General features: G+C 36.1%; 2 protein-coding genes across 11 annotated transcripts; one reads left to right on the plus strand and one right to left on the minus strand.

Moving 5' to 3' along the window:
• Window positions 1-4993: 4993 nt before the first annotated feature.
• On the plus strand, window positions 4994-50702 carry LOC122045528. 2 transcript variants are annotated; one of them, XM_042605780.1, is made up of 13 exons: window positions 4994-5340; window positions 18819-18954; window positions 19896-20026; window positions 20349-20550; window positions 30969-31207; window positions 31297-31408; window positions 32026-32170; window positions 32281-32423; window positions 47050-47219; window positions 48134-48436; window positions 48525-48580; window positions 48744-48955; window positions 49143-50702. In XM_042605780.1, exons 1-13 carry the CDS (start codon window positions 5128-5130, stop codon window positions 50327-50329), a joined length of 3249 nt encoding a protein of 1082 aa, XP_042461714.1. In that variant the 5' UTR covers window positions 4994-5127; the 3' UTR covers window positions 50330-50702. The 2 variants fall into 2 exon arrangements, with proteins under 2 accessions (XP_042461714.1, XP_042461715.1); XM_042605781.1 differs by lacking the exons at window positions 4994-5340; window positions 18819-18954 and having other exon boundaries at window positions 19900-20026; window positions 20357-20550.
• Window positions 50703-50956: 254 nt separating this feature from the next.
• On the minus strand, window positions 50957-81587 carry LOC122045530 (DNA topoisomerase 2-binding protein 1-like). 9 transcript variants are annotated; one of them, XM_042605789.1, is made up of 19 exons: window positions 81313-81409; window positions 81189-81231; window positions 80241-80386; window positions 76251-76372; window positions 62000-62107; window positions 57911-58055; window positions 57559-57650; window positions 57245-57338; window positions 56694-57138; window positions 56435-56577; window positions 55950-56275; window positions 55495-55659; window positions 53515-53805; window positions 53248-53428; window positions 52988-53178; window positions 52869-52913; window positions 52713-52798; window positions 51550-51637; window positions 50957-51480 (listed from the first exon to the last, which is right to left on the minus strand). In XM_042605789.1, the coding sequence occupies exons 3-19, from the start codon at window positions 80308-80310 to the stop codon at window positions 51379-51381; spliced, it is 2694 nt and encodes an 897-aa protein (XP_042461723.1). In that variant the 5' UTR covers window positions 80311-80386; window positions 81189-81231; window positions 81313-81409; the 3' UTR covers window positions 50957-51378. The 9 variants fall into 9 exon arrangements, 7 of the variants coding, with proteins under 7 accessions (XP_042461723.1, XP_042461720.1, XP_042461718.1 ...); XM_042605786.1 differs by lacking the exon at window positions 80241-80386 and having other exon boundaries at window positions 52988-53200; window positions 53294-53428; window positions 81313-81587; XM_042605784.1 differs by lacking the exon at window positions 80241-80386 and having other exon boundaries at window positions 52988-53163; window positions 81313-81587.
• Between the last annotated feature and the right edge of the window lie 62592 nt (window positions 81588-144179).

Consider the following 144179-nt stretch of genomic DNA (forward strand, 5'->3'; position numbering starts at 1 on the left):
TAACAAAGTGTTTTTCAAATCTAAAAATTTAGCTAAGTTTTTAAGGAAAAAACTTTTTTTCCTTCAAAACCTTTAAGTATACTTTCAAAGATACTAAATCTTTAAAAAGATATCCTTCAAAAGTTAAGTTCTTCTTCAAGACTTTTACAAAAAAACTAAGTACTTTTAAAACATAGTCTGTTTAAAATTATTTTTAACTCTCCCTTGTCAAAAGTTTTTTAAAAGTAAAATTCTACTATCTCAAAAATAGAGTTTGTTTCAAAGTGTTTAAAAAACTAAAATATTTTATTTTAAAATAAGTATTTTTTTTATTTTTTCTCCCTAATTTATTTTTGATATATGTCAAAGGGGGAGAGAATATTCAAAAGTTAAGGGAGAGAGAAAGATAAGGAATTAAGGGGGAGCTAACAAGTTAATTCTTTTCTTTAAATGAATGAATCTCTTAACTTTTGCTATATGGTACACTTTTGTTATATGTTGCTATATGTTTTATTTAACTTTTAAATCAAGTTATCATAATCAAAAAGAGGGAGATTGTTAGTATAGAGAGCACCAAACGATCGAACCTAAATTTTGATAATGACAAAGGGTTCAAAAGTTAAGATGTCTTGTTATCTAACAAGTGTGACTGAGCTTGCAGGAAAGTCCTAAATATTCTTAGGCAAAAGTCCTAGTAGATTCTAGGAAGGTGGAAAACCCTAGGGGGAGGTAACCCTAAGTCCTAGGGAGAGGTAACCCTAGGTTATGAAAAGTCCTAGTCGTGATTAGACAACTAAGTCCTAGTCCGGGGGATTGGACGAAGTCTTAGCGGATAGAGGACGTTGGGCGAAATCCTAGTGTCGAGGACACTATGTGAAAATTCTGGGAGTCGCAGACACTAGGTGGAAGACTGGACGAATCAGGGATCGGGCATTCATCATGAAGTCTTGACGTCTCAGACACTGGGCAAAAGTCTAAATGGTCTAGAGGACTGGTCTGGCTAAAGGTAAACTCTCCTGAGAGGAGCAGGTGAAGACGTGTTCCCCGTTGAGGGAACAGTAAGTGTCGGTTCGACCTAGGATTTCTAGGAAATCCAAAAGTTAGAACCAGACAGTTTGGAGGTTGTCAAATATTTCATTAATCATATTTTATTGTGCTAACTTTATTTTGTAGGGTATATTTTATATTTAGACTAATATGCCTTGCAAGAAGTGGAAAGCACAAAAGAGTCTTGAATGAACAGTATTAGAAGGCGCCTTCCATGTGACTGAAGGCGCCTCCAATGAATAATGTTCAAGATGCCTTCCATGTGATTGAAGGTTCCTTCGAAGGGATAAACTTCGCAGAAAGCATAAGTTATCATCTCCGATGCTAAGGGTATAAGTGTCCCAACTAGAGGCGCGTTCAAGGGAGTTGAAGGTGCCTTCGACGGCCTATAAAAGGTTAGTTCAAGTAAAGGGCTAGACACAACTTGAATTCACAACTACTCTCTTACGTGCTTCTTCGAAGACAATATGACGAATCTGTAATGATACGCCAACAACCAGAAGCTTGTAATTTCAACACCGTCATTGTCGGTATATTGTAATTAAATTACTGCACTTGTAATTTTGCTACTTGTAAAGATTTTCTAAAGTTATAGTGATTGTCCAACAAAAATGATCAACGATCATGGACATTGGAGTAGGAGTCGCCATAGACTCTGAACTAAGTAAAACTTGGTCTTGTTAGCGTTGTTTCTCTTTTCTTTCTTTCTACTGTGTTATTCTTTGTTTTCCGAAATGTATGAAAAAGTCACGAGCGCTATTCATCCCCCCTCTAGCACATCTCAATCCTACAGAATGTGCATAGTGAGTTCGTCCATAATTAGTGTAAAAAAAAGAGACTTAGAGCTAATTTTTGATGTAACCTTATCTTTATTGAAAATATTTCAGTTACTCTGCCTGAAGTCTTTACTCTGATTGTTATATCCTTGTGCATATCCTTAATTAGTTCAATAAAAAAGGTTGTAGACATATGCCAAAAAAGAGAAATGATCAAGTTAGAAATGAAAAATCAAGGATTGAAGACTTAGAGAATAAAAATTAAGTTTTGAGGTTAAGACTTAATTAATTAGAGAAGACCCTAAGAAAAATGATAAATGAGGTTAGTGAGTTAAAGCAACAAAACCTAGATTAGGAAATCATAAAAAATCTAAGGACGATAAAGGTTTGGTCAAGTCTAAGGATAAGGAGAGTGTGTCATCATATTATAGAATTTCATATAACTTTGGAACTAATCTTAGATCTAAAAGTGAAGTCAAAGTTACAATAGAGGTTATTCCTAGTGTTGACCTTAATGAAATTAGCATGACTAAGGTGTTGGTGCAATCAACGTTCATGGTTTTGATGTTTGATAATATGTCTAAGTTTGATCAAAGTTAACCAAGGGTTGATCCAAGTAGGCCAAGATTGACCAGATGCTTGAAAGTAAGTTGGTAAAAGTCCAAGTAGATAAAGAGTGACTTGATCCTTGGAAGTTGAGTAGAAATTTTGACAGGTTAAGGGTGACCTAATCAAGCGAGATATTCTAGCAGGTCATAGATGACCTAGGCAAGGGAAAAGTCCAAGCAAATCAAGGTTATTAGATGATTGATAAAGGGAAAAAATCATAGGTAGTGAGAAGTCTTAGAGAAGTGAACTTAAGTAAAAGGGAAGTCTTAGAGGAGTGAATTCAAAGAAAATGAGAAAGTCCAGTAAGTTAGGTAGACCATATATTAGACATAACATATTTTGTATATTATTTGTGGACTAATCTTGTATTACATGAAACTAGAGTTGACAACATGGACTTAGAGGATCCAAGTAATCGAAAGTGGTTCGGTTGACCCAAAGTTAGGGCCAACAAAAGTGTTAGGTCAGCCTAAAGATCTGGGTGGCCGAAAGTGGTTCGGGCAACCCAAAGACGATTTAGGTGACCAAAAGTTGCCAAGTCAGCAAGATATGAGATTCATGAGGATCCAACCGACAGATGAGTTAATAAGAGTCCAAACACCTGAAAGTTTTCTAAGCGACTAAATAGGTGTCACGTCAACAATTGACAAAATATACTCACGTTTTGTAGTCTCAATGTTCATACTTCTTGTGCAATCTAGAAGGATCCAGGGCAAGTGTTGCATTTTTTTATTTTTCAAATTTGGAGGTTTTTCTGACCATTAGCATTTTTGCTAAAAGTGTTTGGCACACAAAGGACTCTAAATGTAAAAAAAAAAATAGACTTATGAGAGTAGTAGTGTAGTGATGCAAATTTGCCACAAATCAAGACCTTTAGGATTGTCAAACATATTTCAAAGGTTTGATGGTCCTAAATAGCTTTAAATCTAAAGAAAAAAATATGGATAAATCTAGAGAATCTATAGAAGTACAACTATCTTAATTTGGCATGCATTTATAGCCTTTAAGGATATCGAGCACTTATGTTTGGGAATCCAGATATTCATCTCTTTAAAAGGATTAATCCTAGAGGTGACCGACTCAACCCCATAGAAATTTTTCATCAGTTACCAAGATAAATTGGAAAGCACTCGTAGAGACTCATTCAAGAAGCCAATTTTCTTAGGTTTATTGTCCCACTAAAGGGAAATTCCTGAAGTGTGACGCAGTTGAGATTCGAAGCTTAGATGTCGAGTTAACTGGGCCTAACCGCAACACTATAGCCTCAGTGGCGGATATCAATGACACAAGGTATCCAACTTACATAGACTAATCATGGGGGTGAATGACCCCCCCCCCCTATGGAAGTTTCCTACCAACTATCAGGGTAAATTAGAAAGTGCTCACAGCGGGCAACATATTAGCTCAACGTTCTTAAGTCAACCGCTAATTAAGATAAATTTATTCATTATTAGTTAAAGCTGATACTCAACCCATAAATGTCTGGGAAACAAAAAAGACACTCTATTGCTACATCATTGCCTCAGGGGCGAATATCAAGCAACAACAACAACAACAAACCTTATCTCACTAGGTGAGGTTGACTATATGGGCTTTGTCGCTATACCACCATGAGCACTTCTCAATTTACCCTGCTGGTTAATGAAAAATTTTTGTGGGCCAAATAAATCATCTCATGATTAATTGGCATAAATTAAATACTGATACCAACTATAATAATAATAATAAAATAAATGGAATAAATTCAAGATGTTCCAAGGAATAGAGTATTTTTGGATATGTATTTTCATTTTTCAACTGGTATTTTTTAGACTATTAAAAAACTTTACCAGGTGTTTTTTGGGATTAAAAAAAATCCCTATGGGCTTCCAGACATATAAAAAAAAATGTGAAACCAAACTCTTCTAATAAAATTGCTATGGAATATTCAACTAAAAAAACAGTTGTGGCATTCACCATATGCATACTTATCATCCTACTATTCAATTAGAATTTGGATTCTTTAATAATTAATTTTGATAAGTCTAAAATTAAATTACATTAATATTCTAAGAATCTGAAACCTTTAATAATTAATTTTGGCGAAGCTTCAAATTAAATTATGTTAATATTTTTTTTCACGTGTATTTTTTTTAAAATTTATTAGTAAATTTCCTTGGTTATTTTTTATATAAAATATATATATTTTTTAATCTATATTTTAAGATTGACAACACCACGAAGAAAGAAATTTTTATAAATATTTTGGGCTAGCAACGTTAGATTTTAGCTTTCGTTATAATTTTTTTAGCTTTCGTTATAATTTTATGTGAGGATGACTTTCCTTATAATAGCTTGCTATTGAATTTTCAGTGTGTGCATGCGATGACTGTCTCAGTAAAGAATGGATATGGAGCTGGAGTTGAAACCTCTTATTTTTGTTCTTCGAATTGATATAGTTGATCTATTAAAACAATTTCGATCAGACTAATTATATTTTTATTTAAATTTTAAACAAATGGCTTCCTTGGGTTGATGATATAGTAAAGCCTGTCCATATATTTTTTTTGCAGGGAGAAAAATAAAATTTATCCAGTAGGAGTAGGACTGATCAGTCTGTGGCCTATCCTGTCCCGTCCTTCACCACGTTCAAGGAAGCTCCAACCCACTCTAATCTCTATACTCGCACGCACATTGCCAGCTTACACTGCAGGCCCCAAATATATTTACCGCCGGAATGGAAAGGCCACTGTGGCTCCTCCTTCTCGCCTCCTCTGTCGTCGTCGCTGTTATGTCTCAAGAGACCCATGCAGATGGCCGCTCTGATGCTTCGGTGGAGTTCTTGAAGACCCCGCCGCCATTCTCGGCGTCGAGCTCGGCCACGTTTCAGTTTGAGGTGACCAACGGCAGAAATGGCAGCTCATGCCGCAGCTGCAGTATCACCTGCAAGGTCTGTGGGTTCAATCCTTTCTTCTTCTTCTCTTCTCAAAACTTCACGCAAGATTGAGTGCGCATTTTATGGAACTTCCAGTCTTTATTTCTTCATTCTTTCTGTTTTTTTGAGCGAAATAGGCATCAAATCAAGTGCTTGCTGAACTGCAATTGGAAATGGAAGAAGTCAGGCAAATAGTAGAGTGCACGGCTGTTTTGTGGATTTTGGAAACTGAAGAAACTCAAAATCTCTATTATCAAACATGAAAGCAAAGTTAAACGGGCCAACTCATAAAGGACAGCCCAACCCAAATAATTCAAATATTTGATTATTGTCATGCAATAGGAAAGAGAGACATGAGATGACCATTCAATCATAAGTAAATATAACCCTAGTTGACGCAGTTGGTACCTACATGGATGTTTGTTCTATTAGGTCTTAGAGTCAATTCCCAATGGGTACAAAATGTTTCGTTAGGTATCTGGCCTCTCCCTGCAAAGGGTCGCTATGGTAGGGAAAATATCTCTCATGATTAATCTGCCTATATTTTGCCGTGAGGACGGCGATACTGGACCGTTGGGGTAAGCGATATCACCCTTTGCTCCAATCATAAGCAAAATATATCACAATTGTTGTAGGATAATTATGGATTGTAAACAATGATTCCTTTTCATTTTGTCAATGGCATCACACCATCGAGATCATCAAAAAGGATTACTAATTCAACTGTAAAGATCTTTAAATGAGTATGTTTTCATTTAATAATTACATAAAAATGCGTATTAATTTTTCGTCATTGGTATCATAACACCGTTAGTTGATATTCTAATCAGATGTCGATGTGTGTTAAGGTTATTTTTTTTTTATTTCATGATTCAAAGTAGATTTTAAATGGTAAATCTATAAGTCTTTCATTTAATATTGTTTTTTAACAAAGCATGATTATGTATATGTTTTAGAAGCATGTTTAGAATCCATCGGCGTCATGATTTTGAACATGATGAGATATATAGTTTTCTTTGAGAAAGTTGATTTTTTTATATATATATTTAATAGTAATAAAAGAAATTTGTTCTAACCTCACATGATTAAATCACTTATGAAATATGAATCCCAACATATGTTATTTAAATTTTGTTTTAATTTATGATTAGAACAATATGATTTCAATACCGCATATGATTGGAATAATATGGTTTTGATATTTTTTAAATATAAAATATATTAATTAAAATAAAAAATAAAAGAAAAAATGTGGGACCATGGTGCCTTGTAACCTTGCGGAGATCACCGCCACTCGCAGCAGTCCGCGGTGTTAGTGCCAAGTGGCAGGTGAACAACAAATTCCACCCGTTTTGCTTGGTACATTACAAAATTTTAAACCATGTATTATGTAAAGGCCCAAAAAATATTAGTGGAATTTAAAAAGAAAAAGAAAAAAAGGGGATGGTAGTCATTTAAATAAGGTATATGGATCATTTTTTTAAAAACAAATAATGTATAGCATATTTGGATATCATTTTTTTGTTCATGGCTATAAGAGATCCAAATAAATAATTCTAAGTGTTTTATCGCCAAAAAGAACAAAAATATCATAAAGTTTTTTTCTTGCTACTTGGATGGAAATTTACAAATTTGTTTTTTGAATTTATGTTCATTGAGTTAATTAAAAATTGAACATAATTGAATTTAATGATTAAAAAAAATCATCTTGAATATTAAATATGCTGGCTTTGTGTTTAATATAATATTTGCCCTCATTATTTAGACATAGCGAGGATTGGATTAGATACATTTTAGCATCCTCTAAGGAGGAACTAGAGAGAGAAAAACTCTAGAACTTTTGGCAAAGTTGTGTATCATTAAGCATTATAAAATGGATGATATGCACTCCATGCCACAACATCTTAGAATTCGAGAAAATAAATGTTTGGAGCTTTTATACATGGATCTTCGTCTTGATTATAATAAAGAAATTCAACTACTAAGAGATTCTCTACTGGGAGATGGAAGAGCATAGTCGATGAAATACTTAGCCAAGAGGGATCAATATTTCTAAGTGAATTGAGGTCGCCATTGATTAAAAGATGGAGGAGAGATATTGAACTTGAGATGAAGAGATCAAGGATAAACTTGAGATGAAGAGATCAAGGATAAATTCTAGTCTTCGTCTCTCAAAGTCCACTCCATTAGATAGGCTTTTGGAAGAAATGATCAAAATGATATCCCGCATGTGTATGAATAAGGAAATAGATTTTCTTTAAGAAGATAAATTGTTATATACATATGTTTTATTACGATGATATTTGTGAACATATTATGTGACATGTAATTTTATTTGTGTTATTTAATATACATGGTTGAATTAAAGCATGCATTATGAACTTTTAATGTTGGAGTTATTTTTTTTTATAATTGTATAGTATGCTAAATTAAATGGGAGTTTTAGGTTGGAAGAATTTAAGTAGTTCTCGTCTAAAATTAATTGATGTTTTGTTGATTTGAAATTAAATTTATAATAATGCAACATTAGAATTATAGATGATGATGATTGGGAACAAAGTGAACTTTCAAATCTATACCTTATATTGAATTATCATAGATGTTATTTTTAAGTACAAAATAAATTTGTACATTTAATGGCATTAATATGTGTAATCTACTCTTAAATATACATATTATAGCATCCAAATAACTTATTATTGACCATAACCAAGGTGTCAAACTGAATGGTGATAACTATGATACTTGGCGCTATAAGATTTGGTATGTTCTAGATGGGCAAAATGCCTTATAGGGTATCAAACAAATCATTCAAGATCTTGGTGTGGGTAAGACAACTCAATAGAGGAAAGATCAAGATACTTACTAGGTATGGAAAAAGAAAGATTCCACTACTCATGTTATTTCGGTTAGTTTTGTGATTGGTCCTCATTCATGAGTGTCACCATCCTACTGCTATGACATTTGGGTGTACTTGAGGGAGAAATATAGAGGTACTACCCGCACTCATCTGAGACAATTAACTATCAAGTTTGAAACTTATAAGAAAGAAGTTGATCACAACATCAAACAACATTTGAGAACTATGTCAAATATGATTTGTGAATTGAAGTTAGCTAGTCGTATTCTCTTTAATAAACAACAAGTTTAAGCTTTGATTTGATCTCTTTGTGACAAGTAGGAGCATTTGAAAGTCAATCTAGCTCACAATGATAATATTAAAACTTTCTCTGATGTTTCTCGCAATGTTGAACTTAAGGATGAGCAACATGGTGTTGCTAGGTCAATAACAAGTACTTTTGTAGCTGAATCTAATTCCCAAAAAGTTTTGGACCTTAAAGACAATAAGAACCAGAAGAAAAATAAGAAAGGACGAATATTGGAGAAGGCTCCAAGAAGAACAACTTTACTCCCAACCTTAAGAATAAGCATAAAAGGTTTGGAAAGAAGAAAGATAAGAGCAAAATAAAGTGCTGCAATTGTCAAGCATTTGGTCATTTCGCTCGTGAATGCTCTGAACCTAAAAGGTAGCACATAATAACACTTTTGTGAGAACTATATATGTCTTTAGCACCAGGGACAGATCTAGGAATTAGTATTTGGGTGGGCTTGAACTTAATGTAATAAATTATATATTGTTATAAAAATATTATATATATATATATATATATATGTATATAATAAAAAATAATTACATTGTAATGTTCAATAAAAAGATGAAAGGAAAAGAGAATGAAAGTTTTACCCTCTTTTCCGACAATCTTGATTAGCTTCGACGATAAAAAACAAGAGTTGCTCTTTGAAGAGGAAGGAAGACTAGGGTTGTTCGTTGGTTGGTCGAAAAACAACAAAAGGAAGAGAAGAGGGAGGATTCTGTTCTTGAGAAGAGGAAGAAGAAATGAGAGATGTTGGAGAAGGAGAAGAAAAACAACTAAGCTATGGTTGGAAAGAAAAAAACAAGGAGAAGGAAGGAGAAGATCAGCTGCTGCGCATGAGGTGGTGGAAACAAGGCTGCATATGTGGAAGAGAATTAAAAAAAAAGAAAGGAGAATATAAGGCGGTGTTTGGTTTCTATTTTCATATTTTGAAAAACGTGCATTTTTCCTTTTCTTAGAAAATGACTTTGTGGCATTCTCTATATTCCCATAGAATGATATCTCCTTTTCTAGAAAACAAATGTAGAAATTGCCAACCAAACAATGTTTTTTTATTTTCTCAAAAAATGAAAATAGAAAATTTACAAACCAAACACTGCCTAAGTTTCTCAAAAATTCCCCAATTCTTTTTTAATTGATTGAACCAGTTTAATCCAATTAAATTTGGTTCGGTCATAACTTGCCAAATCAAATCCAAATCTGATTTTATTCAACTCCAATCTGATTTTAAATCTTGGGCTGGGCTATAGCATTCACCTATTTCTTTTTAGGGAGAATGATATCCACCTATTTCCTTTTAGGGAGATGTATTAACTACAACCTATATCCTGAATAGGGTGCCTTCAAAATGTGTTCCTTCCACACCATATGAACTTTGGACCGGACCTAAGTAACCTTAGACATTGAGGCTTAACTGCTTATATTTGTGATTTTACCAATATGAAGAGTTTGTTCCTTGAGAAAAAAAGTATATTTTTATTAAGTACTCCAAGCAGCCTAAGAGTTATGTGTTTATAGGTGAATGAGATGAGGGAAGCATTACTGAGATTGAATTACAAAATGCAAAATTGATGAGAATAATTTTCCTAAAAGAGGTGAAATAAAGGGAAGGTAACCTTTATTGTAGTTATCTAATGCAAATAATGGTTGTGTGAATCATCAAAAACTCAAGAGGATGAGTTATTGCTTTGATCCTTGATGTGGCGAAAATCTGCCGCCTCACTGGACATCGTTGATGAAGCTTCCCCTCATGATATGGATGGACCTACATGGATCAACACATGTTAAAGGGTGCTAGAGAGATCCAGTAAAGCTCTTTTGATGCTCAAGTCAATCTTTCATAATGGAGCTTAAGATATAAAATGGATCAAAAAGTGAGAGAGTTGGAGAAAAGAGGATCCTCTTTTGGTGGATATACCCGATGCTTAGATATGTATATGTAGGTAGGTGGGAGACCATATCCAAGTAAGGGTGGTGATGATAGTAGGTGGGAGGGATATATACTTGCAATGGGCCATGCTAAGGACGACTTAGGGGACCATATTCAAGTACGACTTAGGATGACATGGGGACCATATCAACTATAGCTAGGAATGACTTAGCTCGGGTGACTCGGCTGCTTGGATTGGCTTGGCTTGATGACTCGGCTAATAGTGACTCGGCCACGTGGTGACTCGGCCTATAATGACTCATCCTAGTTACTCGACAATAGTGACTCGGCTTAGTGACTCAGCCAATAGTGACTTGTCCAAATACTAACTCAGCTTGATGATTGCTTGACCAATAGTGACATGTCCTAGTTGCTCAGCCAAGTGGTGACTCGGCCTACGGTGACTCAACTCTGACTTAGCTCCGATTCAGCTTGAAATGGTTCAGGAGGTTGACTTTTAGGTTTGAAATATAGGTGCTTGCGTGGAGAGGGCATGTAGGTTCGATATGCTAAGCTAGACGGGATCACTATCTCGGGATATCAATCCCATTGGGAGCAATTCTGATCATATTGATTTATCTAAACTCCAACTTTGAAAGAGTAATAAGAAAAATATGCCCAAAATGTGATTATGAGATTAAAAGATATGCTTTTATCATATCTCCGATTGATGAAGAAGATCCTAAAAACATAGTTGAGCCTCTATCTTGTTCTTCAAGGGACAAGTGGATGAAAGCAATGGAAGAAGAGATGGAGCTGATGAAATTAAACCAAGTTCGGGAACTAGTTCAACTTTCATATGGGTGTAAAGCTATTGACAACAAATGAGTTCTCAAAATTATGCAAAAGATTGATGGAACAATAGAGTTATAAGGCTCAGCTAGTGGCTAAAGGTTATACTCAACAAAAGGGTATTGATTATAAAGAAACCTTTACTTCTATTCATTTATTAACTCTAGTTGCTGATTTAAATTGGAATTATATCAAATGAATGTTAAGATTGCTTTTCTCAATAGAGAACTTGAAGAAGAAATCTATATGGAATAGCCAGCACATTTTGTTGTTAAAGGTTAAAAAAATAAAGTTTGCAAATTGAATGGATCAATTTATGTTCTTAAGCAGTCTTCTAGACAATCAATATTTGTGATTTCATAAAGTGATAATCTCATATGACTTCATCATGATAGATGAAGGACATATGTGTTTATGTGAGAATATCCAATAAAAAGTTTGTAAGTCTATCTCTTTATGTTGATGACATATTGTTAGTCGGAAATGACAAGGAATATATACAACCATTACGAAGTAGTGGTTGTCCTCTAATTTTGAAATAAAGGACATGAGTGAGGCAAATTACATTCTGCATGTTAGAATTAATAGAGATTGTTCTACGTGATCGTTGGCATTGTTTCAAAAATCATATATTAAAAATGTTTAAAGTAATTTAGAATGTTAAATTACAAACCCATTGATACTCATGTGACTAAAGGTAAAAATTTAAGTCGTGAAATGTGCCCAAAAACTTCTAAAGAAATACAAGAGGTGTATAAAGTATCATATTCTAGTGTTGTTGGGAGTTTGATGTATGCAATGATGTGTACTCATCTTGATATTTGTTATTTTGTGGGGCATCAATCTAATCAGGAAAGAAGATATTGGAGTGTAGTTTAAAAAGGCATGGTAAATTATTTCCTTTTTTATCAAGGAAAAAATTTAATATTAAAAAGATAGATAGATGTTGACTGGGGTGGTGATTTAGAGGAGTGTAAATTCAACTTTGACTATGCTTTTTTGTTAAATAGTGGTTGCATCTTTAAGAGAAGCAAGAAACAAACTTGTGTATCACTATCTACAATGGAAGCAGAATTTGTGATATGTTCTTTTGCAGTGCAAGTAGGTGTTTGGTTGAAAAAATTCTTATGTCATTTGGGTGTAGTAAGTAGTCTAGTGGGAGCTATAATAATTTATTGTGATAAACAATTAGCAATTACTTACACTAAGGACCCCAAATACTATGAAAAAACCAACATATTGATACGAAGTACAACTTTATCAGAGATATTATTGAAAAGGAGGTCATTTTGAATACATGCCTACGTACTTGATGGTGGATGATCATTTTACTAAGCAAATACCTAGTGGCATCTTTCTAGATCATGCTAGATCACTTGGATTGCGTAGAATATGATTGTGTTCATGAGTATTTAAGATATCGTGCTCGTTATTGTAATGATATTTGACTTGCATTTTATATGTATACATTTAGTTTATGATGTATATTTGTGAATTAAAAGTATGTCATTGGCCCTCTCACATGAGGAATCGCCCCTAGTGATGTGGATGCTGAGATGAGATATTATTGACTTTGTTGTGAACAAATTCATACATATGTTGCCTTGGTAAAAATTGTTGAAATGAAATTTCTTCATGAAATATTTATTTGTTAATCAAAATGGATTTTTTTTCACAATTCATTAAATTTGTCTAATAGGTAGATTCGAGTTTTCTTGAAATTGATATTATTAGAGGACAAAACTCAAGTTTAAGTGTTGAAACACAGTAAGATCTGTATGAGTAACACGTGTTTCATACCATGCGTGTTGAAATAATTGTTTGAATAATGAGTAGTTGAGTCTCAACTCATTGTGTTAGATGCACTAGTTTATATAACTTCATTTTATACTCTTAAGACTTTTAGTTGCTTCTTTAACTTTGTTTTAGTATTGCTACTTTAGCATGCTACCAATAGCTATGGATGATTCGGTAATGCGGTACATGTCTAGGAAAGCAACCAAAATAAAAATTCTAGTGGGACAGGAAGATTTATTTTAACACATTTTGTATTTACAAGCCAGCTACTTTATGTTTAACTTAGTTGTTAGAACATAATTGTGAATACAAAAATATATACTAGTTTGAAATCAAGTAAACTATTTTAATTTTAGGAGAAGAGATAAGTTGATTGATGCTATCAAATAAATCTAGGGTATTGAAAGTTGATCGTCCTTATACATATTTTGAATTGAGTTGTATATTCTTAACTGATGTATGACTCTCAGCTCTTATTTAATATGCTCGTTGGTCGCTCGATCCATTGATTGTATGAAATTGGTGGCATATAGTTATGATTATAATAGACAAGGGTCTAGTCTTCATGTGCGGGTAGGAGATGAAAGCAAAATCAAGCAGGTCGCCTATGAGGGTTGGCCCAACCCAAATAATTCAAATATTTGATTTGAATTATTGGAGGGATCAATTTTTCTCTACCATTTATATCTCCCATAACTTCCACAAGAAAGAAATATATAGAATCATTATTGTAATGCAAGAGGAAGGAGAGAAATGAGATCACCATTTAATCATAAGCAAAGTATATCACAATTATTAGAGCATTTTGGATTGTGAAAAATAATTCCTTTCCATTTTGTGATTGGTGTCGGACCATCGAGATTGTCAAAAAAGTTAGTAATTTATCTAAGATCCTTAAATGAAATATGGTTTCATTTAATAATTACATGAAAAATGATGAGTACAAGTTTTCTGTTAAAACATATCATATCATAAGATTGCAAAATTGTTAGAAATTAAGATGCATAGATTTTTAGAAGGTGGAAGAATACTTGAGAAGATGGGTGGATGGATGGATGAATAGGGAATGTGTCGTTTAATTTATCCTTCTATATGTTTACTTGGGAAATGATGAATGGATCTGACCATTCATTCACCTTCCATTCACTTATTTACTTAGAAGGATGAATATCTCTAATAATAAACATAAAGATAGGAAGCTCCTTCTCTTCATCCTTTTAAACTCTCCTATCCTCTGTTCTATCCACCAATCCTAAATTGCAAGAAATAACATTAAAAAAATAAAGTATGGCAAATGTAAGAAAAAAATGATAGGTAGGCATCAAAGTAAGAGGCAAAATAAAAAACTTGGTCAAGTTAATTAAGAATGATCCGTCACCATCTAATTCCAACTCCTAATCAATCACTTGTTTGCGTTGTTGTTGTGTGTTATGGCCTAGTTGAATTGTCACTTAAGGTACTCCACTTGGTCATAGTATGATAATAGAAAACCAAGTCAAGCCAACACACACTTGCTAAATAAGCATGAAATTTTTTCTAACAAACAATATATATATTCATCTTTTTTCTATAAAAGATACAATATAATTATACAATAAAAAAATAAAAGGGTACAATAAAATCAAATAAATGAGGATCATCGAGCAACACTATATCCCAGTCGAAACCCGAATTATAAAATAACCTTTTTTTTTTATAAGTAAAAGTTATATATCATGTATCAAAATGTACAAAATGAGGCTTTAAGGGTTACTCGTCTGATGAATGAAGTATCAAATCTAAGTAGACACATAAAGACATGTATACATGAAGTTTACACTCTTGTATATCATCTCAACATCTACCTATCTCTCACCAAAAAAACTACAGTTACTTGCTCTCCGTACATAGTGTATCACTGATGACAAGGCCAAGTGATGGACCTTTGTCAACGTCCTGCTCCCATGATAATGCTAGCCAAAAACTCTAAGTGTTTGGCGATATGAAGACATCTTCGTGCGCATATAGAGCCAACCTCGAATCCCCTTCCATAGCTCTACAATAGGAGGGTACTAGAAGAATAGATGCTCCTATGTCTCACATAATGAATTGGGACTCAACTACTCATTATCCAAATAGTCACTTCAGTAGACGTAGTATGAAAGACGTAGCATGCTACAATATGTTTCTTCCTACTTAGAACTGTATATCTTTAAGAAAAAAAATTCACATCGAGTGTGTCACAACAATTTATTCTTCAATAATATCAAATTTAAGAAAACTCTAATGTCAATATTAGACAAGTTTAATGGATTGTGGGAAAATCTATTTCGAATACAAAAATAAATATTTCATGAAGTGATCTCTTCTCAAAAGTTCATTACCAAGGTAACATATGTATGAATTTGTTCACAACAAAGTCAATACTATCTTATCTTTGCATGATACACAACATTAGAGGTGATTGCTTGTGTGAGAAAGCCAATCTCAATTTTTCAACATACTTTTAATTTATAGATAATATATCATAAACTAAATGTGTATATATAAAATTTATAATCAAATTTCATTACAATGAAGGACACAATATCTTAAATACTCGTGCATTCAATTACAATCACATTCTACGCAATCCAAGTGATCTATAAAGATGCTTCGTAAAAGGATCATACACCATCAAATGCATGGGCATGTAATAATATCTCTGATGAAGTTGTACTTTGTATCAATATGTTTGGTTCCTTAATGGTTTAGGATTGTTTAATGTAACCAATTGCTGATTGATTATCATAATAAATTATTATAGTTCCCACTGGAATATTTACTGCACCCAAATGACATAAGAATCCTTTTAACCAAACACCTCCATGCACCGCAGAAGCACATGCCATAAATTCTACTTCCATTGTGGAACATTATGGATAGTGATACATAAATATGTTTCTTTCTTCTTTAAGAGATGCAACCACTATTTAGTAAGAAAGTATAGCTAGAGGTGGATTTATGTTCATCTAAAGTACCACCCAGACAAAACCTTTTAGGCATCTAAGAATCCTTTTAACTGCACTCCAATGTCTTCCTCAATTAGATCAATACCTATTGATTGGACCCACAACATAATAAATATTGGGAGACAAGTTAGTACACAACATTGCATACGTCAAACTCCCAACAACAAAAGAATATGACACTTCATATATCTCTCGTATTTCTTCAGAATTGTTTGGGCACATTTCACACTTAAATTTTCGCCTTTGGTCATAGGAGTATTAATGAGTTTGCAATTTGACATTCAAAATTGCTCTAAATTTTTTTAATATATAATTCTTGAGATAGTGCAAGTAATATCTTAGAATGATCATTATAAATTTAACACACCGAATATAATTTGCTTCATCCATGTCCTTCATTTCAAACCACTTCTCATTGGTTTGTATATACTCCTTGACATTTCAACTTACAATATGTCATTGACATCGACATAAAGAGATAGAATTACAAACTTTTTATTGGATTCTTTTACATAGACACAATGGTTTTCATCTATTATAAAGTCATATGAGAATATTGTCTAGAAAACTGCTTAAGATCATATATCGATCTATTCAATTTGCAAACTTTAATTTTATTTTCTTGACCTTTAACAACAAAACTTACTGGTTGTACCTTATAAATTTCTTCTTCAAGTTCTCTATTCAGAAAAGTAGTCTTAACATCCATTTGATATAATTATAAATCCAAATTAGCTACTAGAGCCGATAATAAATAAATAGAAGTAAATCTCACCAATGTTTGAAGTGTCGAGTCGTGTCCCCCGAAACTGTCAAAATTTACCGTTCCGGTGTAGAAGCGAAACAGGCACCGCACACGAATAAATTTCGCATGCGTTATTTGTCGATCGTCGGACGCCTCTGTGCGATGCTTCCGGCGTTGGCGGAAGCGTCTTGAGATGCTTCTGCCGGCGCTAGAAGCGTTTTGAGACGCTTCCGCCGGCGCTAGAAGCTTCCCACGATGCTTCCAGCGCTGAGATGCTTCCGCCGCTAGCGGAAGAGTCACGCGACCTCTCTGCCGCCGGCGAAAGCGTCGCGCCACCTCTCCGCCACTGATGGAAGCGTTGCGTGACCTCTCAGCCATTGGCAGAAGCGTCGTGCAACCTCTCGACCACCGGCAGAAGCGTCGTACGACGCCTCCACTTGCGCCGGAAGCGTCGTGCGATGCTTCTGGCGACTAGCGCGCGCCTCGCGCCCGTCGCGATGATGATGCACTATTACAGAAAAAAGGGCAGTCCGATGCATGAAGCTCCCGCCATGCAAGTCCTGGGGAAGGATTGTACGCAGTCTTACTCTGCTTTTTTGCAAGAGGCTGTTTCCAGGATTCAAACCCTTGACCTTTTGATCACATGGCAACAACTTTACCGTTGCGCCCAGCTCCCCTTCATGCACTATTACAGAAAAAGAAAAATAAAAAATTTAATTAATTTAAACAATTCCTAACTCCCAACTAAGGTGTGATATTTTGAATATGCTTTCATAAGCCCTAATTAAATTATCCTTATAAAATATATAAAAAATGTATTTAAAATTAAAAAATTATTGATTGATATTATAAATTTTTAGAAAAAATATTGATTGATATTATAATTTTTTTTACTATTTTAAATTTTATTTAAAAATTCTATTTTTTTAAAAAATATAAAAAAATAAAAAATTCTAAATTTTTTTAAAAAATCATATTTATATTCTGATAATTTTTTATTATTATTTTATATTTTTTTACTATTTAATTGATATTTTGATATTTTCACTATTTTAAATATATATTATTTAAACTGATTGTTAATTAAATAAATAAACAATTAATTTATATAATTATAACATATCAATTTTAATTTGAGTTATTAATAATATGTAAAGAAAAGTATATTTAATTATTTTTTTAACCATATTCAGTTGTTCAAATAATTTATATAAAATCAATATACAATTTATTTATAAATTATACACAATAAACATATTTATGTACCAATTACTATATATAAATAAAAAAAATATTGAAACCGTATCAGCACGGTACGATACGATACCAAAACCGTATCGTTCCAGTCTAGGACCGAAATCTCGGCACGGGTCGATATTTTAAAGCATGAATCTCACTACTAGTGAAAAGGTTTCTTTATAATCAATACCCACTTGTTGAATAGAACCTTTTGCCACTAGTCGAATCTTATACCTCTCTATTGTTCCATCAACTCTGGCTTAATTTTGAGAACCCATTGTTCCCAATAGCTTTACGCTCTTATAAAAGTTGAACTAGTTCCTGGACTAGGTTTGATTCCATCAGCTTCATATGAGAGCATAATGAATTCCTTGTGTTAATTGAATGTTGGAGAAACATAAGAGTGTGTCAAATGCTAATTCGTTTTATTTGTAAATTTGCGCTTACTTGTCTCTTATGTTTAGGCAAGTGGAAGAAGATGACTCATAAATTGAAACATGTATATAAGTGTGCATTAAATGCTTGTTTTCTTCAGCAAATTTGCTTGTTCCATTTATGTTTTTCTGTGATTTATTTTTGAAACTCAAGAATAATCTTACATTCTTACTAGATGTAATAAATGATCATATAGCATGCTGGGACTCAGTGTGATGTTTTCAAGATCATAATGAGATCTTTTTTCAACATAATTCGGCCATTTTGTCACTGCTTTCATTAATACATGACCTTCTTCCAATTAGAAATATGAACTTGTTTCAAGAATCACTCCATTATGAAAACTATCATAAATTTATTTATTTGAACAATTTGCTCAGGTGCCTAATAACTGTTTGCACATCATGCAGTTAGATAACTACAGTTACTCTGCTTGTGAATCAAAAGACATTACATACTCAGGCCTGCTTGATGGCAATCATATTTTTGAGGTCTGCATCAATGGTTCCCGAAGAGTTCGATGTGCTAGCTATAACTGGACTGTTGGTTAAGAAACTATCCTCACTTTTGTTAATTCTCTTTGATTATCTAGTTGACATGAATTTTCCATCTTTCTTCTATGATTGATTATCTTCTTGTGCACTAGAATTAATTTTATGAAGTTAAACTTTAATTGTCATAGGAATTAAGCGTATGACTAGATTTGATGGATTTGAATATTAGTTGGATCTGCAAATGGTGAAAGGCATTATCATATGTAAATGGTGTGGATCCTTAAGTCAGCATTGCTGAAGATCTCCAAAGCTAATTCAGGATTTAAACTTGTTCCACATGCTTATCAAACCCAGCCTGGTATTTATTGAAGTCATAAGTCTAGGGAGGCCACATGGTTGTGTTGCTGATCATGGGGATGATGTGTTCATTGGTTTTCGCAACATTAAAAATGAAAACCATTATGCTTATCTGACCAACCTATCATATGCCTAGTGGTCTATGATAATAACATGCAAGAGACTTGTTTACCTCCGCATAGGGGTATGGAAAAAGAGTGTTGTTTAATTATTTTTTGTTTTCATTATTTTCACTGAATTCTTATTCCCCTTTTCACCATAGTTGTAAGTCATGTATACCAGAATCAACATTATAAATCTGGTCTCATGCATTACAAGATCTTTTTTTTTTCTATTTCACTAATTAGCCTTCTTCCATCACAAGCAGAATAACAGAAACTTTCTGCTTTCCATTTAGCTTTATTGTTTAATTAGTATTTAATTTAAAGAAATTTCACTTCAAAACATCCACATGCCTAATTGTGTTGGTTTTAACTTCTATATCTTTCGGAGGTACCACTTTGCATACTTGATAATCATAAACATTTGAAATAGATATTGAAAAACATGTTTTCATTTGTTCATTTTTGGTCTAAAATTTACCTTGTCAAATAAATGAAAATAAGGATTCTGACCATTTCCCTTCTCCTACTGCAGATACAATTGCTCCTACTGCATATATATCCTCTGATTCTTTCACAAACTCTTTGAATGTATGGGTCAATATTTCTTTCAGTGAACCATGCATCAATGGAGGTGAATTTAGGTGCTCCCCTAGTCATTGCAACGTATGTAAGCAGAAAACTTGATATTTGTAATTAAGCCCATCTATTGCTTTCTGATTCCCTGAATGGTAAATTTTGTTTATTTCATGATTGAGAATCTAGTATTTCTCTACTCTATCATTTTGTTCTTGTGTACACTTATCATTGTTTTCTAGCCTTACATTTACCTTATTTTTATTCATTGTCTGAGTTGCCCATTTGAAATTTAACTTAGTTACCATAGAGTAATGCAATGTGAGATATTATCTGTTTACCTCCTTGTCCTTGCTTTCAATAATTCCTTCTTCATTAAATGACAATCATTTAATGTTTGTTCCTTATCTAGCTTCTCAGTTATGGAGCTGGTCGCATTGTGCCATCTACTCTGAAGGTTCTTCTTCCTAATCGAGAATTTTCCATTATGGTGGATATATCGGCTGAGGTTCAGTTTGGTCGATTGTTACTAGTAATGGATAAGGGCTTCTGCAAGGACGATGCAGGGAACATATTTAAACGAACATCAAACTCAAGTTTTATAGTGCATTTTGGTATGATTTCTTTGTCTAATTGCTTTTATCTTATTGTGGCTTCTTATTTAGCTGGTTTCTTTATCTAATTTATTTATCTTTTGGGGGTTCACTCTAGATAAATAAACGATACTTCCAAGTTCTGCCAAAGAACTATTCCACTTCAGATGCATGTGGAAAATGGTTGAAAATAATTTCTTTAGATCATATGTGTTTGAAATTAGTTGAGACTTTTTCAACTTGCTAATTATTAGCAGTTTAATGCAACAATTTGGATATAACATTGAATCTTATTATAATATCTTAAAGGTGGTAAAATTACAAATGTTTTTCAATTTCCACAAGGTTTCTTCATTTTAATGGATTACAGAATTTTAAGATGAATCCACCCAAGCTTTCGTTTTAGCAAACATGAAAATAAATTGAGACTTTAGATTTAGGTATGAAGAGGAGTGAAAAGTAAAAAGCTATATAGGTTTGGGAGTCATTTTCCTAAGTGATTAGGAGTAAAAGGACAAGACCAAGTTATTCTACGTAAAAAGGTTTTGTATTCTTGTACTTTGTTGTTGTGCTTTGCAGTTTATAGTCGAAAATAACTTCTAGAGTACATACCTCGTAGGATCTATCTATGCAGCTAGGGGGTGAATAGCCCATTCGTCTTTTCATTTTCTTGTCATTGTGCTTGTCTACAATCATTAGTACACAACGGTGGTTCGAAACTAAACACAAAGTACAACAACAAAATACAAGCACACAACCTTTTTATGTGGTTCGAAATCCCATTTTCCTACTTCACAACCTAAGTCGATGGGTCAACCCCGATAACGCTGCTACTTTTCCCCTTATCAGACACCTTCTCTAGGTGGAGAAACCTCTTGCAATGTCATGTCTTTACAGCAAATACACATACACAAAAAATACAAGCAATAATAATGAGAGTACAATAAGTAGAAATTACAAAATGAAGAATATGGTTGCTTGATCGTTGTTGATTTCCTTTGGGATGCTCTCTGGAGGGCTTGAAATATAGCAACACTCGCCTAAGAACCACCTTGAACAAATCTCTAAAAGTTTTGCATGAAACCTCCTTTATAGAGTTTCTATTCATGACCTAGATCTGTTGATCAATCAACTATTTTCTATACTCCAATTGATTGCTAGCTCATTAATCAACTAATAATCCCCTTCCAGTCAAGTGCTCCTTTCTAGATGCTAAGAATTCGACCATTGTCCAAGTTCTATTTGAATTCTGTTCTTCTCAATAGCTCTTTGATTTAGCATCAGTCAACTATGCCAGTCGACATTCAAAGTCAATTGTAAAACTTTTTGTTCGACTTCATTTTGACTTGAGTCGACTGCCCTAGTCGACTACTAATGAATTAGTCGATTGCAAAAACATTTAGTTGTTTTTAATTGATTTTTCAACTTGTGCTAAGAACATTGTTCATCGAGACGATTGTTTGCTATCATCCAATCGACTGATGGTGCTAGCCGATTATTTGTTGTCAAGTCAATTGATACTATCCCACAATTGAATTTGTGCCGAAAACACTACTCGCAACCATTCCAACGGACTGCCCCAATTGACTAATGTTGTTCACATGATTGATACTCTAATTTCAACCAAATGTCTCTCAAACTTCCTCCTATGCCTAGTACAGGTCTACCTAGACTTATAAGGACTTTATCCATGCCTACTATCAAGTTAACCTTAACCTACTAGGATTATACTTGCTTAGAAACTCCTTGTCTTTAGGACTTCACTCATTGTCCAGTATTCAACCATCATCAGCTCACCAAGACTTCCTTTACCCAGCCTCATCTCACCCTTAACCTGTCAAGACTTCCACGGCCTAGAATCTACTCTCCTAGAACTTCTAACCTTGCCTAGTATCTTGTCATCCTTAACATGCCAATATTTTATCTCTTGTCAATCATCTAGAGTCCTCCATGACCTACTTTGTCTTCCGTCACTATCAAGTATCTAGACACCCTTGACCCACTTGGACTTTGCATCTACTATTGACATGTAGTCCTCCATGACCTATAAGAATTTCCCATCACATGCCTAACATTTAGTGCTCCACGATCTGGACTTTCACTCACGTGTATAATATCCGATCACCCTTAACCTGTTTGGATTTGCATCGTATACTTAACATCTAATCTTCCACGACCTATTAGGACTTCCATTGCCGACACCGATTGGCCTTCAACTAGCAAATGTCAGCCAACTATGATCCACATGGACTTTTCCATTATTAAGTATCTTGTCAAGCTTGACGTACTGGACATCTCACTTAACCATCAAATACATTGATTGAATATCAAAATATAATCTAAAACTGGTCAACCTTGATCATTGGTCAATTGCACTAATAACATCTAACTTCCTTAACATATAAAAAGTGCCCACCAAGGAGACCCACTAATGCATTTTTGGAAAGTCGTTCAGTGCATTTTGGAGTATATCTTTGTTTGTCGTTGTTGAGTATATCTTTGTTTGTCATTGTTTGTCCAATGCTTATTAGCCCGTTAACTAACACCTTGTAGAGAAAATGCATTTGAGGCACCTTTTCTTCATCCTACATTTTGAAGGTGCTTACTTGTGTTCATAGAGGATCTCATTTTGTGAGCTTGGCTTCGAAGGTCCATTCATGTAAATGTATCAATTTCTCTTATAATTCTTTTGTGCTTATGTAACTTCCAACTTTGTTAATTTCTTATGCAGGGAGAGCATTCAATGGCCTTCCCATTTGTTATGCCATCTTCATCTCGCTAATCTTTGTCCATTGTATTTTATTGGTGGCATCACCATTTGAATGCTTGAGAGAATCAAAACCATATTCAATAGCAAGAGATATATCAAAATTAGTTTTAAGTTAAATCTATATTATTCTTTTCTATATGTTGATCCCCTCAAACTTTAGTGGTGTGAAAAGTCCTCCAATCATTTTACTCTGTCAACAATTAGTCCTTCAAGAGAAACCTTACTCTAATAGCAAGTGTTAGGATCATCGTGAAATCAATGGTCTCTAGCTATAAGAAGAGTGAATTGTTTGAAACCTGCATATACAAAACTTTTACTCTCTTGCACACAGGTAAGGCCAAAAACATTTGTTAGTGCATGAGGTGCTTGTGTGTGGATTTGGTCATGTTCTATTTCATAATGGAAGCAACAAGAATACTAATAATATATTTTAATTGATTTGTGATCCTATTGCACGACCTACCAAGGAACTCCTAGACGAGTGTAAGTGCTATAAGTTAGTAACATATTGTTCTATGTTTCACAACAATTTCTATAAACTTACTCTACCTCATTCTCTTTACTCCATTTTGGTATTTAGGGTCCTAGTTAAGTCTATTTCAAATTTAGTTTAAATGATTTGTTACTTTCATTGACAACTACTCAAGAATAATTGACTTCAATTTTTCTTAATGAAAGATCATTTTATAGTCTCCTCTATTTGTTTTTCTTTCTTTGCTGAGGTGAATCCAATTTGGTTCATCTATTAAGGTGTAAAGGAGTGACAATGTAGGAAATCTTTCTCTCACTCTTTTGAATCCTATGTCTCTAGCTAGTTACCAACCATATTATTATAGCTGTTGGGTTGTGATTGCATGTACATATTATTTATATAGTTTCCGTTTAGATTTTGGAATGATGTTCTTATTACATGATATCTTACCAATCATATGTCTTCATCTATTCAGTATGGTCAGATGCATTTACTATAATGTTTCCAAGTGATCTATTTGTTGTCTTTAATTTGAGTGCACTTTTTTTTATCCATCTCTTATATCTTAATAGAGATAAATTGTCACCTAAAGTAGTTAAGTGTGGCTTCTTTTGCTACTCTCTTTTTTTGGATAAGTAAAATTTTATATATAGCACTGACAAAGCGTACAATAAGTGGACTTTACTAGCGGCTCATGATTGGCAAAGTATCATAGTACACTCCGAAGGATTGGAATACATGAATTTGCACACTTCTAAAAATCTTCTCACAGTCTAACCGCACCTCATCAAAGAAATTTCTATTTCTTGCTCTCCACACATAGTGGACCAAAGAGGACATGGCAAGATGTCGAGCCTTTGTCAACATTCGACTCCCACAATAGTATCTCCTGAAGACTCTCAATGTTCTTCGGTAGGTAGACATCTCATGCTGCATGTGTAGCCAATCTCGGATCCACTTCCATAACTCCATAATAGCAAGGCACCCGAAGAATAGGTACTCTTGCGACTCCAATATCTATCTACAAAATGTACAACTATCGATCCTCCATGTAATCTTGTCTGTCTCATGTGGGAAGACATCTCTTTGCCAACATCTAGAGTGTGACTACATGACTCGTCTATAAGTAGGTCTTCCACATTGTTCGGGTCCATGTCTTCTTAGAATTAGGATGTCTAAAGAAGTTATATGCCTGAGTCACCTTGCCATCTTGAGTAAACCACTTTGCTAGTCTTTGTCCAACAGGCTCTGGAAGCCGACAACAAATAATAGAAGATTTTGTATCTACAATAAGGCTTGACCAGAAGGGAATCTGAATGGGCTGCCTCCCATGTCCATATATTTGCACGCCTTAGGTAAGTGTGATGCACCCACTTTATCTAGAGCACATCCTCCTTAGCTTGTATTCACGAACGTACTTTTGCCAAAAGGGCTAACTTCCAAGCTCGTAAATCATGAAATCCCAAGCCACTTTCCTCTTTGGGTTTGCATATCTCTGCCCATGACACTGGTGGGTACTTCGATGTCCACATGAATGATCTATAGATGCTCTAAATATGATCATTGATGCCCAGTGATAGTGGTAGTATAGATAGCCAGAAGAACTCCACTCCATAGGACGGTGCCTTGCTTGCATAGGATAGCGTCTTCTTCGGCCAAGCATTTATTCATCGAACTAAAGAATCAAGTTGTGGGTTGTAATCTGAAATCCGAAGATGCTCTACAACTAGTAGAATCCTAAGATATCTGAAGGGCATAGTGCCTTCTTGAAAGCCTGTGATGGAAAGCAATCGCTTGCAAGTCGTGTCATCAACTTCTGCTAGGTAAATACATGACTTCAGTCTATTAACCTGAAGCTGTCTCTCCAAACTCTTGTAAGCAAGTAGTCAATGCAGTAACTAAAGCTTCATCACCTCTGATGAATAGAAGTAGATTATCCACATACGTTTGAGATGAGCACACTGGTGGAAACAGAAGCCCAATCCTACAGTGCGCTATTGTATCTACCTCCTAAAAATCTCTATACCAATGCCAAATAAATATGGTGCCAATGGATCACCCTGTCTCAAGCCTCTAGCTCCTCTAAAGAGTCTAAAAGATCCTCCGATAATGGCCACTAAAAATGAGGTGGTAGTCACACACTCTATAATTCATGCAATAAACTGTTCCGAGTAGTTCAACCCAATAAGTGCCTCATACAAGAAATCCCAATGTACCGAGTCGAAAGCCTTTTGAAGATCAAACTTCATAATGCTCCTGGGTGAGATGTGTGTCCTATTGTATTTTCGGAAAAGCTCCTGGCAGGTGGATATTATTTGTGATGAGGCGACCCTTTACAAATGTTGCATGTGACTGTTGTAAGATATGATCCAATGTGACTGACAATTGCTCGAGACAAGAGATATCAAAGTGTGATACCATCTTCGGAGCAATTTACCACCACTAAAAAATTTGTAGTAAAATCTCTTCCAATCGTGTCCCAAGCTTCTTTGAAACCATCTGAACTAGGTGCTCGATGATCCCTTATATCAAGCAATGCCACCTTGATCTCATCTAATGTAGGGAGGTAGGCAAGCTAATCATGCTGGTTGATATGGGTTATGACTGATGGACCCAGAAGGTGATGTGGCGATCAAAGTCAAGATGACGTGGCAGTCCTACTTCGAAAGGAGTAATATCCCCTTGTTTGGCCTGCATCAGTTCCCCAGTGTTTAAAATCCTTGGGTTAACCAGACCATATTTTAATCTGGCTAGGGGAAGATGGTCAGTCGTTAAGCCGAGCGAACCAAGGAGTATAAAGTCTCAAGGGCGGCCAGAATGACTGACTTATTCTACAACACATCAATCATAAATAACAGTGTGTATGTGTATTCGTTCGATCTTAAAATCAGGGGAGCATGTATGCTCTAATCGTACAAATATTCGGCCAGGTTAAAGGCCCTTAGCCTCATTAATTCTCATATGTGTGATCGGTCGGATAAAGCCCAGCCGGGATAAAGGCGCTTAGCCTCATCAGTTCCCATATGTATAACCGGTCGGATAAAGTCCGACCGAGATAAAGGCGCTCAGCCTTATCAGCTCCCATATGTGTAACCGGCCAGATAAAGCCTGGTCGGGATAAAGACGCTCAGCCTCATCAGTTCCCATATGTGTAACCGGTCGGATAAAGCCTAGCCGGGATAAAGGCACTCAGCCTCATCAATCCCCATATGTGTAACCGGCCGGATAAAGGCCGACCGAGATAAAGGCGCTCAGCCTCATCAGTTTCCACATATGTAATAGGCCGGATAAAGCCCGGGCGGGTTAAAGGCACTCAGCCTCATTAATTCCCATATATGTGATCGACTGTTCGAGTTTAAGGCCCTCAGCTTCATAAAACTTTCCAGATACGCCCAACCAAAGTGCACATGCGGCCGTTCAAGCAAAGGATTGATCGGGCATACGACACTTATCAAAGGGATTTCTCGAGATTCCGATGCACTCTACCATTCTCTAGCAAGTATATTAATGTTGCACAGGATGTAATTGAGCAGCTTAATCTAACATAGGGCAAAGGAATATACAGAATGCAACTAAATGGTTTAATAAAAGAGGTCAACTTAAGGACCGGACGAAATATATTCAATGTAGATTACATTAGCCAAATAAAGAGGCCGGCTTAAGGACCGACCGAGATATACTCAACAAACAAGTAGTAGACAATATTTTAACAGCATGTAAGGGTTGTCGGGGAATATTCCTTGGGTACTTCTTGCAGAGGTTAGTTATGACGGAATACTCCTTCGACAATTTCATCAAGGGTCTAAGCCATAAACGACAAAAGAGGTACATCTGTGGATAGAAAAAAGAGTCCTCGGACTATTATTGCATATCATCCAGATTATACTTTTTCCATCACTTAACAAACTCCGACGCACAATGTCACCTCATTATCACGGAGGTTGTGAGAGGTGGTATATAAAAGAGGACCATCTCCGTTGGTAAGGTACCCATCATCTGCATCTAAAACCTATGCTCGCGCGTATCCACTACTGTTCTTCATTTCACTCGCTGGAGATTGTACTGACTTGAGCATCAGAGGACCTTGCTTGGGATTTCTTCCTTGGTCTTTGGTCACTAACTTTTTGTTAGATCGTTTGAGTGTATGTAGAATCCAAAGGAAATTACCTTCTCGGAGGAGGTCTTTTCTTCATCAACAATCAAGTCATCGTCACTAGCGCGTCATCTCCTCATCTCTCAGACAGGATTACTGGGCAATCCTGATGTCTGGCCTAAACTGCAAACAAGAGTGGGAGAAAGTTGACCAGTCCACTAATGTGCCGAGCTGTCTTCGAAAATGAGTCGTGAATGCCTATACCTCAAAAGATTATGTAAAACTGCCATCATTCTTCTCCACGACTGTGATTTCATTACGCCTATTATTCCTCTTTATAAGTGCATGAAAATAGGAGGTATTGCGGTTCACCTGCTTGAAATATCCCAGCTTGGCACGTTGCATGTAGAAACTATGTTTTGCAACATTTAGGCGGTTTCTGATTGTTGCACCTCCTTGTAATTGTCTGGCATGGTTCCCTGGGTTAGTCCAGCATCTTGTACCACTTCCAAACACTGACAAGCAGTAGTCGCTCTCCCTAAATATGTTAGAAGAGGTACCATTAAAATAAATATAGTTTTATATTTATAGAAAAGGTTCTTTTAAAATTAGTTAAATGTGACATCATTAAAGAATTAAAATAAATATTCTATTATTTTATATAGTTTTATATTGTACAAATGAGACACGTTAAGAATGACGTGACTCGAATTCCCATCCCTAAGTGGAGCTATGCTATTTATATTTCTCTCTAGGATCTTGAAGTGTTTTCTTTTTTCCTGACTTAATTTCATCCTTTCGTTATCCTCGTATTGATTTGTTGTCACGCCTCACACGAGTTCGGCCTACCATGAAGTTAGTTTCGCTCACCACGCATGAACTGCAAAAAATGTTAGAGCAAAAATATATAAATATTAACCAAACTAACTAAATGCATGCCTCTTTAAAAATACTTCTACATCTCAGCAATATCCAAAAGATCAAAAATTCCAGAACGTGAGCAAGAAAACGCAATGTGAATATAAAAAGGAAGTGCATGATGTCAAATGAATATCTTATAACAGTCCAAAGAGTAAATAGTCAAGGTTATAATTTTCTGCACTTAACATCATTAATCTCTTGTCAGAAATTTCTCTTATATGATTTCATCATTTCTCATACTTCCTTCGCTTACGAGTATTCTTAATTTAATTTATCAATGAATCCACATATGACAGACTACCCACAATCTATCTAGTAAAAGATGCATTGTATATAGGGATGAGCATACCACAATTCATGCAACACGAAGTGCATCATTAGCATATATAAATATATAAAGTGAACAATTCGCAATCCACTTATGTGAAATATATCATATAAATATATATAGGATAAACAATCTGCAATCCACCCAAAGGTACACCTAACAAAAGAAAAGTAACAAAAGAAAAGTGTGAACGACCCTCAATCCACCCAATGAGAAAAATCATCTCATATAAAATGGTCAATGCCTACACACATGTGAAAAGACCTAAGGACCCTTTTAAAGTGTGGAGCCAATGCTCTACAATATAAGTAATTTATTTTAGTGTAATAAGTCTCACAACTCCTTTAGAGTACATAGTTGAAATTTTATAATGTTGTTGTTACATTTTTTATCTCTTTAATTTAACATCCATAATAACGCAACCCATTTCAGAGCGCTAAGCCGAAGCTCTACCATATAACCATTGCATTTATTATCCCATTGATTCAGTTTAAAAAATTATGCAACTCTTTCAGAGAGGAGAACTGAAGCTCTATAGTATAATTTATATATTATTTTATTAGTTAACATAATTAATTATGGAATTTACTTTGTCATGTTTCTCAAAATAGATCTACTTTCATAAATTAAATCATACACAAAGCAAATGCAACGCAATAAGCAAGAAAACAACTCAGATCATATTTGCTCACCGTAGGGAATTCTACTCTCCTTCTATTGGATTTAATTATCAAATAGGTGGTTGTACAACTTATTGCAGTGATCAAGCATCATCAATCATGGGTTCAGTGTTATGTTCACTGTCCTTGCAACCTAGTATGGAAGTGCATATGTTAGTTGTCCTATGAAAAGCCTGGGCAACATAGTTTAATTTTTAGTTTCTTCCAACATGACTTTGACTTTCCACCACACTATCTCTTTAAAGCTCAAAACCATTGAAGATAATCCAAATTCTAGCATTTATAAAGGCTAAGCTAGGAGCATAAAGCTTAATCTAACCTTCGAGTGAGAGATTTTGAATAGGAAATCAAGGAGGCAAGGGAAGTTAAATAGGAGCCGAGGAGCAACGACATGGCATGAGCAATAACATAGTGGTGAGGAGTCCTCAATTAAGCTGTCTCGCTCAAAACTCGGATACAAGTCAGTGTGAGGCGGCAGCAATGACATCACTAATGGTGGTGATAGCATGGGTAGTGGAGAAGTGTCGTGACACTGTAGTGTCAGGAGAAGGCAACGACGATGTTGTGAGGCAGCGACAGTGTAGCGAGGCCATGGCCGTGTGAGGCGGCGACATTGGCATGGGTGGAGAAGAATTTAGGGTTGGGGTGAGAAGATGACATGCATGGGAGAAAGAAAATAAGGTTTGAGGTATATAAGTTGCACTTTTGCAACAATGTCCAAACATGATCCTTGGAATTTTCTATAATATAATATTTGTTGTTTGGTATGAAGTTGAAGGGATCACTGCTTGGGTTCTCCAGATTTGCAAATCTTTAAAGATCAGAGGTTTAGATGGATCATTGTTTGTGTTTTACATGTATGCGAGTAGTATATTTTTCATTTCATTATTATCATGTCTAGTTTATGTTCCACCTAAGAATTTCTCTAGTTTATGTAACAAGTAGGATACAAATAATATCTATTGTCTAGTTTGAGTGGCAATATTAGAAGTTTTAGTATTAATAGAGTTATTGGTATAATGGGTCCAATCCACATTAATATTTTAGGTTGAGGGTTGTACCATTAGCCCTGTATATACCTCATGGTTATTTCACAAAGCAATACAATATTCGTTTCTTCAAATTCTTTGGTACATGTTTTTTCACTTTTTGATCATGTCATTTGCAACTATCAGATAGAAGAAGCGTCTCCATGAACATAACAAGTCACCTCCCATTGAAGTTCCTTCAGCTTCATGGTCAGAATAGAATAGCAGAAGCAACTAATAGTGTTACGGATTTGAGGATTTATTTGACATTCTCAGTGCCAGTTGTTAACTCATCTGAAGAAATTCTTAGTCTTCTTCATGCAAGCAATGGTTTACTTGTTCCTACAAACAAGAGAAACCTCAACAATCGCCGTTTTGGCTACCAAGTAAATTGCTGTGAATATTTTCCTTTTCTTTTAGTATGTTGCAGATGAACATTTTCCAAAATAATGCCTTTGACTATTTATTTGCTTAGGTACGTAATATTTCAACTACAACTGTTGTTACAGTAAGTTGTGACGCTGTACATATAATTAGCAGACAAGGGACTCCAATTTCTCCAACTTACCCATTCACATTCCTTTTTGGTAATTCTACTCTCACATGGATATTAAATCGTGATCCATAATTTTAAGATATTAATCTGTCATGACGTTTTGGGTTGAATGGATACTATTTTGACAAGTTATAGAAAATGAAGCATATATGTCTACTGAGTAATAATCTAGGAATCAATCTCAAATAGCTGGGACCGATGGCATATGTTTATTGTTCTTGCTTTTCTTGCTGTAAACTTATAATCAGAATTAAATACAGGAAGAAAAATGAAGCGAGGATGAATTGTTGTCTATCATCAATAATATTTTTTCCATTTGTGTATTCAAATTGTGAAAGCCAGGCTACTGACTGAAACTTTTACCAGATGACAAAAACTAAAAGAGAAAATCCCTTGTATAGATTCCAATATTAGAATGGTTTAGGTATTCAAGCTTGGTCAAGTTCCTGTACCCAATTTTGGGATAATGTATAACATAGGTTGTCTTTATCACAATGGATGTCTTGGTGTAGCTCTACAATTTTAGTAACTTGAGGTCATTGTGTAATTTTCGTGGATGAGATTGAGACCTAGAAATATAAACTTAATTATGATTTACTAGAGTTTGATTTTGCAAAGATCCTTAAATTTGTACTTTGTCACTGATAGATAATCAAAGACCTTCAGTAAGGTTGAGTACAAATTCTAGCACGAGGACTAGACATCACAAAATACTGGTGCTGATAGAGTTTCTGAAGCCTGTTTTCAATTTCAGCGCTTCAGCAATTGTTATTTCGGGAGGATATATTCTGAGGTATGTTTTTCAATGTACAAGAATTCCTGTACTCGCTGACCCAACCTGTTTCTCTAATTCAAAAGTTTAGTATGCCTGACGAATGGAGTCCTGTTTTGCTTTGTGATTAGGTTTCAAGAAATGGAGAGGAGCACATATCTGACTGAAATACAAACCAATGATAGTACCATTACTGTGGAAATTCCTGAAAATAAGACAACGGACATTGCTGGAAACAGGAACCTTGCATCAAACCTTCTACAAGTGAAGCATTGTAAGTCTTATTTTCTCATTCTTACACAGCTTTCCTCTCCAACGCTATAACAATTTATATTCAATGATTTGATGATCTGCTGCATTGACTTCAATAGATTGATGGTATATGAAACTAAATAAGCACCAAGATCTATGTTATAGAAGGCAAATTTCCCAAATCCCTCTGCTATTTTTCAGAGATGCCCAAAGAGCGTTGTTAATTTTCAAAATGTACAAAGCACGTTGCTTCCCCACATGAAGTGGCAAAAATTTCCCTCACCAAATCAATAACTCTAAAATATTTTAGTATTCCCAAATTGCACTCTGACTTTTTGAATTCATAAAAGACTCTTTCTCTCATCTGTTCCTTTTTTTATTTTTCAAAAACACATAGTTTTACAATATTAATTTATTTTCTTAATTTTTTCTAGAGCTAGTATTTTTACAGCAACTAAACCTTATCCCACTAGGTGGGGTCGGCTATATCTAATGGGGTCGGTTATATGGATCCTTTTACGCCATTGGACTCTATCCCCTACTATATCATCATTTATATTTAAATACATTTTATCTTATTTTATTATTTCTAATCAAGTCTTTTTTAGTCTTTCTCTACTACGCATTGTCATAGTTTTATATCACCTAATTAGAACATTCATTGGTCGTCTAGGTACATATCCGTACCATCTTAAACTTGTCTCCCGGAGTTTTCTCTCAATAGATGCAACCTTGACTCTCTCTAGTATTTTTATTTCTTATCCTGTCCGTCCTTGTAGGTTCACACATCCACTTTAACATCTTCATCTCTACAACTCTCATTTTCTTCTCATGTACTCGAGTCGAATATTTAGCTCCATATAACATAGCAGGTCTAACCACCGTTTTGTAATACTTTCCTTTAAGTCTTAGAGGTACTTTATGAACTCAAAGAACCCTTAATACTCTCTCCTTCATCTCAACCATTCTGTTTGTATTCTATATAAGACATTTCTCTTAATCTCTCCATCCTTTTACAAAAATGATCCTAAATACTTAAAATTCTCAATTAACAACTTGTCATCTCTTATCTTAATAATTATTTCATTACATCTAATATTATTAAACTAAATTCTATATATTCTTTCTTTACTCTACTATGCCTAAAACCATTCACTTTTAGCATTTCTCACAAAGATTCGAGTTTAGCATTTACTCCTTCATGTGCCTCATCTACCAAAATAATATCATTTATAAACAACATGCATTACGGTACCATATCTTAGATGTAGGGACTTACTGCTATCTATTTTTTGGGTTAGGTCAAAGTGGTATATCATGTATCCAAAATGTACAAAAGTGAGGTTTTAGAGTCTATTCATAATAGTCAGATTTGAATAGATACCTAAAGACCTGTATACATATATCTGCACGCTCCTGAATATCCTCTCTACATCTAACTAACCCTCACTAAAAAAACTGCGATTTTGGGTCCTCTACACATAATGTATTAGCAATGACAAAGCTAAATGACGAGCCTTTGTTACCATTTTGCTCCCGCTGTAGTGTTGTCCAAAGACACAAATCATCCTCTGATAGGCAGACCTCTTTGGACGCATATAAAGTCAACCTCGAATCCTCCGCCATAGATCCGTAATAGGAGGGCACTGGAAGAACAAATGCTATTGTGTCATCGATACCTATCTGCAAAAAGTGTATTGCCAATCCTCCTCATATTCCTACCAGTCTATAGTGTCATGCTCCGCGACCAGCGACAGACATCGGCATTGCTTTCAAACGAAAAAATCGAAAACAACCAACCTCGATAGTACAGTAATTGCAAAACAAATCAATCTTTTCATTCCAAAATAAACTGTAAACTATTCATACTATTCGACCTAATTAAATTGCATCCACTTAAATTTAAAAATCCCCTATTACAGCAGAATTCTAGTCTTCCCGTCAGAAATTGGAGCGGATTCACTATCCCCAGAACTCGACTTGCTCCTTATCCTCGATTTCATTCTCAGTTCCAATTTCGTCTCTAACTGAAATGAGTTATAAGGGGTAAATGACTTGGAGTCACCAGTAAGCGGGTGATAAAATACAAATACAGGAGTTCTTAAGAAGCAGTAGTTTTTCAGTAGTAAAAAGAAATAAAAGTTAACTCAAAATGAAAATATACATAGGTACTATATTAAATCATGTTCCTCATGGCTTAAGATGATATCAACCCTCTAGAGTTATCCCTCATAGAGGAGAGGTTGGAAATCAAAAGTAGTTCAGAAATAAGAAGTGTTCAGAATACGTATCCCTACCATTTATTTCATAATTAATTCAGTGCCCCAAAATACAGTAATCATAGTAACCAGTAATCTCTAGTAATTAGTAATAACAGTAGTGTAAAAATAATTTTCATAAAATGAAACTATCACTTTCAGAACTCATAATTTACGTAATAAGCTCACTTACTAAAATCCTTGGAAGTTGATATGACGATGGGAAAGGTGGGATTCTTGAAGTATATTCTCCTTCCTTGCCAAAACGATTCTGTCGTGGATATGTCTTCTCTTCTGATCAAGCTTTCCGTAATTTTGCCATGGTTATTTATAGGAGTAAAGTTTTGATCTCCACCAACCCCACTACTCCACTAACCCCACTATCTCCACTAACACCCTTATCCCCACTAACACTATGATCTCCACTATCCCACTATCTCCACTATCCTATTCAAATCGTGGTCTTTACATTCCTCCCTCATGAAAAGTTTCATCCTCGAAACTTGAGTCACCATAGACCTCGAAATGACAAGGGCAGTGTATACGCATTTCCTCTTCTCGTTCCCAAGTAGCCTCCCTGTTGGTATGGTTGGACCACTAGACTTTAACATACGAAATAATCCTTCGTCTCAACACTTGGTCCTTTGAATGACGATTCAAATCGGGACCTCTTTATACTTCAAGTTTTCCCTTAAGTTCCCTTGAGTTACCAATGGTTCTGCCCTCAAGATATGACCCGAGTCCGCCGTATATCTTCTCAATTGAGAGGCATGGAAGACATTGTGGATCCTCAATAAAACCGGAGGTAAGGCTAGTTTATATGCCATAGTGTCGACCCTTCCTAAGAGTTCAAATGGTCCTATATATCTAGGACTTAGCTTTTCAGATTTATCAAATCTCGCCACACCTTTCATCGGTGAAACCTTTATATATTTTCTCACTAATATCGAATTCTATGGACCTTCGTTTTGTATCATCTCAACTTTTCTAATGGTCTTGGGCCATCTTTTGTCGCTCTAGAATAATTGCCACTTTGCCCATGGTGGATTAGATAAGCTCGGGCCCAGTAAGGGTCTTCTCTCCTACTTTATCCTAGTATAAGGGCGATCGACATTTTCGTCCATACAATACCTCATACGGGGCCATCCCGAAATTGCTATGGTAGCCATTATTATAAGTAAACTCGATCAAAGGAAGATGATCAGCCCAATTTGAACTAAAGTCTAGCACGCATGCTTGTAGGATATCTTCGAGCGTTTGGATGGTTCTTTTTGTTTGCCAGTTCGTTTGTGGATGGTAAGTCGTGCTAAGAGTAACTTGGAGCCCATTGCCTATTGAAAACTTTTCCAAGATCTAGACACGAATCTTGGATCTCAGTCGGACAAGATACTCACTGGCACTCCATGCAGTCACACTATGTGATCTCGGCAACCCTACCACAAAGTCAATGAAAATATGTTCCCATTTCCATTATGGAATTTCTAATGTTGTAAGAGTCCTCCATGTCGCTGGTGTTCAGCCTTCACATGTTGACACACCAAACACCTAGCTACGAAGTCTGCTACGTCTCGCTTCATTCCACTCCACCAGAAGTTTTTCTTCAAGTCTATACATTTTTGTACTTCCGGAGTGAATTGAGAATTTGGATTTCTGTGCCTTGGACAGTACTTCCTTTCAGAGATTGTCAACATTGGCATACATAGTCGTTCCCTCATCCAAAGTATGCCCTTACCATTTACTTGAAATTCTAGCTTGAGCTTTGAGTTTTATCAAATTAGAGTTGTGGTCTGGCTATGCATGGTTTAAGTGTCCGTGATAGTTTTGATATGATCAACCGAGTTAAGTTAGGTTATGTTTGTGTTTGATCCTTATGTCAAAGTGTGTAGGAATCTATATTGGGTTCCAAAATTCTTTCTAGATTAAATTACCAATTTTTATTGTTAGGGTAGAAATTGTTTTGACTTAGAAAAATATTTGTTTTATCTTCTATTTGAATTTTTTGTTCAAAATTTCTAGACTAATAGCACAGTTGTGTTTCTGCTGAGGGAAATTTTTTCCAAATTTTCTAATAAATAATAAAATTTCTATGAATTATTTTTTGAAAAGATGATTTTTAATAATAAAAATTCAAGAAAATAGAAATTTAGAAACTTTAATTTTTTTTGCCATTAAACAATGTGTCTTAAATGTCCAAGAAAATTAGCAAAATTTTTAAAGTTGAAAAAATATTTTTAAAAATTTATTTTCGAAAATTAGGTTGCTCTTTTGTTAGATTAAATAATATTTTTTCTGTAGAAATTTTTCTACTGATCTAGCTTATTCTATTTATTCTATTTAAGTTCGACAAAAATTTTCAAAATCGAGAAGTAATTTTTAAATTATTTTTTATAAAAAAAGAAGATTAATTAATAAAAATAGAATATTTTTTAAAATTATTTTAAAAAAATATTAGCCTACTAGTAATTCTTGTTTTGTACCAAAAAAAAAAAAACTTTTCAAAATTTTTCTAACTACTTATTTAATTTTTTCCTATTTTTTATGTGGTCAAAGGGGGAGAAATAGGTATAAGTAGGGATGTAAACGAGCCGAACCGAGCCGAACAGTATCAGGCTCGAGCTCGGCTCGTTTAAGTTATATTCGGGCTCGAGCTCGAATCGAGCTTTTATCACAAGGCTCGAGCTCGGCTCGTTTTAGAATTATCAGGCTCGCGAACAGTTCGAGCTCGGCTCGTTATTAGCTCGATTATCAAAGTTAACGAGCCTAACTCGTTAAGCGAGCTCGGACTCGTTTTCGGGCTCGTTTAGAGCTCGTTTTTTGGCTCATTTTAAGGCTCGTTTTAGAGCTCGTTTTTTTGGCTCGTTTTAGAGCTCGTTTTTTTTGGCTCGTTTAAGGCTCGTTTTAAGGCTCGATTTAAGGCTCGTTTTTTTTGGCTCGCGAGCCTATAAACGAACATGTTCGCGAGCTCATGAGCCGAATATCCTTAAGCTCGAGCTCGGCTCGATAAAACTGTCGAGCTCGAAATCGAGCTCGAGCTCGGCTCGATAAGATAAACGAACGAACTCGAACGAGCTTTTTATCGAATCGAGCTCCGAATAGCTCGCGAACCGTTTGGTTCATTTACATCCCTAGGTATAAGTTAAGGGGAAGGTGGGATAATTGAAAATTTTATTCCTATACTTATTTGCAAATAATTAGTATCATTGCAATTTTCATTCACTTATTATATTACATTTTGTTTTGATCCTAACTTTAACACGGGTTGATGCACATCAAAAAGGGAGAGATTGTAAGTACCCATGGCAGTTTTGATGTGGTTAACCGAGTTAAGTTAGGTCATGTTTGTATTTGATCCTTGTGTCTAAGTATGCAGGAGCTTAGGAACACAAGAAGTTGAGCGTAAGACACAACTAACAAGAAGGATAATACAGGAAGGGAGTCGATGGGCTCTGTGTATTTGAGGGATGAGGTGCTGCGGAAGAGTATATCAGTGGACAAGAAGGACGTGCGCGACGTTCAAGGGACAAGAAGCCGGGAGGAAGTTTGCTCGTTGGGTTCGGGTGAGCTTAACTCCGGTTAACCGGAGCATCACCTACTTGAACAAAATTAGCTTAGAGGCTAATCTACTTCATGGAAGGCGCCTCCAATCGCTTGGAAGGCGCCTCACATGAACAATGTGAAGACGCCTTCAATATCCGTTAGCCGAAGATAAAGTTTTATCTTTGGCGGATAACACTTAATCTATTGAAGGCGCCTTGACCTACTTGAAGGTGCCTTGGACATACTTGAAGGCGCCTTCGAGTCACGGATAGGTTTTTCCAGGAGCTATAAAAAAACCCATAGAGTTAGGAAATTAACAACAACTTAACTACAACTTCTGTAATCACTTTCTAGTCTTTTTCTAAGATGTCAACGTCTGTAAGAGGCTACTTCGCCTTCGACAAAGGAGATTTTTAGTGGAGTTTATTCAACGCCTTGGATTAACAACCACCTACATTGTAACTAAGTAAATCTAGCCTTCGTACTATTCTCTTAGAAGTTGTTAATTTTATGCATTCTTATTTTGTTCAATTAATTATGCATAACTAATCAAATCCAAAGATCGCGAAAAGGCTTCTTTAATTTTTGTAGGCAATTCATCCTCCTCTTACCGGCCACACTGGGACCAACATATGGTTCAACCGACACTGAGGCAAGAATCATCTTTCCCCAATTTTTTTAGCGCAAAGTGTCTGTCACTTTGTTAGCTTTTCCTGAATGGTAACTAATAGTGAGATCGTAATCTTGAGAAGCTCAATCCATCTCTATCTCATGTTTAATTCTTTTTGAGTAAATAAGTATTTGAGGCTCTATCTCCTATAAAGATCTCATATTTGACCCCATATAAGTAGTGTATCTAAATTTTTAAAGCGAAGATTATTATTGTCAGCTCGAGGTCGTGCGTAGGGTAATTTTTCTCATATGGTTTTAATTGTCTTGATGCATATGCAATCACTTTACCATCTTGCATAAGCATGCACCCCAAGCCTCCTTTCGAAGCATCACTATAGATGGTAAAACCTTTGCCTTCAGTGGATAAAACCAATATTAGTGTTAATGTCAGTTTCTTTTTTAAGATCTCAAAGCTCCTCTTGTATTTCTCATTCCAATTGAACTTGAAATTTTTCTATGTGAGTTTAGTCAAAGGTATGGCTATTGAGGAAAATCTTTCGACAAATTTCTTATAGTAGCTAGCTAATTCTAAGAAGCTTTGAACCTCGATAACAATTGTCGGTCGTGGCCATTTTAGTATCACCTCCGCCTTCTTTGGGTCCACTGATGCTCCCTCCGTCGATATGATATGACCCAGGAAAATTACACTCTTTAGCCAAAATTCACATTTCTTGAACTTGGCTTATAATTGTTTCTCACGAAGAGTTTCGAGTGTAAGCCAGAGGTGTTCTATGTGGTCTTCTTCACTTGATGAGTAGACGATGATATCGTCGATGAATACTACCACAAACTTATCCAGGAATGGTTTGAATTTGCGATTCATAAGGTCCATGAATGCTACGGGAGCGTTTGTTAATTCGAATGGCATAACCATGAATACGTAATGCCCATATCTAGTTCGGAAGACAGTTTTCGGAATATCCTCTCCATTGATTTTTAATTGATGGTATCCCGACTTAAGTCGAGCTTTGAATACACCTTAGCTCCATTGAGTTGGTTTTATAGGTCATCAATTCTTAGTAGAGGGTATTTGTTCTTAATTGTGAGCTTATTTAATTCCCTGTAATTGATGCACAATCTCATGTTGTCGTCCTTTTTCTTTACGAGTAACACTAGTGCTCCCCGTGGTGATGTGCTTGGCCATATTTGCTTCTTATCCAATAGATCTTGGAGTTGTTCCCTGAGTTCCATTGGAGCCATTCAGTATGAAGCCTTTGAAATTGGCATGGCGTTCGACATTAAATTGACCTCAAATTTGATATCTCGATCAGATGATGACCCTGGTAGTTCATCCAAAGAAAACATCTGGGAATTCTCTTACTATCAGTATATCTTCTACTCTTTACTCAGAGTCTTCCTTGACCTCACTTATCATTGCAAGGTGTACTTCTTTCCCACATTTCATGGCTTTCCAAGTTTAGGTGGCGGATAAGAGAAATTTCCGCTCCTTAGCTTTACTATGGAAAATAATCTCCTCTTAATCTGGAGTTTGTAGTTGAACGGTCTTCGCATGGTAGTCCACCAATGCATGGTTTTTTGTTAGTCAATCCATCCCAAAAATCACACCGAATTCTACCATGTTGAGTTGGATCAGATCAGCACTAAACCCTTGATTTGTTATTTGGGCACTACAATTCCTACATAGAGTGTGTGTTTCTAAGGTCTTATTCGCTAGTGTTGCTACCTTATAAGATTCTTCTAGGTTTTCTGGTTTAGCCCCTACTTTCTTCGCAAATCTCTTAGAGATAAATGAGTGCTTGGAACCGTAAATTGTTGATTAGAATGGTACCTAACATGACATCATTAGCTGCATTTGCTTATTCCTGGGTGATGGCATATACCCAGGCATTTGTGGCTACCTTGTTATCTCCTTGAGCCCTTGCACCTATACCATTATTTCGACCTCCACCTTTTCGCTCCAGATAAGGACATTGAGCGATACGATGTCCCACTTGTCCATCGGAAGCACATTCCTGCCTTCTTGCAACACTCCCCAGAATGTGCAACTCCGCAAGTGGAGCATGTCTCGGCCTTATGGTTGGTTGGAGAAGGTGCAAGTCTTCTAGGTTAGGGATTTGATAGATTTTGCCTTTTGAACATTTGTCCATTGCTGAAGGAGTCTTGACTTGTGTGGGGTCTTTTCAATCTGTTCTCCTCTTCTCGCTGTTTGATATCGGTCTTGGTTCGAATTGCCGCCCCATTAACTCTTCAAAATCCCTTGGTTCGAAGACTGCAAGAGCCCATTGAATTCTACCATTCAAACCATTCTTGAAACGATAGAGTTTTAACGTCTCATCTGCCATAATCGCTGGAGAATAGGTTCCTAGTGCATGGAACTTGGACAAATACTCCACTACTGACATATCTTAAATTCAGTCAACTTCTGAAGTCATGTGGCAGTTGGAAAATATTGCCACAAAACGGCTTCTCAAAACCTTTGCCATGTGATTGGCCCCTTTTTAGACATGGAAGGTGCAACACTCTCCCACCACTTTGCAGCTTTGTCTACTAGGAATGGGGTTACAACCTCCAGTTTAACTTCTTGGGGAACTTCTAGCAATAAGAGATGATTCTCTATCTCCTTCAACCAGTTTTGCCCAACCTCCAGGTCCGAGTTCCCATCAAAGCTTGGAACTCTTGCCCTCCGAAGGGACTCATAACGGTATTTAGTCTCATTGGGCTTAGGGGCTGGTGGTGGTGGTTGATTAGTAGTTGGGTTTATCAATCCTTGAAGTATGGTCGCCACTATTGTTGTTATAGCCACTAGGTCTTCGCGACTTAGGCCTTGTGCTCTTAGTGGTGGCTGTTCACTACCACCTGCTTTATTGTCACTTTCCCTTGGGTAAGCGTAGCGTGGGTTACAATTAGCTCGTGGTGCCATTTCCTACAAGATTATAATATCCTAAGAATAGTTGTGGGGATGCGCAATGTAATACTCGGGAAGAGTAGATTTAAAAAAATATTTTTTTTAGTAAGGATAAAATAGAACAAATAGAATAAACAACTAACTAAATAACTAAAAGATAAAAAAAATAAATAAATAAAAACAGAATCTGAAGCACTTTATTCTAATTCTCCAATGCCTATTGCTTAGTCGATTATCTCTCCATCTCCCAAGTCCTCTTTTTTCACAGGGTTCTCTTCTTCTTCCATAGGGTCCTCTTTATCATTATTACCTTCTCCTTGTTGTTACTTAATAACTTCAATTAAGGTCTTGTTTTGATCGTACAGGGCTTCAATAGTGCCTTGAAGTTCTAACACTTCACCATTTGATTGTAGTAATTATCGTACTCCTGCTAGATATGATCCATCTGTTGCTGCATGTTTTTTTTTCTCTAATAGCGAACTTTTGAGAGTCGTAAGTCCTCCAATTATTTCTTAGGTCTCTCGCAAGTTCTCTAGTGCATCTTTGAGTTGTTTCTCTGCGGCACGGTGATAGAAGACAAATCGTGTTACCTCAACTCGGAGGTGGTCTCTTAATGCCAGATTACTGCTTTCTCCCGTCGTTCATATGCTAAGGCACTTTTCAATCCCTCAACCTCTCTCTAAATGCCTAGTCGAATTAGCTACATTTGTCATTGTCTTACCCCCAAAACATCCAAGGTAATGTCTCCATCTAGATTGGTCAATGGTTCGAATTAATGAATCGTATGCATCTATATATAAACTTGAAATTTTATTAAGAATTTTCATAACGCCAACCTACTCATAGGTAATGGTAACTTTATCAGAAAATTCATAAAGTCACGTGCAATTAGGATACATTGATAACTTTTTATAAAATTAACATAAAAATAGGATAAATTGCTAATGTTTGGAAATTTATATATATATATAAATAACTGAATAAATAAAAGAAACATTCAAAGTTGTCAAACCGTTATAGAAAAAGTTAACTTATTAATTATCATTTAAAATAATCAAAATAATGAATGAGATAATAATAATTAATTCCCTGTTAATTGTCATTTAACAAGGTCTATCAAACAAATCAACGCGAGATAGTTATTAGGAAAATTACCACGACTGATTAGTACATAATGTGATTCCTAATTTATCAAGGAATTACAATCACCACTCCATTCCAACTTCGACATTCAAAGCTGGCTGTTGGTTCAATAATTATTATATAACTTGGCTCTAATACCACTAAAATGTCATGTTTCAAACGAAAAATTCGAAAACAACCAGCTTCGGTAGTACAGTAATTACAAAACAAACCAGTCTTTTCATTCCAAAATAAATTGTAAACTATTTATACTATTCGAACTAATTAAATTACATCCACTTAAATTTCAAAATCCTCTATTGCAGCGGAATTCTAGTCTTCCCGTAAGAAATTGAAGCAAATTCACCATCCCTAGAACTCTACTTCCTCCCTATCCTTGATTTCATTCTCAGTCCAATTTCGTCTCTAATTGAAATGAGTTGTAAGGGGTGAGTGACTTGGAGTCACCCTGTAAGCGGGGGATAAAATACAAATACAACAGTTCTTGAGATGCAGTAGCTTTTCAATAGTAAAAAAAATAACAGTTAACTCAAAACGGAAATATACATAGGTATTGAAATTAAATCATATTTCTCATGGCTTGAGCTAATATCAGCCCTCTAGAGTTATCCCTCCTAGAGGAGAGGTCAGAAATCGAAAGTAGTTCAGAAATAAGAAGTGTTCAGAATATGTATCCCAACCATTTAGTTCATAATTAATTCAGTGCTCTAAAATATAGTAATGACAGTAATTAGTAATCTCTAGTAATTGGTAATAATAGTAGTGTAACAAAATAATTTTCATAAAATGAAGCTATCACTTTAAGAACTCATAATTTGTGTAATAAGCCCACTTATCGAAATCCTTAGAAGTTGATATGGCGGTTGAAAGATGAGATTCTTTAAGTACACTTCTCCTTCCTTGCCAAAATGATTCTATCAAGGATATATCTTCTCTTCCGATCAAGTTTTTCCGTAACTTTCCCATGGTTATTTATAGGAGTGAAGTTTTGATCTCCACCAACCCCACTATCTCCACTAACACCCTTATCTCTACTAACACCATGATCTCCACTATCCTATTCAAATCGTGGTCTTTACATCTAGTGGGGAGCCTCCGTTGTCCTGGCATCTAGAAAGTGACTACATGACTCGATTGAACGTAAGACTACTATACTGTCCAGACCCATGACACCCTAGGACTAGGATGTCTAAAGAAATCAGAAGCCCGGGCGACTCTATTGTCCTGTGCAAACCACTCTACTAGTCTCTGTCTAGTAGTCTCAGGTGACCCAGCAGCCTTAAGAATGAGATCCTGTATGTCTAGTAAACACTTGATCAGCCGTGAATCTGAATGAGCTACTTGCTAGGTCCACAAATCAATGTGACTCAAGTAGTTATGATCCTTGATGTAACCCTATCTTTATGGAAAATACTTTGGTTAATCCACCTGAATTCACTCTTGTCATTACATCCTCATACATATCCTTAATTAGTTCAATATATACTATACTAGCCCCTCTCTTTTCTAGAATCCTCTACATAATTTCTCTTATGACTCTATCATAAGTTTTTTCTAGGTTGACAAATACCATAATTTGTGAGAGCAAAATCTACATTGAAAATTATTTTTAACCTAAACTGAGTTATTTTGGTCCACTAAGCACTAACTATATGTTAAGTGTTTAACAAGTTATGTGCATTGGAAAATGTCAACTAAGAGGATTCATTGACTCTATAAATTCAAGAAAGACATAGATAGAGCGAGATTACATGTTTGAGAATTGTAGGTCCACCCATGGTAAAAATATCATGCTGTGTCGGTTGGCATCGACATAATTTTCCATTATATTCACTTACCTGCATATCTTAATGACATTGCGGCGGTAGTCGTTGCCTCGCGGCATCCTCCACAAAGTCGCTAAGGAAGCCGCGACCTCATGACGTTGTGGAGGACGTCACAAGGTCGCAACTTCCTCCATATTTTTTATTTATTTATTTTCATTTCTATTTTTTATGTTTAAGACATTTAATTCAAATTTTTTTCTCTCTCTTAATTTTTTTACTCCTTAATTTGTTAATTCTTTTTCCTCCTTTATTATTAATTTTTTCCCTTCTTCAATGGCCCACGAGGATAAACAGAGAAGAAAAAAAATCTCTTTACCTCTTTAACATGGTTAATTTTCAACTCCTTCATCCATCCACAAGATATATAAAAATTTCTCTTAAAAGATAGTTATTTTTTTCCCCTCCATCTATCCATGAGGCAAATTGAGAAAAATAAACCTAGAGAACATATTGTTAAAATAAATAAATTAATATAATATAATATAATTTCTAACATTATAAAATATACCACTATGAATTAAATTATTGTATATATAAATTTGATTAAATTTTAAACTAGTGAAAATAAATCCATTAAATCTAGTTTAAACCTATTTGATCTTGCCATGTCTACTTGATGAACTTCATCTAATCTTAAGTTGACTTTTACTTAATAAGCATCAAACATTTCACGAGATAATATAAAACTTGAATTCAACATTTAAAATTCAAATATAATTCAATAATAACCCTCTATAACAATCAAATCCAATTAACCACCCAGCCTTAAGAGCCACGCTTTCATTTGGTCAAAGTTTTATCTAATGGAGAATTTATCTTTTTTCTTTTGTTCTGTTTTATTGATTTATATGTGTTGTGAAAGACATCAAAGCTTGTAAATAAATGAAAGCTCGTCGAAATAGTGATACAGTTTGATATGCAAGTAGACCAATTAGCGCAGTGTCGACTAGTGATACACTGACTTGGAGCTTTTCTTGGTCGATTTCTCATCCAATTTAATGCCAACTATATAATCCCCAGGCAAAGGGGACCCTTTTCAATTTCAGCTATGCACCACCTAGGACACTTTTTAGAATATTGTACTCCACGTTCAAAACACCACAGCATGTTTACATGAATGCATTTTTTTAATTCAATATATTAATTTGGTTTTAGTATTTTCTAGTGTAAAATTGCATGCATGTATGTGGCATATGGCATGTGGCATGTGGCATGTGGCATGTGAAAGAACGCAAAGTCATAGCATACGCAACTTTTTTAGAGTGTTAGTATTTTGTAGATTGTATATGATAGCACGATATTGATATCTTCATGTAATTATTTTTTCCTTAATTATGTTTTTTCTCAAACTTCAGTCATGACGAATTACCTCGTCATGGCCGGTCCCAAGCCCAGAGAAAGGAGGAGGATTACGTTAGGTTGCCAGTCAGTGTTAAAATATGACAAATGTCCAATGAATGGATCCATAACAATCAAATATTAATAAAAAATATTTTTTTAATTAATATATTTATATTTAAAAAAGTACCAAAACTTATCGACACGATATGATACTGAAATCATATCATTCCGGATGCAATAAGTCTTGGGCGTGGTTTGGGAATTTTGAAAACACTTTGTTGGTTTGATGAGGGGCGTTTTGGGCACTTCATGTGGATAAGTAGTCTTCTTTTGACATTTTTAATGTTAACAACACTCTTTGGGTATTTCCATAAAGTAGTGTGGTTCAGAAAGTTTGCCTTAATTGAAAAGTTAGCTGGTGCCGCAGACATGGAAATAGGCCCTAGAACTTGGAAAAGGAAAACAATACTAATTAATGACTTGTATGAGTGATGATGAGGATCAAAATGAATGCAGTGTGTGCTACTTTTAAGTTCTTTAAGTAATTGGTAAAAGGTTTGATATTTTATGATAGTGATGCCATAAACTTTTCTAGGTACCTGTTGTCCGTATCTAGATTCAATATTGAGTAGTCTGGTTTGATATTCTTTAATATTTTGGGGATCCTAAAATTAATTTATCTTCAAAGATTACTAAGAAATTTACCATCCAATGATCACCTAGTAACATATTTTAGAATATTTACCATCTTCTTGGACTTGTATATTTCTGGGTATGTGAGCTTGAGTGATTGAGCATTCAATTCTAATCATCTTTAATAGGTATTCTCTGAAATATTTTACAATTTGGGACTCTGATTCTGCACTGGTTTGAATTTATTTTCAACCTGGTCTATTTAAGTCTGGAATACTATCAATTGAGCAGTTAATAAATTATTTTACTTTGTTAATTTTCCTTTTATTTTGAAGAGAGACTCAATTAAAATCTTCTCTTTAATTGTGACAGATACCACACCAGCAATATCATCATGGATTTCTAGAGTTTCTACTGTTGCATTTGCAATGGCATCAGTGGTTGCAGCGCTTCTTAGTGTTTCAACCACAAGCCTTCTTACTTCTGGAGCAATTTCTAGACCTAAATCATCTCTTGTTTCTGAACCAACAAGGAATCTTTTGGTATAGTACAGTAGCTATGAGAATCAAGAATCTAACATTTTATTTAAGTTGCACAGTTTCTTTTGGTTTCATATCAATTTACATTGAAGCATTGGTTAGAAAATCATACCTAATATTTCTCGCGAGCCTCATTTGGAGTCTTTATGTTTTTTAAAATCATTCTAGAGGTTTCTCAATCTCAAGTGGAGTATTCAATTGGTTTTAAGTTGAAAAGAGGTCAATTTTGAGTTGAAAATATCAATGACCTTTTTTTATCAAAAATTCTGATGATACTTTTCGACTCAAAAATACCGTAACATTCCACCTGAGATTCTCAAGAAATTTTGGGTATAATTTTCTGTCCAAACTGACATGATATGGATAGTTGATCCATCTCAATTAAGAAAACTTCAGGTATAGCCTGTCTCTCATGAATGAACTGGTATAAATTTTTTCACCAAAATTAGCAAGTTTGGTCCATCAAAATAATTGGATTAGAGGAGGTCACAGACATTTTAAGTATATGGAGAGAAGGGGCAACATTTGTGCATTTTAAAAGTAGAGGGCAGGGAGTTGGATACCCAAAAATAGGATGCACCCTCTAGAAAATCTGCTAGTTTCATAAAACAGGGCAGTCCGGTGCACGAAACTCCTGCCATGCAGGGTCCCGGGGAATGATCCATTGTACGCAGTCTTACCCTGCTTTTTGCAAGAGGTTGTTTACAGAAAATCTGCTAGTTTCATCTCTGACTAAAATATATTGTTCCAGTAAATCTCTTAAGAATGCCGACTTGTACCTTTCCATTATGAAAAAATATGAACGATCAAATCCAATATGGTGTTTGCAATCATGTAGTTCTCTTTTATTTCTATTATCAAACTCACTTTATCATGAGGGAAAATTTCCAATAGTCTGTCTTACATTTTGTTCGCAGAGATTTGTATGTCACATCCAGGTCTTTGCGCTCTCCCGGTGGTTGTTAACTACCATTCCCATCGAGTACTATGAATTCTCGAGGAGCATAGCTTGGAGTATTCCGTACATCAATCTTCCTTGGGAAAGTGTCTCCACTCCACTTGCTGAATATTCGTCTGATAGATTTGGACGATATTCTGAAGCATGGGGCAGTGCCAAATTAAACTTTGAGCCCCCAACGCCGCCAAACCAAATCATGGAAATGGACCCTTCTTTTAATGGGAAGCCACTTACACCTGAAGACTACATGTCATTTCTTGAGGTCAGAATTATCTTTTCAGAATCGCTTCAAGTGTTTTACGAGCTCCTGTTTAATAATCTAAAACAGTTTTCAAAATGCATACTTGCAGAATCAAAACATGAGAGCTGGAGCTGAATTCATTAATGTTCCTCAAACTTCATATAGGTAGGTCAAAACTCAGGAAAGGCAAATTGCATGTTTATCCTTATTCCTGCTTAAATCAAGACACTGAAAAATATCTTAAAATTGCTTCACTTGTATACTTCTCTTGAATGTTGAGCACCAAATTTTAGCTTAATGAGACATCAAGCTATTCTTGCTGCAACAGATGGACATATTTTGGTCGAAACATTTTCTGGCTGGCTGTCTTTAGTGGTGGATTGATCTTGCTCCATATGGCAATTCTTTGCTTTCTGAAATGGAAGAAGAATCTGGAAAATCAAAAGGAGTTTGGAGCCCTTGTGTTCCCAAGGCTTGAAATATTCTTGATAATGCTTGCATTGCCATGTATTAGTCAGGCGTCTGTTGTGATAATTAAAGGTAATTGTTCATTAGTTTTATTGGCTTTAATTCTTCTAGCAAACTTTCCCATTAGTTTTATTGTGTTTCCAGTTAAAATATAATCTTTCAACAGCTAACATTTTCTTCCAAAAGTCAAGATCTTTCTGTTTCTGTCAATGGAATCACTTGTTAGTTCTAATTGGCTTTCTTCTCTTATGGACGCAAGGGAAAACAACTGCCGGTGTAATAATTGGAATTTTGCTTCTCAGTATCTCCACATGTTTTCTTATATCCTTGCTACTGTTACTCTCGATTGGCATCACCATGGGCAAGCTTCTACAGTACAAGGAAGTGCACAAGGAAGGGCAGAAGTTCCATTGGTACCACGAGCTCATCCGCATAACTCTCGGCCCTGGAAAAAGAGGCCAATGGACATGGAAAGATCAAGCTAACTCGCTAAATCTAATAAAACTAGGACCATTATTTGAGGACCTTCGAGGGCCACCAAAGTACATGCTCACACAAATTTCCGGTGGTGGGAATCAAGGAAAGCAGGATGACCGTATAATTGCTTCTGACGATGAGAATGAAGATGCAGAAGCCCCAATTATCCAGAAGCTATTTGGCATCCTAAGAATCTACTATACGCTTCTTGAATCGGTTAAACGCATTTCTCTTGGAATTCTGGCCGGAGCTCACTCAGCAAGCAGCCCTTCGAGAGTTCCTATTCTGATTGTTTTGTCCATCACGTCATTTCAACTCTTTTTCATGGTCTTGAAAAAGCCCTTCATCAAAAAGAAACTGCAACTTGTGGAGATCATTTCAGTAGCTAGTGAGGTGGGTTTGTTTGGGGCTTTTCTCGCTCTCCTCGAGAAGGATTTCTCTGATGCTGACGAGGGAGTGGGGATCTTTATGCTGGCAATGTTTGTCATCATGTTCACTGCACAATTGGTCAATGAGTTGTATGCCTTGTATCGACAAGTCATTCGACTGAGCCCGGCTAGGGACTCGTTCTCTTCAGGTTTGAAGAGTGTATTTGGAGGTCTGTTACTGATTGTACTGCCAACGTGCCTATCGACAAAAATTACTGAGCAGTTGTCATCCAGAAACAGAGAGAATGGAATTACCTTACATCCTCCTCCGAGTGAAGTTCAAAGAACGTCAGGTACAAGTGAACTATCATGGTTGCGACAACTCAGAGCATTCGCTAAGGGCAGCTTCAGCAGAGAAGACAGAGGGGGAGCGCCGAGTGACCCTTCAACCAGTGCACCCCGCAGGAGTAGCTTTTGGACTGGTAAGAGAAGCAGGAGCTCATCTGTAACGTCATCATCTGACAACAAGGAGAAAGGGGACTCCAAGTCGAAGTCCAGAGGACTGTATAAGGATTTGGAGAAGATTTTCTCTTCAAACTGATTAGAATCATTCAGTATGAACATTCATATTAAGATGAGGTGCGAAAGTTCATTTTGAGCTCTGCAGTGGAAGAAGACTTTTTTGGATTAATGGAATTTAAAATCCTAAACATAATCACAGGTGGCCGTAGGAAGGAACGAACATATATGTAGACCAAATACAATGTTTGAGCAAGTTTAATTTATCGATGGTGATTCCTAGATTGTAGTTGTGCTTCAGCTTTTCACTGTCAGTATGTTTGATGTACAGGATGACATGTGATGACTTGATGAGGAGAGCTGAGGGGGACTTAATCTTGCATCTGCTATCAATTTCTAATGCTGTTACATTCTCAACTTTAAATCAAGGCAAATAATTGGTATTTGTTGAAACATGAATGATGAATGAGTTCCACTGCTCGACGCAAGAACGTTTGTTATTGGCACAAGATGCTGTCAAAGGGCATTCATGAGGGTAGTAATTTGTTGTTATTCATGTCAAACAAAGTGTCATTTAGGTCAACATAATAAATAAAATAAAATATCATAAACTAATCTCTGTTTTAAAACATAATTTTATAGCAATTAAGACTAAGATCATCAACGATCAAAAACCAAGATGAATCACTATGCCAACATTAATCGGTCATCTCGACATAATTTAATCCAATCCAGCTCCAATAACCGATCAAATGTGCTTTGCTTTTAGGTCTGCAGGACTCCAAGAAATGAAAAGAAGTGGTCTACAATCTCAATTGTCTAGTCCAACCAATGAAATCCTAACAGAATCAAGAACAAAGTAGCATCATCGTGGTTGATCCTAACAAATCCAAACAACATTTCCAGGGACTTCAACATCATCAAGCTAAACAATGAAACACTATCCAAACATAAGCACGGGTGCTAGATATTGTCAAATGCAGCACATATTTGGCGTCATAATCTTGATGACAATTTGGAAAATGCATCATGAACCAATGCTGACATCCCCACAAGAATGTGACCCTGCTGTGACGCCTCAAGTATTTCTTATATTGTAAGGAATACTTAAAATGATCCCCAAAACACAAATTACAATTGATTTGATCCGTCCGGAGTCAAATTCATACTCTGTGATTTAACTCTGTCGATTATCTTCTGCCTTCCTGATAGATCATCTTCATACACAACGACCTACATACAAGAACATGGTTTATAAAATAAACTTGTCTTAAGATGATTAAACAAAGATTAATCACACACCTGTGAATCTGTTTGTGTCTCACTAAAAGCATAATTGCCATTAACTTTTTCATGAGACGAAGCAGCAGAAGCCATGACATCAGCAGTCCTACAGGAAAGGCAACAACAGTTGGTAAAATGAGATGCCAACTAAACTGTTTTCAAATTATGACAAGACAATCATATTGTCCTTACACAAAAAGGTATATTAATTACCATAAATGGGATTTTACATGAAGACAACTACAAGTATTTTCAAAAAATATTCCATAGTTCAAACTAGATTCAGCAGTTAAACTGCAAACGGATGCAGCAGTAAGTATTCAATTCTCATCTGCCTGAGACTACATACGGATGAACTGTAGTATATGCATATCACTGGAAATTTGATTGAATAACAAAGCTACATGCAGTTGAACAATGTCCTGCAGATTTGCCAGGACACCAAGAAATTATAGACGATATACCATTGATTATGGAAAAAACAGCACATTAGATGGGCCATAACTAATAATTGAATTGTCTTTTATCCAAAAGAAATAAATGGTAGATGTATGTCCAGTGTAGCATCTGCTCCAAGAGTAATGATTGTAGTCAAAGACCTCATCAATATATAAACAATTGTTTAGTCTAGCGGTAAGCGAATTAGATCCGAAGAATTTTCACTAAAGGTCAAGGGTTCGAATTCATATAAAGGTGGCTCGCTCACCCCAAGCGCCACTATTGGGAGGGGTTTATCCTTGCCACTCCTGCCTTGAATGAGAAATTTGTTACATCCAATGTGGTGTAGAGACACCTCGTGATCAAAGACCAAGAAAAAAAACCACACCAATACGAACAAACAATTCTTAACCTGCAAACTTCATTTTGAGAACAGATGTCATCTACATAAGTTCATATAAAATCACATACTTCTACCATTAATCCCCTCTCCTTGTCTTGAGATCAAGAGGAAATGTTTGACAATTAATTGGTATCTGATTTAAAAGTGCTTCCAAAATCCATGACACACATTAAGATTTCTTTTAGCATTTAAATCCACAATTATCTCATTTTCTATCATCTTCAATTATTGCCTTCGCTGCATGGAAAATCATGGAGCAATGTTCCAGAGAAATAATATCCATTTGAATGTAAATATTTTCCTAGCTCTGAACTTCCTAGGAAAAATATTGATAACTTACTTGTTCATCCAATGTTTTGAAACACCAAAAGTGGAGCTTGAACTTTCATTACCTTTGCAAATTATAGAATGGTCAGATGAAAACATCTGCAGCTAGTTAAGGTAAAATAAAATCAAGTGAGAAGGATAAATCCCATGATTCAGATAAAAAGGATACTCCTTGTCCACAACCAGATTGCTGAGGTGACTTCATATCCTGGATCTTCAGCGAGGGAAAAAGGGATCAGTTTGGTTAGTAACGTCTACAGTACTTTAAGGAAATATGCAAATAATTACATTTGGTGACTGAGCCAGTAGATATTCAATAGCATCTGCAAAATCAGGAACTGTTTTATCATTACTAATCAAGGAATTTTCAGGTATTCTATTTTTCTTTGCTGCATCAGTATTCGTACGACATTCCGATAATCGTAAACTTTTCCTACATATTCCAACATCCTTTTCGCAAAGGCCTTCATATGAGAATCCTGCAATGTCCATATTCTTAATCTGAAAAATAAATAAAGGACAATTGTTGTACTCTGTCTAAGATTCACCTGCCCTTTTGGTTGTGTTCTTTTTTGACTCCAAAGACTCACTCACCAGCTGAGATGGAATCCCAGAAATCTGAGCTGTCTGTGACTGTGTAGGGTACTGACTCAGAGTGCATAAACCTGCTTCCAAATCCTCATCACTTACAGGTTTAGGCCGAAATGGATCAAGACTAATAATCATATCCTACAAAAGGATTTGGAAAAAAAGTTTCAAAGACAGTATGGTTTTGTACTTCATGGAAGAAATGCACAACTCAAAAAGAGTTAAACCTGAAAAATGCACTCTTTAATCCAATCAAAAGTGATGGATTGAATTCCCCACCTACAAGCAGCCTCATATTTTGGTCCAGTGGCAAACTTACACAATAAATGTGTGACTTTTTTAGTCAATTTCTCAGTAAATTTAGCCCCCAGCGTAAAGCACAAGTTTCTTAACAAAAGTCTTTCTTTCTCTTCATACTGTGAGACACAAAATCGAAGGCTTTCAAATCCAGATAGCGGAATGTGACACCGCAATGGAGAGTAGATAATATGGCTTCCAACATCTTGGATGTGTGCATCCTATAACAATGCCACTCCACAAAACATGCTCTTGTTTAGCATCATTTAAGAAAAATAATATACAATATAAAAAACAGTAGATAACAATCAATCAGGTACGCAAGAAATAAAAATTTAGCTTACTTGGAAATGCTAGTGTTATGGCTCGCATGACTCAAAGAAAAAAAATCAAACATCTATCCTTTCTAATTCATTCAACCCACTACTAAATTTGTTTGGAAGGATGTCAACTTAGCTACCACATGAGAAATTGCAAATTCTGAATATGGAACTCAAACTGCAATGAGCATAGATAAAAACAATATACAGAAATCCAAAATACTTCAAAATAACTTACCAACACATTTAGAATTGATCAAAACAAAATAAACATACAGAGATTAAAAAAAAATTATCAAGTAGCAAATTGAAGGGGAGCCTTGGCGCAACGGTAAAGTTATTGTGTGTAACCTTGTGGTCACGAGTTCGAGTTACGGAAATAACCTCGTGCAATGCATGGTAAGGCTACATACAATAGACCCAATATGATCTAACCCTTTCCCTGAACCCTGCATTGGCAAGAGATTTATGCACTGGGCTACCCTTTTTTTTATCGTGTAACAAATTAGAAGTCCACAATATAAATTTAAAAGAGATATAGAACATTAGAAAAAATCAAATTATTTATAAAAACAAAATTCAAATTTTAGTATAAACCCAATACAAATCACAGAGATTTTGCAATAACTATTCTCATGTCCTACCAAGAAGCCCTTGCAAAAACTGCATAACCGAATATAAAGGGCGGTCCCTAATTATTCATATGGCACCCCTCTTTCAAAAATTATCAAAACATTGCTTCACCTATAATTTGATGCCTGAAATACCTTTTTATGCTCCACTTCAGAGCTGCTTTGACCAACGCTGCTCGTGCCCTTGGAATAATGCATCTCCAAGGCGGAGCAACTTTTGTCAAAGCTGCTCTACGGTGGTGCAATTTTGGCCAAAGTTGCTCCACCTTGGAACAGCTTTGGTCAAAGTTGCTAGAAAGTGGTGCAGCTTTAATCAATGCTCAAGGCGGTACAGCTTTGATCAAAACTGCTCAAGGTGGTGCAAGTTTGCTCAAAGCTACTCCAAAGTGGTGCACGTTTGGTCAAAGTTTCTCCAAAGTTGTGCAACTTTGGTCAAAGCTGCTCCAAGGTGGGGCATAAAGGGGTATTTTGGATATCAAATTATGGGTGGGATGTTGTTTTGATAATTTTTTAAAAGAGAGGTGCCCATTTAACGATATGGATAATTAGGAGCACCCTTTTATTTTCTACAAAATTGCATTGTAAGCATGCAATAGCCAAGGCAATATTTTTGTTACTTTCAAGTGGAATACTATAACTTGTGTCTCTACCTCCTAAAGTTCAACTTGTTTAAGAACATTGAAGATTCACTATCAAAATAATATTATAGCCACTCCATGTTATACCTTTGAACTAGAAAAATTAACTTCTTTACTTTAGTAAAAAGCTAGATAATAAGTACCATTTCTGGTAGAGATGCACAAACCAATAACAGCAGTAATAGGAACACCACATGCCATAGGTAGTCTATTACTAGACAGCAGTTATCAATGAAAAGCAATAGCATAGCATAAATAATAAATTATGCAATTGAATATTAAACTTTGCATTCATAATACAGTGTGATAAAGATAACTACCTCCAAACAAGAGCGTATCCAATGAGTTGAAACCACAATCTGAGAACAATCAACAGGAGCATGCACGATACCGTGACACTCAATCATATAATTTGCATTCATCTTAGATTGATCGTTTATCATGGTACCTCCTCCTTCCATGACCCATTCAATAATCTCAGCCCTCTGGTTAAAAACAGGAAAGAAACACAAAGATGAGAAATATAAAATGCTACAAACAAATCTGATACCTCATCAACTGCAGTAAAATTAATGTTGATTAAAACAATATTATATGAAACAATTATATATCATCCAAGCAAAATAGCATACAATTGAAGACAAATCAAAAGACCTATGGCAAGGTGTGTCACTGGAATAACAGTTAAAAGCAATAATAAAAAATAGCTGTCCTATACAGTAAGTGCTGAATGTACTTAAAACAAGTCGAGCTATGTGCTAAGAAATTGACCAACCCGTTCTTGAGGAAAAGAACTTGAGAAACAGAAATGTTTCCCTTTAAAAGTGTTTGATGGTCCTCTAATTTGAGTACCCAAATTTCTGGAATAGGGGCCATGTTTCTGAATTCCCTGACTCAAACTTTTTCCAGCAGAACATGGGTTTGATATTTCAGCATTAATCGCTATTTTCGAAAGGCTTCCATTTACATTATTTTTGGTTCTCTTCTCTGAAAATAACTCTGCTCTGAATTTATCTGAATGATGACTGGCTGATACAGAAGGAATGGCAGCAAAATTTTCCACCTTGGCAGTAGATGACTCAGTGGCATAGCATGTGGAATCTGCAATCCAAAGTAATAGGTAGAAAAAGAAAATTCAGGTCAATATGTGATTTCAAACAATTCAAGAGACCCCAACTATATCAAGAATGGTGAGATGAGAGATTTCATTCATGTGAAATTGCACAGAATATCAGAGAAGAATATATGTGAAGCTAAAACCTTTTGAAAAAATTAGTTCAGATGCTAGGTGTCTTGTGCTTATAGGGAGTGCTTCCTTTGTTTTATTACACTCCTCAAGCCAAGTAGCTTTTACCACATTGATGACACCACAAGCAGCTAAGTGTCTTACCTCTTTCTTTTCACTACAAATAAACAATCATATTTGAGGAACACTAATATGGAACTTTTGAATTTTTGGAATATGAGAAATGGAATTAGACAGTTTTCTAATTGTCAAGCAAGATACAGAAAAACTTGCCTATCTGAAGGTTCACCAATGATTATGTGAGTCAGTTTCTCACTAAGTGACATATGCCGAGTGCCCCCACCCTTAATTATCATATTTAGAAGTTTGCTTAGTTCAGCCTCAGAGAAACCCACAAGTGAAATTCTGCAATCTGACAAATAAAGGTCATAATCATCTGACTCTAAGTCATCAATGATGCAAGTGTCCAACTTCTGTTCATCCTTCATCAGTATCACTGCTGAATCAGTCCCCTCATTATTCACCTTAGTGGCATCAGAAAATGAAGAAGATACATTCTGTGACAGCGTAGCTTCTACGTCCCCAAACATTAGTGGTGAAACAGTTTGGGAGTTCGTATTACTCAACTCCTGGCATCTTCGTTCCTTTTGAGAACGTTTCACATCATTGCAAGAAACAGAATTTAATTGAACAGGGAACAAAGCTTCATCTAGACAAGCTACAAAAAAATACAGAAAAGTAAAATGCATGCATTCAGAGATTAAAATAAGGATAGTGGTATGCAGTGTCCAAGAAAATCACATCTCAATCCTGCACAGATATACCTCTTCTCACAATAGATTGATCAATCCATCTGTGGGTAACAATATGAATATAACCCCACCGTCGTGCAACCATGTACTTATCCCCTTGAGGAGAGTATTTACTGTCAAGGATCTAATGTTTCTCACAAACAACAGTAATACAAGAGAGAAAATTGACTATGACTGGGCTTTTCATATATTGCAAAAGACTAACAAACATGGTACCTCATGACTTATCTATCTGTACTACTGAGAATCAATATACAGCAACTGAAATGTCAACTGAAGTATAAAAACATGGATTTGTGAAAGAAAAAAAAACGAAAAGAGGATATGTCTGAAATTAAATGACTGCACTTTTTGGTAAGATCAGCTGAATAAGAGCCACCATTGTCTATAATCAGCTTCTCCATCTCCTTTCTCTCATCTGTCAAGTTTGACATTATATACTTTGATTACTAATTATTATGAGGGAAATAATTAGAAGTTACTGCAAAAGAGGATCCAGAAGGCACACTAATTGCTCAAGCTTACTGATTTCCTATGTCAAAAGTCTGGGCATAGGACATAGTTCTGAAAAACATGATTAACCATTACTTCATGACTACAATTAATTATTACTTATTTTCCTAATTTATAACCAGACTAGGTTATTGTCTTAATATATAAGATTTTTTCCAGGCATACCTGCAGGAATTCTTGTTACGCAGATAGTCAAACCACTGAAAGGAAGAATCCTATAAGCCTCTTGTGGCACAACACGATGCTCAGTCCAGCATTGCCTTAACCAGCTCATTGTGACAATAGGCTTCTTAAGGATGTTTAAGGCCCACTAGAAGACATTCAAATCATAAAGTCCATTGTATGAAATATCAAATGAATTCAGGTACATATTAATAGTATGCAATAAAAACAAAATAAGAAGTGGGGGGAAAAAGCTACTCTAGGAACATATATACTTGTAAAATTTAATATCTTATAAACGCTAAGTGGTAAATGAGAACTTACTAATCAATTAGAACAAACATTTTAACTGAGTAAATCAATACTTAGCAGCATTACCTTCTTAGTATTTGCATAATTAGAACATCATAAACAATTTAAATTTTACTTAGTTTATGTCTAATGTAATGTGCAAGAAGAGCCCTTGTTCTTGCTAACAGCCAGTCTAGATTATGGTGGATATCTACCACAGGTAATATTCAGAGTAAAAAAAACCTGTGGACTAAAACTAGGACCCTATTTACTTGGTAAGGATGATAGAAAATTGGGAAATAAAACTAGATAAGGGATGGAGATACAGAAGACAAGAAAACAAAGATGCTTATTTTCTTGTTATTTAGTGAACAGTAAATTGGAGAGGAGCAAAGTGCTTCTTCCACTTTCCACTTTGGATGAACATATAGAGAAAAGAAAGTTGAAATTTTCTATGTTAAGTTGATTGGCTGATCACTATTCTAAAAGCAAATCTTGTTAGGGAGGACACACATCTACAATTTTATATATTTAACACTTGCAAAGGATGGACGAACTGGAGTTAGTTGGATAAAGTCAGATGCCAGGGATGAAACGGTTATATAATTGTTATTACACAAAGGAGAACCATGAAATAATCTATACAAGGCAGCAGCATGATACCCTATAATTTAAACACCAAATGTGGACTAACCTCAACTAAAATAGATAACTGTTAACACTAAATCTCAAGTTGGATTAAAGATATTATCCATATCAAACTTATTCTATAAATTAGAAAAAGAACTTAAAAAAGAAAAATAAGACTAAAAAAGTAAGATTAAGACATAATGCAAATGGAGAAGCTTAAAGATGCCCCCAAGTTGATCTGTAAGGAGTTTACAGTTCATAACAATCTTTAAGGGAGAGATCTTTGAAGGATTAAGTTGATCATGATCTTCATGACTTGATATTATCTTCTTCCTTGACTCTCCCTTAAACTGAAGATACAAGGGAATAAAGTCTATGAGTCAATAACATGATGATTTCGTAAGAGGTTGCAGAGTGAAATAAATATGTTAGGGTTCCATTAAGTACACTTGAGATTTGGAATTAATATTGAAAAAGAAATTGAGTGAAGTTTGATATTATACATCAGATTTTTATACATCTCAACTAAATTATGTGATTAATATGCCAGAGGCTGAAAAGCTAAGAGCAAACCAATTGACGCTCACATGGATTAGAATGTGAAATTGATACCAAGACAAGGGAGTTATTACCTATTCAAGGAAAGTACAAAAGGTTAGTTGGAAAGTTGCTACCTCATAGTCAAGAAACCTGATATCTTATTTACTGCAAGTGTGATCAGTCAATTTCTTGAGGCCTGTTAGGGTCATTAGACACAACTCTAAAGATTCTGTGATATATAAAAATTGCCTCAGCAAAAGTAACCAAGGTCCTATTCGAATTACGGGATATATTGATGCAGATTAGGCACACTCACCACAAACACAACATTTATGAGTTAGGAATGAATTAATTATCCTTTATGATATTAATCAAGGGATGCAAATACTATCAGCAGGAAAATAATAAATTTTAATTAATGCATATTGGTAATGAAAGCTTTATAGGGAGAGGGAGAGGGCTAACCCCGGCCTGCCTTTGTGTCTGCCCCTATGGATATCCTATCCAAACTATCTACATCAACCTACTATGTTCATTTAAGGCAAAACGATACCTTGAAAGAGCAAGCAGGAAATAGTTGTTACTAAGTCAGGAGGAAAGAAAGAATATCAAGCTATCACTCTAGCTGCATTTAAGTTTATCAGGCTCCAACAATTAATAATTGAATTAGAAAATGTTCCTATAAAGTTGATTAAGCTAGTTACATGATTGTCCACATTTCTTTAAAGCCAATGTCTTGGTAAGCATATAGAGAATAGTTATCACTAAAACATCACCTCATTTATAAGTTCCAAGGAGCAATTAGCAAGTTTGTTTAATAAAGCTTTAAGGTTCTAGACTTTGATACATTTGTAGCAAGTTGGGTTTTACAATATCACTGAACCAACTTGAGGGAGAATGTTTAGCAATAAACCTACTCGCAAATAAATATGACTTAAATGTAAACATACCAAGCTTAGGGATGTAGAAATAAATGGTAATGAAGTAATACATAAAAGTAAAGGGGGCTATTTTAGGAACCACGCTAATAACTTTTCCAAATATTGTCAAATATTGATTGCTAGTTGATTAATTCAAGAAATTACATGATATATAGAATTTTTTCACACAAGATATTGTACATCATTAATATTATTATAATTTTCAAAAAAGAAAGAGGCACAACATGTGCACCTACAAATACCCCTACATATGCATTGTGTAGTAATTTGGGGCTTGCATATGTTTTTTAATACCTTAGTAAACATTCATTGACAAGATAAGGACCGACAAGGCCGAGCACAGCCTAGGCCCAATTGGCCCATTTTTATGGTGTGTCATGCAACGCCCAATCTATCACAGTCATGCTAAGCACGAATCATGACTTTAGAGTCAGCCGCCCATCATAGGCACTGGCCTAGTTGAGTGATGCCTGATCCATAGGCCCTTATTTATTTTTCAATAATAATAATACTAATAATTTAAAATTTTAAAATAAAAAATTAGAAAATAAAAAATCATAGAATTATTTTTATCAAATAAATATATATATCATGTTTTTTATTTTTCAGATATTTTTTTTCTTTTTTCAAAATTTTTTCTTATTTTTTAGTATCTGAGTTAGGCTAGACAAAGCTCGAAGCTAGGCTCGACACAGCCTACCACTGAGACGTGCTGCCCCAACCAAGCCCCACATGGCTCAAAACTTATCAAGTTACATCAGACACAACATAGGCAAATCAGGTCGCAAGCAACCCAACCCAATTGCCACGACTATATTTTATCATAAAAACAATAGTAGAAATGGATGTAGTTATAATGAACAAAGATGAACAGAAGTAGTTTTCGAACAATGTCTAGTACAGAGTCAAAAGATTATGTTAACTTGTGTAGCAACCTATGCAATAATTGATCATCCAAACTTATCCCAATTGTATCTTGAATGCTAGTCAGGGTAACCATAGTGAACATAAGATGGATATGAACTACGTCCGCATCATGATCTCCACCTCCATGACCTTGTGTAGCAGCAAGAGCTACTACTTCAGATGGAGACTAGTAGACGATAGATAAGGATGCAATAGTAGTGCAAAACACTCAATCCAAAGCTTAACAAAGATGTTAGTGTGGCATATATATGTACTGATAGAGTAAAGCATTGTGTGAGTTATCTAGGTGGGACAGGAATTGTACCACTTGAAGTTCTTCATGTTCACAGCTTAAAAATTGGGGATCCATGGCGACCGAATAATATATAGTTGATTCATGCCACTAACCTGGGAGAGTGGCAAAATATTCCTTTACTAAATGACTCTCCTTCTAAGTTTTAAAAAAAAAAAACAGACAGTTATGAGGGAAGAACACAGCATACACATGGTCATGCTTATAATCCAAACCATGCTAGCGGAGCAACATGGAGAAAATGACACTGGAAAATTGATTACAGCATAAAAAACACTATTAAATGGCTACTGAATAAACAATTAAATAACATAATGCAAACAACTAACAAATTTTATGGCAGTGCGAATGAGCATAAAATAAAGAAAAGGGAAAGAAAAGAAAAGAGCAGTGGCAAAACCTGAACAAAAAAACTTATTTTCACATATCAAATAAAATTATTAAAGAAGTAAATGTGATTTTAGAGCATACTTTGTACTTAGCAGCCAATACATTCTTTACTATGACAAAATTGACATCCTGAGATGCCTTTGTATGCAATACCCCTCCCATAGCAGTAACTAGCTGCTCAATCTGAATCTGATGAAACAAATAGTAAGATATAATGCAACTTGATGGTGGATAACAAATACTCTTAGAAACTTGGAATATAAATAGCAAATCCACAGTAATATTTAATCTAAAAAAAAAGGAGAGAGAGAGCATATGCCGTTCAGCTAGATTGTAAGCATTATAACCTGGTATAGTTTTAGTGAGAGAAATTCTGAAGTTCAGCACACAAGGTCAGCACAATCCAATGTATATATACCAGTCCAATCAAGGGCCACATGAGACATGGAATGTTGCATCCAAGATTTTCCTATTTTTATATCATTTATCAATTTCATTGCACAAATGTGCAGTGAAGTCAGAGGCTATTTATTGATGTATGGAACACCAGATAATTGAACCTAATTTTAACATTGGCAAAGATTTAAAGTTAAGCTATGTTATGATCTAACAAACTTGAATAAGTGTACTAGCTCAACAAAGGAAGACCTAATAAATCAAGTTGACTAGATACTAAGCAAAGAAAAGCCCTAATAGGTCAGCTAAACCGGATACTAGGTGGAAGACTTGGCAAATTGAGAACACCAGGCGGAAAGTCTAGACAAGTCAATGGACTGGTCGATGGATCAGCGATCAAACGTTGAATCAAGTCCTGGGGTCAGAAAATCAGATGCTAAACACGTAGACATCAATCGGACTTAAGGATTTCACGGGAAATCCTAAGTCGAGATTGAGATAGTAAGAACTGTCCAAATTTACTACTTTTCATATTATTGTGTTGACATTGTGATGCAAGGATTGAAACTTAAAAGCTGTCAGAATCAATGGACTCTGGGCGCACGGAAGGGATCTAGGAGACCGGAGGTCCGAGCGCCCCAAGTAGATCCAGGTCCTCGAACAATTCGAAACCCACACGTCAGATGAGGTGGCACGCCCTAGTTGGGCAGCACACATAAACTTCTAGGTGCCCGAGAGGGATCTCGACGCCAGTGAAGGGATAAAGTCAATGTGGAAAATGTTGGTCAAAGCTTCTTCCAGATAATGCCACGATAGCCGTTCAAGCACTCGGAAGGGATCTAGGCGCTCAGAGATGACTAAGTCACCGAAGGCTTCAGATCGGATAGGCTGAGACGCCCTAAGCAGATCCAAGCGCCTGGAGTATCTTATAAAAGACCTTCGAACAACATGCTCAAATCATCATTGTCTACCCCTTCTTCCAAGTGCTCCACTCACCAAAACATTGCTTTGATAACCGCGCTTTCCTTTGATTCTTAATTGTCAGTAAAAATTGTGTTTTCTTATTGTCTTTCGTACTTGATTTTGAAAGGGGACGGTAAACATGTTACCGTTCCTTGACTTTTATAAAGACGAGTCTCTTTCTCGTTGTGATAGAGAGACTAATAGTGAATTCCATCGTAAGCGATCACCAATCGCGAGCCTTGAACTAGCAGTCATTGGGCTATGAACCCAATAAAAAACAAAGTTGTTTTATGTGTTTGAGTTATTTCTGCTACTATCTTTTAAATGAGTTTTTGAAGAACGAGAGTTAGCGAAATGCCGCACTTTCTCGATCATACAACTGGTATCAGAGTGGGGCACTCTGAATTGGTGCAACCACCATTCAAGTAAATTTTTTTTTCTTGTTTTTTCATTTTTCTTATTTCTTTACCTCCATACTACTAATTCAAGACCAAATCTTGATATAGTTTTCCTCATTTATTTTTGAATGCAAGATCTGTTTTGATGGCCCATCAAGAAGGCTACAACACAGCTCGACTAACTCTTTTCTCCTACGAGGACTTTGGCTACTAGAAGAGTCGGATGGAGTACCACCTCAAAACTCAGGTGGAGATGTGGATAGTGATTCAAACTAAATTTACTATCCCCACCGACAGAGGAGTCCCGCAACCCGACGACAAATGGGACCAACCAATAAAAAAATTTGTGGCCAACGCTAAAGCAACTCAAACTCTACAATGCAGCTAGACTAAGGAAGAACTCAACCGAGTCGAACCATTCATCAGCGCAAAGGACCTTTGGGGCAAGCTAGTTAGCTACATAAAGGGATCTCCGACGCACAAAGTAAGCGTGATTTAATTTTGAATCCACTGTGCAACATTAAAATACAAGAAGGTGAGTCGACAAGTCAACTTCACGCCCGCACCCAGAACCTCCTCAATGGACTTCATGCAATCGAACAGCAAGTGGAGAACCGCGACATAATACGATATGCACTCAAAACCTTTCCTCGGAATGCCTTATAGGCATCTGTGGTAGATGCCTACAAGGTTTCTAATGATCTTTCAAGCATTAGGTTAGATAAATTATTTTCTGAATTTGAGCTTCATGAACAGACTAATCATGCTCGGTCGAGAAAAGAGTTGCTTTGTTTGCAAGAAAAATCAAGAACAAGGAGTCAAAGCTCAAGTCTAGAATCAAACCAGAATCTAAAGATGAATTGGAAAGATGACGAAACCACCTCTGAATTAATCAACTTGGTCTGAAAACTTTTCAAGAAGAAGAAGGGCTTCACAAATCGGGAAATCAAAAAGGTGATCTAACTAAAGATAAGAAGTCTGAGTCCAACCGAACCACAAAACTCAAGTCCAAGGTGATCTACTACAGGTGCAATCCTTCCAGGCCAAATGCCCAAACACTAAAGAAAACAAGAAGCAACAAAAGAAGAAAGTCCTCAAAGCAACTTGGGACGAGTTATCTTCAGAGGAAACAAACGAAGAAGAACGAATTCAAACGAGCTTCCTAGCATTACCAGCAAGAGATCAACTGGCCTAGACTGAATCCGGACCCGAGTCCAAGACCGAATTCGCAGTCGAGTCTGAGTCAAGCCACGGATTCGTATCTGGTTCAAAAGGTCAAACCATACTATAAGTTCTACGTTAATTGATAAGTTGTATGATATGATTTCCTGTTTAACTAGAAAACTGGCTAAGTCTAATGTTTGGGTTAGGACATTCATTAAGGAAGTCGAGTCCTTTAAGGAGAAAACTAACTCAAGTTCCTATCATGTTCAAAAGAGAACCTCAACTCAAGTCCAACAGCTTGAGAAAGAGAATTCTCTCTTAAAAAGTCAAGCTAAGGAACTAAAAGGCTAGTTGGAACAGTTCACATTGAGGTCCAAGTATCTTGACATGATGCTTGGAACTCAACAAGTCATATACAACAAGTTAGGACTTGGATTCAAAGCCAAGACTCAATATAGATCATACATGTTTTTAATGAATTGATCTACTAGAAACCAAATCCAAAGGTCCCTAAGTGAAGCTTGATTAATCAAGCTGGACCAAATTAATATTGGATCCCCAAGAATCAAATTCACTACCTAGATAAACCATATCAAGGTGGTTCAGGGGGGAGCTAATAGAAAAATAATTTTTCCTACTAATGCATGATTGTTTGATTTACTGCTTTAATGTTACATGCCTAATTTATTTCTTGCTTAATTTAGAATGGTTAGATAAGGACTTACGCTTGCTTGACACTTGTCACATAGTACTAGAGTGGGCGAGATGATAATACGTTAGGGAAATTTGGTCCAAGTAGTCAAGTGGGATAAGGAATACCCTATTTGGTTTACTTAGCTAAGTGAAACTAACTGAAACTACCTCGTCACATCCTAAACTAGTTAAACCACAGTTTTTCAAGAAGTAGGTTTAGTGTGTAATTTCTTAAAAAGGTTGTCTAAGAAAGTGGTCATTGCTTCAATACTCAAAAAGGTCTTTGTGTCTCACCAAAAGCTAATTTTTGAAATGTGCACTTAACTAACAGCTAAACTTGAATCTAACACAAAATCAACCAATCTTAAAATTCAAACTAAACTAATAAAGATAAAAGGAAAAACATCTCACAACATCCATAAGACTACATTGATTGAAAATCTAGAAATTGGTGAGATGAATCTAGGGCTTAATTAGAAATTAACTTTATTAATTAAATTAATCTAATCAATTAACTAAAAATTAATTTAATTAATCTAATTCATTTAATTAAGCCAAAAAACAATTTAATCCAATTATTTAATCCTAAATTAATTTAAAACCAACTTGGTATTATTATTCAAATTAATTTAATTAAAAAATAATTAATCAGAATTAATTGATTCCAACTTAATCAATTTAAAATTCAATAAGTTTAAGACTTACTAATTGAAGTTAATAATTCTAACTTAGTAAATTCGTAATATACTTAATTAAACAAAGTTAATTTATTATAGTAACTTAAAACTTAATTAACCTAAAATTAATTAATTTAATTATTTAAATATGGAAATCAATTTAACCTAAAATTTTAATCTAAAATTAATTTAAACTCAAACTTAATAAACTTAAAATTAATCTAAATCCAAATCAAATTAATTCAAAATCATCTCACAAAGAACTCATAGCATTAACATGTTTGATAATATAGAATGAGTAAGATGGAAAATAACCCTCTTTTCAAATGTCAATTCTAAGTTGGATCCAAATCAAATATTTTATATGTAGAGACAAAGATTTGGACCAATGGATGTTGAATAGTGGGTGCTTCAGATACATGACCAGGCTAAAATTTAGTAAATTGAAACTCAAAAATCTAAGATCAATAACATTCAGAAACAATCGAAAACTTAGCATAACAGGTAATATTGAATTAAGTTCCAATTTCATTATTCGTAAAGTTATGATAGTTGATAAAGTTAAGTTTAACTTGCGTAGCATTAGTCAATTGTGTGACTCTGGTTACTCAGTAACCTTTTCAAATTTCGAATGCCTAATTAAAAATATTGAAAGCCAAAAATAACATTTTAAGAGAATTAGGAGAAATAACATCTACACAATTAATTTACCAAGCTCCCTACTTAAGTATCTACTGACACAGCAAGAGGAAACTAAGTTGTGGCATGGGAAACTGGGTCACGCTCACTTAAGATTCATTTCAAAAATGAGACAAAATGGCATAGTTTTTACCAAAATTAAAAAACTTAAAAAATATAATCTGCTTGTCAACAAGGAAAACAGACTAAATCAAATCATAAGTTAACTAACCTAAACCGAACCAACACAACACTTGAACTCCTATACATAGATTTATTTGATTTTCACGGGCTAAGTCATTAAGCGAAAACTAATAATGCTTAGTAATAATTGATGATTATTCAAGATTTATTTGGGTAAAAATTTTAAAACTAAAGATGAAACATTTGGAAATTTATTAATCTATGTAAGTTAATAGAAAATGAAAAGGATATAAAAATTAAAAGAATAAGAAGTGATCACGGAGGAAAATTTAAAAATCATAGGTTTATAGAATTTTGCCTAAGTAACGATTACCACCATGAATTTTTATGCCTAGAACTCCTCAGCAAAATGAAATAGTAGAAAGAAAAAAATAAAACATTACAAGAAGCTAATGGAACCATATTAAATGAATACAACCTATCGAATCAATTTTTGGACTGAAGTAATAAGTTCTAATTAATAAACTTTATAATAAAATCCCTTATGAAATCTATTATAACAAAATACCCAACTTAAATCACCTAAGAGTATTTGCATGCAAAGTACACATACTGAATACTAAAGATTACAACAACAATAACCAAGTCTTTTCCCACTATGTGGGGTATACTGAATACTAAAGATTACTTAGAAAAATTTACATCTAAATCAACAAATGGTATATTTCTAGGTTACTCTACAACTAGTAGAGCATATAGAGTTTATAACAAAAATACTTTAAAAATTGAAGAAACAACCAACATTATATTTGATGAAGAAAATAACTCTATTCAATCTAATCAAATTAATTCAACCAATGCACAAAAAATTAACAATCTAGGAGATGATGAATCTAGACGAATGTGTTGATCCAAATATAAGAACACCTAGATTAAGAACTAACCACCTTGACCAAATTTTTTGTAACCCAAGTCTAGGAGTTTGAACTCGATCCTCATATCGAAACTTAAGTCAAATAGCCTTAATATTAAAAATTAAACCCAAAATCATAGAAGAAGCCTTATCTGACCCTAATTGGATTATAGCAATACAAGAAGAACTGCCCAATTTGAAAGAAATCATGTGTGGGACTTAATACCTATGCTAAAAGATAAGTCAATCATTGGCATCAAATGGGTTTTAGGAATAAATTAGATGATAAAGGTGAAATGTGAATAAAGCTCGATTAGTAGCTAAGGAATTTAGTCAAGTCGAAGGACTTACTATGACGAAACTTATGCACCTATAGTTAGACTTGAATCCATTAGGATGTTGCTACCTTCGCAACATATAAGGGATTTAAATTATATCAAATGAATATAAAATCCACGTTTCTTAATGGATTCATTAGGGAAGAAGTATACGTGAGTCAGCCATCCAGATTTGAGAATCTAGACTACCCAAACTATGTCTTTAGATTGAAAAAGGCCCTATATGGACAAATTGGTTTGCCTAGGGCTTGGTATGAAAAATTGTCAACCTACTTAATATCTAAAGGGTTTAACCAAAGACAAATTGACTCAACCCTATCTGTTAAAACTTAGAAACAGATATTTTTATTGTTCAAATCTATGTAGATGACATAATCTTTAGTTCAACTAACTCAAAATTCTTAAACGAATTCATTACTTGAAAGTGAATTTGAAATGAGTCTAGTTGGAGAATTAAATTTCCTTTTAGGCTTACAAATAGAACAAACCGAAGATGGCAACTATGTTTTTCAAAATAAATATGCTAAGGAACTAGTTAAAAAATTTAGAATGAAAAATTCTAAAAAAATTAATGCACCAATGGCAACAAATGTAAAAATTGATAATAATCTAGAAGGAAAATTAGTTGACTTAAAATATTTTAGAAGTGCAATAGGTAACTATACTTAACTGCAAGCTGACCAAATATTCTATTTACAGTTAGTAAGTGTGTTAGGTATCAAACATGTGCAAAATAATCACACTTAACTATAGTAAAAAAAAATACTTAGATATATTAAAGCCACATTAAATGTAAAAATTTAGTACCTTAGAACCATTAGTTTTGACATAGTAGAATACTCTGATCCAGACTATACAAGTTGCAGACTAGACAGAAAAAGTACAAGTGACAGTTGCCAACTTTTGGTCAAAGTCTAGTCAACTAGTGTAGTAAAAAATAATATTGTGTTGCGTTATCAAAAGCAAAGAATATAATAATGGGGGAATGTGTAACCCAACTACTGTAGATGATGCATACACTAAGGCTGCGTTTGGTTAGGCGTAATGTAATATAGCTTGTAATGTAATCGAATTTGTAATGTAATGTAATGTAATCTTGATTTCATTACTACGTTTGGTAATGTAATGTATGTAATCTTTGATTACAAGGATGATTACATTCTTTTATTTGGTGTCTAATATTTTTTTTATAAGGAATGTAATTCGTATTATTATAAAATGACAAAAAATCCTACGACCTCTGCCAAAGGCGACGACCAATGGCGATAGAAGAGGGTTGCTAGGGCCGGGTGAAGGCCGATGGTGGCGCTGCCCAAATCGAGGGCACGAGTGCCGACGGTGGCCTGCGGCGGAAGTGACATTGGTGACCAATAGATACCAAAATTAAACTAGGGGTATATTTGGCATTTAAATTTTAATTAAACGGTGACCTCGTAATGTAATCGGATTACATGGTGTTGGTCTTGTAATCTAAATTACAAAACTTTGTTACCTTTTGAAATCCAAATTACATTACATTACAACTTTAAAACTGTACCAAATAAAGTAATCAATACTGTAATATAATCTTGAATACATTACAAGGCAGATTTACAATTAGAATAAAAAACACTAAGTATTAATTGATAATATAAGTTCAATTAATTTAATAAAAAATCCAATACATCACTCAATAACCAAACATACATAGGCAAAACCAAAGTTTAAAATCTCGACCGTGGCAAAATTTCGGTCCAAGATCGGAACGATATGATTTCGGTATCGTATGATGTCGTGCTGATACAATTTCAGTATTTTTTTATTTATATATAGTAATTATTAGAAAAATATATTTATTGTGTATAATTTAAAAATAAGTTTTATATTGATTTTATATAAGTTCTCCATTATTGAACAACTTAATATTATTAAAAAAATTAAATATAATTTTCCTTAAAGAAAATGATTTATCAATAGCTCGAATTAAAATTAATAAATCATAATATATTACCTTCCTAATAAGGGGTGTGAATAAGATGGAATCATTAGTTCTTATAACATTTTATTTAGGTCAACTCTATAGTTCTTTAACGTCTAAATTAAATAATCATAATTAAATAAATTAAGACAAATATACTATTTTATATATAATAATTATATAAATTAACTATTTATTCATTTAATTAATTATTAATTTAAATAATATATATTTAAAATAGTAAAAAAATATTAGAATATCAATTAAACATTAAAATAGTAAAAAAAAGTACAAAATAATTTTTAAAAATATCAAAATATAAATTTGATTTTAAAAAAATAGAATTTTTTGAAACTTTTAAATAAAATTTAAAAAGTAAAAACAATTTCAGAATATAATTAATAAAATTTATTATTATTTTTAAAATTTTAAATATATTTTTATATTTTATTGTAATAATTAAATTAAGGGTTACGAAAGCCTCTTCAAATTATCACTTAGGAATTGTTTAAATTATTTAAAACTCAATATTAATTTTGCACAGGAACCCCAAACGCGTACCCGTGGCGCTCGGGGCGCCCACGTCGCCCCACGGCGCCAAAAGGACGCTTCTAGCGCCTCCAACGACGCCAGAAGGAAGCCAGAAGAGTCTAGCGATGGTAGAAGCATTCGGAGACGCCTCCGGGACACGTGACAGCTCAAAACTGCCACGCTTGTAATGCTGATTTCGCTCCCCAAGCGGAAGGGTAAAAACCATCCATCCCGCCCGGCACATAACAAAATTTCAATCGCTAGGTAAAATACTATTTTGTTAGGGACCATGTTGCTAGGGGCAGAGACGGATTTATGTACGAGCTGTACTGGGTTGTAGCCCAGCCCTATTTGAGAACCATCTATACTTCCAAGCCGCCTCTTCTGAGCTTCAGTTTCCTCTGATTTCGCACCCGCTTCCTTCGTCTTCAAGATGACAGCAGCTTCTGTTTCTTCACCCTTCGCCATTGTTTCAAACACGTCATCTGTAACTATTTTCCTCGATCTTCTAGTGAGACACGGCACCGAGCAAGTTAGAGGTCGCTCCGGCGGTGGAAGACTTATCGACCTTTTTAGCAATGCTGCCGAAGGCGAACTTGGTCGCGCCCTCCGCCACTTTAGCGCAGGAGAAAAGCTCAGTTCAGTCCATCTGCTGGTCCCTGTGGCCCGTGGGAGTTGTCAGATCTCGGCTTGTCGGAGCTGCCGGAAGGTAAGGGTGGAAGCTTACGAAGTCCTTTTTCATAGAATACAATTAAGACAACCAGATATGGAGACACTACTTTTCTAAGTGGCATCGCTTCATACTCACTGCAACATTATAACTTTAATGTCTAGAGAGAGGATATCTTTATAAAGTATTTATTTATTTATTTTTCTCCAATTCCTTATGTCAACGACCTAGGTCTGGTATTTAAAATTTTAAATATGTTTAATAATTAAATAAGATCTTGAAAATTCAAGAAGTCTAAAATTAATTAAATATGAATGACAATACTTTTTTATTATTTATTATAATTTATTATATTTTTACTAATAAAATTATTACATATTAATTTTTTATAATTTTTTTATTTATCCCAACCCTTTTATATATATAGCCCAGTCCATCTGCTTTTTCTGGATCCGTCCCTGGCTAGGGGTGACATTGTACTTAATTATATTGAGTTTAACTCAAACCTAATTGACATCTTCACTAAACTCTTACCTGAAGCTGAGTTTAGAACACTCAGAAGACAACTAGGAATATGTTCAATATAATAGGATCTTTATAAATTGTTAGTCTTATTTATGTTTTTTTTATTTTTTTAAATCTAGATTATTTTTCAAAACTTATGTTTTTCAAAATTAGTGTTTTCCAAAACTTGTTAACCGAGTCTTACCATAGAAAACATGAACTTATAGATTTAGATAGTTAGCATCTCACAAGCATATTAGGATACCTTGTTTGTGTACTAAGCCACTTAGAATGGTGTGGGATGCTTAGGGTCAAGCCTAAGTTTCATATGCTTATATAGTACACCATCATAAATCTAGACTAAAAATACAAATTCAAATGATCCTTCATAGTCAACTATTAGCTAAAAACTAACATTTGACTAACATAGTGAAAACTACTATCTTCTGATAGACAACTAGTAACACAAGTTAGGCTAGTTAATAAGAACAATTTAATAGATGATTTATTATATTTTAAAAAATCATGCTTGGACTCTAGGATTTATTAGCTTGTTTTGTTAAACATTTAATATTTTTCAAGTTTCAAATTCCTATCAAAATTAAAATAAAAAAAATTGGTTTTCAATACTTATTTTTCTCAAATTAAAAAAAAAAAAAAGCAAAAAAAATCCTCTTTTCTTTTTCAATTTTTCCCCCTTCTTTAGAGGTTTTTTTTAAAATTTCTTGGAAACTTTTTGTTTAATCGTTTTCAAAACTCCATGTTTTTTTCCAAACTTTATTCTTCCTCAAATTTTTCAAAAGAAATTTTCCAATTTAAAAAAAATCAAAATTTCAATTTCAAAAATTCTTGTTAAGTTTTTAAAGGTTTTTTTTCTTGAATCTTGGTCTTTCAAATTAAAAAAATAAAATTCAAGGACACTTTTTAACTTGTTTTACCTTTTCTTCTTCTTCAAAATTGTTTTTTTTTATAGATGTCAAAGGCAAAGAAGATAGGCAGATTAAAAGTTAAGTGTTAAACCCCTATTTTTATTAAAATCCCTGTTTTAACCTCTCTCTTGTTTTTATACTTGTTTTATAAACCGTAAGTTCTTTTTAAAATCTTAATTTTCAAAAATTCTTAACTTTAGGGGGAGAGACTAAAGGGTAGCACAATTAAAGATTATTTTAAAAAAAATCTCATAAATTGTTATGTTTACTTAACTTTGAACCAAGATTATCATAATAAAAAAGTGGGAGATTGTTTGTGCAAGGAGCACCAAATAATTGAACCTAATTTTGATATGGGCAAAGGTTCAATGTTAAGCTATGTTGCGATCCAACAAGCTTGAATAAGTGTGCAAGTAGCTCAACAAAGGAAGACCTAGTAGGTCAAGTTGACTAAATAATAGGCAAAGAAAAGCCCTAATAGATCAGCTGCTGGACCAGATACTAAGTAAAAGACTTGACAAATTGAGGACACCAAGCAAAAAGTCTAGACGGGTCAATGGTAGGTTGATGGGTCAATGAGATGCTGAGCAAGAAGTCCAAAGACATGACCGAATGTTTGGCAAGTCAAGTAAATTCTCCTGAGTGGAGAGGGTAAGGACGCATTCTCGTTAAAGGAATAGTAGGTGTCGATCTAACTAAAGGGTTTCACTGGAAATCCTAAGTCGAGATCGGGATAATAGGAACGGTCCAAACTTACTACTTTTCATATTATTGTGCTAATATTGTGATGCAGGGATTGAAACTTAAAAGTTGATGGAATCAGTGGACTCCAAGCGCCCGGAAGAGATTCATGCAACCGGAGGTCCGGAGGCCCTTGGTGGATCCAGGCACTCGGACAGTTTGAAACCAAGCCCCGCATCCAGATAAGGTGGTGCGCCCTAGTTGGGTGTTGCATGTCAGCTTCCAGGCACCCAGGAGGGATCTAGACACCCGAGAAGGGATAATGTCGATGCGGAAAAGGTCGGCTAAAGCTTCGTCCAGATTATGCCACAACAATCGTTCAAGCCCCCAGAAGGGATCCTAGCACTAGGAAAGGATCCAGGCACCTGGAGATGAGCAGTCACTAAAGGCTTGATCGGATAGGCCTTGCTGGGGCACCCTAAGCAAATCCAAGCGCCTAGAGTACTTATAAAAGACCCCGAACAGCAACTTCGAATCATCATTATCTACCCATTCTTCAAGTGATCCACTCTCAGAAACGTTGTTACAATGCCGAAACGCCACTCAACAACAGCGCTTTACTTTGATTTTAAATTGTCGGTAAAAGTTGTGTTTTACTTATGTCTTTTGAACTCGATTCTGAAGGGGACGGTAAGGACGGTAAGGCTTTTGTAAAGACGAGTCTCTTTCTCATTGTGAGAAAGAGACTAATAGTGAATTGTTCATCGTAAGCGATCAACGATCGCGGGCCTTGGCAGTCACTCGATTGTGAACCAAGAAAAAACAAAGTTATTTTTGTGTGCTTGCTTTATTTCTGTTGCTATCTTTTAAATGAGTTTTTGAAGAACGGGAGTAGTGAAACACACTATTCACCACCCCTAGTGCTTTCTCGATCCTACACTATTTAAACAGATAGAGGACTTGATTGTGAATCTTGGACTTAATGGAAGGGTGTATGGTTCTACCTAAGGTCCAAGGGCATATTTGGGTTAGTAAATGAACTAGTTCTAAACTTTAGGGAACTAGTTCTAAACTTTAGGTACCTAGTTGTATATATTTGAACGCTTAATCATTGTAACTTAGAAAGTTTGTTGAGTATAGTTTCAGGTTAATGTGCATTCTATAAATTGTATGGTGGAAGTGTTATTCTTTGTTGAATGTTATTTTGTTTACTCGTCAGGCAATTGTCTAGGTACTATATAATGTATTGGTGGCTTGGAAAATATAAAATAGAGGTGGATTATACTGTAATCATATTCAAGTGGTAGATGGGTTGGTATTTGCATTGATATGGTTGTACATTTGGTGGTAGGTGTAGATATTGATGCATATCTAATAATGCATATATTTACTCATCAAATTGTCACAATTCCTCGTTAGCACATCTTCCTAATGCTCACATTGGTACAATATCTGTGAGTATAGGAGTCACCCTTTATTTGCTGATGCAATTTTGATGAGTTAGTCATCCTCACCATTGTCTTCAAGTCACGTTTGCCCAAATATCTAAGATCGGCTAGAGGAATCTTCTCTCTCCATTGAGCTGAAACATATCACTAGTAAAACTTAATCAATTAATTCATATTTTATTTATTTACATTTTTTGAGATAGTGCCCGTAATATTTTATTATTTCATTTCCATCATGGTTTTGTAATTTGTATATAAAAATTTCTCATTTTATCATGGTGATGTCTAGATTAATTGTTATTTTCCCTATTAATAATGTTTTGCCTAGAAAGTTTGGTCCATCAAAGTGTAAGACAAAAATCATTATATCTTATCATAGAGGTTTATTATTGTAACATATTTTCTTCTAATGTTCGTCAGTTCAACACATGGTGTGACTTAATATTCTAATCCAGGATTTTGGTGATTTTCTTGTTATAATAAAGGATTTATTTATTGTATATTTGAAGTTATTTTTTCTGGATTTTTGCACCATCTGTACAGTCAGAATTTTGTAAATTAGTCACTTGAAATTTTTCATAATTAGGCATTCCAGACCTGATGAGGAAGATTTTACAAATTTCTCAAGCTATTCCCATGGAAATTTATGGGAATATGGTTTTCTGAAAAGTCATCATTTATGTTTTCTTATTGTTGTTTGGATATCATATGAAATTTACACCAATGGATTTCTTCTTTTTACATTGATTTGTTGACCTTGTAAGTTTGTGGCTTCTATCTAATGTTTAGAGAACTTATGTGCTTTTGCAGTGTCTTGGAATTGACATAGTAAAAGATGTAGTGAATTGACATGCCACTGAGGGACCCCTGCTCATATCAGATCAGGAATGTGGCACTGAGTTGAATGTCCTTTCAAGCAATATTAATCATGTCTTCTCGTTTACATGTGTAGAATTGCAGATTTACAAATTTTCTCATTCATGTTTTTAGAAGGAAAAAAACATCAATTATTTAAGGCATGATAATAATTAAGAAATCCTACTTAGCTCATCTATCCCAAGAGAGAAAAATAAGGACACACACAAACTTAAAATAGTAACTCAATAATCAATTCATCATGGAAAAGAAATGTGAAAAGAACATGTTTTAGAAGGAACTGAGATCCTTCAAAACCACATCCAAGTTGTTAGTATATTCCAAATCACAAAGGAGAAGAAAGTATGAAGGGAAGATGCAAACCAAAGATACCTTTTCATCCTTGTCAAATCCAGAAGCAAGAATTTTGACCCCATCCATGGAAAGGCAACAGGTGTAACCTTGTTTGGGCAAATTCCTATATTCTTTGGCACAGGATAGAATGCATTGTGGTCCTGCCAAAACCATCAGAATGATAGCAGGGTCAGAATTGTATTATCAGTCTCAATGGAGATGAATAAAAATTTCCTAACCACTAAAATTATTTGGGACTTACTAGGATAATAATGGTTATTTAAACATTTAAAGGAAAAGAAAAGTGGTTAGGAATTACCCCATTTCTGTCTAAATTGTGGAGTAACTATGCCTTTACATGTGGTATTTCCTTAGTGGTTCTCTCCTGTGTAGCACGCACACTTGTAGTTTTTTTTTCTCCAAGTGTCGGACACAAACACGACACGGACACGACACGCAAATACACGTGTCGGATACGGCAAAATCCGTGTCATTGACTTTTTAAAAGTTTGACTAGTCGGATACGGTTAGGATAAGGCTAAGACACGAATGGGACACATTTCTGGATATGTTTGGGCTCAAATGTAGAAAATTAAAAGTTACAAGGCTTAAATTGAAAAATAATAAATTTCTAAAGATTGATTAATAAATAAATTAAAATGAATTTGGCATAACAAAACCCTAAATTCCTGTCTTCGGTCTTTTGTTGCTCCCGATTATTTCCTCCCTGCTCTCGCCACTGCAAACCTCGCCACTGCTCTGCTCTCACCGCTGCTCTGCTCCCCTCGCCTGTTGTTCTGCTCGCCTCACCACTACTCGCCGCCGCCCTCTAGTTTCTGGCAAGTTTACTTTTCTGTTTTTGTAGTTCTTTTTTTTCAAAAGAAAGAAAAACGAAAATGCAAAAACAAATTCAGAACAGTGATTTCAGAAGAAAAAACAGAAAGGTAAACTTGCTTGTTGTTCTGCTCGCCTCACCACTACTCGCCGCTGCCCTCTAGTTTCTGGCAAGTTTACCTTTCTGTTTTTTCTTCTGAAATCACTGTTCTGAATTTGTTTTTGCATTTTCGTTTTTCTTTCTTTTGAAAAAAAAAAAGAACTGCACATCCACGAGACCTTTCTCATAGCAGTTATAACACTGCACATTTTGGTTTGGGCTTCCTGTGCAGTGTGCAGACAGTGCAATGGTCAATGGAACAACACTTTTTTAATTTGTTACACCAAAAAAAAAATATTGTACAGTAGTGAGTAGAATGTTGGAAAGTCTATTGATCAATATGTTTATGTTATTTTCAGCTTATTTGCCATGAAAAGTTTTCAAAATGAGAGTGGACAGGAGGATATTGATGATTATTCTCCTTTGTGGAAATTTGTAACCAAGGTGGAAAAGGCAGGAGGAGGAAATGTCACTTGGTCATGCAATATATATACTAAAGCGTACAAAGGATCATATTCGAGGGTGAAAGCACACTTGTTAAAACAAAAAGGGGCTGGAATTGCTGGTTGTGCGGCTGTTACAATGGATCAAATGAAGCGTATGCAACAACTTATGGATGATGAAGAATTGAGAAAGAAGAATTCTAAACCGAAAGAAGTTTCGTTGCCTTCGTCATCTGCATCATCAAACATGGCTTCAAAATCATCATTTAGTGGTCCTATGCAAAATGATGATCCAACTTTGACAAAGAAGAGGAAAAGACAACTTGGCCCTCTTGAAAAAGCTTTTAACTTGAATGCTAGAGATGAGCTCCACTCGGAAATTGCGAGGCTCTTTTACACCGGGGGATTATCTTTCAATATTGCTAGGAATCCTCATTATGTTCGTGCTTTCAGTTTGGCTACTCAACGAACAATTTCAGGTTATCTTCCACCTGGATACAATTTATTGAGAACTTCACTTCTTCAAAAAGAAAAAGCTCATATTGAAAAGTTGTTGGAGCCAAAAAAAAAAAACTGCTTGGAAACAAAAGGGGATTAGTATTTGTAGTGATGGGTAGTCGGATGTGCAAAAAAGACCGCTAATTAATATCATAGCCGTGTGTGAAAGTGGTCCTATGTTTTGGAAGGCGATAAATTGTGAAGGCGAGCACAAGGATAAAATTTTCATCTCTAAGTTGCTCATTAATGCTATAAATGAAGTGGAACATTAGAATGTTGTCCAAGTGGTCACTGACAATGCACCTGTTTGCAAAGCTGCTGGGTTACTCGTTGAGGCAAAGTATCCACACATATTTTGGACTCCTTGTGTTGTGCACACATTGAATCTTGCTTTGAAGAATATTTGTGCACCGACTGACTCTCTACAAAACAAAGAAGTCTTTGATGAGTACAAGTGGATAGCAGAAGTAGCAAATGATGCTTCAATGATCAAGAATTTTATCCTGAATCACAATATGAGATTATCGATGTTCAACGATAACTCAAACTTGAAGATGCTATCACTTGCGGATACTCGATTTGCTTCCACGATCATTATGCTTAAAAGGTTCAGACAAATCAAGAAATGTCTTGAAAACATGGTGATTAGTGAAAGATGGGATGTGTACAATGAGGATGATGTAGTGAAGGCCAGAGTAGTGAAGTACAAGATATTGGATGATCAATTTTGGGAAAAGATTGATTATATACTTGCTTTCACAAGTCCAATTTATGAGATGCTAAGGAAAGCAGACACGGATCAACCTTGTGTTCATTTAGTCTCTGAGTGGTGGGATGAAATGATAAATAAATTGAGAGTTTCTATCTCAAAGGGGGCTCATAGTGAAGATTCAAAGTTTTATGAGGTTGTTCATAATATTCTGGTGAAGCAATGGAATAAAAGCAATACACCTCTACATTGTTTGGCGCATTCTTTGAATCCAAGGTAAAGCTCTAAAAAATTTTACTTTCTAAGTTTTAGCAAATTAGAAATATTAGTTTACGAATGATGTTAAACTAATAAACTATCAATCTTTTTATATAGGTATTATAGCCATGAGTGGCTCCAAGAATCTCCCAATCGTCTTCCTCCTCATAGGGTCATCGAAGTTTCAAGGGAAAGGAAAAAGTGCATTGAAAGATATTACTCCAATTCATCCGAACGAAGAAGTGTCAATGAGGAGTTTGCCTCTTTTTCAAAGGCCATTGATGATTTTTCTGATAATGATGCAATGTGTGATCAGGGTTTGATGTCTCCAACTAAGTGGTGAGTTTATCCATGGTGCTTCTGCACCAACTCTTCAAAATTTAGCTTTAAAACTACTTGGACAACCATCTTCTTCTTCTTCTTGTGAGAGAAATTGGAGCACCTACAGTTTCATACACTCATTGAAGAGGAACAAGATAACACCACAAAGAACGAAAGATTTGGTAGATGTTCACTATAATCTTCGTCTTTTATCTAGGAGGAGTTCACATTATAGTGAAGGAGAAGGTAAGATGTGGGATGTTGGAGCAAATGGATTTGATTCCATGGACATGGAGGGTGCTGCTATCCTTGAAATTGTCAATTTATTTCTTGATGAACCTAAGTTGGAGTCAGTCTTATTTACTGACGAAGGCGGTGTTGGTGATGAGACAGATATGAATGTTTGATTTTTTTTACTTGTTTAAGATGGATTTGGTGTTTTATATTTTGTTATGTTTACTTTTTGTTTGTAATGGATATTATGATTGATGTAATATGATTTTCTATTTTATATATATATAATCGTCGTATCCTAGCCGTATCGTGTCTTATATTTTCAAAAAATTTCGTATCGCCGTATCTGTGTCGTGTCCGATACGATACCCGTACCCGTATTCATGCTACATAGGTTCTCTCAAATTCTTGGTTTGAATTTCACATTTCTGGATATAAAAAGAAGTATAAATATATTCATGTGCCAAGTATTCACTAATTGGTATTGTCTTTAGCAATGTACTAGAACAAATCAATTTTTTTTTAGTCTGCATGTTCCGCTGAATCTTCATTGTTTTCTATGCCCAAAAGGAAAATCAAGAATAAGATTAAAAAAATATTAGTTAATACTAAAAGGCAACATGGTATATTACTTTGAAATTTGAATAGCCCCATTAGCCTGAGAAACAAGTTTATATATGTAGAAACCAAAAGGTGAAACATGTTCCCCAAATTTCAGCCATTCTGGATCTTGAACATAACTGTTGTATCTAAAGATGTCGCCACTCAACAGCCAATTCTGTATAAAAGCATCATAGAACAACAAGAATAAACCATGTGATTCATGACAGTATTATCTTACCACACTTTAGCTAGCAAGTTTAATCAACTACATAAAGAGAAAAAAGGAGAAAACAATTCAACCGTCTATACTTGCTCATTTTAACCTTCTTTAGGCACTCAGTTTAATCTTGGTCCACCCAAGATAAATCGGATTGATCAAAAAAAAAAATGCAACAGGTTGCCGGTCATTGTTTTCTAGTCATGCCTCTAATGTAAAATCTTCATATACAATAGTGTTTACTTGGAGGGGAGGAGGTAAGACCGAGAGGATATAGTTTAAGGGGAAAAAAAACAAATGAATTATGTTAGCATACGTTCACTCTATTTTAGTCATCTTGTTAGCTTGGACGGATCCAAAAAGAAAGAAACAGCATCACTTAAATAAAGAAATCTAATGTAAATAAATTTCTATCCCTCTTTACTTACTTCTACGTAATAAGAGAAACTCATTACTTTTTCAACTTTTACCTCTTCTCCTTTCTTTATCATATTGTTTCTGTGAACACAGTATTAAAGATATGACAATTTCTGAGTACTAATTCAAAGTAATTGACCATCAATTCACAAAACAAGGCACTTTATCAGTAGGAAAACAAATGAGTTAAATTCTACAATTTTAGGGGGGAATTTTCCGATTGCAGGAGGAGTCATTCCTTACTTTCTTGGCGATCTTAGGGGGATTAAACATCCAAAAACACAAACCAGGGCACGAAATAAAACGACTAACTGAAGCAAAAAATTGTTAGAGAGGGAGGTACCGAGCAGATTGCAACCCTTGGCGCGGAGATTCTCAAACTTCTCCTGCAATCAAGAGGGAAAGGATTAATACACATTGGGAGTAGCATAAACAGAAGACGAAGGGTAGAAGGGGCGAAGACTGACATGGTTAGAGGAGGCTATGACGTGGTAGTCGTTGGCGGCGGTGCGGGAGGGGTCGCTGCAGAGGAAGACGGTAGCGCCGTTGAGCTTGAGGGCGTCGTGCAGGGCATCGAACACATCCGGGGGGACGAGGCTTCGAGAAAGGAAGACGTTCGCCCCAGCAAAGGTCGTCCCTCTCCTCGCCGTCGCCATCTCTACGGCCGCCTCTCACCTCTTGTGTGCCCTCTTTTCATTTTAGCAAGGTGCGCCTGAGCGGGAAGGCAATCGGGTCAGTGGTTTAACCCGTTAAACTCGAACTGCTTATGCCTCTTTATAAATGAAAGAATGAATGAGACAGAGAAACTCGTGATAAAAAAAAAATCATTTACTATTAACAGCTCATTTTCTTATTCATGGAACAAAATTTCTACGGTAATTTCGTGAAGGTCATCGTAAGAGTTTGATCATTGTACTGATGACTGATAAATATTTATAATTTATTTTTCGATATTAATCTAGAGAACGAGGTACTAAAGGGGAACAAATCACCTTTGCCATAATAGTAAAGGGCATCTTGGGATTTCTGAATTCTTATAGGATGCACCTATGTTTTATTATTTTCATTTTACCCTTCCATCGATAGCTTGTCTCATTTCCAAATGTCTGATCCGCAATTCTAAAAAAAATAATATTTTAATTCAGATGGATGAAATAATATTTAGTCAAGTGATTACCTTATCTATTCTTCTTTTATATGTAACTATTCCATCCGACAGAATTTCATCAGAGAAAAAAATCCTAGGGAAGACTAACCCTAAAAGGTAATCTCAAATTTTGACACCGCTAAAATTTTGAAGAGTTGGTGTTCTCCAAAGAAGACTCGTCAAGATTTCAGCATAGTAGCCCATTTATTATTTTCTCATCGATTCTCCCCCTGATTTTCTTATAATATCGTTCTTGTTTATTTATTTATTGATATTCATTATAATAAAATAGATTGCTTTAGGGTTTTTTTCACATATTTCTATGTAGTTGAGGTTTTTTAGAAATTAGTTGACAATATAAATATAATCATCGGATTGTAAATAATTAATTTTCTTATATGAGATATTACATGATGAGCAAATAGAAAAAAAAATATGTATTTAAAGGTTCATTTCTCCAACTTAGATGTAAACTAACTGTAACATAGTGGTGCTCGACATTATATTCCAACGCCACTATAGTGTTGAACTTTCTTTTGTGGTGCTAGAATATAAATTCCAACACCACTCTAGTGTTGAACTTTATACTATACGCATAATGTATCTTAGGATGTCAGAATTAGATATGAGCATCATAAATATCTTTTACACACTTATCTCTTCTATTACATGTTAATTTTTTAGAAATTAAAGTCTTCTAGGTCTATTAATGGGTTTCAGTCAAAACTCATTGATGGACTCAGTTGGTTTATATTAGACTCATTCCAACTCTTGTGGGTTTATTGTTGGGTTACTTCGAAGCTAGAGGGGGGCGAATAGCTCATCGCACTTATTCGCTTGCTTCGTAGATGATGATGTGCAGCGGAATAAACTCGAAGCCAAGCTCTCCAATGCTAACAAGTAGATTTATTAGGTATCCACATCAAGAAGAGGTAATTAATACAAGGATCTATACACACGAGCACTCTCCACTAAGAAAGAAACTCCTTCTCGGATACAACCAGAGGTGGAGAAACCTCGTACAAGACTCTCACAACAAGATACAACATACGCAAAAAAGTAAATACACAAGAATACAAATAAAACCTTCTTCTTGCTTGATCTTGTTGATGTAGATTGCCTCTTGAACCTTGGAAGTGCAGCAGCACTTGTCCCCAAGAGCCTCCAAGAACTGGCGTGAAGAGATGAGAGCTCAGTGAAGAATATCGGAAGAAGTCTGCGGAGAAGAAAGCTCCCCAACAACTTTATACTCTGTGCTCCTAGGGCTCCCAATCGATTGGGTCTACTCTCAATCGATTGTCACGTCAGATCAGCCCAATCTCAACCATTCAAAGCTCGCTACCTGCATAATAGTCATATCCAATCGATCGGCTAATCGATTGGGGAGGCTTAAATCGATCAACTGATCGATTTAGAGTGTCTCTGTGCTCTCGCTAGAAACACCTGAAATCGATTGACCAATCGATTCATGCTTCCTTGCAACCTCACGAGAAATCCAACCCCAATTGATCAGTTGATCGATTGGCGGTTTCCAATAAATTAGGAACCTCTCTATGCTCACAAGAATGTCTCCCAATCGATCGGTCAATCGATTGAGCCCCTTTTTCTTGTAGTACTCTCCCAATCGATCGACTGATCAATTAGGCTCTGGTTCAATTGATCTCTTAAACAAATTGGTCAACCTTAACTTGCCTAAATCAATCTAGGGTTCTCAAACCCAACATCCAATCAACCATGACCTATTGTGACTTGCCCGTGCCTAGCATCTGGTCAACCCTAATCTACTGGGACTTCGTCACCAAGTGTCCGGTCAATCCTTTGACCTACTTAGACTTCTCCCTTCGTGCCAAGTGTCCAGTCCTCTATGACCCACTTGGACTTCCAAGTACTAGGTATCCGGTCACCCTAGATCCACCTAGATTTTCATGTGTCTGGTTTCACTCATCACAACTTTCTTGCTGCCTAACTTCACTCACTAGGACTTTCACTTGACTTCACTCACCAGGATTTCCATCTGTTTAGCTTCACTCACTAGGGCTTTCACCTGGCTTCACTCACCAAGATTTCTCATCTGCCTATCTTCACTCACTAGGTCTTTCACCTGGCTTCACTCACCAGGATTTTCTTTCTGTCCGGCTTCACACACTAGGACTTTCCCACCAAGTGTCTGATCAATACTGACCCACTTGGATTTTCATCTTCTGTCAATCTTCCCGTTGGACTTCCCAATCAAGTATTCGGTCAACCTTGACCTACTCGACTCTTCTTCACATTAAACTGGTCAACCTTGATTAATCTCCCCAAATAGACAATTGCTCCTGCAATCTTCATACATTGTCAAAACAATCTTCATATATTGTCAAACATCAAAACCCGCACATTATAACTCAAGCTTAAGCCAATTTAAGCTTAGTTAACCTGGTCAACCTTGACCTAGGGAAATTACACCAATATTTATTAGATGCACCGTATTCAAATTTATCCTCCTTTACTATTTTAACATATTCATATTAGTGGACAAACGGTTTTGAAATTTCAAAACTCAGTGGTCCTGTTCTTCTAATAATAACACCATAGTCGTGTTGATCTTCAAAAACTAACACCACCTTGTGTGAGGAGAATAGAATATTATGGTGTTGGTTTCGGAAGACTAGCACTACAGTGGTGCTGATCTTTTGAAACTAGCATCATAATGATTGTGTTAGTTGACACACAACCATAACTTTATTTACAGGTCTCAATACTAGGATTACACACTAAACATATTTTCTACATACTCACCTCTTCTATCTAATGACAAAATGTCAAAATTCTAAATACCTTAAATGAGTTTCAGTCAAAACACATTGATAGACCTAGAAAGCTCGATCGGACCCATTCTAAGTCTTATACCCTTCTTCAATCTCAATCTCACCATGCCCTAAAGTCTCTTATTCAAGTCCTTTATAGTTGGACACAATATTTTTAAAAAAACTCATTCGAGGATCCATAATATCTTATATAAGGGTCAAAAATATATTTATAAACAATTTATATATACCTTAGTCTATGTCATTGTTATGATTATAATATTTTTTTTAGTGATGACTGTTATGGTCTCCATTGATTCGTAATTAGTGGAGAGACAACAAGATACTCAACGGTCCATAAATATAGCCCCAACTTAGGGTTGTAATCGAGTCGAGTTGAGCTTGAGCTCGAGCTAAAAAAAAATAAAGAGGCTTGGCTCGAGCTAAGCTTGATTGAGCTTGCGAATTTGAGCTCGAGCTCAACTCGATCATCTAATCACAAGTTTGAACTTGGCTTAAAAAATTCGAATTAAAGTCAAGCTTTTGAGCTTAGCTCGAGTTAGAGCCAGAACCAAAATAGAAGTAATTTTGCAGTAATTTTTTTATATTGTAAATCAATCAATAATAACTATAAATAAAAAATTAACCAAATTCATATATAAAACTAAACATCAAAATGCAATTATCTCATTCTATTAGATACAAAAAAACAACTGAACATCAAAACATAATTTGCCATTAATCACTTGATAGTACTGAATTGTTCAATATTTACATAAATAAATAAAAATAATAGATTATATATAACCTAGCTTGATAGGGCTCGATAAGCCCTTGAGCCAGTATTAAGTGAGATCGAGATCGGCTTGAAAATTAAACGAGTTGGCTCGATGATGTGCATAGAATATATTTATTTTTATGCATGCTTTAGCGTAATTCACTTGCTTTCCTTGCTTATGCTCGATGCATTTTCACCCCTATTTGTTATATTTTCAACATAATTATACTCTTTGTTAGAGATCCGCTATTATTTGATTTTCTGTCAACAGGATGTATTTTTGGAGCCAAAACGGTGTGAAATGTGCTTCTGAGAGACGAAAGAAGAAGAGCCGAGTTTCGATTGTGTGGTTTCACATGGTCATGTCCCTTCTCCTATGAGCAAGCAACACACTGTTGTGCTAAAAGGGACGGTCATGCCATTCTTCCAAAGAAAAGGAAGACTTCGGTCGTGTGTTTTCATATAGCCGTGTCTTTCGTCCAAAGAAGAGGAAGACTCTGGCAGTGTGGATTCATACGGTCGTGCTAATTATACAAAGAAGAGGAAGACCTTGGTCATGCCTCCCAAACAAAACAGCTGCAAGGTGAGATCGTGCCAATGAGGCATGGCCATGGCACGGGCTGTGCCTTGCCCTGTTCTATTTAAGGGGAGTTCTTACCCTTCTTTAAGTCAGGAAGGTTCTTCCCTTTGGGAAATCATCTTGTTCAAATCTATGCCCTCTTCGTACTCCGTTAGATAATCTAATGCAGTTTTCATCATCCTCCTTCACTCCAGAAGCAAAAGATTAGATCCAAAGATTACTTGACGCGTTGGATAAGCTTCTTCTCCCTTCTTCTCTTAGATTGGGTTTTGATGCTTACAATTTCATTGTCTTTAGATTTTTTTTTTCTTCCTTGTTATGAAGTATAGCGTATTATTCTAGGATTAAGGGAGTAATTGTGATGTGAAATTGATGCATACTCTTCGATTTGTCAATTTCTTTTCCATATGGCATTGCTTATACCTTGTAATCATTCGATTAAATGTATATTTGATGTGTTTGTGCTTAATTCGCATGTTTAGTTGAATGATTGCATGAGTTTATTCACCCTGTAAAGGGGATACTTTAGATCGTATGACTATGGGGGCCCTAGTTACAATAGTAACCCTTTAATCGAACATCTAAAGCATCACTTCAAAAGGAAGAACAATTCTCTATAAGGAGGTGTAGAATTTGGCTTATTGGGTTATTTCTATGTTCATATTATCTAGTGTTTGGTGCATTCTTGTGGATATATGACCGAGAGCCCTAATGATAGGGGTATCCTTTGAACCGGACTTCATAAGATTCATTTTCATTAGGTAAAATTGGATGTCAATAGAAATAGCACTCGGGTATGACCACCGCGGGGAGGTGTAATAAGCTTCTTACATGTGCATAGGAATAGAGGATGGGTAGTTGGTGATCCTTAATTCATTGATTAGCATCATAATAAAACCAAACTCCTAGAACGTTTCTCCCAACTAAGTTCATCAATCAACTCTCAATTCCCTCTCTCTCCTCTCCTCTCTCTCAATCTTACTTCTTTAGTACAAGATTCTCAACCAACGCTCGTTTAGTTAATTCACCATGATTGATCTCTAGCGCTTATATCCAGTCTTCATGGGATTAATATCTTTTATTACTTGACGATAATCATGTACTTGCAGATTGTACACATCACCACCTTCACACCACCGAGGTGTTGGGTGCTACTCGGAAAACCTATAGGTTCCACTGTACAAAAATTTTGTACAAAGGTCTGAACCTTTTCCTAGCTACCATGTGTTCTTTTAAATTAAATTTTGGATCGCCTGCGGAACTTAACACGTTTGATCCAAAACTTAATCTATTTGTTCTTTTAGGTTTTGACTTGGATCTCCTGCGGAACTTAACACGTTCGACCCAAGTCTCCTTAAGTTATTAATTCCATTAAATATTAATTTCCATAAAAGGTTCCCAGTACTGACGTGGCGAGGCACATGGCCTTCTTGGATATGGGAGCAACCACCACCGACTAGACAAAACCTTTAATAGAAAGCTAATATTTAATTTCCTAAAATAACTTTAGGTTAACCAAAGAGAACAATCAAATCACAAGGAAAAGAAAGAAACAAAAGAACACAACTTCGAAAAAACATATTCGAAATTCTAGAACGTAAGCCTCTTGTATTTGGTATTATTTCCATAAATAACTAGCATGATGCGGAAATAAAATTTACTAGTTATACCTTGTAGAAAACCCTCTTGATCTTCTACCGTATTCCTCTTCTAACCTCGGACGTTGTGTGGGCAACGATCTTCCGAGATGAGAAACCACCAAGCACCTTCTTCTTCTCCTAGCTAGGTTCGGCCAATCACAAAGAAGCTTCACCAAGGACGAAGAACAAAACACCAACCAAACTCCAAGGGATACAAGCTTTCTCTCCTTCTTCTTCTTCTTCTCCAAGTAGTATCCGGCCACCACAAGAACTCCAAGCAAGAGATAAGTTTCGGCCACCACAAAAGAGGAAGAAAGGTAGAGGATGGCCGGCCACCACACCAAGGAAAAGAGGGAGGAAAAATAATAGAGGTTGTTCCCATGAAGGCACCCTCACCTCTTCTTTTATATTCCTTGGCCTAGGCAAATTAGGAAATTTAATTACAAAATTTCCTTAATTCTTTTTCCATGTAAAGAAAAATTATTTTAATTAAAACAATTTTCTTCTTTTAAACACAATGGCCGGCCACTTTAAAAAACAAAACAAGGAGAGTTTTAATTAATTAAAACTTCCTAATTTGTCTCCAGAAATTTTATAAAAAATTTCTCCAATAATTTTTATCCCTTTTATGATTGGTTTATAAAAAGAAATTTCTATAATTTTAATTTTTCAACATGTGAATAATTTATAAAGAAGAGAAATAAAATATCCTTTCTAATCTACAAATAAGGAAAGAGATTTAATCTCTTTCTTTAATCTTTTGTAGAGACTTATAAAAGAGATATTTTAATTTTTAATCTCTTCAATAAATTATATCTTTCACATAAGAAAATTTGAAAATTAAAATTCTTTTTAAATTAAATAGGGCCGGCCACCTAAGCTTGGGTTCAAGCTAGGGCTGGCCACCCATGAACCAATGGTTTGGCCGGCCCTAGCTTGATCCTCAAGCTAGCTTGGCCGGCCCCTATAACATGGGTATGAAGGTGGGTATAGTACTCTATAAATAAGAGGCTACGATAGGGACCGAGAGGAGGAATTGGTTTTGGTCTCCCGATAAAATTAAGCATCCCGTGTTCGCCCCGAACACACAACTTAATTTTATCAATAATAATTCATTCCACTAGAGAACTATTATTGAACTACCGCACCAATCCCAAATTACATTTTTGGGCTCCTTCTTATTATGAGCGTGTTAGTCTCCCTGTGTTTAAGATATCGAATGTCCACTAATTAAGTGAGTTACTGACAACTCATTTAATTAATATCTAAGTCCAAGAGTAGTACCACTCATCCTTATTATCATGTCGGACTAAGTCCACCTGTAGGGTTTAACATGACAATCTTTATGAGCTCCTCTTGAGGAAATTATCAACCTAGTATCTCTAGGACACAGTTTCCTTCTATAATCAACAACACACACTATAAGTGATATCATTTCCCAACTTATCGGGCTTATTGATTTATCGAACTAAATCTCACCCATTGATAAATTAAAGAAATAAATATCAAATATATGTGCTTGTTATTATATTAGGATTAAGAGTACACACTTCCATAATAACCGAGGTCTTTGTTTCCATATAAAGCCAGTATAAAAGAAACGACCTCAAATGGTCCTACTCAATACACTCTAAGTGTACTAGTGTAATTATATAGTTAAGATAAACTAATACCTAATTACACTACGACCTTCCAATGGTTTGTTCCTTTCCATTATGGTCGTGAGTTACTATTTATAATTTACTGATAACATGATCCTCTGTGTGACACCACACACCATGTTATCTACAATATAAATTAATTGAACAACTACATTTATCATAAATGTAGATATTTGACCAATGTGATTCTTATTTCTAGATAAATGTTTATACCAAAAGCTAGGCTTTTAGTATACACTCTAACAATCTCCCACTTATACTAAAAGACTAAGCTGCCATATCTGCTGCCATACATCTGATTCCCAACCCTTCAACATGTCCATCAAAAGCTCTCGCCTTAAGGACCTTAGTGAAAAGATCTATAGGTCATCATCTGATGCATTCTAGGCAGCAACTTCTCCTCGTTTATACGATTTCTCGTATTGGGTGGTACTTGCGCTCTATTTTGTTTACTTGCCTTTATAGACTTATGGTTTCTTCGAGTTTGCTACTGCACCAATATTATTACAATAAATTGTAATAATCTTTGGACAAACCAGAAATCATATCTAAGTCTATCTTGAGGTTATTAAGTCATTCAGCTTTTATGGCTACCTCAGAGGCTTGCCATATACTAAACTTCTATGGTGGAGTCCAGAAAAACACCTATGCTTATCACTCTTCCATAGTTATGACTTTACCTCCTAAAGTAAACACAAAACCCCGAGGTTGACTTATTATTGTCCCTATCCGATTGGAAGTCAAAATCCATGCAACCCACAAGGACCAAATTAACTGCCTTGTAAGCTATCATATATTCTCTAGTGCCTCTAAGGTACTTCAATATATGCTTTACTACAATCCACTGTCCTTGTCTAGGGTTATTTTGATATCTGCTAACTATGCCCTTGGCAAAACAGATTTCTGATCTCGTGCATAGCATACATTAGGCTTCTGACAGTCGAAGCATAAAGAACTGCCTTTATTTCCTTTATCTCCTTTGATGTCTACAGAGACATATCTTTAGATAAAGTTACTCCATCCTGAAAAGTTATGAAACCTTTCTTGGAGTTTTGCATGCTTAAAACGAGCAAGGATTTTTCTGATATATGAAGCTTGGGATAAGTAAAATATTCTTTTCTTGCGATCACTTATTACTTTGATCTCAAGAATATATACATTTTCCCAAGTCCTTTATATCGAATTATTTGAACAACCATACCCCTACTTCTGACAACATTTTGATATTGTTTCCAACTACCAAAAATATTATCTACGTATAGTACAAGAAATACCACCACGTTTCCATCACATCTTTTGTATACACAAAACTTTATCCGTTTACTCAATAAATCCATAGGTGTGGATTACTTTGATAAACTGGATGTTCCAAGACCTTGAAGCTTTGTATCAGTCCATAGACTGATTGAGCTTGCACACAAGATGCTCTTAGCACTTTGTAATGAACCCTTCTGGTTGCTTTATATGGATGCTTTCTTCAAGACTTCCATTAAGGAATGCTGTCTTGACATCCACTTGCCAAATAGATAAAAGAATCCGGATAGACTTAAGCATGGCTACCAGTGAAAAAAGTTTCCTTTTTCATCAAGCCTTGCTTTGAAGGTTTCAACCTTCCTGTCTATCCCTCTTTTCCTATTACAGACCTTTTACACCCAAAGGCTTTTACACCACTTGGTGGTTCTATAAGCTTCCAGATTTTATTAGAATACATATATTCTAATTCTATTATTCATTACTCTTTGCCAAGATGCTGCATATTTATCTTGGAGTGCTTCGTCATATGTCCGGAGATCAGGTTTATGTCCTTCAGGGATCGAGTCCAAAAACTCTCCCAAAACATGAACCTATTTAGGTTGCCTAACAACCCTCCCACTATGACAAGACACTTTATGCAATTGTGTATCATTTGTGATACGTGTTGCAATTTTCTTGTGGTATCTCATCTTGTACAGTTGGTACTAGGTTAGACATGTCCTTTATTATTTCCTTAAGAACAAATTTACTTATGAGCACGTGGTTCATTATATAGTCCTTTTCTAAAAATCAGTCATTGATGCTAACAATGACCTTCTGATTTTTAAGACTATAAACCTACTTTTGTTTATCTAGGATAACTTACAAACAAGTGAACTCCTATCCAACTTATCATTGTCTCTCTTTAACATATATGCTGGATTACCCGAATCTGAATATGCTTCAAAAAAGGTTTTCACCTATTCAGCAATTCTATATGAGTAGAGAGTTCTAACTTGGAAGGTACTATGTTCACTTTCGTTTTCAGAGTTTATCCTTAAAACAAATTTGGTAATTTTCTGAATAACTCATCATCTATCTAATTATTCCATAAGAGTCCTTTACCTTCTTTCTACTACACCATTCTGTTGGGGTGTACCAGATGCAGTTAGTTGGGATTGAAATCCAACTTCTGATAAGTGACTCCTAAAATCTCTCAAGAGGTACTTGCCACTACGATCTTCCATAGTGACTTTTTACTTTAACATTTCTCCGCATCAACCTTGTACTCTTTGAACTAATCAAAGTACTTAGTCTTGCGGTACATTAAGTAAATTTATTTGTATCTTGAATAGTTGTCTATTAAATAGACAAAATATTCAATACTACCTCTTGTTTGGATAGTCATAGGATCACACAAATCAGAATGAACCGTTTTCAACATATCTTTGACTCCATACCCCTTGGACTTAAAAGCTTCTTGGTTATTTTCCTTCCAAGTAAGACTCGTAGGTTGGAAAGATTTCCACTACCAATGAACCCAAAAGTTCATCAGCTACCAATGAATCCTACTCAAGTATAACCTAGCTTTAGATGCCAAAGATATAATTGGTTCATTTCCGAAGGTTGCTTTCTCTTAAAATTAGAAGATGTGTTACTAATTTCCATTTGTTGCATCGTGGAAGTTTATTGGATTATAAATTGTCAACCATCATACCAGAATAGATAACTTTCCTATTTTTCTTGATAACAACTTTGTTATCAAAATAGACATAATATCTATAATAGTTTAGAAACTGAAATCAGGTTCTTTCTAAACTTGGTACGTAAAGACAATTACTTAAAATCCATATTTTATTCTTATCAAAGGATAAACATCTCTCACTGCAACAGTTACCACTTTTACAGTAGTGCCCATGTGGATGGTGATTTACCTTTCATTTAGTTGTCGGGTTTCCTGGAACCCTGCAATGAATTGCAGACATGATTAATGGCATCTTGTATCTACACTCCAGGTTCTGGTAGATAACACCACTAGACATGTTTCAACTAATGAATTAAATACACCTAAATTGTTCTTAGTTCTAAGAAGACAGTCTACCTTAATGTCCAAGTCCTATTTCCAATCATTGCAATTGGGACTACTAAGTCTTTTTCTATAGTATGACTACTAGGGATTGACAAACATCCTAAGAATCACAAAAACATTTGGTCAAGATCAACTCCTTAAAATCTCCATGAATTTTGTGTATACAAAATCGAAGGAGATTTTATTCATTAATTTTATTATCTCGTCAACTTTACTTTATGACGAATAAAATTAATAGTTGATCTGTCTTTGATCAAATATTTGGTCAAAACTCTTTGAATTTAAAATAACATTGATTCCTCAAACAATATTATTTAAATTTACCAACACCTCAAACACCGTGAATTTTGCATGCCACGTTAGTGTAGACGTATACAAATTCAACATTTGTAAAAGGAGGGTTTTACCCATTAACTATCTTGTCAACGTATCTTTATGACAAATAAAATTATCTCAAACACCGTTAATTTTGTATGCCACGTTAGTGTGGACGTATACAAAATCAATCATTTGTAAGAGGGGTTTTAACCCTTTAATTTTATTATCTTGTCAACCTAGTTTTATGAGAAATTAATAGTTGGTTTCATTTGGTCACACAAATAATAACAGTGACTCCGATGGGGAGGATACTATTAGATGTGTCTAAGTGTATACCATTACTTGACACTAAGTCCATTAATAAGATTATGCCCCTTCCGTTGGGGAAGATCACACGCTCTTAATTAACTTCCTATAGTCATCCAAAATGGAAGTCTATTCTAGTGATCCACAAACAAGCTCATCCGTTATGGAGGAAGGCACTCAGAGCCAACGCGCAAGCTTGTTTGCATCACTTACAAACCAGTAATGGAGACCATGGGATTTACTTAAAAATCCCTCTCCCACTTAGTTATTTATAAATGAGGAATTTTAACTATGCTAGCCTACTAAATATGTAAACCAACATGCACACACAACACAATATAAAAGCAATAAATAGAAAATCTAATTTTCAACTATTATGGCTTTTATCTCTAGTTGTCCTCCGTGTGTTGTCATCCCAAGCTGCTGCCATATTTGGCCACCGCTACCGGGTCTAGCTGTCGCATCCATCTTGCTCCTAGTTCCGCTGCGCCTCTGGTCCTCAGAAGGTTCCACGCTTTGCAAGATTCGATCCGCGACATAAATAGAATTTTACATTTTTGATCCTATATTCCATAAAAGGAATGTACATGTATCTAGATCAAAAATAAAATCCTAATAAAACTAAATACAGCTCCTGCTGTATTTTATAATACAATCATGCACACACAATAAAATGCCCTTGACATGTCCAAGGGTCCAATCACACACATAATAACTATAAGCCATAATAGTTGGATCCTGCATCCACAAAGTTAGCACATCCTACTATTAACCTGCCTAAATTATGTATGACATGTGCATAATTAAACTAATACCAAATACACAGAGGCAAAACCCTAGCTCTGATACCAATTGTTGGTTGCTACTCGGAAAACCTATAGGTTCCACTGTACAAAAATTTTGTACAAAGGTCTGAACCTTTTCCTAGCTACCATGTGTTCTTTTAAATTAAATTTTGGATCGCCTGCGGAACTTAACACGTTTGATCCAAAACTTAATCTATTTGTTCCTTTAGGTTTTGACTTGGATCTCCTGCGGAACTTAACACGTTCGACCCAAGTCTCCTTAAGTTATTAATTCCATTAAATATTAATTTCCATAAAAGGTTCCCAGTACTGACGTGGCGAGGCACATGGCCTTCTTGGATATGGGAGCAACCACCACCGACTAGACAAAACCTTTAATAGAAAGCTAATATTTAATTTCCTAAAATAACTTTAGGTTAACCAAAGAGAACAATCAAATCACAAGGAAAAGAAAGAAACAAAAGAACACAACTTCGAAAAAACATATTCGAAATTCTAGAACGTAAGCCTCTTGTATTTGGTATTATTTCCATAAATAACTAGCATGATGCGGAAATAAAATTTACTAGTTATACCTTGTAGAAAAACCTCTTGATCTTCTACCGTATTCCTCTTCTAACCTCGGACGTTGTGTGGGCAACGATCTTCCGAGATGAGAAACCACCAAGCACCTTCTTCTTCTCCTAGCTAGGTTCGGCCAATCACAAAGAAGCTTCACCAAGGACGAAGAACAAAACACCAACCAAACTCCAAGGGATACAAGCTTTCTCTCCTTCTTCTTCTTCTTCTCCAAGTAGTATCCGGCCACCACAAGAACTCCAAGCAAGAGATAAGTTTCGGCCACCACAAAAGAGGAAGAAAGGTAGAGGATGGCCGGCCACCACACCAAGGAAAAGAGGGAGGAAAAATAATAGAGGTTGTGTCCATGAAGGCACCCTCACCTCTTCTTTTATATTCCTTGGCCTAGGCAAATTAGGAAATTTAATTACAAAATTTCCTTAATTCTTTTTCCATGTAAAGAAAAATTATTTTAATTAAAACAATTTTCTTCTTTTAAACACAATGGCCGACCACTTTAAAAAACAAAACAAGGAGAGTTTTAATTAATTAAAACTTCCTAATTTGTCTCCAGAAATTTTATAAAAAATTTCTCCAATAATTTTTATCCCTTTTATGATTGGTTTATAAAAAGAAATTTCTATAATTTTAATTTTTCAACATGTGAATAATTTATAAAGAAGAGAAATAAAATATCCTTTCTAATCTACAAATAAGGAAAGAGATTTAATCTCTTTCTTTAATCTTTTGTAGAGACTTATAAAAGAGATATTTTAATTTTTAATCTCTTCAATAAATTATATCTTTCACATAAGAAAATTTTAAAATTAAAATTCTTTTAAATTAAATAGGGCCGGCCACCTAAGCTTGGGTTCAAGCTAGGGCCGGCCAATGGTTTGGCCGGCCCTAGCTTGATCCTCAAGCTAGCTTGGTCGGCCCCTATAACATGGGTATGAAGGTGGGTATAGGTGGGTATAGTACTCTATAAATAAGAGGCTACGATAGGGACCGAGAGGAGGAATTGGTTTTGGTCTCCCGATAAAATTAAGCATCCCGTGTTCGCCCCGAACACACAACTTAATTTTATCAATAATAATTCATTCCACTAGAGAACTATTATTGAACTACCGCACCAATCCCAAATTACATTTTTGGGCTCCTTCTTATTATGAGCGTGTTAGTCTCCCTGTGTTTAAGATATCGAATGTCCACTAATTAAGTGAGTTACTGACAACTCATTTAATTAATATCTAAGTCCAAGAGTAGTACCACTCATCCTTATTATCATGTCGGACTAAGTCCACCTGTAGGGTTTAACATGAGAATCTTTATGAGCTCCTCTTGAGGACATTATCAACCTAGTATCTCTAGGACACAGTTTCCTTCTATAATCAACAACACACACTATAAGTGATATCATTTCCCAACTTATCGGGCTTATTGATTTATCGAACTAAATCTCACCCATTGATAAATTAAAGAAATAAATATCAAATATATGTGCTTGTTATTATATTAGGATTAAGAGTACACACTTCCATAATAACCGAGGTCTTTGTTTCCATATAAAGCCAGTATAAAAGAAACGACCTCAAATGGTCCTACTCAATACACTCTAAGTGTACTAGTGTAATTATATAGTTAAGATAAACTAATACCTAATTACACTACGACCTTCCAATGGTTTGTTCCTTTCCATTATGGTCGTGAGTTACTGTTTATAATTTATAAGGTACTGATAACATGATCCTCTGTGTGTGACACCACACACCATGTTATCTACAATATAAATTAATTGAACAACTACATTTATCATAAATGTAGATATTTGACCAATGTGATTCTTATTTCTAGGTAAATGTTTATACCAAAAGCTAGGCTTTTAGTATACACTCTAACACGAGGTAAAGGGGATTCCCTTTTGCATCCATACTTAATTATCAACCACCAAATCTCTATCCACAATCATCTTCCCCATTTCGACTAAGGGTGAGTATTCGATTAAAACTAAATCAAATCAAAAGGATTTTTTTTTGAATTAACCAAATCGACCAAATTTTTAATAAAAACTTATCAAACATAACTGATAAATATCAATTAATTCGATCAAAAACTGAATTAACCGAATTAATTAATATTTTCTAATTAGGGTCTAAAACTTTGGTCTGACTTAATAAAATTTAATTTTGGTCCAAAAATTTAGTTTATTTAGTCTATTCGGTTTAAGCAAATAAGGAATTTTAAAACCGAACTAGAACCAAATTAATCGATTATTTTAGAAAAAAAACTAAAATTATGCAAAAACTATTTTTAAATTAGGTCGGCTTGGTCGATTTGTTTTGTTTAACCAAACTTTTGTTCACCCCTAATCCCAAAGCATCAACCCGACGCCTTCTTCCACGAGGAAATCATTGTCGATTCCATCTTCCTCAAGCAAATTACTACCGAACATATCTTTAAAATTCACACTATCGGAGTAAAGGGGATTCCCTTCTCTATCTACCTTCCACCGCTGGTAACCAATTAGGAATCTCCCAAGGGATCGCATGCCAACATCAGAGAGCTTCACCTTCATTCATCACAAGAGAGGAAAGGGAATTCCCTACCTCAACTGTACCTCCTTATTCATTGGCACATCATCCTGAACTGATGACTTCTCCTGAATCCAAATCAGAATAGCACCATCGAAGCTTTCTTGATCGCCATCTTTATCTTCTTTAATCGGTCATCCTTTATTCATCTGAAGAAGGAAAGGGGATTCACTTCCTCATTGAGGAGACCACACCATAGATCTGGTCATCATCATCATTAGCACATTAGATTCAACCATCTATTTTATCTCCTCCATCCATACGTTGATCTTGATGTCTCAATTTGAATTATTTGTTTGTTTGCATAAGTTTTCTATGATGCATGTAGTCAGATTTGGGTTAGTTGAGTAGGATTTGTTACTTTCCTTATTTAGATTTCAATTGGTTTCTCAGTTGCAATATGATTGGTCCAATTTCCCTTATGTTTGTGTTACATTAGTTCATGCATTCAAGTTAGTTCAATTCCAATAACATCTTGTTTATGTTACTTATTAATATTGTTAATGAATTGGTTGGATTGTAGGATTCACATAAATTAGAATGCCTTGCTTTATATTTCCATGCATTACTTTATGATGATAGTTTAGTTTGGTCACATTCATATGAGTTGCATTGCTTTCCATTTATTATTTACCATTCCAAAATAATATGAAATCCTAGAATTTATCATCTCCGTTAACATTCCCAGTGAGAGATGACCCAAATTACTCTATACTCATTAATGTAGAGGAGTTCAATATTCATTTGAATTGGCATTCGTAGTATAATATATGAGTGGTTATCATACCATTCCCTCATATTAGCCAAAGTAAAGGACGACAAGAAATTTGAAAAATTTCTGGAGATGCTTGATAACTAGCATTTTGTCATGTAATTTTATGGCTTAATTTTCATATTTAAATCCTCTCATATGGTTAATTATTGATTCTTATTATGTTTATTGAGTTAGATTCATATTATGAGTTTTGTTATAATTCTTCCTATTTTTATAGATTTTTACTTATAATTATACACTTTGATCATGTAGGGATTGAACTCAAAGGTGGAGCCAAATCTAGCCACCACATCTGAGCCCTCTATTAAGATCTGAAGCAATTTAATCAAAGGGTTCAAATCTGATCCATCATGGCCATTCATTTACATTTGATTGATTTGATCCATTTATTATGATCTTGGATGATCCAAGCTGTTCATTCTGATCCAACTATCCTGATCGTCCATGGGAATATGATTGATCTAGACCATCTGACCAGATCTGATCTCATTCGTTCATCTAAGTTTAAGTCATGTCCAACCATCGGATACAAAGAAAATAAAACTGTGAATGAAGCATAGTGCAGGGTCCTCTTCTTCGGCTAGATCACGACCTTCTTCTTTGCTTCACCCTTGTACGCCCGACGCCACAAGGATCCCCATCGCTGGCGTAGGAATGGGGATTCCCTTCCTCCAATCGACCACCGATCTTTGTTCCTCCACCTCCCGATCGCCAGTGGCCATCATCCTAATGAAACTTCCGAATTCAGGAGCCATCCTCCTACCGCCGGCCCTCATCTCTTCCTCTCTAGATTGGGGGAGGAGAAGCTTACCTTGGCACAATCGACGCCAACCTCATCTCTTCCATCCTCTGGCCACCATCAATCCATCTTCTTCCTCTCCCGGTTGAGAGATGAAGCAACACCTTCCTCCACCGGCGACTCCTCCATCAGATTCGGTTACAACACTTCATCTTCCCCTTATTATAGCGATTTTGGACAAAATCTCCTTGTTAGTTTGTTACTTTGTGTTTGGTTATTACTCTGAGCATTGATCGATTACTTGAGTGTTGAGTTGTAATGTAGTTGTTAATTCCATATTGTACGTATCTAGCTTAAATACATTTATGCCTACAACTTGTTCGATGGAATGTTTCTTAGACTTTAGTTTTAGTTCGGTAACTCTTTTAGTTGTTTGCATGTCTTTATTAATGTTGAATCAATTATGTTTGTGTTCTTCCTTTGAATGCAATTAGGGTAGATTGGGATTAGATTTTATTACTTGCATTGTCTTACATTTATTAGGATTAAATATCATTACTTACATCCTCTTTCATTGCTTAGTCTTAGAACCCAAAATCCAAACCCCCATTTAATCTCAAAATACCAAGCAATAACATTTGATCCTAGATTTATCATACATTGCCTACATTTCTTGTAAGAGACGACCTGGGTCATGCCCTATACTATGTTAGTGTAGTTAGGGGGTTCAGTATTAATTTGAATTATAATCATCCGTAGTATGACATATGGGTGGTTATCAATTTTAGTACTGTTGTCGGAGAATGTTAGCGGTGTTTGATAATTTTAGGATTATTTTTTCCATTTTCACATAAAATTTGAAAAAAAATTGTGTCAATTGCATTCATGTTTATATATCCATATATTTGATCTTATATGTTTCCTATATCTTTTGATCTCGCTTGTTTAAGTGTTTCAATATAAGAACAAAAAATTTCTTTGATCATAGATCATATTCTCAGTAGTTTGAAGATAGAATGGTGAGCAAGTTGGATGAAATAACTTTATATCTTAGATAATACACAGCAAATCAATTCCAACATAACAAACCATGCAATCTCAGTGTTACCAGCCTGAACCTCAGTGTTATCAACACATAACTCAGTTCTATCAGCCTAAACATCAGTAATATCACCTCAAACTTAGTATTATCAGCCTAAATCTCAGTACTACCCACTATGGAGTAGTAGAATAGGTATGAGTCATTTTCAAATATCTATACTTCTAATTGGATGGATAATTCACATTTCAGGTATGAGAGTGCACAAAGTCAGCTCACTAAACATTATCCAGCATATCAGAAACCACAAGGATTTCAGGATGATCCTATGCCTACATGGGCACATCTAGTCCAACAAATTAATCCAACTCCCTGGGGAACAACTCAAAAGTTCAGTGAAGAAGTTCATACCCTCAGTCAACTAGATTGGCAAGATTTGAAGGATTTTATGTAGCAAATGATTGAGCAGCAAGCAACTGATGTTGCTCAGGCAGAACAAGAAGTTATTGAGACAAATCAAAAAAATACAAATACAGTTGGATTACATTGCAGCATCCATCAGCAAGCTACAAGCACAAGGCTTCGGCGAGAAGATAGATTGTAGAGCTTGTGAGATGCTTGACTCTGATTCCGTTGCTCTACAAGATTCCTCTAGTTTTTTTATGTGTGATATTATAGTTATAGATAATTCTAATATTGATGATACTGTTGTTACAAATTTTGGATGCAAAACTTTGGCTGACACTATTGATATTACAAGAATTGAAGTTGTTGATGATGAAAGTGTAAGGACTTGCATGGTAGAAGCAATACCCCAAGAATCATATCTTTTGGTTGCACCATCTCCTAACTATGCAGTTGCTGATGAGGAGAGTGTAGGGACTTATGCTTAGGAGGTAAAGCCCCAAGAATCACTTTCTTTGGTTTTACATTTACCACCAACACTAGAGCTTTTACTTGATTAGGAGAATGTTATATTAATATCCCCAGGTACCTTTTAGCATGACAAGGTTAGAATGTTTCCTCATTTTTTAGAAAAAATTCATGGAGGTACCTACGATTGATTTTATTCGATGTGATGCATTTCTTGATACATCTTGTGCAGAGACTGATTGTATTTCATTTCTTTCTTTTCCCACATGCGTGCGGGAGGAATTTTCTCTTCATAGTCTTAAGTGTGGGGGAAAGATTCATATGCTTTGAGTACATAAAGGTTGCCCTATTACAAATTGATTGGAATTCTAAAATTGTGAAATTAAGTCAAGGTTTGTATTGTTAAAGGGTTAATGATGTTGAATAGTTCGTAAGTTAGAATTTTCATTGATATTTTTTATTTCAGATTGATTGAGGATGTGAAATCTAGCTTGGTTGGTTAGCTGAGTGCTACATCAGTTTAGTGGGACAATTTGAGATTGTTTTCAAGTCCCGATGTAACTATTAGTCTTATAAGTTCTTGTTGAAAAATGCCCACAACCATTCTTATTTCAGAAATTGAAAAAAAATAGAGTGATGAAATTCTATTTCAGAGATGTAGAACTCAATAATAATCTCTTATGTTTGTAAAAAAAATCTATACAAGAGTTGGAAATTCTGTCAAAAGCAGATGAAATGTTGCAAGATCTTATTTCTGGGCAGGTTTTAGAGAAACCAGTAAGTTTCTGAGGGTTGTTGAAAATAAGAAATAAGTTTAGTTTAAACCCTTAGATTTCTGGACTTAAGTGTTGATAGATGGTTGATTTGTTCTAATATTAACAGAATCAGTTCTGATTTTTCTTATTGTTGTGTATCTACTGTAGTATAGCAACTTTCGTTGTGCAAGCAACAACCATTATCTCATATAAAACTTGATTCTAATGAGTTCATTAACCAACAATAGAGTATCAAGTTAAAACTGCTTTGTGCCAAAGTTAATTGTAGACTCTAATCAGAAACAACTTCAAAAGATGTTTTTACCCTTAAATTATCATTTGATGTTCTATTATCTCAAAGTGCCTTGTGAAAAAAACTTATAGATTTCTAGAAGTGGTTTCTAAAACTCTGACCAAACAAAATTGAAATATGCTACTGAAATAAAAAAATTCAAAATTCAAAATTCAAGCTTTTAAATCCATAAAACTGTGACAAGAAATTATGGGTAATAGATCAATGTCAGCAATGTTGTGCCAAGCTTTTGACACTAATTTTTTTATCAGTAAAAACATGCTATCATTGTATTGTCATTTGATGTTCCTTGCTTTTCGAGCTTACCATGGATCAAAGTATGCAACTCCAATGGATTGAATTTCTGAAACTACCTAGTTTTACAAGAATAAGTAAAGTAGCTTGTTAAGAAATGTGGTATTGGAGATGTTTTGATAATGAGTATTTTTACCAACATGATTAGGAAAAAAAATCTAGATGTAATAGGTACAGAACTCCAGATTGTTGCATGGGAAATTGATGTGTGAATTTGAATACAATGTTGGAATACGAGAGTTTCTACCATGTGCACCCACGAGAGTGCATTTATTTCAATTGAAAACATTTGAAAAAAAAATTTGACCCTGAAGTTGTGGGTTCCTTCAATGTAAACTATCTTCAATGCTTCTATGTTTGATAAGAAAACAGGTCAGAAATAGAACAGCAAGAGCTCAATATTGTGGTGCCAGAATCATATGCAACAATTAACTTTCAAATTTCAGTAAAACCAGCTCAACAACAGTGAACTTTGAAGCTACAGAGAATTCAATCAGACTTACATGGAAAAAAAAATCTAGAATGTGAAGATGCTGAAACTCTTGCTTCAGTAGGTATGCAACTGAGATGGGTCTGCAGCTTCACAACTAGAAAAAAATTGCAAGTAAATATATGATTGCCGCTTCAGAAATCAGTTTTAAAGAAGTTACATAGCTTTAGTAACCCTATACATGGAAGAGAAAGAAACAAGAGCCAATTAAACTCAAGGTCTAGAACTAAACCAATCAAGCTGTGAATGAATGTATCAACTTAACTCTCTAGTGTGCCAAGTTTTTATTGTAAGTTTCTGGTAAGTAAAAAGTCTAAGTGAAGTTTTTATTCTCTTAATGTCAAGTGGTACTCCTTCCATGCCAAGACTTTGCCAAGGCAAAATCATCAATTTTTATTTGAACATGATTTCTGGAATTGTTAGATATGGAAATCTGAATTATGTTACTGTTGAGAAACAATAGGAAAGGTTACTTCCCCTTAAGTTTGAATGTTGAATCATTTGCAATACACATCAAGAACTTAGAGGATTTTTTGAATAATATGTTAGAATTCAGCCAATGAATTCTGTAACTTTTAGAACTTGGTAGGACCTCGAGTTTCTAAAATTTTAGCCAAATAACTCAGTTGGTTTCTGCAATTCTGACCAAGAAGTGAAGCAAATTCTCTAATACTAAAATTGGAAGAAATAGAAACTTGACAACCATTGCATAAGTAAGGAATAACTGAAGTTTGAAAACCATAATTTAGCTATTAGATTCACTTCTAAATATCTTCGGCATGTTGTTTCAAAAACTTGGTTTCTGAATGTCTGAAAAATAGAAATACCTTAAGCTTAAATCTAAACCAGGGTTTTGAGCTTTTGAACCCCTCTTTGGTAGCTTCAATATTTGATCCCTTTGTTGCAATACAGAAAAAAAATTTGTTTGTCCAAGACTAAATCTGATTTCTATAATTCCAATTGAAGGTACACTCTGAAAATGCTGAGCTGAATTTGATACTTCAATACACATCTGAAATATTAGGAAACTTGATGGAATTTCAAGAGAATGATGTAGAATCTTCAATGGGATAGTAAACCAATAAGGAAGAGAAGTAGAGCATGCTCCATTGGTTGTAAAACAAGTCCAACATTTATTTGAATTAACTCATCAAGTTTATTCTTCCAACACTCTCACTCTTGCATTGAGTTCCTTTCTCCTACCATTTTGTTTGCTTCACTTAGATTCTTTTTGACTCCATTCTAATTCGTAATAAATCCTTTATATTCATGCATGCTATGTTTTTATGGTGATGGAGGATTAGAAAATGAGCAAGCTTATGGTAGTGAAGTGTCGTGAGTAGCCTTTGAGTGGAACTCTATTTTCACATATATTTTTGAGAGCGAGAGATGAGATAGTACCTTGTGAGATTCTTTTCATGCTTAGTCTATTCAAGTAGTTGATGTCACCATACTTGTTGACTAGTGTAAGTTTAGATTCATGAATGTTTTGATTCTTATAAATTTGATGGTCGTAGGTAACTTTCTTTTACTATTTTTAAAGTATTGTTAAGGGATAATTGAGAGATGTTTTGATTGTTTTTAGTTTTATTTGCTTACCCGAGACGTGCAAGAATAAGTGTGGGGGAATTAATACCTATCATTTTATCATGTAATTTTAGCCCTTAAATTTTATATTTTAATCCTCTCATATGGTTAATTGTTGATTTTTATCATGTTTATTGAGTTGGATTCATATTTGAGTTTTGTTATAATTCTTTCTATTTTTATGGATTTATACTTATAATGGTGTATTTTTATCTGGTTGGGATTGAACTCAAAGGTGGAGCTAAATTTGGACACATTTGAACCCTCTATTAAGATCTGAAGCAATTTAATCAAACGGTTCAGATATGATCCATCCTGATCATTCATTCATATTTAGTTGATATGCTCCATTTAGTCTGATCTTGGATGATCTGAGTCGCTCATTCTGATCCAACTATCCTGACCATCCTTGGGAATCTGATTGATCTAGACCATCCGACTGGATATGATCACATTTGTTCATCTAAGTCTAAGTCATATTCAGCCGTCAGATGAGATCTGAGAAGCTAAAGAGAAAAAACTATGGACGAAGCATAGTGCAGGGTCCTCTTCTTTAGTCCAATTGAGACCGTCTTCTTTGCTTCACCACTGTACGTCTGACACCGCAAGGATCCCCATTGCCAGTGGAGGAGTGAGGATTCCCTTCCTCCAGCTGGCCGCCAATCTTTGTTCCTCCACCTCTCGATCACCGGCGGTCATCATCCTAATGAAGCTTCAAGATCCGAAAGCCATCCTCCTACCACCGGCCATCATCTCTTCCTCTCTAGATTAGGGGAGGAGAAGCTTACCCTTGTGATATCGATGCCAACCTCATTTCTTCCATCCTCCGGCTACCATAAGTCCATCTTCTTCCTCTCCCAGTTGAGAGATGAAGTAACACCTTCCTCCATCGGTGACTCCTCCACTAGATCTGACTACAACACTTCATCTTCTCTTTATTTCGGTGATTTTGCACAAAATCTTCTTGTTGGTTTGTTACTCTGTGTTTGGTTGTTACTCTGAGCAATGATTGATTGCTTGAGTGTTGAGTTGTAATGTAGTTGTCAATTCCATATTGTACGTATCTAGCTTAAATATATTCATGCATACAACTTGTTCGATGGAATGTTTCTCCGACCTTAGTTTTAGTTTGGTAATTCCTTTAGTTGTTTACATTGATTTGTTAATGTTGAATCAATTATGTTTGTGCCCTTCCTTTAAATGCAATAAGGGCATATTAGGATTATATTTCATTACTTATATTGTCTTTCATTTATTAGGAGATTTCATTACTTACATTTTCTTTAATTACTTGGTCTTTAAACCCAAAATCCAAACCCTCATTTAATCTCAAAAATACTAAACAATAACATTTGGTCCTAGATTTACCATACATTGCTTACATTCCTTGTGAGAGATGACCTAGATCATACCCTATACCGCGTTAGTGTAGTCAGGGGGTTCAGTATTAAATTGAATTATAATCATCTATAGTAAGACATACGAGTGGTTATCAATGCTCAAGACACTTTGCGTGAACGTACCCCTACTTGATGTTTTGCAATAAATGCTAAAATTTGCAATGTTCATGAAGGACATTCTTTCACACCGGATGAAAGTAGAAGACTATGAGACAATTGCTCTAATGGATGAATATAGTGCGCTAATTCAGAGCAAACTACCTCTAAAGTTCAAGGATTCGGAGAGCTTTTCAATCCCATGCATGATCGGTAAGACCTAGATAAGTAAAGATTTCTATGACCTTGGCACAAGCATAAGCCACATGCCTTCTTGAATTTGTAAGAAATTAGGGTTAGGGGATTTAAAGCTCATGACCATGACCCTGTAGCTTGCTGACCTATCCCTTAGATACCCATTGGGTATTCTAGAGAATGTGGCAGTAAAAGTGAGAAATTTTGTAGTTCCTACTAATTTTGTTGTTTTTGATATAGATGAAGACCCTAAAATCCCTATCATATTAGGGAGATATTTCTCAACTACCACAGGGAAAATAATTGATGTGAGTAGTAACTGATGTGAAAAATCTTAAACTCTCCTTTGCAGTAGACAAAGACAATATTGAATTTAACATAGCCAAGGCCTCTAACCTTTTTCTTATGAAGAATATATGTTACAGTGTTGATAGCAGCTGAAAGAAGAGAACGCCTCACAAACAACTCACAGATGAACTATTAGAACCTAGCAACCATGAAGGAGAGTCAAAGAATAAAGTTGACAAGTACATCATTTTGGCACGAGTAAAAATAAAACTTGGGCTCCACAGGGAAGGGTCATACACACTCCTCAAGTCAAATTATCCAAGTTAGAATTGACAGCTTATGACTATAAACAAGCTCTTCTTAGGAGACAACCTAAGTTTTTCTTTTTTTAGTCATTTCAATTTTTCCTTTTCATGCCATAATTTTAATTTGTGTTTGGTTTAATTTCAAGAGTTATATGAATTCAAGAATTGGCCATGGTAGGAGCAATAGGTGTGAATCAAAAAATAGTCCTCAAAAGGGGTCACGGCCCAATCGTGCCCCTAGGCATGCCCCTGCCTTAAACTAGGCATGGGAGTGCTACATAACAGAAGCAGACACAACCCATCCTTTCCCTCGGAGATGGTCATGTCACAGTTCAAGAGGGTTTAAAACCCCTCTTTGGCCATCTTCTCCCCAACTCTCAAGCCTTGCACCCCTCCATTCTTTCTCAAATCCCCTTATTCTTGCTCAAGCTAAGATCAAGGCATCCAAAACCCTCTCTAATCCTCTCAACTTTGATTTTTTTCTTCTTTTTCTTCTTCTTATTCTCTCTTCAAGAGACTTAATCTTGAGTTTTCTTTTCTTCTTCTTCTTCTTCTTCTTCTTGAAACCCTAGGTTTCTCTTCTCTCCCTTTCAAAAAAAGCAAGGAAGAGATCTATTTCCTTGATTGATTTTCTCACCTCTTCTTTGATCAAAGCATTCAAGAGAGAGAATCTCTCTTTGTGCTCTTTCTACTCAAGCACTCACCTTCCTCCAACTCCAAGAGAAGAGCCATCCTACTCTTTCACTTCCTCTTCTTCCATAACCCTAACCCCAATTTGAACTTTGCTTGTCCAATCTTTTTGTAAGAAGCCAAGATGTGGAAACAACAAAGACGTGAGAAGAACCAAGCAATAGTAGGGAAGTAGAAAGTCATGGTAAAAAGCAAGGGCAAGGCACACAACAAGGGTAATGACAATTCTTATAGCATTATATTTCATAATAATGATCATAAGCCTCGATATGATACTCTTTCTAGATGTAATATTGTGAACACCCGAAATATAGATGATCATGCTTTGGTGACTTTAGAAATTAAGGACGATGTTGATTGAATGATCAGTAGAATATGGTGAGACTACTTGATGAGAATAAAATATTCCACCTATCTTAGAATTACCCTAGAATTTTTTATTTATGTTGAAGCTAACATTTTGTCGGGTGAGGGATGTTTCGAAAGAAGAATTTCCTTTTGAATGTTTAATGAGCAATGCAAATAGAATTTGGAGGAAATCAACTTTTGCTATTAATTGCCAAGTGGGGGGGGGGGGGGGGGGGAGAATAGAATACCAAGGAATTTTAAGGGCATTCCCTTTTAGAGAGAAATTATTAATACTGCAACATACAATCCCTCCTGATTCAAAGCCAACCCTTTAGAATTCTATTTTTCGATATCTCCATCGAGTTATGACTCACACTATCTTTAGCCGTGGAGATAACGATGGGGTGGTGGGATAGAGTGAGTTGTTATTTCCTTGGGCTATGATTAATAATTTGAATATTGATATAGAATCCTATTTTATCCGGTACCTCATCAAAATTAGGAAAGCCTTGGTGGGAAATATTGTATTTGGTGGATTGATAATACGCATTGCTTTGACCTTAGGATGTGATCTGCGTAGACTCGAGGATGTTACAGGTAGTTTGAGGATTGATATGGAAGCTTGCTTAGTTATGAAAATAATTGTTAAGGAGGGTTAGAGTTAGAAACTATCTACCCCTTTAACAACCCAATCCCAAATGCACCACCATATGGAATTGAGCCAATTGGCTCATGACTAATATCACACTGATCCTTGACCCCATTGAGATGGAGCTTCATGATCCCCTATTTGTTAGACCCATCCCTGCCATACATTCTTTTGGTTGTGGTAATTCTTTTATAGAGTACTTTGAATTTAACATCTTAGATTACACACATCCATCAATGCCATCCAAGCTGAGCAAGCTAAGCATAGATGCTTTTGAGAGGAGCAGATGCGCATCTTGAATGGTACCACATCATGGAGCAACACTTCCAAAGAGTGGACAATTTATATACCTAGGATGGTGAGTATTTCCATGCTAAAGTGATACATCGACACAGTCAGAGGAGCATTGGTAAAGAACGAAGGAGCATCACTGCGAGATGGAGAGGGCCCGCTAGCATCTCGACAACATATATGACTAACATGCTTATTTTGGTAACCTTCTTGTTTCCCTCCTTTTCCTCCTCCTCCACAATAGTTTTATTTTATCATTGAGGATAATTTTAGTTTTTAGTGTAGGGTAGTTTTAGTTTTGAATTGTTTTTAGCTTAGTTTTTGCTAAATTCATCATGTGTTTAGTTCTATTATTTTGTCGCATCATCATTTACCATGCCATTATGCTTTTATTTGTTTGTTCCTTATAGTACGATTCTAGCATGATGAACCATATGTTTTTGTCAAAAGTATGCTCATATCTTTAGCGATTTGTTTTTTTTTCTAACTATGGTAGCATGACAAAAGTATTGTTGAGTCCAAATAGCTTGTGTTAGCCTACTTGCTAGTATCCTTATACTATTCTCACTTATACTTGATCTTGATAGTTGTTTATCTAAGAATAGTTATAAATCATAGAGCTAGAGAAAAACTACATTTGTATAGTGACCCGCCACTACATTTTGATTACTAGAGAAAAACTCAGATTATGGTACTCATTTGAACAAATCAAATCCCAAGAGAAGAAAAAAAAATTGTGTATATGAAGAATAAAAATTTGTATAGTGTGAAAAAAGAAAGATAAAAAGATAAAAAAAATAGTTGTTATGAGTGGAAATGATATGGAACCCCTTCAAGACAGAGTTAGGTTACTAGAGAAATACTTATTAGTTTCTCTCGATACCGAGTAGTCCTTCAAAACCTTGTGTAGATAGTGCATAAAACCTTAAGAGGGATGAACCTTGTGTGTGTGGCAAGTAAGTGTTTATCGCTAGAGATATTGGGAACATGATTAGATGACAACTTAAAGATTAAGATGATTCGTATGCTTTTGCTCACTAGTGAAATTATTTGAAGGATTTGACAAATTTGCTAGGGATTATGATGTATCATTCACATACATAGGTTTCGATTAAAGATTTTGCTTGAGGACTAGCAAAAGTCCAAGTTTGGAGGTATTTGATGTGTGTATTTCATGCATAGTTTCTGATATTATTTTGCATGCATTTTATTTCATTGCATGAGCATATTCAAGATACATCATTATTTTTGTATCTTTTTGTTTAAAGATCTACTCTTTGTACCTTTTGTTGAGAAGACATAAATTTAAAACTTAATTGGAGTTAAAAATCCTTGAAATGAGAGTCCACAGTAAGGTACACGCTTTAGTCATGTTCCATGACACAGATGTGTTCATCCAACTAAAGTTAGACATGAAATGAAGTAGCCATAGAGTTTGCAGAGGCTGACATGGGTTGGTCATGCCCACAAGCATGGTTGTGCTCTCTCCTATAGAAGAACTAGTTTGGGCAAAGGACAACATGCCCATGCCATACCCACATACCCAACCATGTTCGTCAACTCAACTTCTAACATGCCTAGGCTGTGCCAATTGGCATAGTCATGTTCTACCATCTCATCCCGATAATTTTGGAAAGTCATGATGAATTTAGAATACTTAGAGGCTATAAAAGGACATATGAGGCTCATTTTAAGGCATTAATGAACAGTTCATTATGACAAGAAATCCTAGGGGAGCGTCGTTTCCAAGGAGCCATTGAGATTCTGTCTACCATTGACCTGGAGTTCATTTGAAGACAACTATGAATAGTTCGACTAAGCCTTTCTTCTCTCTTCTCTTTAATTTAAGTTGTAAAACACTTTTCTTCATGTCTTTTGCTTATACTTTCATCTCCATGGAGTAGTTATTTTTATTCTAGGATAAGGGAATAGTTCAATGAATTATTGACACTTATTTCATGTTTATTCATCTCTTTTTATCGCATGACGTATTTGATTTATGATTTGGCTTTATTATACATACATGACTATGATACTCACATGCAAGTTATGGTTGCATGCATGATGTGTGTGTTTTATGCATAATTTTCAGTATTATTTTGCATGAATTTTATTTCATTGCATCAGAATATTCAACATACATGCATATACTTTTGCATCATTTTTGTTTGGAAATCTACTCTTTGCACTTTTTATAAGACACAAATTTGGAGCTTAATTGGAGTTAAAAAGTCTTGAAATGAGAGTCTACAACATGGAACACGCTCTGCAGTGTCCCATAATATGGGTGTGTTCCTCCGACTGAAGTTAGACGCAAAATAGAGTAGCCACAGAATTTCCAGAGGCTGACATAAGTTGGTCATGTCCTCTCCTATTGAAGAACTAGTTTGGGTAGAGGATGACACACCAAGCCCTGTTCATCGACTTACCTCTGACATGCCCAAGAAGTGCCAACCGGTACAACCATGTTTTACCATCATGCCCTGACAATCTTAGAATGTCGCAATGAATTTGGAATACTTTAGAGACTTTGGAGACTATAAAAGGACCTATGAGGCTTGTTTTGAAGCATCAATGGGGTTTCCTTATGATAAGGAACCCTATGATAGTGTGTCCACCATCGATCTTGGAGTTCATCCAAAGACAACTATGGACATCACGACTAAGCTTTTCTTCTCTCTTCTCTTTGATTTGAGTTGTAAAGCACTTTTTTTCATGCATTTTGGTTGTAACTCCATCTTCATGGAGTTGTTCTCTTAATTCTAAGATGAGAAAGTAGCCCAATGAATAATTGACACTTGTTGCATGTTTATCCATCTTTTTTTATCGCATGATATTTTTGATTATGATCTAGCTTTAGTATGCATATATGTGTTATATTTGAGACTATCCTAAGGCAATCACCTTAGATATTATATTATTTATTTGATAACTAAAATTCACTATTTAAGGTTACATTCTATATGTTTGTGATTTGATTTTAAACTCAATTAATGAAGTCCACAATACACTACATAATACGAGAGAAATTATGATTGGATCACAATTAGTGAGTATCTCATTATGTGTAATTATGTATGTATTAAAATCTTCTCTAGTCAATGAATTGATGAGGCTGGATATTGTCAATTCTGTGAGACTAGCACATGTTAAACTCCTTGGTTTAACCAAGAAGCTTCCTCATTGGTTGGAAACATTAAGATATTTAGAGTTAACATGTGGATGCTAGTTAAGGGTAACTAGTGCATCAGATGTGACCTACTATGAGATTTCATATGATTTTTTATATGTCTATGAAGATTTCATTGTAGCTTGAATGCAAATTTTCTTAAACTTGAGGTATTCAAGTAATCTCGATCATGGAGACTTATATTTTGACATCTTAGCAAACATCTCTTAGGAGGTGTAAGTCTAGGATAATTAGTATAAGTCAATATGCCTAAAGATATTTGAATAGCCTATAAAGGATTCACTACTCATTTTATAAATGAGATATATGCCCTAAGGCCTCTTGCTAGGATTATTACTTATAAGTATTTGATGAAAGCATAACACGTCAAGAAGATGATCTTCCTGGACAAGTGTTTGAGTAATTCGAATCTATATGATAAGGAACTATTACTTGGGCTAGATGTGACATAGATATCTAGTGGGGACTGAGACACAGATCAAGTTCAGAACTAAGTGAGTATACGATAAGTAAAAGGAATAAACACACTAATTGTAGCTGCTGAAGGGTTCAGAATTGTATAATACCGAAAAAATGACGAATAAAGATAAGGGAATTTTCAGAATTTTTGGAAATTTTTTGGGAATTTTTCGGAGCTCGTAGGAACGAGTTTACGGGGATAAAAACAGGGTCTCGGGAAAGCCTATTTAGGCTACCCCATTTAAGCGAGGAAATGTTTATATTTATATTTCTTTTTCCTTTATTTTTCTTTTATTTCTCTGTTTCTTTCTTTTTTCCCCGAGACGCCGATCCTGCCGAACCCCTCGCCCGCAACCCTCTCCCCCTCGCGCCCGACGCCGTGCCCTAACCGGCGGCGGTTACCTTCCTCTCCTTCTATTTTACCCTTTCCTCCCGAACCCTCACTTCTTCTAGTCGCCGCCGCCGATGTCCTTCTCCCCTCTGTGCTGCCATCGACCCCCCACAGCCGACGCCTACCCTCTGCCCTAGCGCCAGCCGCCGTCGCCTATGCCCTAGCACCGCCGGGTGTCGCACCTTAGTCCTAGTTCTCCGGCCGACTCCTCTGTGCGCCGCTCACCACCGCTGTTTCCTCCTCGCCGGCACTTGAGCGCCGACACCCGACTCCTTCCCTTGCGCCACCGTGCCCTAGCTCTCTTTTCTGACGGCTCCGATTAGTCGTGTGATGACAAAGTCGTGCCCTAACAGTGGTCCTTAAGGTAGGTGATTTATCAAGCTGTGGATTTGAGTTCTTGGTCTCTATGTTTGATCTGATCAGTGATCCTCCTGCTTGCTATCATTTGGTGTCGTTTGGTGAAGGATTTCCAACAGAAAGGTTACACTGCTAGATCCATCTAATTTGGATCACTGTTAGCTGTTGAAGAAGAGGAGGTAAGAGGAATAGGGAGGACGTGCTGTTGGGTTTTATTGGATCCGGCAGTCAATCTTTCCAGAGCCAGCATGACTGTGAGTTGAGGTAAGGAATAGAGGACTTGTTTCAATTGTAGTAGCGTACACAGGAATTTGATATGTTTTGTAGTTGGACGATCATGTGTATGTTGATTAGGTTTATGTGTTTTTGAAATTAGAGTTTTGCCCTAATTTAGGGTTAAAGAATTTATTTAGCTATTTATAGGAATTTTAGCTAAATAAAATGTATATATATTCGTGACTCAGGGTTTTGACGCGAGACGAGCATCTCGACGTCCAAGTTGGACCGGATTTGGACTTTTCTTATTGGAGGCGGGTACTTCTGACTTTATGTTGTTTGATATGCATAGTAGTGAATTTAACAAATTGCAATAATTATGTTTCTTATATGTTTCGGTTAGTCACTACCCGATACTTGTTACATGCTTGGTTGATACTTGTTTTGCATCTCATGTTATTTCTTACCTGCTTATACATGCTTATAGGGGGTAGTGATATACCATGCTTCACCATGTTCAGGACCTAGGTTTTATACCTTATCTTATCTGTGTACCTTTGATTTGATTCATTGACCTAAGGTGCACCTTCTATATGTATATGGTTTAACTCAGGATATTTCCATGGTTAGTGCCATGCACCATTCGTATGATTGCATGCTGTGCGATAGTCCGCTCCATTATTGTTGAGCACATCGCCAGTTACATGGATCTGCACACACCACCACTCATGGGTTAGTGGTCGATTCAGGCAGAGTGTGTTATAGCAGGGACTTTGTTTGGCTCCGTTGGTCCACTCATGGGTAGTGTGATGCAGCGTGGTAGCCGACAGATATTCCTCCCCGCCATCGTGTACCGGGAGATGAGAGCATTGCGCTCCCCCATTTATGATTTGGGGTAGGAGGATAGGTGTACTCCGACAGCATCCCGTCCACTCGGTCACTCATCAGGAACAGTGACGACAGAGTGCACGGTTGTCACAGCCCTACCCACTCTGTCTCACTATTGTGTGTGAGATGGTTGACTGGTGTCAGGGGTGACCAGGACGCATCATTGGCATCATACGCATTGATGCATTTATTTCTTGTGATTGTGTTTGCTGCATTTATTTGTTGCATTTTGGTTAGATGGCCATGCTTGAAATGCATACAGGATTTCTATACCTCTCGGACTGTTTATCCTTGTACCAGGTCCTGGTTAGTACAGTTTTCTCTTGTTTACTATAGTTGCATTTTATCTTTCTTATATCAGGAGACTGTACGCATGATTAGTGCTAGATGTTATTTCTCTACTATGTATATCAATTGTTACCCGCTGAGGAGTTGACTCACCCCGTGGATATTTACTATTTTCAGGTTGATGCTGTCAGGAGAGAGTTCCAGTTGCTAGTCCCCTGCAGCCACGAGGATGTTTATTTATATATATTTTGATTTTATGTACTAGACTATGTTTGGACTGGTTTTGTTTTGATACTTGGAGCTTGTATGGATTGTACTTGTCGATGGGTTTTAAATTGGATTTGTTTTACTATATGCATGCCTAGAAGGCAGAAGAGGTAAGTTGATTTGATCGTCGGATTTGTGTTTTATGAGTGTAGTGGAGTAGGATATCGGTTTTGAGCTTTATGGGTGTAGTTGAGTAGGGTGGATTTTGAGTCTTATTATTATTGCTTATTAAACTGCGTGGATGTCTATATGTTGTGGTTGTTTATTATTGTTACTATTCCAGCCGCATGTGGCTGAGGTATATGGTGATGTAGAAAGTTTCAGATTATCCGCCGTACAGGGGAGATGCTGCCGAAATTTCTTCGGACAGAGACTCCTCCGGGGCGTGACAAGAATTATTCTAGGATCAATTATAATTTTTTTAATTAATTGGGGGTCATGATGTATTACTAGGTGACACTCATGATCAATTCATAATTAATGGTTAATTATGAATAGCAAACATGACCAGGAACCTATTGGGTCACATGCACTACGAGTATATCCGAAAGACGTAAAACATGTTTGAGAATAAGATTCTCAGATTGAGAAAGATTGAATCTAGTAGGACCAGACAAATCGAAAATATGAAAGATATTTATTGGGCTAAAAGATGGTGGCCCACGTCTCTTGTAGGTAGTTGGATCCATTATAGTTTAGTAATAAACCAAAATTTTTTGGTTTCATTATGAACCATAGATGATTTGGTCTTTGAACCAAGCCTATTGCTAAGGGATTGAACCAACACATATGTTGTGGGCTTAGTTTTTGGTTTAGGCTTGGGTTATGACTTTCTCCCCAAGTCATTGTGAAGATGTTTATAAATAGCCCTTCATAGAGCAAGAGGAGGAGAATTAAGGACAACCTAATTGTGAATTAGGTTTCTCACCTCTCTCCCTCTTCCTCTCTTGCACTGCTGTGAACAAAGAGGTGTTGCCACCTCTTTTGCTGTCTCAAAAGACCACCATAAGTAGCCGCTTGCTGCCAGACCTTCCGACCCTCCCCTACCGCCTCCCGTCGGTAGTCTAAATACTGGACAACAGCTAAGGGGATACAGTGCTTGCTGAGTCGCTTGACAGCAAACAAGGACCTGCTGTTCCTTACTTGCCGCCGACTACCTAGCTGCTAGACAACAACCATCTAGCCATCGAACAGCCATCTAGCCGCAGGACAACAACTCCTGTACCGCTGGGCAGCAACCTAAGGGTTGTTATTCTCTCCGTTTGGTGTCGCCGATAGCTTTTGCCACTGAACACCAAATCAAGCCAGATTTCCTCTCTCATATCACGTCATCTCCTTCCTTTGGCTAGTACCAAAGAGGAGATGAGAGTTGTGACTTAGCGAAGTTGTCTTAAAGGTACCTCAGTGTGGATACGAATAGAGGCAAACTTGGTGAAATTTGCTAGTTGATGCCAATTCCTTTGCGCGTCATACGATAGATATAATTTCTTTATGAAAATTTATTCTTTGATTATGTCTACATATGCGTATATTATGGATGTGTGTGATGCGCGATGTAATAATTTAGGAAATTATTATGCTTTCGCTGTATATTTTCAAAATAAATTTTTGATATACACATAGAAACACCCAATAGTGGTATCAGAGACACCTTGTGTTTTAGCATAGATCGTAGATCTTAGTTTTGCATGTTATAGATTGTCATAAAATTTTAATAAAATTTGAAAAATTAGGAAATTTGGGATATGAAAATTATTCCTAATATGATATAAAATTTTTAATTTTAGATTTGTTTCCTAATTGGTTAGAAAATTTAATTTTGAAAAATATTTCCTAATTTGTTAGAAAATTTAATTTTAAAAATTATTTTCTAATTTATTAGGAAATCCAATTTTAAAATTTATTTCTTAATATGATAAAATCTAATTTAGAAATCATTTTGTAATTTAATTGGGAATTTCCTAATTTAGAAATTATTTTCTAATAAAATATGAAATTAGATTTGAAAATTACTTCTTAGTCTAATTAAGGAATTATGGTTTATGGAAACTAATTCTTTATTATATTTATTTCCTAATTAATTTATGACAATTATGCCATGTATGATGCTATAATTTATGCTATGCTTGATGTCATAATTTATACCATGATTTATGCCATGATGTTGTCATGATTTATGCCATGCTTTATGTCATGTTATTTCACGTAGATAGTTTACAATTTTGTATGGCTTCTTTACATGTGATTGATGAGACCTAAATAAATAAATCCTTTATTTAAAATATTAAAGCTTACATTTTTCGTTAATATAATAGGAACTAGAGTTTAATTTTATATTTGGATTGTTGGACTCTCTCCAAACCTAATTTGAAATTAGATATGTTCAGACCATTGAGATATGATCTAATGATTAATGAATTGACTTTAACTTAAAGCATTAATTTGTTGGGTTCACCCCTAGGTTAATGTGGAAAGAGTTAAAGTTGAGTGATATACATATGATGCATATATGTTAATGAGTTAACATCCCGATGTTTATACATATATCAATCATTGGTAGCATAACATGATAGTTATATATATGTGATATATAATTGGTATATTTGATACCTAACACTAGAACAAAGAATGGTTTGTTGGACACACTCTAAGGTTATCTTATCTATAATGGATATTAATCCACTTGGAGACAACCTATCATCTCTCGAATTCAAAGTAAGGGTTCTTGAATTTGATAAGCAAGTGAGATCTAATTTATGAATGTAAAATGTTTGCATATTATATTTAATTCAACTCTTTCATATGCTCAATTTTGTATTTCTTAGTTAATAGAATTAGCATAACTTCTATTAATTTGCACTTAATTTTGGATACAAATAAATTGACTAGGCTGAACTTCTTGGATTGACTTCAAAACTTGAAAATTGTTCTCAAAGTTGAGAAGAAGGTCAATAAAGAAGAATCGGCTCCAAAGGGCTCATGTCGCCAATCTGGGAAGATGGGGCAATGGAGAATAAATCGCAAATTTTATCATAAGTCCGTGAAGAAGAAGAGGGCATCCAATGTCCCACCTCAAGAAGGTATCTTCGTTATTGAATGTCATACTAATTCTTCAAACACTTGGGTATTAGATACTAGGTGTATTTCACATATATGTAATGACATGCAAGGGACAATGGAACAAAGGTTGCAACTATAGCCATATGGACTTATTTGTTGAAACTCCCTAGTGGATTAATTTTAGAATTGGATAATTGTTATTATGTTCCTTTATTAATAAAGAACATTATTTCTATTTCTTGCTTAAATAGAAAATGTTTCTATTTGACTTTTAATAACAATTATTATTATATAACTTTGAATGATATTCTTTATGAAACTGAAACATTATGTAATGGTATCTATATGTTAGATATATCCAATGACGTATTTAATATCAAAACGAGCAACAAATGTGCTGAAATTGATGATCAATTAACATCCTATATGTGACATTATTGCATTGGCCATATAAGTAAGAAATGCATGTCCGAATTGTACAAGTGTAGAATTTTGAAATCATTTGAATTAGATTTATTTAATACATGTGCTTCATGCTTAAAACAAGATGACTAAGCTACCTTTTAAGGGAAAAGGTGAACGAGAGTATGATGTATTAGGTCTTATACATACTGATGTATGTGGACCCATGTCTACTCATGCATGAGGAGATTATAGCTACATTACATTTATCGATGATCACTCATGATTTGTGTATGTGTATCTATTGAGATATAAGTCTAAGGCCTTTGAAAAGTTCAAAGAATACAAACATAAAGTAGAGAAACAACTAGAAAAAATATTAAAATACTTTGATTAGATCAAGGAAGTGAATACTTAAGCCAAGAGTTTTAGGATTATCTTAGGGACAATGGTATATTGTCTCAATGGACTCCGCCTTACACGCCATAACACATTGGTGTGTCAGAAAGGAAAAATTGAACCTTGTTAGACATGGTAAGGTCGATGATGAATCATGCAATCTTCCCAATTTTTTTGGGAGCTATGCACTCAAGACAGTTATTTACTTACTAAATAGAGTCCTGACTAAGACAGTCTCACTACTCCATATGAGGTATGGGCTAATAAAAATCTTATCTATCTTATTTGAAGATATAGGATTATCTTGCTTATGTGAAGAGGATCGTATCAAACAAGTTAGATGCTAAGTTTCATAAGTGTATATTTATTGGTTACCCTAAGGAAACAAGGGGTTACTAATTCTATCATCCCTTGAAGCAAAAAGTGTTTATTTCAAGGTATGTTGTATTCCTAGAGAAAGAGTTTCTCTTATAGAAAAATAGTGGGAGTGAGGTTGAACTTGAGACTATTCAAGAGACTCCAATAAACATCGAAGAAATGCCTAATCAAGAACCACAATCGATTACTCATGAGGATGAGGTAATGACTTAATCTGTTATTACACCACCTCTTCATAGATTTAGTAGAACATGTCTAATTCTTATGAGAGATTGATTTCTCATAAGTGAATCAAGAGACATGTTACTTATTGAGGATAAGGAGCCTACTAGTTATAAAGAAGTTTTGAATAGTTTAGAAAGAGATTCATAGTTAGAAACCATGAAGTAGGAAATGAATTTCATGTATGAAAACCAAGTTTAGAACTTGGTAGACCCACCTGTAACACCTATTGTCACGCCCTGAGGGTAAGGTTGTCCGACAAAAATCAGACGACACCTCCTATATAGCAGTGACAAATGAAACATATATACAATGTTACAAGGCTACTCACAAGCTATTAACAACAACCCACACGGTTGAAATATGCACAACCGCGCAGTTATATACATAGCTCACACAGTTGGAACAAAAAGAGTATAGTCACGCAGTTGTATAATAAATATCCCACATGACTGTTACAAAACAGAATGGAAGTCACAGAATAAGCAATGCAAAACCATAAAACAACTAACTGCGAGTCGGCCTGGCTTGACACAACAACATCAAACCAAATACAATAAACCATAAGACTAAACTCCAAGACAACATTGAGTTATTACAATACCAATTTCATAAATTCAAAATACAAGTAAAGCAGGAAGCAAAAACTAGAAAACCATCTTAGGATATGATGTGGGATCGATAGTCAGGATCCTCGAAGTGTCCTTGTATCATCTACTTATTCCCTAACGAAAGAAAAACCAGATCAAAGGGTGGTGAGTGCTGAGACTCAGCGGATAATAGACAGATAGTGCATGAGCATAATATATAACTAGAGAGCCAAAGATATACAGTCTCATAGAGAAAATTATCAAGAACTACAGAGATATCATAATGAATATCCATACCTGAATCCATATATTAAGCTAGTAATAGAAAGTGTGGGGTAGTGAGGAACTGCAATAGTACTACTCATAATTACAATGGTAACATGTGAGATATATACATACTACCAATAAGTAAGCCAGTATCTAACACACGCAATAGGTATATAACTCAACATATATAAGCATATCACATGGATACAATAAAACAATCGTATAAGTAAGCAAACAACAACATAAGCAAGCATAATAATAAAAGCGTATGCACGGATGGTCATCCCACCCACCCCTCTGCACCACAACCCCTGTATGGTCAAGAGACCTGATCGATGACAACTATACTCACTCCAGCTACCACTACCCTTGAGTGGCCGAGTGGACAAGTGCCTAGTAGCTAACTAGCTGCGTAGCAATGGGGTCTCTGCTGCTCGTAACTCCAGCTACCACTACCCATGGGTGGCCGAGTGGGGGCACGACAGGACAAGCGACATCTGCTCCAACTATCACTATCCATGAATGGCTGAGTGTGTAACGACCACCCTTCTTACTATACTATACTACTCTCTAAGAGTGACCGTTACTTATCTACTAAATCTACTTAACCGGTATGATCGAAACCACGAGGAGTCTCTACCGAAAAATTTCGGAAGCATCTCCCTTGTACCGGTGACCATAAACTGAGATACAAAAATATATACTTCAGCCACAGGCGGCTGGAACATGTATCAAACACTCATGCAGTTTAATAAGTGTCAAACACTAAAATAACTACTTATTACACAGAGACTCATCACAGCATGCAATCTAAGACACGAATAAACTCAATAAAACAAGGAATAAAAATACAATCTCAAATGACAATGTACTTTTGATTTAACCAAAACATGGTGTCAGGAAAAGGAAATACACCTAACCTTACCAGTCATAATAATCCAGAACTATACAAGATATAAAGAACATGAATGAACGAGTTATCCTCTACCACTAAGAAGGTGCAAAGGAACAAAACGTTAGCAGTAAACTACATCCGAATAATTTTCTTTCATAAGCACTAAACTGCCCTTTTTTTTTGGTCCTTTCCCAGCATCAATTTAGCACAACGTCAACATTAATAAAGGTATCCAATTCCACAATTTATAGTACTAACTAGAGCATTAAACAAATTATGGAACATGTAAGAAGGAGTTAAACTAGCATGTGCAATTGGGAGGAACAAAACTGAACAGAAATCAAATCTGCATTTGCTTAAGGAAACTAAACTAAATCATAACAAATTTGTACTTGCTTAAAGAAGCTAGGCTAAATTTGCACTTGCTAATAGGAAAAGGCATAAATCAATTCTGCACTTGCTAATAGAAAAGAAGCATAAACCGATTATGCACTTACTAATAGAAAAGGGCAACTAAATCAAATCCAGCAATACAAATAGCATGTGCAACCTTTAATTTCTCTAGCAATTGAAAGAAAGACTCCTATTAAACTCTTAACAAATTCTTAGCAAGAATCCATTTAAATCCTCCAGCAAGGTCCCAAGCTTCCATGGTTCCAAACATCACACACCATCCATCACGCATCCTCCTTGTTGCCTTCCTCTTTATACTTTAACTTTTCCTTTATCTGCAGTAAGAGGAAAATAAATCTATAAGCGAAACGCTTAGTAAGTACTAAACTATCTCACAAAAACTCGAAAGTGCATAAGATGCAAAGGATGCTAAAACTGAAATGCTAAAAAGAAAAGCTAAACATGCTCATCTAATAGCAAAGCACTAAAATAATCTGCATACTCATGATATACAAGAATAAATCTACATGCTGGAAATAAAGCTAATCATGCTCAATAAACTCATAGGGAAAGCAAATGAAAACCAATACTGTATGCTTAGAATTATAAGAGCTAAACTTTGTTAGTTCTAAACATAGGTGATACTTGTTTCATTTACTTATAGCCTTATACTTGAAATTAAGATTTAACATTCTTCTTCTCTTTCTTGGGCTCAGGCTTAGTACCAAAATGCGCGCTCTCTAATAGAGACTGAGGTAGCGAGCCTCCAGTTCTATGAGGGTAAAGATCTCGGTCTTACCAGGGCCAAGACCTCGGAATTGGTCACCTGGATTTGTTTAATGACAACCTCGGAAGTCGGGTACTAGCCTCTTACTTTAAATTACTTGTTATCTTTTCTAATTAGACCTTGGTCTTTTCTCTACTCATAACTTCTCATAATCCTCTAAAAAGGTTTAATAGGGCACATAACCATTCCACTAAAATACATGGTTGTTCATGTTATTAAAACAGCAAAGACAACTAACTATATGCTTTAGATTAAAGAACTATTAAAAACTAACTAACACATATATGCATATGTATCAAAACAAGAAACTAGAAACTGAATTAAGAATCAATACTGCTCATGCTATTCTAATACTGCAAGTGAAAAGAATTAAGAACTAATACTGCTCGTGAATTTCTCATGCTTGTAAACGGCAAGGAAGAGAAAATAGCAAAAGAAGATTATAAAGCTACTAATTTCTCATGCTAAGAAACTATTCTTATGACAGTTGGTTCTAGGTAGCAGGAAATCTAGACTGAAATAGTAAACTGAAATGCTACAACAGAATAAACTAAATTGTATGCTTAATTAAAAATCTGGAACTAGATTATTTGAACACATGGCTATTTATATCCAACATATCTCAAAGGAAATCAAGACTAGTTCGGCACAGCATCAATAAGGAAAAGCTCAGATCTGCACTTGCTATAAGGACCACTGCAAACTAAAGAAACTCCAATCTGAATTATATGAAGGAAATTCAGGTTTAATACCGCAGCAACAAAGGAACCCAAACCTAAATTCTGCATGTTTCGGAGTAAGGAAAGAAAGGCTAAATCCCTAGCAACAATTCTATACAGCATGATCCAAAAGCATGAAGGGAAACTAAAGCTCTATCATATAATTCTACTCGGCACAGCAAAATCCGAAGCAAGGAACGAAAACCCTAAGTTCGGAGCAACTCCTACCACAGGTGAGTAGTACCTACTCTTGTTCTTGCACTTACAGCCGACGGAATGGTCTAGGGTTCGGAGGAGGTGAAAATCTCAACGATCCCTTCCTGTCCGCGTGCCCTCCTCGACGGGATGACCTTGCTTCTTCGCTGCCGTCGCCCGAGAGGAGGAGCCCTAGCCTTGACTGCGCCTTCGCCCTAGAAGAATCGCTCGAGAGAGAAGAAATCACACCGACGCCGCGTGAGGAGGGAGGAGAGAAAGGTTTTCGAGAAAAAGAAAACCTAATTCTTTTCATATAACTAGGGTTTTTATTAATTACTATACCTTAAATATTTTTCGCTCTTTCCTTATTCAGCAACAGCCGCGTGAACACTTGGTTGGTTATGTTCTGCTTAAAGCTCGGCTCGTGGGTTCAAATCTCGACTGCAACCCTTTTCTTCCTAGTATTTCCTGTTATTAACTTCTACTACTTATATAGATTTTGTTCTCTATATGTTCACGAAAAGGTCGCGAAACAGTTGGCTGGCTGGATTCAGTTAAGGCGCGATTCAGATCCGAGGTCCACGGTTCAAATCTCGGCTTCAACATTATTTTTGTCGGACCTTCTTTCGTTTAGTAAAAATACCAAACGACCTCTAAAAATTGCATAAAAATACTCTAAAAATTCCTATTAATCTCTAGAATATTTTAAAAGCATTTCCAAATATTTTTAAGGACATTTAGAACTAGAAATAGGGAAAATTGGGTCGTTACAATCCCCGATACCTTATAAAAAGTTCGTCCTCGAACTTAGAATAGTTCTGGATATTTCTGTCTCATACTGTCCTCACGTTCTCATGTGACTTCCTCATGCTTCTGATTCTACCAGATGACCTTCACTAGTGGTACTTCTTTATTCCTTAGTCTCTTAACTTCTCTGTCCACTATCTGTGTAGGTCTGCTCTCATAGCTAAGATCCTCCTGAATCTGCACTGACTGAGGCTCAATCACTTAGCTAGGGTCGTTGAGACACTTCTTTAGCATGGAGACATGAAATACGTTATGTATCACTGACATGTCCTGTGGTAAGTCCAGCTTGTAAGCTACTTTCTCAATCCTTTCTGTGATCAGGTAAGGTCCTACATAGCGAGGACTTAATTTGCCCTTCTTGTCAAATCTCATCAGTCCCTTCATAGGAGCGACCTTGAGAAAAACTGAATCTCCTACTTGGAATTCAAGTGGTCTACGGCGTGTGTTAGCATAACTCTTCTGTCTACTCTGGGCAGTCTCAATTCTCTTTCTGATCTTCTGGATAGCCTGAGTGGTTTCTTCTATCATCTCTGTCTGAATGCCCAGCTCTACTTCCATTTCTCTTCTTTCACCTGCTTCTTGCCAACAAATGGGTGATCTGCACTTCCTGCCATACAACGCCTCGTATGGTGCCATCTTGATGGTGGCCTGATAGCTGTTGTTGTAGGTAAATTCAGCTAAGCACAGATACTTGCACCAACTTCCCTTGAAATCTAGTGCACAAGCTCTGAGCATATCTTCTAAGATCTGATTTACTCGCTCTGTCTGTCCATCAGTCTGAGGATGGAAAGCTGTACTGAACTTGAGTTTGGTGCCTAGTGCATTCTGAACACACTCCCAAAAGTGAGAGGTGAAGCGCCCATCTCTATCAGAAATGATAGATTTAGGAACTCCGTGAAGTCTGATCACCTCTTTAACATATAGCTGTGCTAACTGCTCTATAGAGTGGGACACCTTGATGGCTAGAAAATGGGCAGACTTGGTCAATCTGTCCACGATTACCCATATTGCATCATATCCATTCATAGTTCTTGGAAGACCTGTTATGAAGTCCATGGATATGTCTTCCCACTTCCACTCTGGTATTGGAAGAGGTTGTAACATTCCTCCTGGTCTCTGATGTTCTGCTTTGACTCTCTGGCATGTCAGGCAGGTACTGACATATTTAGCAACGTCTCTTTTGAGTCCAGACCACCAGAACCTCTGTTTCACATCTTAGTAGAACCAGGATGCATGGAGTATGGTGTGCTATGAGCTTCCTCTAAAATCTTCCTTCTTAATTCCTTATCATTGGGGGCACAAAGGCGGTTCCCCTGATAGAGGATTCCACTATCTGATACTCGAAACTCTGAATTTTCTTCTTCTTGTATCCCTTGCTTGATCTTTTGGATATCTGGATATTCACTTTGCTTTCTCTGTATATCCTCAAGCAGGGTTGACTCTAAGGTCAATGCAGAAATTTGCCCATAAATAATTTCAACTCTAAAGTCTGACAACTCTTTCTGCAGTGGCAGGGCTAATGATGACAAAGACATCAGGGATGCACTGGATTTTCTGCTTAGTGCATCTGCCACTTTATTAGCTTTGCTTGGGTGGTAGAGGATTTCACAGTCATAGTCTTTGACCAACTCTAGCCACCTGCGCTGTCTCATGTTTAAGTCCTTCTGGGTAAAGAAATACTTTAAACTCTGATGGTCTATGAAGATTCTGCACTGGACTCCATACAAGTAATGTCGCCAGAGTTTCAGTGCAAAGACCATAGCTGCCAGCTCAAGATCATGAGTGGGGTAATTCTTCTCATAATCTTTAAGTTGTCTGGGAGCATAAGTTATAACTTTTCCTTCTTGCATGAGAACAGCTCCTAGACCCATCTTGGAGGCATCACTGTAAATGTCAAAACTCTTGTCACTAGCTGGAACAGTCAGAATGGGAGCACTGGTCAGTCTCTTCTTCAGCTCTTGGAAACTCTGCTCACATTTGTCTGACCACTCAAACTTTTTGTTCTTTCTAGTCAGGGCTGTAAGTGGAGAGGCTATCCTGGAAAAGTCCTCCACAAATTTTCTGTAGTACCCAGCTAAACCAAGGAAACTTCTGATCTCCCTGGCGTTCTTGGGTCTACTCCAGTTGTTGACCACTTCTATTTTGGCTGGATCCACTTGGATACCTTCTTTAGAAATTATGTGACCTAGAAACGCCACCTGATCTAACCAGAACTCACACTTTGAGAATTTAGCATACAGCTGCTTTTGCTGAAGGGTCTGCAATACTATCCTCAAGTGCGTGTCATGCTCCTCTGGGGTTCTTGAATAGACTAGAATGTCGTCGATGAATACGATGACAAATTTGTCAAGGTATTCTCTGAACACTCTGTTCATTAAGTCCATAAAAACTGTTGGTGCATTAGTCACACCAAAAGGCATGACTACAAACTCGTAGTGTCCGTATCTGGTCCTGAATGTCATTCTGGGTATATCCCTTTCTTTCACTTTCAGCTAATGGTACCCAGAGCGCAGATCTATCTTCGAGAATACTGTTGCCCCTCTCAACTGATCAAATAAGTCGTCGATCCTGGGAAGGGGGTACTTGTTCTTGATTGCCACTTGATTCAGAGCTCTATAATCTATGCACATCCACATAGATCCATCCTTCTTCTTGACAAACAACACAGGAGCTCCCCAAGGTGAGTGACTAGGGCGGATGAAGCCTTTGTCAAGTAGCTCCTGAAGTTGCTCTTGCAACTCTTTTAGCTTTGCTGGAGACATGCGATACAGAGCTTTTGAAATTGGACCGGTATCAGGAACCAATTCAATCTCAAACTCCACTTCTCTGTTGGGAGGCAGTTCAGGTAGCTCTTCTGGAAATACTTATGGATACTCGCATACTACTCGAATATCCTCCTGCTTGAGTCCTTTCTGTTCTTCTGCATTTACTATGTATGCAAGAAAACCAGCAGACCCTTTAGCTAACATCTGGTGAGCTGCTAGAGAAGAGAGAAGTTTCTGGGTCTTCTTCCTTGGCACTCCCGTGAATTCAAAAGGTGGTTCACCCTCTGGACTAAAGATTACTTTCCTTCTGCGGCAGTCTACTGAAGCACTATACTTACTGAGGAAATCCATATCCAAAATGATATCGAAATCTTGCATGGCGAGGACTACCAGGCTAACATATAGTTCTCGGTCTGTAATTCTGACCGGTACAGCTCGAAACCACTGATTGGACTCCATGACTTCCCCAGAAGGTAGGGTCGTCAAGAACTTGGAGTTCATACTCTCTGAAGGCACCTGTAATTTACTGGTAAAGGGTACTGATACAAAAGAATGGGTCGCCCCAGTATCAAATAGTACAGTAGCTAAATGTTGAAAAATAACTACTTGACCTGTTACAACCGTGGAGGCACTAGCAGCTTCCTCTTTGGTGAGGGAGAATACTATGACACTATCAAAGGCTGGAACTGGTGGAGCTTCCAACCTTCCCTGTCTGATATAGGGTCCCTCTAGTGCTGCTTCCATGTGATATAACTGTGCAGGCTTGCCTCCATATTGCACTGACTGTGGTTGAGGTGCTTTGAGCTTGTTAGGACATTCTTTAGCCATGTGTCCTTCCTGACCACAGGAATAACATTCATTCTTACCCAAAAGATAGGCTCTTGGATGTGTTCTCCCACATTTGGGACAGGGAGGGAACTTGGTCTGCTTGTTTGCTGGTCCTCCCTTCTGGTTACTTCCTGAGTTCCACTGCTTTCTTTTACTACCCTTGCCTTTCCAGTTCTGTTTACTTGACTGGAATTTCTGACTCCCCATTGTCTTGTCCTCTATCTTCACTGGCTTGTGCTGCGCTCGTTGTGCTCTGATGTCGTTCAGGTAGTGCTCAGCAATTAATGCCCTACTGATCAACTCTTCACCAGTCTGGGGTCGGTGAGCTCCATTACTCACATTCAGTGCTATCTGTGGTCTCAACATTCTGAGCATCAGTCTGACTCGCTCCTTCTCTGTACTTACTAGCTCTGGGCAGAGACGAGCTAGTCTATTGAACTTCTTGACTGCTTCTTCCACTGTTAGGTCACCTTGTTTGAACTCTATAAATTCCTTATAGTGCTTGTTAGTGATCTGTAGGTGGAAGTACTCTTCATAAAACTCTGACTGGAAATCAGCCCAGCTCATCTGATTGGCTGCCCTCTTGGTCTTTATCCTCTCCCACCACATACGAGCATCTCCTGACAGGCAGAAAGAGGCGCACTTGACCTTCTTGACTTCTGGCTAGTCAAGAAGCTCCATTATGCTCTCCAGTGTTTTGAACCAAGCCTGGGCATCCCAGGGCTCAGTAGTGCCTGAGAAGCTCTCTGGTTTCAGTTTTAACCATTGTATGAGGTAAGCTTCTTGTCTCTGAGGTGCTGTGACGACTCCCAGGGTAGCTGGTGGAACCTCGGTTACCACTGGAGTCTCCACAGTTACTGTTGGAGGAGTGGGAGGAACTAGTTGCTGATTTGCCATCAGATTGGCAATCACTTGTTGCTGCTCTGCTACTTGTTTCTGGAGTTGAGCAACAACTTCAAAGAGATTGGGCTCAGTTGCTCTGGGCACTTCGTTCTCCTGAGCTGGTTCCTCAGTACGGGGGTGTCCTCTTCTTGCCATCTAACTATGCAAGGAAAAAGGCTTGATATCTTCTCTACCCTTTCTAACAAACATGTGTATGAATAAAGAAAACAAAACTTCTATCTTACTAAAGCGCATATATATAAGCAATTACTCTCTACTGCAAATAATAAAGAAAGCATAAAAGGAAAAATTTAAATACTTTTTTACTTGAAGACGGCAAGGTTGATGCTGATGTGTGTATGATGCTGGAGAATGGGAACCGCTCTAAGAGTGACCGTTACTTATCTACTAACTCTACTTAACTGGTATGATCGAAACCACGAGAAGTCTCTACCGAAAAAATTCGGCAGCATCTCCCCTGTACCGGTGACCATAAACTGAGATACAAAAATATATACTTCAGCCACAGGCGGCTGGAACATGTATCAAACACTCATGCAGTTTAATAAGTGTCAAATACTAAAATAACTACTTATTACACAGAGACTCATCACAGCATGCAATCTAAGACACGAATAAACTCAATAAAACAAGGAATAAAAATACAATCTCAAATGACAATGTACTTTTGATTTAACCAAAACATGGTGTCAGGAAAAGGAAATACACCTAACCTTACCAGTCATAATAATCCAGAACTATACAAGATATAAAGAACATGAATGAACGAGTTATCCTCTACCACTAAGAAGGTGCAAAGGAACAAAACGTTAGCAGTAAACTACATCCGAATAATTTTCTTTCATAAGCACTAAACTGCCCTCTTTTTTTTGGTCCTTTCCCAGCATCAATTTAGCACAACGTCAACATTAATAAAGGTATCCAATTCCACAATTTATAGTACTAACTAGAGCATTAAACAAATTATGGAACATGTAAGAAGGAGTTAAACTAGCATATGCAATTGGGAGGAACAAAACTGAACAGAAATCAAATCTGCATTTGCTTAAGGAAACTAAACTAAATCATAACAAATCTGCACTTGCTTAAAGAAGCTAGGCTAAATTTGCACTTGCTAATAGGAAAAGGCATAAATCAATTCTGCACTTGCTAATAGAAAAGAAACATAAACCGATTCTGCACTTACTAATAGAAAAGGGCAACTAAATCAAATCCAGCAATACAAATAGCATGTGCAACCTCTAATTTCTCTAGAAATTGAAAGAAAGACTCCTATTAAACTCTTAACAAATTCTTAGCAAAAATCCATTTAAATCCTCCAGCAAGGTCCCAAGCTTCCATGGTTCCAAACATCACACACCATCCATCACACATCCTCCTTGTCGCCTTCCTCTTTATACTTTAACTTTTCCTTTATCTGCAGTAGGAGGAAAATAAATCTATAAGCGAAACGCTTAGTAAGTACTAAACTATTTCACAAAAACTCGAAAGTGCATAAGATGCAAAGGATGCTAAAACTGAAATGCTAAAAAGAAAAGCTAAACATGCTCATCTAATAGTAAAGCACTAAAATAATCTGCATACTCATGATATACAAGAATAAATCTACATGCTGGAAATAAAGCTAATCATGCTCAATAAACTCATAAGGAAAGCAAATGAAAACCAATACTGTATGCTTAGAATTATAAGAGCTAAACTTTGTTAGTTCTAAACATAGGTGATACTTGTTTCATTTACTTATAGCCTTATACTTGAAATTAAGATTTAACTTTCTTCTTCTCTTTCTTGGGCCCAGGCTTAGTACCAAAATACGCGCTCTCTAATAGAGACTGAGGTAGCGAGCCTCCAGTTCTATGAGGGTAAAGACCTCGGTCTTACCAGGGCCAAGACCTCGGAATTGGTCACCTGGATTTGTTTAATGACAACCTCGGAAGTCGGGTACTAGCCTCTTACTTTAAATTACTTGTTATCTTTTCTAATTAGACCTTGGTCTTTTCTCTACTCATAACTTCTCATAATCCTCTAAAAAGGTTTAATAGGGCACATAACCATTCCACTAAAATACATGGTTGTTCATCTTATTAAAATAGCAAAGACAACTAACTATATGCTTTAGATTAAAGAGCTATTAAAAACTAACTAACACATATATGCATATGTATCAAAACAAGAAACTAGAAACTGAATTAAGAATCAATACTGCTTATGTTATTCTAATACTGCAAGTGAAGAGAATTAAGAACTAATACTGCTTGTGAATTTCTCATGCTTGTAAACAGCAAGGAAGAGAAAACAGCAAAGGAAGATTATAAAACTACTAATTTCTCATGCTAAGAAACTATTCTTATGACAGTTGGTCCTAGGTAGTAGGAAATCTAGACTGAAATCGTAAATTGAAATGCTACAACAGAATAAACTAATCTGTATGCTTAATTAAAAATCTGGAACTAGATTATTTGAACACATGGCTATTTGTATCCAACAAATCCCAAAGGAAATCAAAACTAGTTCGGCACAGCAGCAATAAGGAAAAGCTCAGATCTGCACTTGCTATAAGGACCACTGCAAACTAAAGAAACTCCAATCTGAATTATATGAAGGAAATTCAGGTTTAATACCGCAGCAACAAAGGAACCCAAACCTAAATTCTGCATGTTTCGGAGTAAGGAAAGAAAGGCTAAATCCCTAGCAACAATTCTATACAGCATGATCCAAAAGCATGAAGGGAAACTAAAGCTCTATCATATAATTCTACTCGGCACAGCAAAATCCGAAGCAAGGAACGAAAACCCTAAGTTCGGAGCAACTCCTACCACAGGTGAGTAGTACCTACTCTTGTTCTTGCACTTACAGCCGACGGAATGGTCTAGGGTTCGGAGGAGGTGAAAATCTCAACGATCCCTTCCTGTCCGCGTGCCCTCCTCGACGGGATGACCTTGCTTCTTCACTGCCGTCGCCCGAGAGGAGGAGCCCTAGCCTTGACTGCGCCTTCGCCCGAGAAGAATCGCTCGAGAGAAGAAACGACGCCGTCGCGGGAGGAGGAGAGAAAGGTTTTCGGGAAAAAGAAAACCTAATTCTTTTCTTATAACTAGGGTTTTTATTAATTACTATACCTTAAATATTTGTCGCTCTTTCCTTATTCAGCAACAGCCGCGTGAACACTTGGTTGGCTGCGTTCTGCTTAAATTTCGGCTCGTGGGTTCAAATCTCGGCTGCAACCCTTTTCTTCCTATTATTTCCTGTTATTAACTTCTACTACTTATATAGATTTTGTTCTCTATATGTTCACGAAAAGGTCGCAGAACAGTTGGTTGGTTGGATTTGGTTAAGGCTCGATTCAGATCCGAGGTCCACGGTTCGAATCTCGGGTTCAACATTATTTTTGTCGGACCTTCTTTCATTTAGTAAAATACCAAACGACCTCCAAAAATTGCATAAAAATACTCTAAAAATTCCTATTAATTTCTAGAATATTTTAAAAGCATTTCCAAATATTTTTAAGGACATTTAGAACTCGAAATAGGGAAAATTGGATCGTTACAGAGTGTGCAACGCTGACCAACGACTCACTCAACCACAAGGGAGACATAGTCGTTGGTGTTGGGCCCCGTGGTTATTTTGATGTGATCAACCAATTTAGGTCAGGTCCTGCTTGTTATTTGATCCCTGTGTCTAGGTGTGTAGGAGCTTAGAAGCACAGAAAGTCGAGCAGAAGATGTAGCTAGCGAGAAGGATGACACGGGAAGAGAGTCGACGGGCTCGGTGCGTCGGAAGGACGAGAGAGTTGTTAGTTAGAGCCCTAGAGCCAATCATTTGATGTTTGTATGGACTCATGTATATCATATTCTTGTATATTAATAAAGGCATTTGTTTGGTTATTATACTTATTTGTATTAGTGCCAAATAGACTAAGTATAATAGCGTCCTTGAGTAGAAGGTTCATACCTATATCAATCGATTAGTTGAATCGATAGTGAGATGATATAGGGAACACTACTCTAAATCATTCCTAGTCGAGTATTAACATTCAGGGACAATGTTAATACAATAAGACTAGCATGTAGGTCAGCTCGATGACTTGATCTCACAAGTCATAGATATAGAGATATCAAGCTGACACATGGGTATGTATTAGAGAATGTATACTGAATGACCCGCCATGAGAAAGTATCATGGATCGTTATATGAGTGTCATATATTTTCTCATGTGGCTATTAGTATGACTATTAGTCCTTAGACCTGAAGTCACCATGGATCCCTACATAAGGAGTTATGTACTTTAGTTTCGTCAAACGTCACCCGTAACTGGGTGGACTATAAAGGCGATTACTGGGTATATAACAAATTATGCAGAGGGATGTGAGTGATGTAGATGGGATATATCCCTCCTATATGATGGGAGAGACATCGATATTCTTGATAGAGTGAGACCACGAAGTGTATGGCCATACCCAAATGAGTCAATATGAAATATTGAGCTCATTTGATTGAGTGAGTCTACTCGGAGTTCAAGATTTAGATTGGTCAGAGGATGACATGGTCTATGCCTCACATTGATCAATCTAGATGTCTAGGATAGAAGGACACTTGTCACATATTATGAGGAGTCACAATTAGTAGTCACAAGGTGATGTTGGATCTCAACATTTCTTGTAACTTGGGTAGCAATGATGTATTGCTAGATGCCGCTCATTGCTTATGTTTTTAAAGGAGTTTATAACATTGCCAACGTTACAAGAACCTATTGGGTCACACACAAAGAACATGTGCATGAAGATTAGGTTCATATGATGAACCAATAGGATTAGATTCATATGATGAATCAAAGATTGGATTCAAATTAGACTTATTGAGTTAGACTCAATTAGATTCAATTGTTGAATGAGTCTAATTTAAATTTGATTCATGAGTCAATTTATATTAATGAATTGAGATTCATTAAATTAAAATTGACTTGAATCAAAGCTTGGATTTAACTCAACTAGGAAGAGCATTGGTCAAGTTTGACTTGACCAAATAGAGGTTGACACATCAAGTTTTGACTTGATGAATTGACACATCATGAGGATGACTCATCCTACATGGCATGCCACATCATCCCCTTATATAATGGTGTGCCACCTCATGGAGGTTACACACCATTAATCCTCTTAATGTGGCCGGCCACATTAATGTGGGGGTTACACATGTGGTGGCCGGCCACACTAAGTGAGGAGAGGGTTTCATTTGGTGGCAATTGAATGGTGTTCAATGCTTCTTCTTCCTTGGGTGCTTCTCCCTCTCTCTAGCTTGTTGATGGTCGTGGCTTCATGGTGGAGAAGAAGTGAGAGTTGATTCCAAGCAACTAGGTGGTGTGAAGGTCACAAAAGGAGAGTACCTAGAGGAGTGTGTGAGTTCCTTTTTCCCTTCTCTCCTTTCTCACCTTTTAGATCCAATCCGAGAGCCCTAGAAAGTGCTAGCACACTTGTGGGTTCTCCTCTCCATCTTTGAGTGGTAGAAGACCACTCCTTGTTCATGTGGATACCGCTAGAGGACCGTTCGCTTGACGGTCTCGAGATCCGGCTACCTTTGGACGTTTCCGGATTACGAAGGGCACGCATCAAGGGTAAATGTTTTTCCCTCGTAGATCTAAGAGTCGATCGTGTTTTAAACTCGTACTCGTATTTTTTGAAAGTTTTACCTTGCACGAGATCCGTGGCTTGGGCGATTCGGGGTTTCCACGACGCGAAAAGCGGTTTTCGCGGCCCGAAGAACCCAACAAGAGCTGCGGAAGAGTACACCGGTGGATGAGAAGAACGTGTGCGGCGTTCGGGGGACGGGAAGCCGGGTCGGAAGCTTGCTTGAGGAGAAGGCCGAAAATTGGGTTCGGGTGAGTCCTATTTCGGTTGGTCGCAATCACCCATGCAATCAGAGCCTCAGAAGAAGAGAACAAGTCAAAAGGAGTTGAAGAAGCCATTGGAGGCACCCTCAACAGTGTTGAAGGTGCCCTAAACGTTGAAGGTGCCTTCAACACTGATGAAGGCGCCTCCAACACTGATGAAGGCGCCTCCAACACTGAAGGCGCCTTCAATAGTGTTGAAGGCGCCTTCAATCTGATCAACTCGACCGTTTGCGCGCAGATAAAGTTTTATCCGCTCACCTCGGCTGGAGGCACCCTCAACCTCGTTGGAGGGGACCTCAAGGCTCGAGATAAGATTTCCAGGAGCTATATAAAGGCCCCTAGAGTTAAGAAATTATTAAAAAAAACTCTATAATAACTTCCTAGCAACTGCTAAGTGTTCTTAGTGTGTAAAAAGGCTTCTCCGCCTATAGTGAAGTAGACATTCTAGTAGAGCTATTCGACTGCCTTGGATTAACAACCCCCTGGGTTGTAACTAAGTTAAATTCCCTATCTCTCTTTTATTTCTGTTTAGTTTTGATTTTATTGTTACTATTTTTTGAGTTGAAAGTTTGAGGAGGGTATTCTTTATTTTCAGGCAATTCACCCCTCCCCTCTTGCCAGCCCCACTGCTCCAACAAGTGGTATCAGAGCCAAGTCCGCCTCAGAAGGACTGACCGCCGACTGAAGAACAAGGATCAAGACGACGATGGTTGGAACAAGCATTCATCACCCAAAATTCGATGGAGACTTCTCTATATGGAAGTGAAGAATGGAGGTATTCTTTAAGACTGAATTTGATATACTTCTAATCATGAAATATGGTTTTTCAGCCCCCAAAGACAAGGAAGAATACAACTGGACGAAGAAGGAGCAAGCCGGTTTCGTGGCCAACGGAAAGGTTGAGTTCCATCTGCTTAGCGTTTTACCGCCCCAGGAGGTAAGTCGGATTGGAAGCTACGACTCCGCCAAAGACCTCTGGGAAAAATTCCTGGAGCTCCACGAATGCACTTCAGAAGCAAAATTAGCAAAGCGGGACATTCTCCGGACCCAGCTGACAAATCTCTGGATAAACAACGGTGAAAAAGTAGCGCAACTTCAAGCAAGAATTAAGGAACTGATAACGCAACTGAACAACCTCAGAGAATCGGTAACAAACCGAGATTCGATCCGGTACGTACTCAACGCCTTCCCAAGGTCTCCAGAATGGGCATCCTTAGTAAATGCATACTACATCTCTAAGGACTTCGAGGTAAGTACTTTAGAAAATTTATTTTCTACATTTGAACTTCATGAATCTCGAATTGCAGAGCCTAAAGAAGTAGAGAAGTCAAATCTCAACATTGCCCTACAAGCCGAAAAGGATAATCTCAACTCTGAAGCGTCGATCGACGAGACTGAAGCGGCTCTATTGGTAAGGAAGTTAAATAAATTTATTAAAACTAATAAATTTAGATCGTAGTCAAGGAAACAACAACGCAACAAAAGGACAGTCCGATGCTACAACTGCAACAAAGAAGGGCACATCAACGACAACTGCCCAAAACTAAAGAAAAAGGACAAGGAGAAGTCTCAAAGGCCGACATCCTCGAAGCGCAAGAGTTTGAAGGCTACATGGGATGAATCGTCATCCTTGGAATCAGAAGTCGAAGGCTTCTCGGGATTAGCACTGATGGCCAACCATCTTTTCGAAGAAACCAGCTCGGAGATGAGCATAGATGAAGGGGGAGGATCATCAGAAGAAGAAAGCTGTGATGAAGGGGGAGCATCAGAAATAGAGGTAAGTGAGGTACGTAATCTAACTCCCAAGCAGTCCTTTCAATTCATAAAAGCTCTTACTAAAGACTTAGTTAAATTAGAAAAGGAGAATAATGAGTTAAAGTTAAACTTAGCAAAAGCATGCCCACTAGAAATGTACGACAATTTAAAATTAGAAAATGGGAAATTAAAAAATGAAATTGAAAAATTGAAAAATGATTATGCATGCTTAGATAAATTTCCAAAATCAAAACTCGAGTTATATGAAAAATTAAATTGGTACATTAGAAAACATCAAGGACAACTTAGGAAAATTCCCAAAAGTTATGGACCCCCTAAGTTCTTGATTAATCCAGTAGGAAGGAACATTTACTGGGTTCCAAAATCTTATCTAGACTAATTTTTTTTAGTTAAAGCTTTCAGTGAGAAAATTAAACGTTAAAATTTCTTTATGAGGTTTTGTCTAACGAAGTGGTTGTTGCTCCAATAACCAAGAATGCCTAGTGTCTCGCCACGACCTGGAAGCCAAAATATTGAAATAAAATATTTAATTAACTTTCTGGTAAAGCATTAAAATTAGAATTAAAATAATACTTTAAAAAGTTTTTCAAACATTTTTTAAAACAATCTTTTCAAAAATATTTTTATACTTAGAAAAATGTTTCATGCATAAAATTGTTTAAAAATTGCCTAAGTTAAAAAATTTTCTACTTAGAAAATTTTCAAAAATATTTATGTTTGTAAAATCTTTAAAAAAAATTTGGCAATTATTTCGAAACTGATTTATTTTAAATTTTATTTAAAATTATTTTTGACTTAGAAATTATTTTGAAAATGATTTCTTTTAAAACTTGAACTTTTCTTTAGAAAACTTCTACTTGATAGCTATGACCCCCAGTTTTTGCTATGATCAAAAGGGGAGAAATATGAACAAGTTAGGGAAGAGAGTTAAAAATTCTAAATTTTCTTTTTCTTAGTGTTGCAAACTCTATTATTGCAATCTTTATGCTTAAACTGTTAGTTTAGTAATTTCTATAAATTACTGTTTGTCTATTTTTTTCCCTAACTTGAACTTGGGTTGATGTATATCAAAAAGGGGGAGATTTGTAACGACCCGGCCCTTTGGCCTCTTGGGCGGCCCTTGTGGCGACCCAACTGGCGGCCCTTATGTCGTCGGCCCATTTGGCGACCTCTCATGTCGTCGACCGATGACCCTTTGGTCGTGTCGTTACTCACTAGGACTTTCCACCCCTGGCCAGTAGATTTTTGCCTCCCCCAGGATGATCTCACTTGGTTACCAGGATTTATAAACTCTAGTACTTGAGCCTGGAGGTCTAGAGTTCGAATCCTGGGGGAGGCAAAAATCCACTGGCCAGGGGTGGAAAGTCCTAGTGAGTAACGTCACGACCAAAGGGTCGTCGGTCGAAGAGGGTCGGGTCGTTACAATAAAAGACGCCTTTTATTGTAACGACCCGACCCTTTGGCCTTTGGGCGACCCATTTGGCGACCTCTATGTCGACCGACCCTTGGGTGGCCCGGTGACCCATTTGGCGACTTCTCATGTAAATCGCCCTTAGTTACTTACTAGGACTTTCCACCTAGCGGTGGATTTTTGCCTTCCCGATTCGAACTCTAGACTTCCGGGCTAAGTAGTAGAGTTTATGAATCACGGTAACCAAGTGAGATGATCTCGGTGAAGATCATAAACTCTAATATAAAAGTTTAAGTTGAATCCACAAGCCAGGGGTGGAAAGTCTAGTGAGTAACGGCACCGATGGTCGTCGATCGACGACCGAGGGGCTATGGCCGCCAAATGGGCCAAGATGGCCGGGTAGTTACAATAAAAAGGCGCCTTTTTATTGTAACGACCTGGCCCTCTTGGCCCATTTGGCGGCCCATTTTGGCGACCCTCGGGTCGTCGACCGTCGGTCCTTATGTCGTCGGCCCATTTGGCGACCTCTAATGTCGTCGACCCGCGTCGTTACTCACTAGGACTTTCCATCACCTAGGGTTTTTTCCTCCCCAGGTTCGAACTCTAAACCTCCGGGCTTAAGTATTAGGGTCGACGACATGAGAGGTCGCCAAATGGGCCGATGACATAAGGGCCGACGGTCGACGACCCGAGGGTCACCAAATGGGCCAAGAGGGTCGGGTCGTTACAAGATTGTTGGGCCCCATGGTTGTTTTGATGTGATCAACCAAGTTAGGTTAGGTCCTGCTTGTTATTTGATCCCTGTGTCTAGGTGTGCAGGTGTTTAGGAGCACAGGAAGTGGAGTGGAAGACGCAGCTAGCGAGAAGGATGACATGGGAAGAGAGCCGACGGGCTCGGTGCATCCGAAGGATGAGAGAGCTGCGGAAGAGTACGCCGGTGGACGAGAAGAACGTGCATGACGTTCGAGGGATGAGAAGTCAGGTCGGAAGCCTGCTCGAGAAGAAGGTCAGAAATTGGATTTGGGTGAGCCCTATTTCGGTTGGCCGCAATCACCCATGCAATTAGAGCCTCGGAAGAAGAGAACAAGTCAAAAGGAGCTGAAGAAGCCATTGGAGGCGCCCTCAATAGTGTTGAAGGCACCCTAAACATTGAAGGCGCCTTCAATACTGATGAAGGCGCCTCCAACATTGAAGGTGCCTTCAATAGTGTTAAAGGTGCCTTCTGTTGATTGCTACTCAGAATATCGTACCGGTTCCCCTATACAAAAATTTTGTACAAGTCCTGAACCTTTCCTAACAACCTATTGTGTTCTTTAGAAATTAGTCTTGGAATCGCAAATAGAACTTAACATTATTGATTCCAAATTTAACTTATCTGTTCTTTGAGGTTTAGACTTGGATCGCAAACGATGCTTAACATTATTGATCCAAATCCACCCATGTTACAAATTCGATTAAATATTTATTTCAGATATCAGCTCCCAGGTCAAACATGGTGAGGCACTAGACCTTCTTGTGTATGAGATCATCCACCACTGCCTCGACAAAGCCTTTCAAAGAAACTCAATATTTAATCTCCTTATAGTAACCTTAGGTTTAACCATTAAGAACAATCGAATCACAAGATCGAAAAACCAAAAGAAACACAAAATCGAAAACATAAATTCAATAACCTTGATTCATTAGCCTCTTGTGTTTGGTATTTCAAGATCTAAATAAAAAGATGAACTAGTTATGATGTGGAAACTAATAACTAGTTATACCTTTTATAGCTTATAGACCTCACGATCTTCTACCGTATTCCTCTTCTAATCTCGGACGTCGTGTGGGCGACGATCTACCGAGACGAGAATCCATCCGAGCTTCGTTCTTTTCTTTGCAAGTTTCGGTCAATCAACAAACTCCTTGAGATGAAGAACTTCGACCACCAACCAAGCTCTAAGGGATGCTAAGAAATAAAGTCTCATATCTCTCCTTTTTCCTCTAGCAAGATCCGACCACCACCAAGCTCCTTGAGATGAAGATGCCGCCGACCACAAAGGAAAAAGAATAGGAGAAGGAGAAAAGATGAAGGGTCGGCCACTCCACCAAGGAATAAAAGAGAGGAATACTAGATTATATGTTGTTGTAAGGTAAGACACCTCTATCCTCTCTTTTATATTCCTTGGTCTTGACAAATAAGGAAAATTTAAATAAAACCTTCCTTATCCTCTTTGCCAATGAAAAGAAAATTTAATTAAAATTTCCTTTCTTGTTTCTATTTGGCCAACCACCTCAACATCCTCCATACAAGGAAAGTTTTAAACAAAAATTAAAACATCCTAATTTGTTTCCAGAAATTTTTAAAATAAAAAATTTCTCTTTAAAAATTCCCTTCATGGTTCATTATAAAAGGAAACTTTTATAAATTAAAATCTTTCTTTTAAAACATGTGGATGATTTAAAATTAAGGAAAGTTTTCTCTAAAATTAAAATCTTCCTTTTAATCTACAAATAAGGAAAGATATCAAACCTTTCTCTTAATCCTTTGTAGAAAGCTATAAAAGGAAAGATTTATAATTTTTAAAACTCTCTTTTAAATCATGAGCATGGTTACAAAAAGGAAAGTTTTATCAAAAATTAAAATCTTTCTTTTAACTACAAATAAGGAAAGATATCAAACCTTTCTCTTAATCCTTTGTAGAAAGCTATAAAAGGAAAGATTTAAATTTTAAACTTTCTTTTAAAACCATGGCTTCCACATAAGAAAAATTTTTAAAAATAAAATCCTTTTAATGTTATTGTGGCCGGCCACTAACTTGGGCTCCAAGTTAGGGTCGACCACCACTTGGTCCATCCAAGGATTAATCTTGGCCAGCCCTTGCTTGGGCTCCAAGCTTGGCTTGGCCGACCACCTAGGATGGGTAAGAAGGTGGGTATAGGTGGGTATAATACGTTATAAATAAGAGGCTATGATAGGGATCGAGAGGAGGAATTGGTTTTGGTCTTCCGATGAATTTGAGCTTCCCATGTTCACCCCGAACACCCAACTCGAGTTCATCAATAATAACTCATACCACTAAAGAATTATTATTGAACTACCGCACCAATCTCATATTACTATATGAGCTCCTTCTTATCATGAGTGTGTTAATCTCCCTGTGTTTAAGATGTCGAATGCCCACTAATTAAATGAATTATTGACAACTCACTTTAATTAATATCTTAGTCGAAGAGTAGTACCACTCAACCTTATTGTCATGTCGGACTAAGTCCACCTGCAGGGTTTAACATGACAATCCTTATGAACTCCTCTTGGGGGCATTATCAACCTAGATTACTAGGACATAGTTTCATTCTATAATCAACAACACACCATATAAATAATATTATTTCCCAACTTATCGGGCCTATTGATTTATCGAACTAAATTGCACCCTTTGATAAATTAAAGAAATGAATATTAAATATACGTGCTTGTTATTATATCATGATTAAGAGCACACACTTCCATAATAACAAAGGTCTTGTTCTTTTATTTAGTCAGTATAAAAAGAACTTAACTTAGATGGTCCAGCTCAATACACTCTAAGTGTACTAGTATAATTTTATAGTCAAGATAAACTAATATCAAATTACACTACGACTATTCCAATGGTTTGTTCCTATCCATCTTAGTCGTGAGCAACTGTTTATAATTTATAAGAAACTGATAACATAATCTTCTGTGTGTGACACCACACACCATGTTATCTATATTATAAATTAATTGAACAACTACACTTAGCATATAAATGTAGACATTTGACCAATGTGATTCTTAAATATTTATACAAAAGCTAGGCTTTTAGTATACACTCTAACACTTTCAATCTGGTCAACTCTACCGTTTGCGCGCGGATAAAGTTTTATTCGCTCAGCTCGGCTGGAGGCGCCCTCAACCTCGTTGGAAGGGCCCTCAAGGCTCGAGATAAGATTTCCAAGAGCTATATAAAGGCCCCTAGAGCTAGGAAATTATTAAAAAAAACTCTGTAACAACTTCCTAGCAACTTCTAAGCGTTCTTAGTGTGTAAAAAGACTTCTCTGCCTACAGTGAAGTGTTGGAGTGTATACTGAAAGCCTAAGCTTTGTAAACATTCATTATGAATAAAGAATCACATTTGGTCTAATTATCTACATTTGTTTGTAGTTGTTCATTTAATTTATATTGTAGATAACATAGTATGTGGTGTCACATACAGAAGATGATGTTATCAGTACCTTATAAATTATAAACAGTAGCTCACGACCAGAATGGAAAGGAACAAACCATTAGAAGGTCGTAGTGTAATTAGGTATTAGTTTATCTTGACTATATAATTACACTAGTACACTCAGAGTATATTGAGTAGGACCATTTGAGGTCGTTTCTTTTATACTGACTTTATAAAGGAACAAAGACCTCGGTTATTATGGAAGTGTGTGCTCTTAATCCTAATATAATAACAAGCACATATATTTGATATTTATTTCTTTAATTTATCAATGGGTGAGATTTAGTTCGATGAATCAATAAGCCCGATAAATTGGGAAATGATATCACTTATAGTGTGTGTTGTTGATTATAGAAGAAGCGTGTCCTAGAGATACTAGGTTGATAATGTCCCAAGAGGAGCTCATAAGGATGAGTGGTACTACTTTTGGACTTAGACATTAATTAAATGAGTTGTCGATAACTCACTTAAGTGGACATTCGATATCTTAAACACAGAGAAAAAGGAGCCCAAAAATGTAATTTGGGATTGGTGCGGTGGTTCAATGATAGTTCTCTAGTGGAATGAATTATCATTGATAAAATTAAGTTGTGTGTTAGGGGCAAGGATGCTTAATTTTATCGGAGACCAAAACCAATTCCTCTCGGTCCCTATCGTAGCCTCTTATTTATAGAGTTCTATACCCACCTATACCCACCGGCCAAGCTAGCTTGGGATCAAGCTAGGGCAGGCCGGCCCTAGCTTGAACCCAAGCTAGTAGGGCCGGCCAAATAAAATTAAAAAGAAATTTAATTTTAATTTTTATTATTATGTGGAAGATATATTTTAAAGAGAATTAAAATTAAAATATCTCTCTTGTAAAAGATCTACAAAAGATTAAAGAAAGAGATTAGATCTCTTTCCTTATTTGTAGATTGGAGAGATATTTTATTTTTTTCTTTAAAAATTATTCACATGTTGATAAAATTAAAATTATAGAAATTTCCTTTTATCAACCATGAAGAGATTTTAAAGAGAAATTTTATTTTTAAAATTTCCGGAAACAAATTAGGAAGTTTTAATTGTTGATTAAAACTTGTCCTCTTTTGTTTTCCAATGTTGTGGCCGGCCACTTGAAATTAATTGGGGAAATTTTATTTTATTTCTCTCAATTAAATCATGTCAAGGAAATTAAGGAAAATTTATTGTAATTAAATTTCCTAATTTGCCTAGGCCAAGGAATATAAAAGAAGGGGTGAGGGTGCCTTCACAAGAGACAACATCTATTATTCCTCTCCCTCTCTTGTTCCTTGGTGTGGCCGGCCATCCTCTCCCTCTCTTCCTCTTATGGTGGCCGAACCTCTCTCCCTTCCTTGGAGCTCTTGTGGTGGCCGGATACTAGAAGAAGAAGAAGAAGGAGAGAAAGCTAGTATCTCTTGGAGCTTGGTTAGTATTTTGGTTTTTCTCCTTGGTGAAGCTTTTCTTTTGTGGCCGAACCTTGCTTGGAGGAGAAGAAGGTGGTTGGTGGTTTCTCATCTCGGTAGATCGTTGCCCACACAACGTCCGAGGTTAGAAGAGGAATACGGTAGAAGATCAAGAGGTTTTTCTACAAGGTATAACTAGTAATTTCTATTTCCGCATCATGCTAGTTATTTATGGAAATAATATCAAATACAAGAGGCTTACGTTCTAGAATTTCGAATATGTTTTTCGAAGTTGTGTTCTTTTGTTTTTCTTTTCCTTGTGATTTGATTGTTCTCTTTGGTTAACCTAAAGTTATTTTAGGAAATTAAATATTAGCTTTCTATTAAAGGTTTTGTCTAGTCGGTGGTGGTTGCTCCCATATCCAAGAAGGCCATGTGCCTCGCCACGCAGTCCTAGGGAATTTTATAAATTAATATTTAATGGAATTAATAACAAGGAGACTTGGGTCGAGCGTGTTAAGTTCCGCAGGATCCAAGTCAAAACCTAAAGAACAAATAGATTAAGTTTTGGATCAAGCGTGTTAAGTTCCGAAGCGATCCAAAATTTAATTTAAAAGAACACATGGTAGCTAGGAAAGGTTCGGACCTTTGTACAAAATTTTTATGCAGTGGAACCTATAGGTTTTCAGAGTAGCAACCAACAATTGGTATCGAGCTAGGGTTTTGCCTCTGTATTTGGTATTTAGTTTAATTATGCACATGTCATACATAATTTAGGCGGGATAATAGTAGGATGTGCTAACTTTGTGGATGCAGGATCCAACTATTATGGCTTTTAGTTAATTATGTGTGTGATTGGACCCTTGGACATGTCAAGGGCAATTTATATGTGTGTGCATGATTGTATTAAAATACTGCAGGAGCTGTATTTAGTTTTATTAGGATTTTATTTTGATCTAGATACATGTACATTCCTTTTATGGAATATAGGATCAAAATGTAAAATTCTATTTATGTCATGGATCGAATCTTGCAAAGCGTGGAACCTTCTAAGGACCGAGGCGCAGTGGAACTCGGAGCAAGATGGATGCGACAGCTAGACCCGATGGCGGTGGCCAAATATGGCAGCAGCTTGGGATGACAACACACGGAGGACAATTAAAGATAAAAGCCATAATAGTTGAAAATTAGATTTTCTATTTATTGCTTTTATATTGTCTTTTGTGTGCATGTTAGTTTACAAGTTTAGTAGGCTAGCATAGTTAAAATTCCTCATTTATAAATAACTAAGTGGGAGGGATTTTAAGTAAATCCCATGGTCTCCATTCTTGGTTTGTAA

This window comes from Zingiber officinale, chromosome 2B, assembly GCF_018446385.1.
Source record: "Zingiber officinale cultivar Zhangliang chromosome 2B, Zo_v1.1, whole genome shotgun sequence".
Classification (NCBI taxonomy): Eukaryota; Viridiplantae; Streptophyta; class Magnoliopsida; order Zingiberales; family Zingiberaceae; genus Zingiber; species Zingiber officinale.

What these genes read in the sequence shown, in the direction of transcription:
- LOC122045528 (XM_042605780.1), top strand. Translation starts at nt 5,128, where the DNA reads ATGGAAAGGCCACTGTGGCTCCTCCTTCTCGCCTCCTCTGTCGTCGTC. An exon ending in GCTCCCCTAGTCATTGCAAC is followed by an intron (nt 20,027 to 20,348) that starts GTATGTAAGCAG and finishes TTCCTTATCTAG; the next exon opens with CTTCTCAGTTATGGAGCTGG. An exon ending in ATCGCCGTTTTGGCTACCAA is followed by an intron (nt 31,208 to 31,296) that starts GTAAATTGCTGT and finishes TTATTTGCTTAG; the next exon opens with GTACGTAATATTTCAACTAC.
- LOC122045530 (XM_042605782.1), bottom strand. Translation starts at nt 81,501, where the DNA reads ATGGCGACGGCGAGGAGAGGGACGACCTTTGCTGGGGCGAACGTCTTC. An exon ending in GCAGTCATTTAATTTCAGAC is followed by an intron (nt 57,339 to 57,558) that starts ATATCCTCTTTT and finishes GACAGTAAATAC; the next exon opens with TCTCCTCAAGGGGATAAGTA. An exon ending in AATCTGGTTGTGGACAAGGA is followed by an intron (nt 52,799 to 52,868) that starts GTATCCTTTTTA and finishes AACTAGCTGCAG; the next exon opens with ATGTTTTCATCTGACCATTC.